The 144,179-nt window shown below is 42.5% G+C and overlaps 11 protein-coding genes and 1 pseudogene across 12 annotated transcripts in view; 7 read left to right on the forward strand and 5 right to left on the reverse strand.

The window, feature by feature from the left end:
- The first annotated feature begins 722 nt into the window (after positions 1–722).
- Positions 723–4,365, forward strand: LOC139455407 (toll-like receptor 3). The gene is made up of 2 exons (XM_071236960.1): positions 723–731; positions 2,222–4,365. Exon 2 carries the CDS (start codon positions 2,266–2,268, stop codon positions 4,363–4,365), a length of 2,100 nt encoding a protein of 699 aa, XP_071093061.1. The 5' UTR covers positions 723–731; positions 2,222–2,265.
- Positions 4,366–11,374: 7,009 nt separating this feature from the next.
- Positions 11,375–15,130, forward strand: LOC139455408 (toll-like receptor 3). The gene is made up of 2 exons (XM_071236962.1): positions 11,375–11,383; positions 12,870–15,130. The coding sequence occupies exon 2, from the start codon at positions 12,914–12,916 to the stop codon at positions 15,011–15,013; it is 2,100 nt and encodes a 699-aa protein (XP_071093063.1). The 5' UTR covers positions 11,375–11,383; positions 12,870–12,913; the 3' UTR covers positions 15,014–15,130.
- Positions 15,131–21,872: 6,742 nt separating this feature from the next.
- On the forward strand, positions 21,873–26,252 carry LOC139455409 (toll-like receptor 3). The gene is made up of 2 exons (XM_071236963.1): positions 21,873–21,881; positions 23,379–26,252. Exon 2 carries the CDS (start codon positions 23,423–23,425, stop codon positions 25,520–25,522), a length of 2,100 nt encoding a protein of 699 aa, XP_071093064.1. The 5' UTR covers positions 21,873–21,881; positions 23,379–23,422; the 3' UTR covers positions 25,523–26,252.
- Positions 26,253–26,771: 519 nt separating this feature from the next.
- Positions 26,772–27,977, forward strand: LOC139454848 (keratin-associated protein 10-2-like). The gene has a single exon (XM_071236469.1). It carries the CDS (start codon positions 26,772–26,774, stop codon positions 27,975–27,977), a length of 1,206 nt encoding a protein of 401 aa, XP_071092570.1.
- Positions 27,978–37,245: 9,268 nt separating this feature from the next.
- Positions 37,246–39,444, reverse strand: LOC139456228 (toll-like receptor 3). Its single transcript, XM_071237832.1, has one exon. The coding sequence runs from the start codon at positions 39,442–39,444 to the stop codon at positions 37,246–37,248; it is 2,199 nt and encodes a 732-aa protein (XP_071093933.1).
- A 9,449-nt stretch (positions 39,445–48,893) lies between these two features.
- LOC139456227 (uncharacterized) lies at positions 48,894–51,771 on the forward strand (annotated as a pseudogene).
- A 46-nt stretch (positions 51,772–51,817) lies between these two features.
- On the forward strand, positions 51,818–54,139 carry LOC139456232 (uncharacterized). Of its 2 annotated transcripts, none has more exons than XM_071237835.1 (2): positions 51,818–51,884; positions 52,730–54,139. In XM_071237835.1, the coding sequence occupies exons 1-2, from the start codon at positions 51,818–51,820 to the stop codon at positions 53,272–53,274; spliced, it is 612 nt and encodes a 203-aa protein (XP_071093936.1). In that variant the 3' UTR covers positions 53,275–54,139. The 2 variants fall into 2 exon arrangements, with proteins under 2 accessions (XP_071093936.1, XP_071093937.1); XM_071237836.1 differs by lacking the exon at positions 51,818–51,884 and adding an exon at positions 51,910–52,115.
- Positions 54,140–62,065: 7,926 nt separating this feature from the next.
- On the reverse strand, positions 62,066–82,732 carry LOC139454849 (sodium-dependent proline transporter-like). The gene is made up of 14 exons (XM_071236470.1): positions 82,543–82,732; positions 76,848–76,979; positions 73,995–74,274; positions 72,136–72,268; positions 70,400–70,534; positions 69,056–69,159; positions 68,750–68,874; positions 66,859–66,971; positions 65,851–65,982; positions 65,007–65,106; positions 63,627–63,727; positions 63,273–63,440; positions 62,779–62,855; positions 62,066–62,222 (listed from the first exon to the last, which is right to left on the reverse strand). The coding sequence occupies exons 1-14, from the start codon at positions 82,730–82,732 to the stop codon at positions 62,066–62,068; spliced, it is 1,947 nt and encodes a 648-aa protein (XP_071092571.1).
- Positions 82,733–97,053: 14,321 nt separating this feature from the next.
- LOC139456230 (toll-like receptor 13) lies at positions 97,054–101,976 on the reverse strand. The gene is made up of 2 exons (XM_071237833.1): positions 101,926–101,976; positions 97,054–99,243 (listed from the first exon to the last, which is right to left on the reverse strand). The coding sequence occupies exon 2, from the start codon at positions 99,211–99,213 to the stop codon at positions 97,054–97,056; it is 2,160 nt and encodes a 719-aa protein (XP_071093934.1). The 5' UTR covers positions 99,214–99,243; positions 101,926–101,976.
- Positions 101,977–111,891: 9,915 nt separating this feature from the next.
- LOC139456231 (toll-like receptor 13) lies at positions 111,892–114,051 on the reverse strand. Its single transcript, XM_071237834.1, has one exon. It carries the CDS (start codon positions 114,049–114,051, stop codon positions 111,892–111,894), a length of 2,160 nt encoding a protein of 719 aa, XP_071093935.1.
- Positions 114,052–126,574: 12,523 nt separating this feature from the next.
- On the reverse strand, positions 126,575–128,464 carry LOC139454850 (toll-like receptor 4). The gene is made up of 4 exons (XM_071236471.1): positions 128,336–128,464; positions 127,765–127,984; positions 127,360–127,524; positions 126,575–127,143 (listed from the first exon to the last, which is right to left on the reverse strand). The coding sequence occupies exons 1-4, from the start codon at positions 128,462–128,464 to the stop codon at positions 126,575–126,577; spliced, it is 1,083 nt and encodes a 360-aa protein (XP_071092572.1).
- A 15,125-nt stretch (positions 128,465–143,589) lies between these two features.
- LOC139455410 (uncharacterized) overlaps positions 143,590–144,179 on the forward strand; it is a 3,048-nt gene continuing 2,458 nt past the window's right edge. The window contains exon 1 of the mRNA XM_071236964.1: positions 143,590–144,179. This exon is cut by the window's right edge and continues 461 nt beyond it. Coding sequence (XP_071093065.1) covers positions 143,590–144,179 — 590 coding nt within the window.

Genomic DNA, 144,179 nt, shown 5'->3' on the forward strand with positions numbered 1-144,179 from the left:
ATTACGCGTCGGAACCAGAAATATTACACGTTGGAACCAGAAACATGAAACTTCGGAACCAGAAATATTACACGTCGGAACGAGCAACATTACACGTCGGAACCAGAAACATTACACGTCGGAACCAGAAATATTACACGTCGGAACCAGAAACATGAAACTTCGGAACCAGAAATATTACACGTCGGAACCAGAAACATTACACGTCGGAACCAGAAACATTACGCGTCGGAACCAGAATTATTACACGTCGGAACCAGAAACATTACACGTCGGAACCAGAAACATTACACGTCGGAACCAGAAACATTACGCGTCAGAACCAGAAATATTACACGTCGGAACCAGAAACATTACACGTCGGAACCAGAAACATTACACGTCGGAACCAGAAATATTATGCGTCGGAACCAGAAACATTACATGTTGGGGTGGGTGAGTGGGAGAGTGGGTGGATTTTGTACAGAGATTGTGTGTTCAGTCAAAGGTCATATTCCCAAACTCTTTTTTTCAATAGCAGGGAACAAGAAATCTGGAATTCTTACTTTATGTTTCCGTGTCTAGTTAACCCTAACACAAATGTAACAGAGCAACTATTGGTAAGGTAAGTCATCGAATGGGTTAACGTCCTGTTCTGGACAAAAGATGAATCATTTAATCGTTAGATTTGTCCGCATTGCTCCAGTCTTCACGAAAAGAAGCTCGTGAAAGGTTGCATCGTCGTCTTCCCTGTAAGTATCAAATTATTAAAGGTCATTGGTAGTAGTCGTAAGTAGGGTAGTATTTGGGTATTGGTAGTGATGGTACGGGTAGTAACATAGTAACACGAAGACATAGCAATATGACATAAGAAGGAAGTGATGTTTGTGATAACAGTGTCTGTTTTTAGAGCGATTTTACTTCGGGATGTCCTCATACAACTGAATACTATTCGAAGCGGCATTTAAAAAAACACACTTAATAGTAGTACTTGTGTCTCTATAGATCGTGGTGATTTTAATCTATTTAAAGTTTTTGAAGTTGTAATGATATCAGTACAAGTCCAAGTAAAATTATCAGTGATAGTAGTAGTAGTAGTAGTAGTAGTTGTAGTAGTAGTAGTAGTAAGAGGGGGAGGAGGAGGAGGAAGAGGGAGGGGTGTGTGGGGTGGGGTGGGGGGTCATTCAGTCATTCTCATTGACAGTGGCTAATGGCGTGACATCTTGCTCATACTTTCAGTCACCGGTTTTCCCAGTCAAGACTCCATTATTGAACTTTTTACCGTCATATAGCTGGAATATTACTGAATCTGGCGTTCACTCACTCATGTAATGAGCCTAATAACAGACATCAAGTAATTCTGTTGCGGAAGTTAGATGTTTTCAATTATAAGCAACACGTTTCCTTTGTTAATGCGTTATCGTGTGGCTGGGTTTCTTTTACATCACGGGGCGGTGGGGTAGCCTAGTGGTTAAAGCGTTCGCTCGTCACGCCGAAGACCCGGGTTCGATTCCCGTCATGGGTACAATGTGTGAAGCCCATTTCTGGTGTCCCCCCGCCGTGATATTGCTGGAATATTGCTAAAAGCGGCGTAAAATCAAACTCACTCACTTTTACATCACTTTAATGTCTGGTTTGTTTACATACCGCCGTCGCATGGCAAGAGTACTGCTGTGCGGTGTCATGAGAAAACACACACACATCTTTTTATGCAAATTGTACAAATGGCGGATGATCCGTTAGAGCAGGACATGCTTGCCCTTTTCGCGAACGCCCTGTGTCTTTACTGATTTTCAGTGATCCATTCACTGAATTGTCACCGTTATTTTGCCTTTTGCGCACAGTGGAATCTGTTCCGGCAGATGGTCTGGACTGAGTGTTCTCTGGCGTTGATGTTAAATATTTACACAAGCATTTCGGGAATTTAGTTAACGCTGTATCCTGGAATCCCAATGTTCACAGAGTTACAATGTAGTTTTGTTGAAGGTGGGAATGGGGCGGAGTTGCGTCCCTTGGGCACGCCAGAACCTATGATTGTGGGTTCGAATCCCGGTTCACCCTGATTATGTTTCTAGGTTTGTCAGCACCATACCCGTGCTCGTGGGTTTCACCGAAGTGATAAAAATCTGAGACCTGTATCACTTCGGGCTTTCCTCCCACATTAAGCTGACACGCTGTGATGTAACTGGAATACTGTTAAAAGCGGTGTTAAAACCAACTCACTCACTCCTTCTTTTTGCAGCCGAAAGTGCGTTTTGCCTGTTTACTCCCTCAAGTATCCTCATCATGGACATTCTCATGGCAGCGTTTTTGGCTCTCTACCTTGGGTCACGTGGATTGGTCAGCTCGCATCCTTGTCCGCCTTGTAGGTGCCAAGTCTTCAAAAATGGAACCATGCAAATGAATTGTATTAACACCAATCTGACGGAGATACCCTCGCCTCCAAAGACAGGGAAGCACAAATACAAGTTATCCGTGTACTTCATTGGGAACCGCTTGCCAGTATTGACCAAGAAGATAATGACACCACTTCAAACTCATCAAAATTTGTATTATCTCAGTCTAAGGAGAAACGGTATTCGGCAAATATCTTGTGATGCATTTCAAAGTCTGGATACGTTGTACGGATTAGATATAAGCGATAATAACGTGACGAATACAAGTCTTGAGAAATCATTTTGGGGCTTGAGAAATCACACCAGTCTACGACTTAACATCAGTTCTATGGGATTGCACATCAGCGATGACTTTTTTCACCACTTGCAAAACATTCCTGATCTAAACATCACAATGAGGAATAACTCGCTCTCTGAAATCCCTCATACAGCGATGAAAGTCCTCCGTCATCTCAGCTACTTAGACCTTGGACGGAATGATTTCTCCGACATTAAACTACCAGAAAATTACACACTTTGGACATATGAGCTAAGACTGGATGGCAATAAGTTCAGGAAATTTCCAAATTTCTGCATATTAAACTCTTCCAGATCACAATTTCCAAATTTAAAAAGACTTCACTTTAAATACAACAAAATGGAAGATCTGAACAGTGACCATTACGACTGTTTGCATTCTCTGACCCATCTATACCTTGATGGCAGTCCTCTACGTATTTTAAGGAGAAATCAGTTCGCAAGACTCCCCAAGTTGTACTTGATATCACTGGCATACGTAGGGTGTGCAATGGACAAAATAGAAGGCTTTGTTTTCAATAATACGGCTTTAAAACATATTGACTTCCATAAAAATCACATTTGGATTAATGAACACAATCTGACAATGTTTCATGGCTGCACGTCCCTGGAATCGCTGAACTTGGAGGATAATATTCTGCAAAAAATGACTCAAAATGACTTTGATCAATTGTTTAAAGATCTTCATTTCCTGATGTATTTAACAATAGGTAGGGGAGGTCTTTATTATATTCCAAGAGTCATAACATCAAGTTTAACAAAGTTGAGAGAGCTTGAACTATATGGAAACGGAATTCCCTCTTGGGAGGACGGTCGACTAGATAATCTTACAAGATTAGAGAAATTACATATGAGAAATAATAGAATTACGGTGATTACACAACGTTCATTTCCTGAACATTTTATAAAGGGTGCAATGAGTTTGGACTTTAGCCATAACATATTCTCATGCACGTGTAATTTGTTGTGGTTTGTTGAGTGGATGAAGTCAAATGAGAAGATAATATCATATCTGTCGGATTACAGATGTGAAAGTCCTCATTTTCTCAAGGGGACTGGGCTCCTTAATCTGACGTTATCTGAAAATAAATGTCTGTTGAGTCAGAATGAGCGAATCATCACCCTAGCTGCAGGAGGCATATTGATAGTGTTCCTGGTAGTCGGGGCTTTTTTGTATCGCTACCGTTGGCACATCCGTTACTTCATCTATATGGTCAGATACAGTCAACGTCAGGAAGTGGACACTCGCGAATACGAATATGACGCATTTGTGGCCTACTCTGCAGCAGATCGTCAGTGGGTCATTCGGAATATGTTGCCTGTGCTGGAAGGTTATGAAAACCTGAAACTCTGCGTTCATGACAGGGACTTTGAGGTTGGAAAATTAATCGTGGATAACATAATTGATGCCATTGAAACAAGCCGAAAAATCGTCATCGTCCTCTCCAATGAGTTTGCCATAAGTGACTGGTGCCTATTTGAGCTGAACCTCATCCAGCGTCACGTGCTGGAGAATGGACAGCGCCTCCTGGTGGTGGTGATGCTGGAGGAGATAGACACGCGCCACGTGACCAAAGCTATGAGAGCCATGTTGCAGACGACAACCTACCTGATGTGGGGAGAGGAAGAGTATGCCAGAAAAGCCTTCTTCGACAGGATGAAGATGATATTGCGGAGGCAAGAACAAAATTAACAGAAAAGAAGGTTGTCAGTTTAAAGAACACAATAATCTGATTGTTACTGTGTCAGAGTGGAGTATTCCGGAGACGGCCTCCGTGGTCTAGCGTCCGACCGGAGAGCGGAAGGTCCGGGGTTTGATCCCCTGCCGCGTCATACCAAAAGATGTAAAAGTATGGTACTTGTTACCCTGTCTGGCGCTCGGCATTAAGGGGCTAAAACAGGGACTGGTCTGCTCGGAGTCAGTATACTGTGCCTGAGTGGGGTATTCATGTTAAACTGTGACATGATATCTCAGTGGGCTAGCACTATAAATCGACATCAGTCCGGACTAGTACAAGCAGCCACACACACATGCACATCGCAATATAAGTGCAATAATCTTGAACGCGACGTTAATCTCATTTCAACTCACCTCACCTCAGCGTTACACAGTTATGCCTTTGTATATATGACAGTTCAGCCCTGAAAGAGGTGTCTCGTTGTATTCTTTTCGTTGTGTAGATATTTTGATTTGCTGTTCTTGCATTCATTCTGTATTTTAGCCCTGTTGAATGACCGAGTTCCATACAGTTAAAACCTCTTCAGTCAGGTCGGAGCCGTTCCCAGTGAATTGTCAAAATTTACAAATACCCGGGTTTACAAATCATAAGAGCGCAGAAGTGTTATTTGTAAACAATTTGTTATCGTCCAACAGGGTACAGAAAAATAACTGTAATATGATCCATGTATTGACAATTCTAGTAAATACTACACTTGATACAAATATCTAAAAATCAAAATTCTGCTTTTTGATTCTTAATTGTCAGTTTTCATACACAAAGTATCTGCATATTTTAATATTTGTACCAAGCATGTGTTAGTGTATATGTATATAAACACATCGTATAATAAACAATAATAAAAATACTCTATTTTGATGCATTTTCTGTTTTCTTCACGTTCTCTCGCTGTTTTGTAGCGTGACAGGATACGGCAGGGAATGACAGCGGCTTCTCACCCTGGGAGTGAGTGAGTGAGTGAGTGAGTTGGGTTTAACGCCGCTTTTAACATTATTCCAGTTTTATCACGGCGTGTCAGCTTAATGTGGGAGGAAAGCCCGAAGTGATGCAGGTCTCAGACGTTTACCACTTCGGTGAAACCCACGAGCACGGGTATGGTGCTGACGAACCTAGAAACATAATCGTGGCGCACCGGGCTTGGAACCCACAATCATAGGTGTCTGGCGTGCCCAAGGGACGCAACCCTCACAGCGAATCGCGGCGCCTAAGACGACTGGGCCACCCGTGCCCCACCCTAGGAGTGAGAAAGTCGGGATTTAGACGCGTTTTAGCTACTATTTCATTGTGATGGGAAACCCAAAATGTCATGTCATGATGGTCTGCATGGATGATGGAATGTGGGGATTGGCTATGGGAACCTGCCGACGAAGTGTCGCAACTCTCTACAGTGAAATTGTATTTTCCCACAGTCTCTTGCTTTTATTATAATACACTATTTTTAGTTCTTCTATATTCTCCTCGTTATTCCACTACTGTACAAGACCGCCTCCGTGGTCTAGAAGTAGAGCGTCCGTCCGGAGAACGGGGTTCGATCCCCGGCCGCGTCATTCAAAAGACGTTAAAAGATTGTACTTGTTATTACCCTGTCTGGCGCTCGGCATTAAGGGGCTAAAACAAGAACTGGTCGGCTCGGAGTCTGTATACTGAGTCTGAGTGGGGTATTCATGTTAAACTGCGGCATGGTATCTCAGTGAGCTAACACTATAAATCGACATCAGTCCGGACTAGTACAAGCAGCCACACACACACATACACATATAAGTGCAATAATCTTGGACACGGCGTTAATCCCAATTTCACCCCACCTCACCTCACCGTTACTGTACAAATCCAACTGTCCTGACGGCCAACTGCCCTCCCTTTTATTTTATTCTTTCCGTACACCGCTTGGCTGGCAACGCTTCCCCATCGTCACCCATATTCGTTCAACATCCTTTTAAAGTTACCCCTCTTACGCTGCCCTTAATGCTCTATTACTTCTCCTAATTAGAGAGGGCTGACGGGTAGCCTAGTGGTTAAAGCGTTCGCTAGTCACGCCGAAGACCCGGGTTCGATTCCCGACATGGGTACAATGTGTGAGGTCTAAACTTCTAAAGGTCTTCGGCAACCCATGTTTGCTGTAAAAGGTGACCATGCTTGTCATAAGAGGCGACTAACGGGATCGGGTGGTCATGCTGGCTGACTTGGTTGATGCATGTAATTGTATACCAATTGCAGAGATCAATTCTCATTATGTCATTCACTGGATTGTCTGGTCCAGACACGATTATTTACAGACCGCCGTCATATAACTGGACTATTGCTGAGTGCAGCGTTAAACAGCAAACAAACAAACAAACAATCCTATATGGACGGAGAAGGCCTTCAGCCTACCTTTCTTCACTTCACGGTGTCGGTAGTGTAGCCTAGTAGGTCAAGGGTTGATTTCCGATTCAATTTCACACATGGGTACACTGTGTGAGGTCAAAACGTGGCGTTCCCCGCCTAAAATATTGCAACATGTGAGCTGAAATTCAACTGACGCATTGTGTACAGGTCTGTATAATGTAAAATGAATATCCATTGTATGCAGCTGAGCAAACTGACGACGAAGGATCGCTTGATGAGTCAGGGACAGACAAATCGTGACCAGGAATATCCATTGTATGCAGCTGAGCAATCTGACGACGAAGGATCGCTTGATGAGTCAGGGACAGACAAATCGTGACCAGGAATATCCATTGTATGCAGCTGAGCAAACTGACGACGAAGGATCGCTTGACGAGTCAGGGACAGACAAATCGTGACCAGGAATATCCATTGTATGCAGCTGAGCAAACTGACGACGAAGGATCGCTTGATGAGTCAGGGACAGACAAATCGTGACCAGGAATATCCATTGTATGCAGCTGAGCAAACTGACGACGAAGGATCGCTTGATGAGTCAGGGACAGACAAATCGTGACCAGGAATATCCATTGTATGCAGCTGAGCAAACTGACGACGAAGGATCGCTTGATGAGTCAGGGACAGACAAATCGTGACCAGGAATATCCATTGTATGCAGCTGAGCAAACTGACGACGAAGGATCGCTTGATGAGTCAGGGACAGACAAATCGTGACCAGAAATATCCATTGTATGCAGCTGAGCAAACTGACGACGAAGGATCGCTAGACGAGTCAGGGACAGACAAATCGTGACCAGGAATATCCATTGTATGCAGCTGAGCAAACTGACGACGAAGGATCGCTTGATGAGTCAGGGACAGACAAATCGTGACCAGGAATATCCATTGTATGCAGCTGAGCAAACTGACGACGAAGGATCGCTTGATGAGTCAGGGACAGACAAATCGTGACCAGGAATATCCATTGTATGCAGCTGAGCAAACTGACGACGAAGGATCGCTTGATGAGTCAGGGACAGACAAATCGTGACCAGGAATATCCATTGTATGCAGCTGAGCAAACTGACGACGAAGGATCGCTTGATGAGTCAGGGACAGACAAATCGTGACCAGGAATATCCATTGTATGCAGCTGAGCAAACTGACGACGAAGGATCGCTTGATGAGTCAGGGACAGACAAATCGTGACCAGGAATATCCATTGTATGCAGCTGAGCAAACTGACGACGAAGGATCGCTTGATGAGTCAGGGACAGACAAATCGTGACCAGGAATATCCATTGTATGCAGCTGAGCAAACTGACGACGAAGGATCGCTTGATGAGTCAGGGACAGACAAATCGTGACCAGGAATATCCATTGTATGCAGCTGAGCAAACTGACGACGAAGGATCGCTTGATGAGTCAGGGACAGACAAATCGTGACCAGGAATATCCATTGTATGCAGCTGAGCAAACTGACGACGAAGGATCGCTTGATGAGTCAGGGACAGACAAATCATGATCAGGACACAAAGACCTAAACAGGCAGTTTCTCCATTCATTGTTAAGAACCAAATGGATCCAGGAAAACGAAACAAAAAGTGGTATTGTTCAGAGAACTTGTATGACGGGCTGTCAGGCGTTTTTTCATGGCTCATCCAACAGTTTTGCAGCTTCCTCATCTGACCAACTGAAGAGACTAACCTGTACAGCACCATGATAGGTGAAAGTGATGAGCATTAAATGATTGTGAAAGATCTTTACAGTGTTATGCTAATAAAACGACAAAATCCTTTCCATGTCCAATAGAATTATCTGCATAAAGCAGAGTCGATTTTACGATTCGGACTATATCATGAGCATGTGGTATCAGTCACTATCAAATAATAATGATACCAGTGTTCGCGAAAAGGTGAGCGTATCCTGCCTTACCGGTGGCACCCGTCACAAACACATGCAGAGGAAAGCCAATTGTTCACTTGAGTGAGTGAGTGAGTGAGTGAGTGAGTGAGTATAGTTTTATTCCGCTTTTAACAATAATCCATCAATATCACGACGGAGGACACCAGAAATGGGCTTCACACATTCTACCCATGTGGGGAATCGAACCCGGATCTTCGGCGTGACGAGCGAACGCCTTAACCACTAGGCTACCCCACCGCCCACTGTTAATCTGAAAAAACACGGGAACACATGGTACAAGTCAAAATAGGGAATTGCATCGGACATCATGATCATTTTTGTCACTGATGCTCCGAATTTGGAAATGTCCTCTGCATGTCTACCCTAAAACTTTTGGAAAGCTTTATCTTGGTAGAAAGAGATATTATACTGCTTAGAATTTGTTTCTTGTTTAACACCGCACACAGCAATAATACTCTGGTTATATGTCTGTAAACGTTCTAATTCTAACGGGGCATAATAATGATAAGATGCGGGACTAAACCACCTTAAAAAGGCAATAACAATTCCGGGTTAGAGTTGGTTCCTGGTAACATTTTCTTGTCAATACCGCTTCACTCGGTGTATTTGCTATCATGGTCGAATTGAGATATAAACCTGGTTTCAATGTAGAGCTTGACCACACCACCAGCAACATAACACGTCAGAGCCAGCAACAATGCCCGTCAGAACCAGCAACATTACACGTCAGAGCCAGCAACATTACATGTCAGCGTCAGCAACATTACACGTCAGAATCAGCAACATTACATGTCAGAGCCAGCAACATCACACGTCAGAGCCAGCAACATTACACGTCAAAGCCAGCAACATTACACGTCAGAGCCAGCAACATTACATGTAAGAACCAGCAACATTACACGTCAGAACCAGAAACATTACACGTCGCAACCAGAAATATTACACGTCGGAACCAGAAACATTACACGTCGGAACCAGAAACATTAAGCGTCGGAACCAGCAGCAATGCACGTCAGAACCAGCAACAATGCACGTCAGAACCAGTCACATTACACGTCAGAGCCAGCAACAATGCACGTCAGAACCAGCAACATTACACGTCAGAGCCAGCAACATTACACGTCAGAACCAGCAACATTACGCGTCAGAATCAGCAACATTGCACGTCAGAATCAGCAACATTACATGCACTACCAGCAACATTACACGTCAAAATCAGCAACATTACACGTCAGAACCAGCCACATTTCACATCAGAACCAGCAACATTACATGCACTTCCAGCAACATTACACGTCAAAATCAGCAACATTACACGTCAGAACCAACAACATTTCACATCAGAACATGCAACATTACACATCAGAAACAGCAACATTACATGTCAAAATCAGCAACATTATACGTCAGAACCAGCAACATTACACGTTCAAATCAGCATCATTACACGTCAAAATCAGCAACATTACATGGCAGAACCAGCAACATTGCACGTCAGAACCAGGAACATTACACTTCGGAACCAGAAACATTACACGTCGGAACCAGAAATATTACACGTCGGAACCAGAAACATTACACGTCGGAACCAGAAATGTTACACTTCGGAACCAGAAACATTACACGTCGGAACCAGAAACATTACACGTCGGAACCAGAAACATTATGCGTCGGAACCAGAAATATTACACGTCGGAACCAGAAACATGAAACTTCGGAACCAGAAATATTACACGTCAGAACCAGAAACATGACACTTCGGAACCAGAAATATTACACCTCGGAACCAGAAACATTACACGTCGGAACCAGAAACATTACACGTCGGAACCAGAAATATTACACGTCGGAACCAGAAACATGAAACTTCGGAACCAGAATTATTACACGTCGGAACCAGAAACATTACACGTCGGAACCAGAAACATTACACGTCGGAACCAGAAACATTACGCGTCGGAACCAGAAATATTACACATTGGAACCAGAAACATGAAACTTCGGAACCAGAAATATTACACGTCGGAACGAGCAACATTACACGTCGGAACCAGAAACATTACACGTCGGAACCAGAAATATTACACGTCGGAACCAGAAACATGAAACTTCGGAACCAGAAATATTACACGTCGGAACCAGAAACATTACACGTCGGAACCAGAAACATTACACGTCGGAACCAGAATTATTACACGTCGGAACCAGAAACATTACACGTCGGAACCAGAAACATTACACGTCGAAACCAGAAACATTACGCGTCAGAACCAGAAATATTACACGTCGGAACCAGAAACATTACACGTCGGAACCAGAAACATTACACGTCGGAACCAGAAATATTATGCGTCGGAACCAGAAACATTACATGTTGGGGGGGGTGAGTGGGAGAGTGGGTGGATTTTGTACAGAGATTGTGTGTTCAGTCAAAGGTCATATTCCAAAACTCTTTTTTTCAATAGCAGGGAACAAGAAATCTGGAATTCTTACTTTATGTTTCCGTGTATAGTTAACCCTAACACAAATGTAACAGAGCAACTATTGGTAAGGTAAGTCATCGAATGGGTTAACGTCCTGTTCTGGACAAAAGATGAATCATTTAATCGTTAGATTTCTCCGCATTGCTCCAGTCTTCACGAAAAGAAGCTCGTGAAAGGTTGCATCGTCGTCTTCCCTGTAAGTATCAAATTATTAAAGGTCATTGGTAGTAGTCGTAAGTAGGGTAGTATTTGGGTATTGGTAGTGATGGTACGGGTAGTAACATAGTAACACGAAGACATAGCAATATGACATAAGAAGGAAGTGATGTTTGTGATAACAGTGTCTGTTTTTAGAGCGATTTTACTTCGGGATGTCCTCATACAACTGAATACTATTCGAAGCGGCATTTAAAAAACACACTTAATAGTAGTACTTGTGTCTCTATAGATCGTGGTGATTTTAATCTATTTAAAGTTTTTGAAGTTGTAATGATATCAGTACAAGTCCAAGTAAAATTATCAGTGATAGTAGTAGTAGTAGTAGTAGTAGTTGTAGTAGTAGTAGTAGTAAGAGGGGGAGGAGGAGGAGGAAGAGGGAGGGGTGTGTGGGGTGGGGTGGGGGGTCATTCAGTCATTCTCATTGACAGTGGCTAATGGCGTGACATCTTGCTCATACTTTCAGTCACCGGTTTTCCCAGTCAAGACTCCATTATTGAACTTTTTACCGTCATATAGCTGGAATATTACTGAATCTGGCGTTCACTCACTCATGTGATGAGCCTAATAACAGACATCAAGTAATTCTGTTGCGAAGTTAGATGTTTTCAATTATAAGCAACACGTTTCCTTTGTTAATGCGTTATCGTGTGGCTGGGTTTCTTTTACATCAAGGGGCGGTGGGGTAGCCTAGTGGTTAAAGCGTTCGCTCGTCACGCCGAAGACCCGGGTTCGATTCCCGTCATGGGTACAATGTGTGAAGCCCATTTCTGGTGTCCCCCCGCCGTGATATTGCTGGAATATTGCTAAAAGCGGCGTAAAATCAAACTCACTCACTTTTACATCACTTTAATGTCTGGTTTGTTTACATACCGCCGTCGCATGGCAAGAGTACTGCTGTGCGGTGTCATGAGAAAACACACACATCTTTTTATGCAAATTGTACAAATGGCGGATGATCCGTTAGAGCAGGACATGCTTGCCCTTTTCGCGAACGCCCTGTGTCTTTACTGATTTTCAGTGATCCATTCACTGAATTGTCACCGTTATTTTGCCTTTTGCGCACAGTCGAATCTGTTCCGGCAGATGGTCTGGACTGAGTGTTCTCTGGCGTTGATGTTAAATATTTACACAAGCATTTCGGGAATTTAGTTAACGCTGTATCCTGGAATCCCAATGTTCACAGAGTTACAATGTAGTTTTGTTGAAGGTGGGAATGGGGCGGAGTTGCGTCTCTTGGGCACGCCAGAACCTATGATTGTGGGTTCGAATCCCGGTTCACCCTGATTATGTTTCTAGGTTTGTCAGCACCATACCCGTGCTCGTGGGTTTCACCGAAGTGGTAAAAATCTGAGACCTGTATCACTTCGGGCTTTCCTCCCACATTAAGCTGACACGCTGTGATGTAACTGGAATACTGTTAAAAGCGGTGTTAAAACCAACTCACTCACTCCTTCTTTTTGCAGCCGAAAGTGCGTTTTGCCTGTTTACTCCCTCAAGTATCCTCATCATGGACATTCTCATGGCAGCGTTTTTGGCTCTCTACCTTGGGTCACGTGGATTGGTCAGCTCGCTTCCTTGTCCGCCTTGTAGGTGCCAAGTCTTCAAAAATGGAACCATGCAAATGAATTGTATTAACACCAATCTGACGGAGATACCCTCGCCTCCAAAGACAGGGAAGCACAAATACAAGTTATCCGTGTACTTCATTGGGAACCGCTTGCCAGTATTGACCAAGAAGATAATGACACCACTTCAAACTCATCAAAATTTGTATTATCTCAGTCTAAGGAGAAACGGTATTCGGCAAATATCTTGTGATGCATTTCAAAGTCTGGATATGTTGTACGGATTAGATATAAGCGATAATAACGTGACGAATACAAGTCTTGAGAAATCATTTTGGGGCTTGAGAAATCACACCAGTCTACGACTTAACATCAGTTCTATGGGATTGCACATCAGCGATGACTTTTTTCACCACTTGCAAAACATTCCTGATCTAAACATCACAATGAGGAATAACTCGCTCTCTGAAATCCCTCATACAGCAATGAAAGTCCTCCGTCATCTCAGCTACTTAGACCTTGGACGGAATGATTTCTCCGACATTAAACTACCAGAAAATTACACACTTTGGACATATGAGCTAAGACTGGATGGCAATAAGTTCAGGAAATTTCCAAATTTCTGCATATTAAACTCTTCCAGATCACAATTTCCAAATTTAAAAAGACTTCACTTTAAATACAACAAAATGGAAGATCTGAACAGTGACCATTACGACTGTTTGCATTCTCTGACCCATCTATACCTTGATGGCAGTCCTCTACGTATTTTAAGGAGAAATCAGTTCGCAAGACTCCCCAAGTTGTACTTGATATCACTGGCATACGTAGGGTGTGCAATGGACAAAATAGAAGGCTTTGTTTTCAATAATACGGCTTTAAAACATATTGACTTCCATAAAAATCACATTTGGATTAATGAACACAATCTGACAATGTTTCATGGCTGCACGTCCCTGGAATCGCTGAACTTGGAGGATAATATTCTGCAAAAAATGACTCAAAATGACTTTGATCAATTGTTTAAAGATCTTCATTTCCTGATGTATTTAACAATAGGTAGGGGAGGTCTTTATTATATTCCAAGAGTCATAACATCAAGTTTAACAAAGTTGAGAGAGCTTGAACTATATGGAAACGGAATTCCCTCTTGGGAGGACGGTCGACTAGATAATCTTACAAGATTAGAGAAATTACATATGAGAAATAATAGAATTACGGTGATTACACAACGTTCATTTCCTGAACATTTTATAAAGGGTGCAATGAGTTTGGACTTTAGCCATAACATATTCTCATGCACGTGTAATTTGTTGTGGTTTGTTGAGTGGATGAAGTCAAATGAGAAGATAATATCATATCTGTCGGATTACAGATGTGAAAGTCCTCATTTTCTCAAGGGGACTGGGCTCCTTAATCTGACGTTATCTGAAAATAAATGTCTGTTGAGTCAGAATGAGCGAATCATCACCCTAGCTGCAGGAGGCATATTGATAGTGTTCCTGGTAGTCGGGGCAGTGATGTATCGCTACCGTTGGCACATCCGTTACTTCATCTATATGGTCAGATACAGTCAACGTCAGGAAGTGGACACTCGCGAATACGAATATGACGCATTTGTGGCCTACTCTGCAGCGGATCGTCAGTGGGTCATTCGGAATATGTTGCCTGTGCTGGAAGGTTATGAAAACCTGAAACTCTGCGTTCATGACAGGGACTTTGAGGTTGGAAAATTAATCGTGGATAACATAATTGATGCCATTGAAACAAGCCGAAAAATCGTCATCGTCCTCTCCAATGAGTTTGCCATAAGTGACTGGTGCCTATTTGAGCTGAACCTCATCCAGCGTCACGTGCTGGAGAATGGACAGCGCCTCCTGGTGGTGGTGATGCTGGAGGAGATAGACACGCGCCACGTGACCAAAGCTATGAGAGCCATGTTGCAGACGACAACCTACCTGATGTGGGGAGAGGAAGAGTATGCCAGAAAAGCCTTCTTCGACAGGATGAAGATGATTTTGCGGAGGCAAGAACAAAATTAACAGAAAAGAAGGTTGTCAGTTTAAAGAACACATTTATCTGATTGTTACTGTGTCAGAGTGGAGTATTCATGTTGTATTCATGGGGTACCTTCCAACGTAGACCGCCTCCGTGGTCTAGCGTCCGACCGGAGAGCGGAAGGTCCGGGGTTTGATCCCCGGCCGCGTCATACCAAAAGTATGGTACTTCTAACCCTGTCTGGCGCTCGGCATTAATGAGCTAAAACAAGGACTGGTCTGCTCGGAGTCAGTACACTGTGTCAGAGTGGAGTATTCATGTTGTATTCATGGGGTACCTTCTAACGTGGACGGCCTCCGTAGTCTAGCGTCCGACCGGAGAGCGGAAGGTCCGGGGTTTGATCCCCGGCCGCGTCATACCAAAAGATGTAAAAGTATGGTACTTGTTACCCTGTCTGGCGCTCGGCATTAAGGGGCTAAAACAGGGACTGGTCTGCCTTGAGTCAGTATACTGTGCCTGAGTGGGGTATTCATGTTAAACTGTGACATGATATCTCAGTGGGCTAGCACTATAAATCGACATCAGGCCGGACTAGTACAAGCAGCCACACACACATGCACATCGCAATATAAGTGCAATAATCTTGAACGCGACGTTAATCTCATTTCAACTCACCTCACCTCAGCGTTACACAGTTATGCCTTTGTATATATGACAGTTCAGCCCTGAAAGAGGTGTCTCGTTGTATTCTTTTCGTTGTGTAGATATTTTGATTTGCTGTTCTTGCATTCATTCTGTATTTTAGCCCTGTTGAATGACCGAGTTCTATACAGTTAAAACCTCTTCAGTCAGGTCGGAGCCGTTCCCAGTGAATTGTCAAAATTTACAAATATCCGGGTTTACAAATCATAAGAGCGCAGAAGTGTTATTTGTAAACAATTTGTTATCGTCCAACAGGGTACAGAAAAATAACTGTAATATGATCCATGTATTGACAATTCTAGTAAATACTACACTTGATACAAATATCTAAAAATCAAAATTCTGCTTTTTGATTCTTAATTGTCAGTTTTCATACACAAAGTATCTGCATATTTTAATATTTGTACCAAGCATGTGTTAGTGTATATGTATATAAACACATCGTATAATAAACAATAATAAAAATACTCTATTTTGATGCATTTTCTGTTTTCTTCACGTTCTCTCGCTGTTTTGTAGCGTGACAGGATACGGCAGGGAATGACAGTGGCTTCTCACCCTGGGAGTGAGTGAGTGAGTGAGTGAGTTGGGTTTAACGCCGCTTTTAACATTATTCCAGTTTTATCACGGCGTGTCAGCTTAATGTGGGAGGAAAGCCCGAAGTGATGCAGGTCTCAGACGTTTACCACTTCGGTGAAACCCACGAGCACGGGTATGGTGCTGACGAACGTAGAAACATAATCGTGGCGCACCGGGCTTGGAACCCACAATCATAGGTGTCTGGCGTGCCCAAGGGACGCAACCCTCACAGCGAATCGCGGCGCCTAAGACGACTGGGCCACCCGTGCCCCACCCTAGGAGTGAGAAAGTCGGGATTTAGACGCGTTTTAGCTACTATTTCATTGTGATGGGAAACCCAAAATGTCATGTCATGATGGTCTGCATGGATGATGGACTGCATGGATGATGGAATGTGGGGATTGGCTATGGGAACCTGCCGACGAAGTGTCGCAACTCTCTACAGTGAAATTGTATTTTCCCACAGTCTCTTGCTTTTATTATAATACACTATTTTTAGTTCTTCTATATTCTCCTCGTTATTCCACTACTGTACAAGACCGCCTCCGTGGTCTAGAAGTAGAGCGTCCGTCCGGAGAACGGGGTTCGATCCCCGGCCGCGTCATTCAAAAGACGTTAAAAGATTGTACTTGTTATTACCCTGTCTGGCGCTCGGCATTAAGGGGCTAAAACAAGAACTGGTCGGCTCGGAGTCTGTATACTGAGTCTGAGTGGGGTATTCATGTTAAACTGCGGCATGGTATCTCAGTGAGCTAACACTATAAATCGACATCAGTCCGGACTAGTACAAGCAGCCACACACACACATACACATATAAGTGCAATAATCTTGGACACGGCGTTAATCCCAATTTCACCCCACCTCACCTCACCGTTACTGTACAAATCCAACTGTCCTGACGGCCAACTGCCCTCCCTTTTATTTTATTCTTTCCGTACACCGCTTGGCTGGCAACGCTTCCCCATCGTCACCCATATTCGTTCAACATCCTTTTAAAGTTACCCCTCTTACGCTGCCCTTAATGCTCTATTACTTCTCCTAATTAAAGAGGGCTGACGGGTAGCCTAGTGGTTAAAGCGTTCGCTAGTCACGCCGAAGACCCGGGTTCGATTCCCGACATGGGTACAATGTGTGAGGTCTAAACTTCTAAAGGTCTTCGGCAACCCATGTTTGCTGTAAAAGGTGACCATGCTTGTCATAAGAGGCGACTAACGGGATCGGGTGGTCAGGCTGGCTGACTTGGTTGATGCATGTAATTGTATACCAATTGCAGAGATCAATTCTCATTATGTCATTCACTGGATTGTCTGGTCCAGACACGATTATTTACAGACCGCCGTCATATAACTGGACTATTGCTGAGTGCAGCGTTAAACAGCAAACAAACAAACAAACAATCCTATATGGACGGAGAAGGCCTTCAGCCTACTTTTCTTCACTTCACGGTGTCGGTAGTGTAGCCTAGTAGGTCAAGGGTTGATTTCCGATTCAATTTCACACATGGGTACACTGTGTGAGGTCAAAACGTGGCGTTCCCCGCCTAAAATATTGCAACATGTGAGCTGAAATTCAACTGACGCATTGTGTACAGGTCTGTATAATGTAAAATGAATATCCTGTGTATGCAGCTGAGCAAACTGACGACGAAGGATCGCTTGATGAGTCAGGGACAGACAAATCGTGACCAGGAATATCCATTGTATGCAGCTGAGCAAACTGACGACGAAGGATCGCTTGATGAGTCAGGGACAGACAAATCGTGACCAGGAATATCCATTGTATGCAGCTGAGCAAACTGACGACGAAGGATCGCTTGATGAGTCAGGGACAGACAAATCGTGACCAGGAATATCCATTGTATGCAGCTGAGCAAACTGACGACGAAGGATCGCTTGATGAGTCAGGGACAGACAAATCGTGACCAGGAATATCCATTGTATGCAGCTGAGCAAACTGACGACGAAGGATCGCTTGATGAGTCAGGGACAGACAAATCGTGACCAGGAATATCCATTGTATGCAGCTGAGCAAACTGACGACGAAGGATCGCTTGATGAGTCAGGGACAGACAAATCATGATCAGGACACAAAGACCTAAACAGGCAGTTTCTCCATTCATTGTTAAGAACCAAATGGATCCAGGAAAACGAAACAAAAAGTGGTATTGTTCAGAGAACTTGTATGACGGGCTGTCAGGCGTTTTTTCATGGCTCATCCAACAGTTTTGCAGCTTCCTCATCTGACCAACTGAAGAGACTAACCTGTACAGCACCATGATAGGTGAAAGTGATGAGCATTAAATGATTGTGAAATATCTTTACAGTGTTATGCTAATAAAACGACAAAATCCTTTCCATTTCCAATAGAATTATCTGCATAAAGCAGAGTCGATTGTACGATTCGGACTATATCATGAGCATGTGGTATCAGTCACTATCAAATAATAATGATACCAGTGTTCGCGAAAAGGTGAGCGTATCCTGCCTCACCGGTGGCACCCGTCACAAACACATGCAGAGGAAAGCCACTTGTTCACCTGAGTGAGTGAGTGAGTGAGTATAGTTTTACGCCGCTTTTAACAATAATCCATCAATATCACGGCGGAGGACACCAGAAATGGGCTTCACACATTCTACCCATGTGGGGAATCGAACCCGGGTCTTCGGCGTGACGAGCGAACGCTTTAACCACTAGGCTACCCCACCGCCCACTGTTCACCTGAAAAAAACACGGGAACACATGGTACAAGTCAAAATAGGGAACTGCATCGGACATCATGATCATTTTTGTCACTGATGCTCCGAATTTGGAAATGTCCTCTGCATGTCTACCCTAAAACTTTTTGAAAGCTTTATCTTGGTAGAAAGAGAAATTATACTGCTTAGAATTTGTTTCTTGTTTAACACCGCACACAGCAATAATACTCTGGTTATATGTCTGTAAACGTTCTAATTCTAACGGGGCATAATAATGATAAGATGCGGGACTAAACCACCTTAAAAAGGCAATAACAATTCCGGGTTAGAGTTGGTTCCTGGTAACATTTTCTTGTCAATACCGCTTCACTCGGTGTATTTGCTATCATGGTCGAATTGAGATATAAACCTGGTTTCAATGTAGAGCTTGACCACACCACCAGCAACATAACACGTCAGAGCCAGCAACAATGCCCGTCAGAACCAGCAACATTACACGTCAGAGCCAGCAACATTACATGTCAGCGTCAGCAACATTACACGTCAGAATCAGCAACATTACATGTCAGAGCCAGCAACATCACACGTCAGAGCCAGCAACATTACACGTCAAAGCCAGCAACATTACACGTCAGAGCCAGCAACATTACATGTAAGAACCAGCAACATTACACGTCAGAACCAGAAACATTACACGTCGCAACCAGAAATATTACACGTCGGAACCAGAAACATTACACGTCGGAACCAGAAACATTAAGCGTCGGAACCAGCAGCAATGCACGTCAGAACCAGCAACAATGCACGTCAGAACCAGTCACATTACACGTCAGAGCCAGCAACAATGCACGTCAGAACCAGCAACATTACACGTCAGAGCCAGCAACATTACACGTCAGAACCAGCAACATTACGCGTCAGAATCAGCAACATTGCACGTCAGAATCAGCAACATTACATGCACTACCAGCAACATTACACGTCAAAATCAGCAACATTACACGTCAGAACCAGCCACATTTCACATCAGAACAAGCAACATTACATGCACTTCCAGCAACATTACACGTCAAAATCAGCAACATTACACGTCAGAACCAACAACATTTCACATCAGAACATGCAACATTACACATCAGAAACAGCAACATTACATGTCAAAATCAGCAACATTATACGTCAGAACCAGCAACATTACACGTTCAAATCAGCATCATTACACGTCAAAATCAGCAACATTACATGGCAGAACCAGCAACATTGCACGTCAGAACCAGGAACATTACACTTCGGAACCAGAAACATTACGCGTCGGAACCAGAAATATTACACGTCGGAACCAGAAACATTACACGTCGGAACCAGAAATGTTACACTTCGGAACCAGAAACATTACACGTCGGAACCAAAAACATTACACATCAGAGCCAGCAACATTACACGTCAGAACCAACAACATTACGCGTCAGAATCAGCAACATTGCACGTCAGAATCAGCAACATTACATGCACTACCAGCAACATTACACGTCAAAATCAGCAACATTACACGTCAGAACCAGCCACATTTCACATCAGAACATGCAACATTACACATCAGAACCAGCAACATAACATGCACTTCCAGCAACATTACACTTCAAAATTAGCAACATTACACGACAGAACCAGCAACATTTCACATCAGAACCAGCAACATTACACATCAGAACCAGCAACATTACATGTCAAAATCAGCAACATTACACGTCAGAACCAGCAACATTACACGTTCAAATCAGCAACATTACACGTCAAAATCAGCAACATTACATGGCAGAACCAGCAACATTACATGTCAGAACCAGCAACATTACGCGTCGGAACCAGAAACATTACACGTCGGAACCAGAAACATTACACGTCGGAACCAGAAACATTATGCGTCGGAACCAGAAATATTACACGTCGGAACCAGAAACATGAAACTTCGGAACCAGAAATATTACACGTCGGAACCAGAAACATGACACTTCGGAACCAGAAATATTACACGTCGGAACCAGAAACATTACACGTCGGAACCAGAAACATTACACGTCGGAACCAGAAATATTACACGTCGGAACCAGAAACATGAAACTTCGGAACCAGAATTATTACACGTCGGAACCAGAAACATTACACGTCGGAACCAGAAACATTACACGTCGGAACCAGAAACATTACGCGTCGGAACCAGAAATATTACACGTTGGAACCAGAAACATGAAACTTCGGAACCAGAAATATTACACGTCGGAACGAGCAACATTACACGTCGGAACCAGAAACATTACACGTCGGAACCAGAAATATTACACGTCGGAACCAGAAACATGAAACTTCGGAACCAGAAATATTACACGTCGGAACCAGAAACATTACACGTCGGAACCAGAAACATTACACGTCGGAACCAGAATTATTACACGTCGGAACCAGAAACATTACACGTCGGAACCAGAAACATTACACGTCGAAACCAGAAACATTACGCGTCAGAACCAGAAATATTACACGTCGGAACCAGAAACATTACACGTCGGAACCAGAAACATTACACGTCGGAACCAGAAATATTATGCGTCGGAACCAGAAACATTACATGTTGGGGTGGGTGAGTGGGAGAGTGGGTGGATTTTGTACAGAGATTGTGTGTTCAGTCAAAGGTCATATTCCAAAACTCTTTTTTTCAATAGCAGGGAACAAGAAATCTGGAATTCTTACTTTATGTTTCCGTGTATAGTTAACCCTAACACAAATGTAACAGAGCAACTATTGGTAAGGTAAGTCATCGAATGGGTTAACGTCCTGTTCTGGACAAAAGATGAATCATTTAATCGTTAGATTTCTCCGCATTGCTCCAGTCTTCACGAAAAGAAGCTCGTGAAAGGTTGCATCGTCGTCTTCCCTGTAAGTATCAAATTATTAAAGGTCATTGGTAGTAGTCGTAAGTAGGGTAGTATTTGGGTATTGGTAGTGATGGTACGGGTAGTAACATAGTAACACGAAGACATAGCAATATGACATAAGAAGGAAGTGATGTTTGTGATAACAGTGTCTGTTTTTAGAGCGATTTTACTTCGGGATGTCCTCATACAACTGAATACTATTCGAAGCGGCATTTAAAAAAACACACTTAATAGTAGTACTTGTGTCTCTATAGATCGTGGTGATTTTAATCTATTTAAAGTTTTTGAAGTTGTAATGATATCAGTACAAGTCCAAGTAAAATTATCAGTGATAGTAGTAGTAGTAGTAGTAGTAGTAGTTGTAGTAGTAGTAGTAGTAAGAGGGGGAGGAGGAGGAGGAAGAGGGAGGGGGTGTGTGGGGTGGGGTGGGGTGGGGGGTCATTCAGTCATTCTCATTGACAGTGGCTAATGGCGTGACATCTTGCTCATACTTTCAGTCACCGGTTTTCCCAGTCAAGACTCCATTATTGAACTTTTTACCGTCATATAGCTGGAATATTACTGAATCTGGCGTTCACTCACTCATGTGATGAGCCTAATAACAGACATCAAGTAATTCTGTTGCGAAGTTAGATGTTTTCAATTATAAGCAACACGTTTCCTTTGTTAATGCGTTATCGTGTGGCTGGGTTTCTTTTACATCAAGGGGCGGTGGGGTAGCCTAGTGGTTAAAGCGTTCGCTCGTCACGCCGAAGACCCGGGTTCGATTCCCGTCATGGGTACAATGTGTGAAGCCCATTTCTGGTGTCCCCCCCGCCGTGATATTGCTGGAATATTGCTAAAAGCGGCGTAAAATCAAACTCACTCACTTTTACATCACTTTAATGTCTGGTTTGTTTACATACCGCCGTCGCATGGCAAGAGTACTGCTGTGCGGTGTCATGAGAAAACACACACATCTTTTTATGCAAATTGTACAAATGGCGGATGATCCGTTAGAGCAGGACATGCTTGCCCTTTTCGCGAACGCCCTGTGTCTTTACTGATTTTCAGTGATCCATTCACTGAATTGTCACCGTTATTTTGCCTTTTGCGCACAGTCGAATCTGTTCCGGCAGATGGTCTGGACTGAGTGTTCTCTGGCGTTGATGTTAAATATTTACACAAGCATTTCGGGAATTTAGTTAACGCTGTATCCTGGAATCCCAATGTTCACAGAGTTACAATGTAGTGTTGTTGAAGGTGGGAATGGGGCGGAGTTGCGTCCCTTGGGCACGCCAGAACCTATGATTGTGGGTTCGAATCCCGGTTCACCCTGATTATGTTTCTAGGTTTGTCAGCACCATACCCGTGCTCGTGGGTTTCACCGAAGTGGTAAAAATCTGAGACCTGTATCACTTCGGGCTTTCCTCCCACATTAAGCTGACACGCTGTGATGTAACTGGAATACTGTTAAAAGCGGTGTTAAACCCAACTCACTCACTCCTTCTTTTTGCAGCCGAAAGTGCGTTTTGCCTGTTTACTCCCTCAAGTATCCTCATCATGGACATTCTCATGGCAGCGTTTTTGGCTCTCTACCTTGGGTCAGCTGGATTGGTCAGCTCGCTCCCTTGTCCGCCTTGTAGGTGCCAAGTCTTCAAAAATGGAACCATGCAAATGAATTGTATTAACACCAATCTGACGGAGATACCCTCGCCTCCAAAGACAGGGAAGCACAAATACAAGTTATCCGTGTACTTCATTGGGAACCGCTTGCCAGTATTGACCAAGAAGATAATGACACCACTTCAAACTCATCAAAATTTGTATTATCTCAGTCTAAGGAGAAACGGTATTCGGCAAATATCTTGTGATGCATTTCAAAGTCTGGATATGTTGTACGGATTAGATATAAGCGATAATAACGTGACGAATACAAGTCTTGAGAAATCATTTTGGGGCTTGAGAAATCACACCAGTCTACGACTTAACATCAGTTCTATGGGATTGCACGTCAGCGATGACTTTTTTCACCACTTGCAAAACATTCCTGATCTAAACATCACAATGAGGAATAACTCGCTCTCTGAAATCCCTCATACAGCAATGAAAGTCCTCCGTCATCTCAGCTACTTAGACCTTGGACGGAATGATTTCTCCGACATTAAACTACCAGAAAATTACACACTTTGGACATATGAGCTAAGACTGGATAACAATAAGTTCAGGAAATTTCCAAATTTCTGCATATTAAACTCTTCCAGATCACAATTTCCAAATTTAAAAAGACTTCACTTTAAATACAATAAAATGGAAGATCTGAACAGTGGCTATTACGACTGTTTGCATTCTCTGACCCATCTATACCTTGATGGCAGTCCTCTACGTATTTTAAGGAGAAATCAGTTCGCAAGACTCCCCAAGTTGTACTTGATATCACTGGCATACGTAGGGTGTGCAATGGACAAAATAGAAGGCTTTGTTTTCAATAATACGGCTTTAAAACATATTGACTTTCATAAAAATCACATTTGGATTAATGAACACAATCTGACAATGTTTCATGGCTGCACGTCCCTGGAATCGCTGAACTTGGAGGATAATATTCTGCAAAAAATGACTCAAAATGACTTTGATCAATTGTTTAAAGATCTTCATTTCCTGATGTATTTAACAATAGGTAGGGGAGGTCTTTATTATATTCCAAGAGTCATAACATCAAGTTTAACAAAGTTGAGAGAGCTTGAACTATATGGAAACGGAATTCCCTCTTGGGAGGACGGTCGACTAGACAATCTTACAAGATTAGAGAAATTACATATGAGAAATAATAGAATTACGGTTATTACACAACGTTCATTTCCTGAACATTTTATAAAGGGTGCAATGAGTTTGGACTTTAGCCATAACATATTCTCATGCACGTGTAATTTGTTGTGGTTTGTTGAGTGGATGAAGTCAAATGAGAAGATAATATCATATCTGTCGGATTACAGATGTGAAAGTCCTCATTTTCTCAAGGGGACTGGGCTCCTTAATCTGACGTTATCTGAAAATAAATGTCTGTTGAGTCAGAATGAGCGAATCATCACCCTAGCTGCAGGAGGCATATTGATAGTGTTCCTGGTAGTCGGGGCAGTGATGTATCGCTACCGTTGGCACATCCGTTACTTCATCTACATGGTCAGATACAGTCAACGTCAGGAAGTGGACACTCGCGAATACGAATATGACGCATTTGTGGCCTACTCTGCAGCAGATCGTCAGTGGGTCATTCGGAATATGTTGCCTGTGCTGGAAGGTTATGAAAACCTGAAACTCTGCGTTCATGACAGGGACTTTGAGGTTGGAAAATTAATCGTGGATAACATAATTGATGCCATTGAAACAAGCCGAAAAATCGTCATCGTCCTCTCCAATGAGTTTGCCATAAGTGACTGGTGCCTATTTGAGCTGAACCTCATCCAGCGTCACGTGCTGGAGAATGGACAGCGCCTCCTGGTGGTGGTGATGCTGGAGGAGATAGACACGCGCCACGTGACCAAAGCTATGAGAGCCATGTTGCAGACGACAACCTACCTGATGTGGGGAGAGGAAGAGTATGCCAGAAAAGCCTTCTTCGACAGGATGAAGATGATTTTGCGGAGGCAAGAACAAAATTAACAGAAAAGAAGGTTGTCAGTTTAAAGAACACATTTATCTGATTGTTACTGTGTCAGAGTGGAGTATTCATGTTGTATTCATGGGGTACCTTCCAACGTAGACCGCCTCCGTGGTCTAGCGTCCGACCGGAGAGCGGAAGGTCCGGGGTTTGATCCCCGGCCGGGTCATACCAAAAGATGTAAAAGTATGGTACTTGTTACCCTGTCTGGCGCTCGGCATTAAGGGGCTAAAACAAGGACTGGTCTGCTCGGAGTCAGTATACTGTGTCTGAGTGGGGTATTCATGTTAAACTGTGACATGATATCTCAGTGGGCTAGCACTATAAATCGACATCAGGCCGGACTAGTACAAGCAGCCACACACACATGCACATCGCAATATAAGTGCAATAATCTTGAACGCGACGTTAATCTCATTTCAACTCACCTCACCTCAGCGTTACACAGTTATGCCTTTGTATATATGACAGTTCAGCCCTGAAAGAGGTGTCTCGTTGTATTCTTTTCGTTGTGTAGATATTTTGATTTGCTGTTCTTGCATTCATTCTGTATTTTAGCCCTGTTGAATGACCGAGTCCTATACAGTTAAAACCTCTTCAATCAGGTCGGAGCCGTTCCCAGTGAATTGTCAAAATTTACAAATATCCGGGTTTACAAATCATAAGAGCGCAGAAGTGTTATTTGTAAACAATTTGTTATCGTCCAACAGGGTACAGAAAAATAACTGTAATATGATCCATGTATTGACAATTCTAGTAAATACTACACTTGATACAAATATCTAAAAATCAAAATTCTGCTTTTTGATTCTTAATTATCAGTTTTCATACACAAAGTATCTGCATATTTTAATATTTTATCAAGCATGTGTTAGTGTATATGTATATAAACACATAGAATAAACAATAGAATACTCTATTTTGATGCCTTTTCTGTTTTCTTCACGTTCTCTAGCTGTTTTGTAGCGTGACAGGATACGACAGGGAATGACAGCGGCTTTTCAACCTAGGAGTCACTGAGTGAGTGACAGCTTTTAACAGTATTCCAGTTATATCACGGCGTGTCAGCCTTTTGAGGGGTTTGCAGATTTTCACAATATGAAGTTGCCGAATATTGTTCTAAATACTGCAAATAAAAATGACGTAATAAGAAATCGTCCTTTCTATCTTTGCAGTACGTTAATCTAATTGCTTTATTTAACATTCATGTGACATTTTAGAATGCTCTACTACAATCACACTATATGCTATATGGCCCAAAAAACCCTGCTCTGCTCTGCTCTGTCCTGCTCAGTCCTGCTCTGTCCTGCTCAGTCCCCCTGTGCTCTGTCCTGCTCTGCTCTGTCCTGCTTTGCTCTGTCCTGCTCAGTCCTGCTCAGTCCTCCTCTGTTCTGCTCTGCTCTGTCCTTCTCTGCTCTGTCTTGCTCAGTCCTCCTCTGCTCTGTCCTGCCCAGTCCTCCTCTGTCCTGCTCTGCTCTGTCCTGCTCTGCTCTGTCTTGCTCAGTCCTCCTCTGCTCTGTCCTGCTCAGTCCTCCTCTGCTCTGTCCTGCTCTGCTCTGTCCTGCTCTGCTCTGTCCTGCTTTGCTCTGTCCTGCTCAGTCCTCCTCTGCTCTGTCCTGCTCTGCTCAGTCCTGCTCTGCTCTGTCCTGCTTTGCTCTGTCCTGCTCAGTCCTGCTTTGCTCTGTCCTGCTCAGTCCTCCTCTGCTCTGTCCTGCTCTGCTCTGCCCTGCTCTGCTCTGTCCTGCTCAGTCCTGCTTTGTCCTGTCCTGCTCTGCTCTGTCCTGCTTTGCTCTGTCATGCTCTGTCCTGCTTTGTTCTGTCCTGCTTAGTCCTGCTCTGCTCTGTCCTGCACAGTCCTACTTTGCTCTGTCCTGCTCAGTCCTGCTTTGCTCTGTCCTGCTCAGTCCTGCTCTGCTCAGTCCTGCTCTGCTCTGTCTTGCTCAGTCCTCCTCTGCTCTGTCCTGCTCTGCTCTGTCCTGCTCAGTCCCCCTGTGCTCTGTCCTGCTCTGCTCTGTCCTGCTTTGCTCTGTCCTGCTCAGTCCTGCTCAGTCCTCCTCTTCTCCGTCCGGCTCTACTCTGTCCCGCTCAGTCCTGCTTTGCTCTGTCCTGCTCAGTCCTCCTCTGCTCAGTCCTGCTCAGTCCTGCTCTGCTCAGTCCTGCTCTGCCCAGTCCTGCTCAGTCCTGCTCTGCTCTGTCCTGCTCTGCTTTGTCCTGCTCAGTCCCCCTCTGCTCCGTCCTGCTCTGCTCTGTCCTGCTCAGTCCTGCTCTGCTCTGTCCTGCTCAGTCCCCCTCTGCTCTGTCCTGCTCTGCTCTGTCCTGCTCTGCTCAGTCCTGCTCAGTCCTGCTCAGTCCTGCTTTGTCCTGCTCTGCACTGCTCTCCTCTGTCGTGCTCAGTCCTGCTCTGTCGTGCTCTGCCCTGCCCTGCCCTGCCCTATTCTTAAAGTTGATACAGTGTAATGTTGTGTTCGTAGAATCTGACACGTGTGTGTTGTATGAGTCAGTCAGGTTAATGTCGCCGTTAACAATACAGACGCTTTCACTGCAGAGAAAACCAAGGACGGGCTTCCCACGTTTTGTCCTGGGAAACCGAAACCTGGTATTCGGCGTAACGAACAAACGCTGCTTGACTGCCCTTGACAGGGAGATATTATACAGGCCATTTCCTGTATTGAGCAAGTGGTGCAGGAGGAACATAATGAACAAAAAGATGGGTTTTTTAACGCTTGTGAGATAAGGAGGTAAACATTGAGTGTTTTTATTTGCGGTGTTAAGTATTTTCAAAGCCCGGAAATTGCATATGAAACCCAGGGTGTTCGTACAATGTGAGCTAGGTTTAACGCCGCTTTGAACTGTATTATGTACAGTTATATCACGGTGTGCTTATTGTGGGAGGAAAGCCCAAAGTGATGCAGGTCTCAAAAGTTTACAACTGTCGTGAAACTCAAAAGCGCGGTTATTGCGCAGGCAAACCTAGAACCAAAGTCGACAGGGAAGCAACTCTACACCACATAGCATGATCGATATACAGAGTTGTCTCCCTTAGCCGATGATAGGATCCATGTGTGACTTTGTTTGTTTGTTGTTTAACACCGCATTCAGCAATATCCCAGCTATATGACGGCGGTCTGTAAATAATCGAGTCTGTACCAGACAATCCAGTAATTGATATCATGAGCATCGAGCCATACAATTGGGATACGGTGAAACACTTTATATTTTCATGGATAATAATTTTTAAATGATTAGCATTAGCCCCTGTCTCAAGAGGATGACCATAAATACGACGATTGTTGGACATAAGATTTTTTTATTGCATTCACATTGTGCTGTCTGTAAATAATCGAGTCTGTACCAGACAATCCAGTAATTGATATCATGAGCATCGAGCCATGCAATTGGGATACGGTGAAACACTTTATATTTTCATGGATAATAATTTCAAACGATTAGCATTAGCCCCTGTCTCAAGAGGATGACCATAAATACGACGATTGTTGGACATGAGATTTTTTTATTGCGTTCAATATACAGCTAACAACCACCCTGGTGTGCCACTGTGACCGTAGCAGTATCCCCGGACCTGTAAATATATATTTGAAAATAAACAGACGTTATTTCAAGTCGACGATAATAACACAGGGTAAATTTAATTCACAGACTACCGAGGCCTATTTTCAAAAATACATGTGACGATACAGTCAAGGGCGTTTCACGGCGGTAAGGTTACCAATACATTAAAGGCGCCGAAATTCGCTATGCAGAGTTGCGTCCCTTAGGCGTGCCGGAAATCTAGAACAGGAGGTTCGATCTTATTCGATCTGATTTCTAGGTTCGTCAGCACCATACGTGAGTTCAAGGGTTGCCCATAGTTCTAAACGTCTAAGACCTACATCACTTGGGGCTTTTCTCCCACAACAGGGGGCGGTCGGGTAGCCTAATGGTTAAAGCGTTCGCTTGTCACGCCGAAGACCAGGGTTCGATTTCCGACATGGGTGCAATGTGTAAAGCCCGTTTCTGGTGTCCCCCGCCGTAATATTGCTTGAATATTGCTAAAAGCTGCGTAAAACCATACTCACTCACTCTCCCACATCAAGATGGCACGCCGTGAAATTACAAGAAATAATGTTTCTAAACAACGTTTTACAAATCTCACTCGATTAGGTAAAGATCGTCGTGAAATGTGGCTGGAATATTGCTCAATGTGGCGTTAAACAACAAACAGTGTGAGAATGGTCTGGCCGTTTTGGTATGACGTCGTACTCCGATTACGTTCGTTCATTTGTAGTTGTGACTTACATGCACAGCCTCACGCCCATTTCACAAGAATTGGAGTATGTGATTCCGTTTGATCCACAGATCGGGGCGTAGTTCCGAGGACATGCTCTCAGACAATCGCGAATGTCAGCCGCACCAACCGCTGTAAAAATAATTTCATTAGTTCATGAAAGTTTACGTTAAATTCTAACAAATAGTTTGGTTACTGGAACCTTCCAGTAGGTTGGCGCAGAAATTATCTTTGCTGAGTTGCGTCCCTTGCCATATTCTGATGACCACATGTTCGGATCCCAGTATCGTCCTGATCCAGCTTTGTCAGCACTATGCCAATGCCCGTGGGTGGCACCAAAGTGATACGACTTTACATCTGTAACAAGTTAGGATTTTCTTCCACATTTAGCTGACACAGAGTGATATAATCAATGACCCAGTCACTAACAATATGTTTAGTTAGACCATAGGGAGACCTCGAGCTCCATAAACATTGTTTAAGACATTAAAACTTCGTTGTCACGGAAGAGGCCACATTGGCATCTGAGGATGATATCTCGAATTCCGTATATTTTCTTCGGCCTTAACGACTTAGACTTAACTAGAGAGATAATATCAAACACTCAAAAACAGATATACATAGCTTAATATGCATACTGTAATTACTGTTTATATCTAAATATACGTTGTTTCATTGGGTGAGGTGAAATTGGGTTTAACGTCGCATCCAAGATTATTGCACTTATATAGCGACGTGCATGCACGTGCGTGTGTGTGTGTGTGTGTGTGTGTGTGTGTGTGTGTGTGTGTGCGTGCGCGCGTGTGTGGCTGCTTGTACTAGACCGGACTGATGCAGATGTATAGTGCTAGCCCACTGAGATACCATGCCGCAGTTTAACATGAATACCCCACTCAGACACAGTATACTGACTCCGAGCCGACCAGTCCTTGCTTTAACCCCTTAATGCCGAGCGCCAGACAGGGTAACAACAAGTACCACCTTTTAACGTCTTTTGGTATGACGCGGCCGGGGAGCGAACCCTGGACCTTCCGCACTCCGGGCGGACGCTCTACCACTAGACCACGGAGGCGGTCTATCAATGACCTTGTTCAATGGGGGAAATATCAGGAACAAAATCAACATACAACAAGTACTAGTATGCGCTACACTCACCAGCCAAAATCAGGACACAAACGACCAAGGCTCGTAACATCTTGTATGTGTTGTGCACAACTGGTGTGTTTCAGTTTTCCTAAGGTTTATCTGTTCTGGCCTATTTATCTACTGTCAAAGAGTTTTATCTGTGTGTTTTGTTGTCGAAACCATGTTACCGATTAGAAGGACACGAATTGAAGTTATCTAAAGTTGGTTGGGAATGTCTCGAAAGGAAAACACGACTGACAATTTCAAAGCTGGTTTTTGACGGTTATATTGTCGATTTATCTCCCTTATAAGAAGTGCGTAGTATGCGCAAGCGAACATAAAACATTTATCAACAACACAATACTTCACTTGTTGGTGACAAAACTGTTTCCCTCAACCTCGAATATGAAATAGGTTTCTGCCCGACAATCTCGAAATTCCTTTAAAGTCTGTATGCCCTTCGTTAAACGTTAGCCCTGAAATATCATAACCATTATATATGTAAGTATCACTATATTTTTTGTTGGAAATTTTTATAAGTGCCTGTTTCAAGTTCCAACTTTTACAACTTTGTACACCACTATCCTACGTGGGTCATTCATTGATGGATTCATTGATCCATGGGGCATGTGTTACTAAACGTGGTGACCACAGAAAGAGTTACATGTACATATCTAGTAACTTGAGAGGTTCAGGGCGATTTGTCAGAAATCAAAGCAGATGCCATCTTTTACTGAGAAAACAATAGGTGGAATACTGGACTTCCTCATCTATAACACCTCTCGGGGTAAAATAGTTAGACAAGACGTAGGCCCATGGCCACACATTGTGCGCCCCCCCCCCCCCCCCCCCCCCCTTAAAAAAAGCTTCTTTCTGGTATGTTTCTTTATACGTATGAATCGGAATTCCTGCTCGGATTGGCAAAGGCAAAACAAGGTAATTTGTCCAATAAGTTAAACTCAAATTTCAGGTACATCGATCTGATGTCATTTAATGACCATCAAAATACCGTTTTCCCTGCCACTGATTTACCCGTCGGAACTAGAAATGAAAGATCCTCGTGAGACTGTCTCGTCTGTTTCATATTTAGATCCACGAATACAGTTTCAGAGTGACTAAAAAACTATCCACAAGACTGTGTTACAATAGGGATGACTTTCAAGTTTCCCTTCATGTCGAACAAGATTCCAACTGCTTAAGCCTTTTTAGTTTTCCTTTCACAACTTGAGATACAATGCCTTTCTACCACGACTTCAAAGAGCTTGATACGACTCATGCTCAACAGTAGTCTGATCAAGGATACAACATTCAAGGCCTCAATATTCAATAGCTGAATTAACAAATTTGTAATGCTGTCCAAAAACGTTCTCCACAGGTTCTATGACGTCATCGTTAGAGTCGAAATAGGTTCCGGTTAGAGCTTTCTTCCTGTTTGGGAACAGATGAAAGTCGGACGGAGTCAGATCAGGAGAATAAGATGGAAAGGAGTTCAAAGCCACACCTGTGATTGTTGTCATGGCAGTGTCTGACTTGTGCACTGGCGCATTGTTCTGTTGGAAGAGCACACATTTTCCCAGCTTCCCCTGCTTCGTAGTCTTCATTTCATACCATTATAATTGCCTTAAAGGTGCATCATAATATCATCCGTTTGTTGTCTGGCTTTTTAGAAGACAGTCCATCATGATGTCACCCTCTGCATCCCAGAACACGGAGGCCATAACCTTTCCAGCTGACAGCCTTTGCCTCCTTTGAAGGTGCTGATGTCAAATCCTTGACTGTTGTTTGGAAGATGGATATAGTGAACCAAGGTTTCACCCATGTCACAAATCGTTGCAAGAGTCTTGCTAGATCAGCGTCAAACAGATCTGGATTAAGCCTTATTGTGCCTGTGCGTTTGTTATCAGATGTCAGAGGCTTTGAAACCAAAGGAGCTGATGCTTACTTCGTTGCCAACGTTTCTGTGATAATGGAAGGTACTCTCTCCTGGGAAATACCTACATAACTAGCATTATTACTCTCAGTCCTAGGTCGGTATGTCATCACCATATCATGGACATTTGGGATCATTTCTGGTGTTGAAGTCACCACAAGCCACAGGATGGGGTCGTCTTTAAACTATCACGACCACGCTTATACTTCACACCTTGTTATATTGACTTTGGCGTTTGGTATTTCTATGTGAGCATTATTACTCTCAGTCCTACGTCGGTATGTCATCACCATGTCATGGATAATTTGGACCATTTCTGGTCTTGATGTCATCAAAAGTCACAGGATGGGGTCGTCTTCAAGGCTCTCCCAAACAGGTTTATACTCTGCCTCAAACGTCGTTATTTTAGAATTGGAAGGGGCATCCGTCCCTAGTCTTTCATGGATGGCTCTTGGTATTAGGCCCTTTTTCTGGAAGTATTTCCCAAAAGTCACAGACGAGTGCTTACTTTATTAAAGCTAAACTATTTGCACAATTGACTCAAGTTTAATGTGGACATACACAATGTGATATCCACCATACAAGATTTCACTTCCTTCGAAATTTGGGGCAGTCGGGTAGCCTAGTGGTTTAAGCGTTCACTCGTCACGCCGAAGACCCGGGTTCGATCCCCGACATGGGTACAATGTGTGAAGCACATTTCTGGTGTCCCCCGCCGTGATATTGCTGGAATATTGCTAAAAGCGTCGTAAAACCATACTCACTCACTCACTCATTCCTTCGAAATTTCGTCGCGAACACCTTGTGTCATCACTGATCTGCAGCGATCCATTCAAATAATTTTCACTGCGTATGCACAATGGAATCTGTTCGTCGGATGATCTAGACTCAATATCATTTGACGTTGGCGTTTTGCATTTCTATGTGAGGCTAAGGATTTACCAATCAACCCTTTTACTTCATAACCATGATATGTACAGTAAACTAGGGATATAACGAACTCAAAGGGACTACTAATTTTAGTTCGTTATAACCGTAGTTCGTTATAAACATATATACAGCATAACTACAGCAAATAGTCGGGACCCAAAAAGTAAGTTCGTTATATCCGTCAGTTCGTTATAAGCATGTTCGCTATAACCGTAGTTTACTGTATTCCGAAAATCTGTTTAAATTGAACTCTGACAAACCAGATCTGTGTCAATACCGGACCATATTCACGGCCTCGTATTTAAAGCCGTACTTTAGTATCAAACTAAATCTGATTTCTTTCTGGGTTACTGACTGAAATTGTGAGGCCAATTTATCACGTAACTGACACTCCTTTACCCGGGACCACTGTTCTACATCTCACTCATACGTTTGGTAATAAACTGTTCTTTAAACAAATTTTACAACAAAGGTTGAATCAAAGTAAGAATGAAATAAACTCTTGTAAAAAGGTTTCATTGACTTCAATGTGCATATCGCGTGCTAGATAACAATGTAGTGACTCTTACATGAATGATATTTCTGTGTAACTCACACTCCTTTACCCGGAACCACTGTTCTACATCTCACTCATACGTTTGATACCAATGTAGTAGGTGAGGGGAGGTGAAATGGGGTTTAACGTCGCGTCCAAGATTATTGCGACGTGCATGTACGTGTGGCTGCTTGTACTAGTCCGGACTGATGCCGATTTATAGTGCTAGCTCACTGAGATACCATGCCGCAGTGTAACACGAATACCCCACTCAGACACAGTATACTGACTCCGAGCAGACCAGTCCTTGTTTTGGCCCCTTAATGCCAGGGTAACAACAAGTACCACCTTTTAACGTCTTTTGGTATGACGCGGCCGGGGATCGAACCCCAGACCTTCCGCTCTCCGGGCGGACGCTCTACCACTAGACCACGGAGGCGGTCTATCAATGTAGTAACTCTTACATGAATGATATTTCTGTGTGATGTAGACAGCTGTCTCAACCGGACCTATATCTCAGTCTCACGCCATGTGTATCAATCAGGGTGGGTGAACGGGGTAGTATCCCGTGGTAGATACTTAGACCCTAAAGCACATGAAAATTGATAGTTTGGGATTTATGGAAAATGTTTTTTTCGAGTTTTCATGACAACGACTTTGACTTCGACTAAAAATGGCGGTAGTGCTCGTTTCCGGGCCAGATCTTGAAAAACGTACACTATTTCTTGCCTTCCACACAATCAGACATGTCATATTGTCGGGGGATATGGATATTTCATGCTTGTTCTTTATATTGTATATGGGTTATTCATAAATTATCTGACACAGTTGTTCAGAATGCGAATTTATTCTCTTGTTGAACAATGTCATTCCTTTCCTCAAATATGTTTTCGGTAAGAATTGTAAGTGAATAAACTGAAATGTATTCACTTCAAATGTATAAATACTATATACGTCGTATTCATCCTGAAGGTGTTAAATTGTAGATACTGGGCACAAGGAAACCGAAACGTCACAATGTCACGTGGTCACAATGAGTTGTTTGAGTTATGACTCCTGGTGTGAATTGTTACTCATATTATCAACCTCTGGTATCACGTGTCTAAGCTCGTGTGAGTCCGTGAGTGAATTTAACGCCTTTGCTAACTGCATCTCAGTTCTATCAAGCTGTGTCAACTTCACTTGGCCGGAAAGGACACAATGAGATCGTGGTCATTTAACACTTTAGTGAAGCTCATAAACACAGGTACATTTAACAGGATCATGTACTCTCTTAACACATCCCAAAACATCATGTATACGCCACAACAGTACTCATATTTTCCAACAAAATCACATCTAAAAATGAGACATCAGCAAGTACATATAATAAAATGAATATTAACATTTTTCGTCAGGAAATCAAAACTCCTTGTTACCACCTCCAGGTTCAGCTAAACATGGGTCCTCCTTTGGTCAAAAGTTTGTTCCCCCTCTAATGAGTGTGACACGCGCTGCACACGGGTATCACACGCGTGGCGGACGGATTCCACACGAGTGACCAACGGGGTGCACACGGGTTGCCCATGCGTGTAAGGGGAATGAACTTCTAGGCAGTAATGTACATGAATGGTGCTGACAGCCGATAGTTTGGTCGAATGTAGGTTTCAAATCCATTAGCAGTGGTCGCAGTACAGCCAAACAGTAGTATAATAAAGAGACATAACCCGCAATCCATTGAACACATGATCTGTCGCACATAGAAACATAATATACTTGGATAGTCAGGTTATATGTCCTTTCATATAGGGCGGTCGGGTGGCCTAGTGGTTTACGCGTTCGCTCGTCACGCCGAAAACCCGGGTTCGATTCCCAACATGGGTACAATGTGTGAAGCCCATTTCTGGTGTCCCCCGCCGTGATATTGCTGGAATATTGCTAAAAGCGGCGTAAAACCGTATTCACTCACTCACTCCTTTCAAACTTATGTGAGAATCAAACAAACGAGTAAACAAACTAATAACACGGGTAACATGCCTGAAATACCGTGCTGTTTCAGGACGCTTTAGTTGAAGCTGGTTGGTAAATACAAGCACATTTGTATAAAACTAACTGATTGACTAATTGTCAGAAATGTAATTCATATCAGGACCCGTGAAGATCCGGGGTAGAATAGCAACCCATGCTTGCCCAGTAAGGCGACTATGCTTGTCGTAAGAGGCGACTAAGACAATCGGGTGGTCAGGCTCGCTGACTTGGTTGATGCATGTCATCGATCCCAAATGCGTGGATTGATGCACATGATATCAATCACTGGATTGTCTGGTCCAGACTCGATTATTTACAGACCGCCGTCATATAGCTGGAATATTGCTGAGGGCGGCATTAAACAACAAACCAACCAACCAATCAATCAAAAAAACATGCTCATGATTTAAACATGTAGTCGGAATAGTTCAATCCAGATTGGAAATGAATATGGAAAGGATTTTGTCGCTCTTTTCTGAATGTTTACCACATTAGTGAAACCACGAGCACGATTACGGTACTGAAAATCCAGGAACTAAATCAGAGTGAATCTGGGATTCGAACTCACGATCATAAGTTTCTGGCACGCCCAAGGGCCTCAAATCTCACAGCGAAACGCTGTAATTGTACATCCTACACATTCATCTCCATACTGTTGGCAAATATGCAGTTCATTGCATTTGCTGCTGTTGAACTGTTCCGTTCAGGTATAGTTTAAGTTTCCGCACTGGATAGGTGTGTGCGTCCATCACATACATTCCTCTTGATACTCTTGAAAATCACTGCTTCAGTGGTCGATGACACATTTCTAAGTCTCACAGCACTCGACAGTTGTACCGCGACCAGTAAACGGACAACGAAGAGATTTCCGCACATATATACAGATATGACTGGTTGGTTGACCAGAAACAGACTAGATTGACAATCTCCTTGCCCATCCACGTCTGGTCACTCTGCGAAGTAACATCCTCAGTCTGTTGAAGAAGGCTTTTCTGGCATACTCTTCCTCACCCCACATCAGGTAGGTTGTCGTCTGCAACATGGCTCTCATAGCTTTGGTCACGTGGCGCGTGTCTATCTCCTCCAGCATCACCACCACCAGGAGGCGCTGTCCATTTTCCAGCACGTGACGCTGGATGAGATTCAATTCAAACTGGCACCATTCACTCTGGGCAAACTCATTGGAGAGAACGATGACGATTTTTCGGCTTGCTTCAATGGCATCAACAATGTTATCCACGATTAATTTACCAACCTCAAAGTCCCTGTCGTGTACACAGAGTTTAAGGTTCTCTTTGACTTCAAGAACTGGAAGTAGAGTCTTAATGACCCAGGGGCGATCTGGTGCAGAGTAAGCTACAAACACGTCATATTCGTATTCCCGTGTGTCCACCTCCTGACGTTGACTGTATCTGACCATGTAGATGAAGTATCGGATGTGCCAGCGGTAACGATACATCACTGCCCCCGTCACGAGGAACACAATGAGCAAAATACTTAAGGTAAGAGTTGTAACCTTTACATCCATACCCAATAAACAAGTGATGTCCGACATTTCCAAATCCAGCAAGCTATGTCCATGAAGGTCCCCTGGGCTATAACACTTGTATGACAACATGAGTTTTGGATCTTTTTTAAAACCAAATATTCTGGGCTCTTTGCGCATCCATTCAATGAACCAATATATGTTGCATTCACAGGAAAAGGGATTACCAGAGAGATTAATTTCAGTTAAATTCCTTCTTAAGAGTTGGAAAGATGACTCATCTAAAGTTGTTATATGATTACTTCCCATGAATAACCTCTTCAAATTTGTCATATTTTTCAATGGCTTCAAATCTGATATGCTATTAGCATACAGTGCAAGACTCTCAATGTTCGTCAATTTTTCAGTTATAACGCGTGGTATAAAACGCAGGCCGTTACCTCCCATGACCAAAATCCTGAGTGAAGTGAGATCTCCAAGCAATGTATTGAACTCATCTTCTGAGGTGATTTGGAATACATTATCATTAAGATTTAATAACTCTAACGAAGAACATCCTTCAAATACACGTAAGTTAATCTCAGCCTTCCGAAACCAAATATGATTTTCACGAAAATATATTTGCTTCAGTTTCGAATTATTGAACACTGCTCGTTCTATATTGTGCATCGCACATCCAACATAGGACAGGGTGATCTTGAAAATGTTTGGAAGCATCGAAAACTGATTGGATCTTAAATCTTGGAACAGATTACCATTTAGGTACAAATGCGTGAGGCTTATAAGACAGTTGTAATTGTTTTGCCGAATATATCTCATACCATTCCACTGAATTTTGAGGATTTGAAGATTAGGGAACCGTGAACTGTTGCTTTCTTTAAAACAGAAATCGGGAAAGTCATAAAGGTGATTGTTATCGAGATTCAGATATCTTAAAGAGGTAAAACTTGCATTGTGTAGATGTATAAGTCTTAGATTATTTCCCCCAAAGTCAAGTGAGGTCATGTGATTCAGTCTCATGAGTGCTGTCATTGGGAACATATATGTATTGTCCAGAAATATAAGCTCGAAATTATCAATACTTTCTAAATGCTTAAAAAAGTCATCAGAAATAGTTTGAAGGTTCATTGAACTTATATTCAATGTTGTGAGTGGCGTCAAGGCGATTCCATAGAAAGCTTCCTTTAGAATCCCCTCCGGAATGATGTTTTGAGAGAGGTCAAGTCTTTTCAAAGGCATCAAATTACCAAAGGCGTCCTTGGCTACGTATTCAATGGCGTTATTTTTCAGACTGAGAATGACGATCTTGTATGGAGAATACACTGACAGAGTAGTGTTTGAGAGAAAGGGAATTGTGCCATTCTCCAAATATAAACTTGTAGACGTATTCCAGGACAGTTTTGGAGGTAATGGTAAATGGTCGTCTGTTAAATTCAAGTGTGTGCAGCGCATTTCAACAATATGTTCATATCCTTGTCTAAACTTAATCCATGTCCTATAACAGTTGCATCTCGAGTCACAGTCCAGTTTCTCCGAATTCCTCAACGGCAACAACGCCGACGATGCTAGCATCCACATCAACACTGCAACAACGGCTACACTCTGGAGCTGTTTTAACGTCTTCATTTCGACTTTCTTGTTGTGTCCTGATTGCTGTTCTGAAAAGAGGTGTAAAGTGCGAGCGTGAGTTGGGATTAACACCGCTTCAAACTTCACGTCAGCATAATGTGGAAGGAAAGCCGAAAGGCAAAGCAAAGCTTAACCGTTTACCAGTATGTTTAAACCAGTGTGCACAGGTATGATGCTGACACGGGATCAGCAGGCGAGAGGGAGTGGATGGATAACTGTTTCAGGATGATATACAGTAGGATACAATCGGATTAGATTTTGACTTGTAAATGTGTAAAACCCATTGTTGGAGTCCATGATTCCGCGTGAGCTAATCGGTCTTATGGATTTTCAATTGTTCAACCGCAGAGGTCATAGTCGTAAAGTCGGTTGCAAAATGTTACACCAAGACAAGATCAGCCCTGGATTAACTCATATGTGGAAAATGCATCCACACATTTCTTATGAATAATTGCCATATACCACACTTGAGGAGTGAGTAATTTGGGTTTAACGCCGCTTTTAACAGTATTCCAGTCATATCACGGCGTGTCAGCTTAATGTGGGAGGAAAGCCCGAAGTGATGCAGGTCTCAGACGTTTACCACTTTGGTGAAACCCACGAGCACGGGTATGGTGCTGATAAACCTAGAAATGTAATCGGTTCGATCCGGGATTCGAACCCACAATCATAGGTTTCTGGCGTGCCCAAGGGACGCAACTCGCAGCGCCTTAGACGACTAGGCCACCCGTATGTATATGGGATACTTACAGCATAATGTGTTGTGTGCTGAATGTATGTGGGATACTTACAGCATAATGTCTTGTGTGGTGAATGTATATGGGATACTTACAGCATAATGTGTTGTGTGCTGAATGTACATGTATATGGGATACTTACAGCATAATGTGTTGTGTGCTGAATGTATATGGGATATTTACAGCATAATGTGTTGTCTGCTGAATGTATATGGGATACTTACAGCATAATGTGTTGTGTGCTGAATGTATATGGGATACTTACAGCATAATGTGTTGTGTACTGAATGTATATGGGATACTTACAGCATAATGTGTTGTGTACTGAATGTATATGGGATACTTACAGCATAATGTCTTGTGTGGTGAATGTATATCGGATACTTACAGCATAATGTGTTGTGTGGTGAATGTATGTGGGATACTTACAGCATAATGTGTTCTGTGGTGAATATATGTTGGATACTTACAGCATAATGTGTTGTGTGGTGAAAGTGTATGGGATACTTACAGCATAATGTGTTGTGTACTGAATGTATATGGGACACTTACAGCATAATGTGTTGTGTGGTGAATATATGTTGGATACTTACAGCATAATGTGTTGTGTACTGAATGTATCTCGGATACTTACAGCATAATGCGTTGTGTGGTGAATGTGTATGGGATACTTACAGCATAATGTGTTGTGTGCTGAATGTATATGATATACTTACAGCATAATGTGTTGTGTACTGAATGTATATGGGATACTTACAGCATAATGTGTTGTGTGCTGAATGTATATGATATACTTACAGCATAATGTGTTGTGTGGTGAATGTATATGGGATACTTACAGCATAATGTGTTGTGTGGTGAATGTGTATGGGATACTTACAGCATAATGTGTTGTGTGCTGAATGTATATGGGATACTTACAGCATAATGTGTTGTGTACTGAATGTATGTGGGATACTTACAAAATAATATGTTGTGTTGAATGTATCTGGGATACTTACAGCATAATGTGTTGTGTGCTGAATGTATATGGGATACTTACAGCATAATGTGTTGTGTGGTGAATGTATGTGGGATACTTACAGCATAATGTGTTGTGTGCTGAATGTATATATGGGATACTTACAGCATAATGTGTTGTGTTGAATGTATCTGGGATACCTACTGCGTAATGTGTTGTGTGGTGAATGTATATGGGATACTTACAGCATAATGTGTTGTGTGCAGAATGTATCTCGGAAACTTACAGCATAATGTCTTGTGTGGTGAATGTATATGGGATACTTACAGCATAATGTGTTGTGTGCTGAATGTATATGGGATATTTACAGCATAATGTGTTGTGTGGTGAATGTATATGTGATACTTACAGCATAATGTGTTGTGTGCTGAATGTATATGGGATACTTACAGCATAATGTGTTGTGTACTGAATGTATATGGGATACTTTCAGCATAATGTCTTGTGTGGTGAATGTATATCGGATACTTACAGCATAATGTCTTGTGTGGTGAATGTATGTGGGATACTTACAGCATAATGTGTTGTGTGATAAATGTATATGGGATACTTACAGCATAATGTGTTGTGTGGTGAATATATGTTGGATACTTACAGCATAATGTTTTGTGTGGTGAATATATGTTGGATACTTACAGCATAATGTGTTGTGTGGTGAATATATGTTGCATACTTACAGCATAATGTGTTGTGTGGTGAATGTATCTCGGATACTTACAGCATAATGTGTTGTGTGGTGAATATATGTTGGATACTTACAGCTTAATGTATTGTGTGCTGAATGTATATGGGATACTTACAGCATAATGTGTTGTGTGGTGAATATATGTTGCATACTTACAGCATAATGTGTTGTGTACTGAATGTGTATGGGATACTTACAGCATAATGTGTTGTGTGGTGAATGTATGTTGGATACTTACAGCATAATATGTTGTGTGGTGAATATATGTTGGATACTTACAGCATAATGTGTTGTGTACTGAATGTGTATGGGATTCTTACAGCATAATGTGTTGTGTGGTGAATATATGTTGGATACTTACAGCATAATGTGTTGTGTGCTGAATGTATATGGGATACTTACAGCATAATGTGTTGTGTGATGAATGTATCTCGGATACTTACAGCATAATGTATTGTGTGCTGAATGTATATGGGATACTTACAGCATAATGTGTTGTGTGGTGAATGTATATGGGATACTTACAGCATAATGTGTTGTGTGCAGAATGTATCTCGGATACTTACATCATAATGTGTTGTGTGGTGAATGTATATGTGATACTTACAGCATAATGTGTTATGTGCTGAATGTGTGTTGGATACTTACAGCATAATGTGTTGTGTGCAGAATGTATCTCGGATACTTACAGCATAATGTCTTGTGTGATGAATGTATCTCGGATACTTACAGCATAATGTGTTGTGTGGTGAATATATGTTGGATACTTACAGCATAATGTGTTGTGTGCTGAATGTATATGGGATACTTACAGCATAATGTGTTGTGTGCAGAATGTATCTCGGATACTTACATCATAATGTGTTGTGTGGTGAATGTATATGGGATACTTACAGCATAATGTGTTATATGCTGAATGTATGTGGGATACTTACAGCATAATTTGTTTTGTGGTGAATGTATATGGGATACTTACAGCATAATGTGTTGTGTGGTGAATATATGTTGGATACTTACAGCATAATGTGTTGTGTGGTGAATGTATATGGGATACTTACAGCATAATGTGTTATGTGCTGAATGTATATGGGATACTTACAGCATAATGTCTTGTGTTGAATGTATCTGGGATACCTATTGCATAATGTGTTGTGTGGTGAATGTATATGGGATACTTACAGCATAATGTGTTGTGTGCAGAATGTATATGGGATACTTACATCATAATATGTTGTGTGGTGAATGTATCTCGGATACTTACAGCATAATGTGTTGTGTGGTGAATATATGTTGGATACTTACAGCATAATGTGTTGTGTACTGAATGTGTATGGGATACTTACAGCATAATGTGTTGTGTGGTGAATATATGTTGGATACTTACAGCATAATGTGTTGTGTACTGAATGTGTATGGGATACTTACAGCATAATGTGTTGTGTGGTGAATATATGTTGGAAACTTACAGCATAATGTGTTGTGTGCTGAATATATGTTGGATACTTACAGCATAATGTGTTGTGTGGTGAATATATGTTGGATACTTACAGCATAGTGTGTTGTGTGCTGAATGTATATGAGATACTTACAGCATAATGTCTTGTGTGATGAATGTATCTCGGATACTTACAGCATAATGTGTTGTGTGGTGAATATATGTTGGATACTTACAGCATAATGTGTTGTGTGCTGAATGTATATGGGATACTTACAGCATAATGTGTTGTGTGCAGAATGTATCTCGGATACTTACATCATAATGTGTTGTGTGGTGAATGTATATGGGATACTTACAGCATAATGTGTTATGTGCTGAATGTATGTTGGATACTTACAGCATAATGTGTTGTGTGCTGAATGTATATGGGATACTTACAGCATAATGTCTTGTGTTGAATGTATTTGGGATACCTACTGCGTAATGTGTTGTGTGGTGAATGTATATGGGATACTTACAGCATAATGTGTTGTGTGCAGAATGTATCTCGGAAACTTACAGCATAATGTCTAGTGTGGTGAATGTATATGGGATACTTACAGCATAATGTGTTGTGTGCTGAATGTATATGGGATATTTACAGCATAATGTGTTGTCTGCTGAATGTATATGGGATACTTACAGCATAATGTGTTGTGTGCTGAATGTATATGGGATACTTACAGCATAATGTGTTGTGTACTGAATGTATATGGGATACTTTCAGCATAATGTGTTGTGTGGTGAATGTATATCGGATACTTACAGCATAATGTCTTGTGTGGTGAATGTATGTGGGATACTTACAGCATAATGTGTTGTGTGATAAATGTATATGGGATACTTACAGCATAATGTGTTGTGTGCTGAATGTATATGGGATACTTACAGCATAATGTGTTGTGTTGAATGTATCTGGGATACCTACTGCATAATGTGTTGTGTGGTGAATATATGTTGGATACTTACAGCATAATGTGTTGTGTGGTGAATATATGTTGGATACTTACAGCATAATGTGTTGTGTGGTGAATGTATCTCGGATACTTACAGCATAATGTGTTGTGTGGTGAATATATGTTGGATACTTACAGCTTAATGTATTGTGTGCTGAATGTATATGGGATACTTACAGCATAATGTGTTGTGTGGTGAATGTATCTCGGATACTTACAGCATAATGTGTTGTGTGGTGAATATATGTTGGATACTTACAGCTTAATGTATTGTGTGCTGAATGTATATGGGATACTTACAGCATAATGTGTTGTGTTGAATGTATCTCGGATACTTACAACATAATGTCTTGTGTGGTGAATGTATATGGGATACTTACGGCATAATGTGTTGTGTGCATTTTCGCCTTTTACGGCAAGCATGGGTTGCTGAAAACCTATTCTACCCCGGATCTTTATGAGTCGAATTTCTATTTGATTTCAACTGTCATGTAATTATTTATATGAGGGTGGGTGTTTTATCGTTTGTCTGGATTCTCAAACCAATCTGATTAAACAAACAAACAAACAAACAAACAAACAAACAAACAAACAAACAAACGTAAATTTACTTTGGTAAAAGTTAGTCGATAACCTTTTCCCCATAAAAACTATTTGACAGAAACACAATTATAAATGGCATTACATTTGGGGTTAGAGGGGAGGAAATCACGATTCTTGTTAACTGGTGGCAGCGATGATATGGCGGTCGGTCACGAAGTCGTGACGAGTTTGAGATTTGATAATACGCGAGGTAGATAACTCCAGTCAAATTAATCCAGTCATACATACGTCTTTCTTTATAAACTGTAGATAAATGGAGTTCAACTGATTAAGTAAATAATGGTACATATAGATTTGTGAGTGACTGAATGTTGTTTAACGCCGCAGTCAGCAGTATTCTAGCTATATCACGGCCTGTAAATAATCGGGCCAGACAAAGCAGTAGCTGAAAGCATAAACAATGGTTCACACAATCAGGGTAGGAGCCTTGTATGTAATTAATGAGTGAATGAGTTTGGTTTTACGCTGCTTTTAGCAATATTCCAGCAATATCACGGCGGGGGACACCAGAAATGGGCTTTACACTTTGTACCCATGTCGGGAATCAAACCCGGGTCTTCGGCGTGACGATCGAACGCTTTAACCACTAGGCTACCCGACCGCACCTCTAATTGAATGAGGGGGCACGGGTGGCCCAGTCGTCTAAGGCGCCGCGATTCGCTGTGCAGAGTTGCGTCCCTTGGGCACGACAGAAACCTATGATTGTGGGTTCGAATCCCGGTTCGCCCCGATTATGTTTCTAGGTTTGTCAGCACCTTACCCGTGCTCGTGGGTTTCACCGAAGTGGTAAACGTCTGATACCTGCATCACTTCGGGCTTTCCTCCCACATTAAGCTGGCACGCCGTGATATAACTGGAATACTGTTAAAAACGGCGTAAAACCAAACTCACTCACTCACTCACTCTAATTGAATGAACCTTACTACTGTGATGGTGCACATAACGTGGAGGAAGTGTTTATTTATTTCCTCAAACAACTGAGATTCGAGTGTCACAATTTAGGCCTTACTCCTTGAACAAATATAGAAATACTTCCTGTGATTGTATGACAAACTTTCTCTGATTTGTTTAATTGGACAATGACTATATTACCGGTGCTCGTCAGTTTCATCAAGTTAAACCACACTCACTCACTAGGTGTTGGCAGAAGAAATTGTTCATCAATTGTTGAAAGGATTTTATTTGCCAAGAATATTTTTTCACACCAAATCATTAAGGTTTTGCGGAAGAAATTGTTCACCAATTGTTCCCAGTTTTTCAAAGCAGTGTGTTTAATTCTATTCGATTCAGTTTCTATGGTGACATGGAAAACAGTATCATGCAAGTATACTCATGTGGGCCCCCGATTTTCTGAATCATTTTGACGAAAGATGTCCTGTTTCACTGCCGGGTTATTGAATATTGCTCAGTCTAAAGTGTGCATTGCGCACCCGATATGCTGTAAACTACGGTTATAACGAACTGACTGATATAACGAACTTACTTTTTTGTCCCTAAAATTTGATGTAGTTATGCTGTATATATGCTTATAACGAACTACGGTTATAACGAACAAAAATTAGTGGTCCCTTTGAGTTCTGAGATCACAACCTATTTGCTATTACAGTCGAACCTCGTTGTGTCAAACATGGATGTGTCGAATTCCCGGTTGTCTCGAACTCATTTGGGAGTCCCAAGTATCCAAATTAAGCATATTTGTTCCTGATGTATCGAACCCCCGATAACTCGAATTCTGTTCAGGTCCCAACGAGTTCGACCAACGAGGTTCGACTGTAGTTATGGAAATATCTTCCCAGAAAGACATATGTAGCATAACAAAGTATATCTAAACATCTCATATATTTCTACTCAAGAGGTACTTAAGGTTGGGGAAATTATTACTACTGATATTTCCGAAACAAACTAATAAATTCACACCAGCTAATATTATAATTATATTGCATAGCAGTGATATCTAAATTATTTCCCCTAAAGCCAAGTGAACTTTGCTGACATTGATTGTACAGATATAAGTTAACTACAGTAAACTACGTTTATAACAAACACGCTTATAACGAACTAACCAATATAACGAAGTTATGTTAAAGTCCCGACCATTTGTTGTATATATGCTGTATGAATGCCTACAACGAACTACGGTTGTTACGAACTAAAATTAGTTGTTCCCTCGAGTTCGTTATAACCGTAGTTTACTGTCCATTAACATGTGATTATTAGTTTGTCATGTCTGATGTCAGTTGCATTAATTTCGACAGCCTTCTCTGCATGGCCACAGTCCCGTGTCGGTCAGGGTCGCCTACACTTGTGTTTGTAGTAAGAAGCGACTTAATCGGAATGGGTGATCAGTGTGATAATATCAGCCAGACTCTTTTATTCACTGGCCGCCGTGATGCAGCCGTGATGTTGTGTTTGTAGTGAGAAGCGACTTAACCGGAATGACTGATCAGCGTGATAATATCAGCCAGACTTTTTTATTCACAGGCCACCGTGATGCTGCCGTGATGTCGTTGATCACGTCGTAAAACATAAAAAAAACAGTAATCGAAACAATGAAATGGCATGACATAACTAGTATGTTCAATCACCAACTCATTTGTTTGTAGTGAGAGGAGACTTAACTGGATTGTGTGATCAGTCAAATAATCTCATCAGGTGTGTCTGACCCGGTGTAGTTACAGGTCGCCGTGACGTAGCAGTGATCTTGCTGATCACGTCGTAAAACACCAAACAAAACCAACCAACAGTAAAAGCAATGACTTGTAGTGAAATAACAACTAATCACCACCGATGGCTAAGTCATCTGTTCAATCATAATATAATAATACGTAATCATAACATGCTTTAATTACGTCATGAGATGTCCAAATACAGTAAACTACGGTTATAACGAACCCAAAGGGACCACTAGTTTTAGTTCGTTATAACTGTAGTTCGTTATAAGCATATATACAGCATAACTACAGTAAATTTTAGGGACAAAAAAGTAAATTCGTTATATCCGTCAGTTCGGTATAAGCGTGTTCGTTATAACCGTAGTTTACTGTACTTTGAGAAACACTGACCAAATAACTATACTTACAAATATTACAGCCAGATCTTCAGTTGATTTAGTTAAACTCCTGCTACTAACTGTTTTTCACGTCAAACACGGACAATGAAACCACGTCACATGTCAGTTTATTTTACCGGGTAAATGTGTTAACTCGATATCCCTTGATCAATTATTGTTACTCATAAATCATTATGTTTACCCGTTAGGCGTGACAAACTCCATTATTCGTGGGTACGAATCCTTGCCTCGTCCTTGATAAGATTCAAAGTTGTCCGTACCATACCCGGGGATTTCCGTAAATCGCATTGCATCAACGACATACAACGTACACAAAACTGCAATACTGTTAGAAGCAGCTCATTCACTGACTGACGCTCTTGCTGACTCACTCCCTGTGAGACGCACTTGCTGACTCACTCCCTGTGAGACGCACTTGCTGACTCACTCCCTGACTCACTCACTCACTCGCTGACTCACTCACCCACTTACTATGCGCGGCTCGTTCCGGATGGCTATGTTGTTCATAATTGTGTGTGGTGTATTGTACTTGCGATAACAAACCTACACACATAATTACATTTAGTACTAACTACTAAATGACTTTATCGCGCGTATCCAAACCATGGGCTAATTACGTCTGTAACCCAATCACCCCTCGTAACTCAATCACCCCGGGCCACCACTCGGCACCGCGCCCGGGGAATAATCCCGCGCAAGCATCATCCCGCCCTTTGTTAGTCCGTCATTCGCGAGCAGCCCTTCCCCAAGTACACACGTGTGTCACTGTATCTAATCGCTTTCCCATTTTACGTTTCCTTTGTACCCAGTCGCGAACGTTTCGCCGATTACGCTTTGAATACCATCTATTCCAACACTCGCCGTATCGCATTTACACAATCGCTACCGTTTCGCCGATTACGCTTTGAATACCATCTATTTCAGCACTCGCCGTATCGCATTTATTCCGCTCTACTCCCGAACTTCACCCTCGGGACAATTTACGCTTGTGGAATACCAACTCACCACCCCGACTTTTCGTGATGCCTCCCAAGAGAAGAGCAACCGTCAACCACAAGCTTGTGAGGGGAGCCAAGCAGGCCAGGACAACCAGAAGACAAACCCCGGGAGTACACATTGTACAGGAGACAACAGCTGATGGTGAGTCTGCCAATTACGGAAATATCGAAGGTGGCAACAGAATTAACGTACAATCGGCGCAGCTTGTAAATGCCGCGCAGGTTGCCAACTCGGCTACCCAGGTAAACGAGCAACTGGGAAAAATACTCCAGTTGCTGGAACATTCAGCGCCCGGCCCGGTTAGCGCAAACCAACAGGTAAGGCTTGGTTTTAGTTCTCCCGCCATTTCGCCCAACATAGGGAGAATCCCCGATGCGCACAACGAGGCCGACGGTGACGCGGCCCCAGCCAATCACATCGCTGGATACGGGGATTCCCTTTCCTTCCGTGCGGACGGAATAGACGCGCACGTCAAACAACAGGTGAGGGAAAAAATCTGGCGTGGCGAGTATGTCGACCTCGGCACAATACTACCAAACACCGAGGGAAGTCACGAGGACGGTACGATTACCATGGCGTATGACTCCTCAGGTAAGGTAATTTTTAAACCAATAAAACAGCAAGCAAAGCGCCTGTCCCTGGCAAGCTGGACTTCAGCTTTCCACATTTTCATGTGTACTTACGTTAGTAGGCACTCCGAGGTCCGCACAACCCAGGGGTTGCTGTCCTACATGGAAACCATAAGAACGGCGGCACTTCGATTCGGGGGGGATGCCTGGTCAACCTACGACCAACAATTCCGACACAGAATGTCAAGGGACCCCTCACGACGCTGGGACAACATCGACGGGGAGTTGTGGCTGAAGTACATGGTAACACAGCCGGTACTACAACCAGAATCAGGCGGACGGGGCGCAATGACACGCGTACAGGGGGACATCGCCAGTCAGGTATGCTGGGATTTCAATAAATTTGGCTGTAGCAGGGTCAACTGTAAGTACACTCACAAATGCGGTAAGTGTGGCAAACATTCCCATAGCTCTAGGACCTGCTTTCGAGGGAATGGGGTCCAACCGACCCCATACAAGCCCAATCAGCCCTTTCCTAACAGAAAACCAGCCGGCAAGGCAGGTAAATTCAATGGCCCCTTCCCCCGTGGATCTCAATGAAATGGCACCCTGGTTACGCCAATATGCTAGGGTCAATTACAGAGATGCAAATTATTTATGGGTAGGTTTTAGCTTTGGCTTTAAGCTCGAGTTCCAGGGAAGCCGCACGGGTCGCCTGGCACGAAACTTGCGATCAGCCACACACCAAGATACGGCAGGCTACGTGAAACAAAAACTACAAAAGGAAGTCGACCTTGGCAGGATGGCGGGCCCCTTCAAGGACACCCCCCTAGACAACCTCCAAGTATCCCCAATAGGCCTGGTGCCCAAGAAGCAGCCAGGATATGGTCAGCACCTGGGTAAGCATGCGGAGGAATTCCGTCTAATTCACCATCTATCCTATCCCAGGGGTAAATCTATAAATGACTTCATAGACACAGAGGCCTGCTCCGTTGTGTACGCCAGATTTGATGAAGCTACCCAGATAGTGCAACAACTGGGAAAGGGAGCATTACTAGCAAAAATTCGACATTCAGTCGGCCTTTAGAATTATACCAGTCCACCCATCCGATTTCGAGCTGCTAGGCATCAGATTCGAAGGTGAGTTCTATTTCGATAAATGCTTACCATTTGGCTGCTCCATATCTTGCGCCATATTTGAAACGTTTAGTACCTTCTTGCAATGGTGCATGCAATCACATCTTCCAACGTGTCCGGTCATGCATTACCTGGATGACTTCCTAACGGGGGGCACAGCAGGCACCAGCCACTGCTCAGACAACCTCAACGGATGCGTGAATACACTTGAACAGCTTGGGGTTCCTATTGCTCACGACAAGACGGTGGGCCCCACAACCAAACTGACATTCCTAGGGCTGGAAATCGACACCATTGCAATGCAGATCAGAATCCCAGAGCCCAAGATCAAGGAGGCAACAAGGGAAATCCAAGACATCCTGTCAACAGGTAACATCAAGGTCACAAAAAGGGCCCTTCAGTCCCTCATAGGCAAGCTTAACTTTATGTGCAGGGCTATACCAATGGCAAGGGCATTCAGCCGCAGGCTAATCGATCTGCTTAGCAAAGGTAAGCAACCATTTCACCACATTAGGATTACCAGCTGGGTCAAGGAAGACCTACAAATGTGGTTAACATTTCTTACGAGTTATAACGGCATTTCAGTGTTTCAGGACCAACTATGGGTGGACAGCGATTTCCTCCAGCTGTTTTCAGACGCAGCGGGTGGCGCCGGCTTTGGGGCCTACATGCAGGGCAAATGGTTTAACGGCGCATGGCCACCCCGGTGGGTGACGGATGGAACTACACGGGACTTGACGCTCCTGGAGCTGTTCCCCATCACACTGGCCATCCAAATCTGGGGCAAGCAACTCGCAAACAAAAAGGTCCTCTTTTACTGCGACAACCAAGCCGTCGTAACAATAATCAACAAGCAGTCAACCAAGGCCCCCAGAGTGATGAGCCTACTCCGTCGCCTAATCCTGCAGTGTCTCCGATATAATATTATGTTTAAGGCAAAGTATGTATGTTCCACTGCTAACACTATTGCCGATGCTCTCTCGAGGTTTCAGCTCAAACGCTTCCGAGAGGCAGCACCAGCCGCGGACCAGAACCCCACACCTATCCCGTGCAACATATGGCTGATCTGAGGCAGGAAGCCGGCAGACTCCTACAACAATCTCTGTCTACTAATACATGGGCCACTTACCAAACAGGCATCAATGCCTTGCACCAGTTCCGGTCCGCACACCAGCTACAAGAGGTGTGGCCAGTCCCGCTGTATCAGGTCGTAAACTTTATTGCTTATCTGTCAGTCACTCACCACTCCCCTAACACAGTCAAGACTTACATTGCAGCGCTGTCTTCACACCACAAATTCCACGGGCTCACCGACTGTACAAACCATTTCCTGATAGGCAAGATTGTAACCGGCTTACACAAATCAGCGGGCCGACCAGACACCAGAAAACCGATCACTGCAGATCTGCTGCAGGTAGTAACCAACAATCTGCCTCACGTATGCTCATCAGCATATGAAGCCAGGCTGTTCAAGGCAGTCTACTGCACAGCCTTCTTCGGTTTCTTTAGGGTTAGCGAACTCGTCCAAACTGGACCCTCAAAAACAGGTTGCGCCATCCAGAATTTAAGCTTCTCGGGCAACCCCCAGCAGCTTTCAATCCATTTACCACACTCAAAGTCTGATCAGTACAGGATGGGGACAACAGTTACAATGTCACCTATATCAGGTAATCCGCTATGTCCGGTAGTCGCCATCAAGCACTACCTGGAGGCGCGCCCCTCCGGCCCACAACATGCATTCGTCCACTTTGACCATTCCCCCGTTACAAGGTACCAATTCCAGGCACTCCTAAAAAAGGCCTTAGCACACAGCAACATAAACACGGCCTGCTATTCTTCGCACTCCTTCCGCATTGGGGCAGCCACATCAGCAGCCATGAACGGGGTGCCTGAACACCTCATACAACAATACGGCAGGTGGAAATCAGATTGCTACAATGCTTACATACGCCTACCAACAAATTCAATGTTGCACAATTAAATCAAATAGTCTTTCATGGTACTTACTACACTTCTTATTGTTTACAGTTTGGATGGTGGGATCCAGCTACATGGCCAGGGCACGGCAGTACTTGCTCCTGAAGGGCACCAGCCCGAACCAACCGAGGATGCTATGGCTGGCACGAGGGGGGATGAGGTGGAAGGAGCTGGACACCATTCTGGATGCACAGGTCAAGGCGACACGGCGCAGCCCCAGAGCCCTCATCATTCACCTGGGCTCCAACGACCTGTGCTCGGTCAAAGGCAGCCAACTCTACCTTGACATGGTGGCATCAATCCTTCGGATACAACTCCAGCTTCCTGACACCAAGATCATCGTATCCTCAATGCTGCCCAGGCGCTACTGGCACGATGCCAGGGATCCACGAAAGATCGAGGGGATGCGGAAGAATATCAACCGCCGACTGACCAACCGAGTCAAAGAGCTCGGCGGTACAACAGTGCCACATCCCCAGATCCTGGCATCTGACAAGACGTGGTACGCCTGGGAGGGCGTCCACCTCAGTGACAAAGGACTGTGTGTGTTTACGGACAATTTATTGCATGCCCTGGCGCTCGTTTTGCGCCAGTAAGGATATTATCTCCACAGGTTAGTGTTTCCTTTCAGTGCATAAGCAAGCCGGGCAACAATGCTATCTCCGCGTATCGCGTGGCCGTGGGTGTGGGGTAGCACTCTGGTGCTTTGTGGCGGGGTTCTTGCGGGCTACACTGCTAGTAACAAATTAACTTGCTTCCAAATTAATACTCGTGCTTAAGGCTACCTGCTTTTCAGCGGGAACCTTTCCGGGGTTACCTGCTTCTCAGTGGGAACCTTGTCTTTCCCGACTTTTCAGCCGGGGAATCGTAGAATAACATACGTTGGGGCAAACAGTTGCCACGTATATGGGCCCGGCGGCGGAAGTCGTCTTGTCAAGCGGTAGCTGACAGTTGGGTCCGCGGCGGGAGCCGCACAATGGTTTTGCTAATGGGGCCGGGCAGTGTGATCTGCTTTGGCCGGCTACCTGGGGCCGGGCAGCGGCAGTCTGACTTAGGCCAGCAGCGTGGAGCTGCTTTTGGCAACGTGGGAGTTGCCAAGCAATGGTAGCGTTTAAATATGCTACCGTGGGGGCCGGACAGCGGTAGCAGTCTCAGGCCAGCAGCGCTAGCTGCAATCGCCGTCGGCCACGCGCGTGGCCATGGCAACGGTAGCATTTTTGGTATATACAATTAGCAGCTAAGTAGCCCACTAGTACCTGCACACCCTCGGCCATTTAACCCAATCTCATCTTCTGTTTTATTACAGGCACGGGCACCAACGGCTCGGTGGCCCGTGCCTCTCCTTGGCATATCGCGGGATAATTACATTTAGTACTAACTACTAAATGACTTTATCGCGCGTATCCAAACCATGGGCTAATTACGTCTGTAACCCAATCACCCCTCGTAACTCAATCACCCCGGGCCACCACTCGGCACCGCGCCCGGGGAATAATCCCGCGCAAGCATCATCCCGCCCTTTGTTAGTCCGTCATTCGCGAGCAGCCCTTCCCCAAGTACACACGTGTGTCACTGTATCTAATCGCTTTCCCACCCACCCACCCAGCTTGCCACTCCTTTTTCTTTCCTTTTCAGCCTGACGTGTCCTCTTCACCTGGAATGCTAATCACTTCTTTTCTTCACGTATCGCGTGGCCGTGGGTGTGGGGTAGCACTCTGGTGCTTTGTGGCGGGGTTCTTGCGGGCTACACTGCTAGTAACAAATTAACTTGCTTCCAAATTAATACTCGTGCTTAAGGCTACCTGCTTTTCAGCGGGAACCTTTCCGGGGTTACCTGCTTCTCAGTGGGAACCTTGTCTTTCCCGACTTTTCAGCCGGGGAATCGTAGAATAACATACGTTGGGGCAAACAGTTGCCACGTATATGGGCCCGGCGGCGGAAGTCGTCTTGTCAAGCGGTAGCTGACAGTTGGGTCCGCGGCGGGAGCCGCACAATGGTTTTGCTAATGGGGCCGGGCAGTGTGATCTGCTTTGGCCGGCTACCTGGGGCCGGGCAGCGGCAGTCTGACTTAGGCCAGCAGCGTGGAGCTGCTTTTGGCAACGTGGGAGTTGCCAAGCAATGGTAGCGTTTAAATATGCTACCGTGGGGGCCGGACAGCGGTAGCAGTCTCAGGCCAGCAGCGCTAGCTGCAATCGCCGTCGGCCACGCGCGTGGCCATGGCAACGGTAGCATTTTTGGTATATACAATTAGCAGCTAAGTAGCCCACTAGTACCTGCACACCCTCGGCCATTTAACCCAATCTCATCTTCTGTTTTATTACAGGCACGGGCACCAACGGCTCGGTGGCCCGTGCCTCTCCTTGGCATATCGCGGGATAATTACATTTAGTACTAACTACTAAATGACTTTATCGCGCGTATCCAAACCATGGGCTAATTACGTCTGTAACCCAATCACCCCTCGTAACTCAATCACCCCGGGCCACCACTCGGCACCGCGCCCGGGGAATAATCCCGCGCAAGCATCATCCCGCCCTTTGTTAGTCCGTCATTCGCGAGCAGCCCTTCCCCAAGTACACACGTGTGTCACTGTATCTAATCGCTTTCCCACCCACCCACCCAGCTTGCCACTCCTTTTTCTTTCCTTTTCAGCCTGACGTGTCCTCTTCACCTGGAATGCTAATCACTTCTTTTCTTCAGCGTTTATTCTATTACAGGTACCAGCAGAGCGGATTGTATATATGTAAATAAACCTGTACATATGTAAAATAGGTTTTCAGAGCGCTTGTATATATGTACATACTTCTAAACGATTCTGATATATGTAATTAAACATGACTTCTTAATAGCTGTATATCTGTACATATGCAATACCTGTCTCAACAATAAACTATGTCGAGGTGTGCGGGGTTTCTTGTGGGCTACACTGCTAGTAACAAATTAACTTGCTTCCAAATTAATACTCGTGCTTAAGGCTACCTGCTTTTCAGCGGGAACCTTTCCGGGGTTACCTGCTTCTCAGTGGGAACCTTGTCTTTCCCGACTTTTCAGCCGGGGAATCGTAGAATAACATACGTTGGGGCAAACAGTTGCCACGTATATGGGCCCGGCGGCGGAAGTCGTCTTGTCAAGCGGTAGCTGACAGTTGGGTCCGCGGCGGGAGCCGCACAATGGTTTTGCTAATGGGGCCGGGCAGTGTGATCTGCTTTGGCCGGCTACCTGGGGCCGGGCAGCGGCAGTCTGACTTAGGCCAGCAGCGTGGAGCTGCTTTTGGCAACGTGGGAGTTGCCAAGCAATGGTAGCGTTTAAATATGCTACCGTGGGGGCCGGACAGCGGTAGCAGTCTCAGGCCAGCAGCGCTAGCTGCAATCGCCGTCGGCCACGCGCGTGGCCATGGCAACGGTAGCATTTTTGGTATATACAATTAGCAGCTAAGTAGCCCACTAGTACCTGCACACCCTCGGCCATTTAACCCAATCTCATCTTCTGTTTTATTACAGGCACGGGCACCAACGGCTCGGTGGCCCGTGCCTCTCCTTGGCATATCGCGGGATAATCACTACCTCACTCCTTCACTACCTCACTCCCTCACTCAACCACAAACACACTCACTCACTCACTCAACCACTCAACCATTTAACCAGTAACTCACTCACCCACTCAACAATATTCCATCTTTATGATGGCGGTCTGTAAATAATCAATTCTGGACCAGACAGTCCAGTGATTGACATCATGAGCGATTGGGATGCGATGACATGCATCAACCAAGTCAGCGAGCTTGACCACCCGATCCCGTTAGCCGCCTCTTACGACAAGCATAGTCCCCTTTTATGGCAAGCATGGGTTGCTGCAGACCTATTCTACCCCGGATCTTCACGGGTTTCCTGTGCAGTGCAAGACTTCCAATATTAGTTAAGAGCTCCGTTATAGCATCTTATTATAAAGGCGAGCTGTGTCAATCAGAGAATTGTGCATAGCTTCGAGTGTGTGTTGTGTCAGCGTGTCATTACATATGTGATTATGACAACGATGTGTTCTTCGATCGAACACAAAAACAATACCATCAATAAACTTAACTGTTTCTATTCAAATGGGACCCGTGAAGATTCCGGGGTAGATAAGGTCTTCAGCAACCCATACTTGCCGTAAAAGGTGACTATGCTTGTCGTAAAAGGCGACTGACGGGATCGGGTAGTCAGGCTCGCTGACTTGGTTGATGCATGTCATCGATCCCAATTGCGTGGATCGATGCTCATGATGTCAATCACTCTATTGTCTGGTCCAGACTCGATTATTTTACAGACCGCCGTCATATAGCTGGAATATTGCTGAGTGCGGCGTTAAACAACAAACAAACAAACAACAATCAGCTTGCTCCAATATGACGTTTTATTGTTGTCTCTTGCACAGGTCTCAAATGTTCACCACTTCGGTGAAACCCACGAGCACGGGTATGGTGCTGACAAACCTAGACATATCATCGGGGCAAACCAGGATTCGAACCCACAATCATAGGTTCCTGGCGTGTCCAAGTGACGCGGATCTGCACAGCGAAATGCTCCCACATCACCAAGAAAAGACTTGACTTATTGTGGGTGATTTTTTCTCCAATCAGAAAAAATCTTAATTGTTATGCCCTGTCATGTAGCGTTAAGTTGCATGAGTAAACTTCAAGGTTAATACAGCGTCGACACTTCTCATTCCGGAATTTCATAACGCAATTATGACTTCACAACACTAGATTGTACGCCATGATATTGTCCGTGACTAAGAAATACTGATAAGTTGTCCTCTGCACAGCACCCAGGTCACAAATCGGGCGAAATTAAACAATGTTGGTCTCGGAGAGTAGGCTGTATCTTGACCCCTGGGTGTTCCTAGGGGTTCGGGGGGGGCACGGGTGGCCCAGTCGTCTAAGGCGCCGCGATTCGCTGTGCAGAGTTGCGTCCCTTAGGCACGCCAGAAACCTATGATTGTGGGTTCGAATCCCGGTTCACCCCGATTATGTTTCTAGGTTTGTCAGCACCTTACCCGTGCTCGTGGGTTTCACCGAAGTGGTAAACGTCTGAGACCTGCATCACTTCGGGCTTTCCTCCCACATTAAGCTGACACGCCGTGATATAACTGGAATACTGTTAAAAGCGGCGTTAAACCCAACTCACTCACTCACTCACTCCTGGGGGTTCGGTACTGCCCCACGGTGAGTCATATACTACATGTGGTGTCTCCTTGGCAAGTAATTTGGCTCGAAATATACCTCTGTTCTCCCTGTAGTGAATGGGTACCCGTTAGGATGTAATGGTGAATGTGGACTTAATGTGCCTCACGCGCAGCTTGGGTTGTATACAATACAGTAAAGGAGTTGGGTCCCTTGCCAGATTCTGATGATCACATCTATGAATCCCAGATTCTTCCTGATCCCAGCTTTGTCAGCACTTTGTTTTGAAATAGGTGATCAATAAGTTAATCACTTTGATACATTGTTAATCCCTTGGTGTACCATCGAAATGGATATTACACTGAATGAAGTTTTGGAAAGCCATGACTAAAATTTAGTGATAGTTCAAATGAACGGATGTCGCAGTCAAGAGAGCCGTTTCCTGAATGTTAACAAACACACGCGTACAAATCTATTAAACAACATTGATCTACAAGTAACAACTTCAATTACTATCACACAATTCTGTTCTCCGTACACACTGCGGTGTGGAACCGACAATCTACATTTTTCCACGTTTCATAAATAAAGCGTATTCCCAAAATTAATTTGATTACACCGGATTATATTTTATTATATTTACCAATATCCTTACGCGCTTTCTGATTGGCTTGCGCCGTTCGACGCATGGCGCCCTTCGTGAGTGGGACAAGCCTCGTTGTAAGTTATGGAAACATGCGAATGGTGACGAATACAGAGATCGATGTACAGAGTTGTCTCCATTAGCTAATGAGAGGATCCACTTGTGAAACACTTGATCCGATACTTTCACGGATAGTAAGTTTACGTTATCAGCATTAGCCCCTGACTGAAAAGGATGACTTAAAAAAAACGCCGATTGTTGGACATGGTTTGCTTTATTGCCTTCAAATGTCCTGCCAACAAGTACCCTGGCGTGCCACCATGACCGCCGCAGTATCCCCGGTCCTGTAAAACATATTTGAAAAACATACATTATTTCAAGTCGACGAGAGTAACTCCGGGTAAATTTGTTCACAGACTACCGAGAACGTACGACAAGCATAGTCGCCTTACGGCGAGCATGGGTTGCTGAAGACATATTCTAACCCGGATCTTGATGGTTTCTCAGAGGTAAGTGCATTTAACAAAGGGCCATAGAGCTGCACGTACTGCACGTGCACGTACTGCACGTGCAGCAGCACTATGAACGGTATTAAAGTGCAGGATTTTTGATTGACTTGCATCTGCGTCAAGACCTATTCTAACCCGGTAAGTGGCACAAGTAACCAAAACGGCTAAGGCGCCGCAATTCGCTGTGCACAGTTGCCTCTCTTTGGCGTGCCAGAAATCTTTGATAGTACTTGTAAGCCAGGATAAGTTGAGTTTATGACAATCGTTATTGAAACAGACATAAGTCGACGAGAGTAACTCCGGGTAACGTTGTTCACAGACGACAGAAAACTGTGTTTGTTGTTGTTGTTGTTGTGATACAGACAAGGGTGTTTCACTGCGGTGAGTTTGTTTGTTTGTTGTTTTGCGCCGCACTCAGCACTATTCCAGCTATATGAAGGTGGTCTGTAAATAATCGTGTCTGGACCAGACTATCCAGTGACTGACATCATGAGCTTCGATCCACTCAGTTGGGATACAATGACATGCATCAACCAAGTCAGCGAGCCTGACCACCCGATGAACTAATTGAATTAGTTCATGAAAGTTAAATTCTAATAAATAATTTGGGTACTTGAACCCTCAAGTCTTTTGTGGCGCAGAAATGCGAGAGTTACCAGATGATCCGATGATCACATGTTCGAATCCCAGAGTCGACCTGATCAGTATAGTCATGACTGTGGGTCTCATCAAAGTGATAAGATGATGCAACTGTTACAATTTAGGATTTCCTTCCACATTAAACTGACACACAGTGAAAGAACCCCTGACAATATGTTTAGTTAGATAACAGTGACGCCTTGAACTCCATTCGCAAAAACTTCCTTGTCACGACAGAAGCCACACTGGCATCTGGGGCTAACACACACACACACACACACACACACACACACACACACACACACACACACACACACACTCAAACACACACACATAAACACACACTCAAACACACACACACACACTCAAATTCACACACACACACTCAAACACACACACACACACACACTCAAAACACACACACACAAACACACGCACACTCAAACACACACACAAACACACACATACAAACACACACACTCGAACACACACACACACACAAACACACGCACACAAACACACACTCAAACACACACTCAAACACAAACACACACACAAACACACACACAAACACTCAAACACACACTCACACACACACTCAAACACACACACAAACACAGACACACAAACGCACGCACACAAACACACGCACACGCAAACACACACACACACACTCAAACACACACACACTCAAACACACACACACACACACTCAAACACACACACTCAAACACACACAATCGAACACAAACACACACACACACTCAAACACACACACACACACACACACAAAAACACACACACACAAACACACACACACACACACACACACACACTCACCAGCCAAGAGCAGGACACAAACGACGAAGGCTGGGAACATCGTGTACACTTGTGTGTGTAATGCACAACTGGTGTGTTTCAGTTTAATCCCTTCTGGCCTGTTTATCTACTCTGCCACAGACCAGGTTTTTGTTGTGATCAGGTTAGAAGGTCACGAATTAAAGTTACCTGGGCTGTGAATCCGTATAACTTATAGTGTTAAACCCGCTCGGTCGTTACAAAGTTACGCTATTGATTTGCCTTTGTGTTTGTGACAGGTGCCACTGGTGTTTAATGAACAAATGACGTGTTTCAGTTTTATCTGTTCTGGCCTGTTTATCTACTGTGAGACAGGCCAGTTTTTTTCTTGTTGAATTCAGTTTTCAGATAAGGAGTCTGTATAACTTTCGTGGATGGGTGAAATAGTGTTTAAAGCCGCTTGGGCGTTACAAAGTAACGCTGGTCGTTTACTTTTATATAATAATATGGCGAATAGTAAATATATCATATAGTAGTATGGCGAAAACTGACTAGTAGCGGGGCGGTCGGGTCGCCTAGTGGTTAAAGCGTTCGCTCGTTACACCGAAGACCCGGTTCGATTCCCGACATGGGGGTACACTGTGTGAAGCCCATTTGTGGTGTCCCCCGCCGTGATATTGCTGGAATGTTGCTAAAAGCGACGTAGAATCAAACTCACTCACTCACTCACTCACTCACTCACTCACTCACTACTAGCGGTACATGACTATCATGTTGACGGTCGTGCACCTGATATAACCGTTTAAATCGTTTCCGTTGGGGTTTTGTCTCCATACATTATTTCTTGAAGACAAAGAAAACATGTAAAAAGCTGTCCGTTCTGATATTCCAGACAGTGTATAATCTTATATAGACTACCTGGTTATACGAAATATATGCGGAAGGAATCGGCGTTACGTGGATTCAGGTCATATTCCTACGCCATGCATTGCTGCACGGGGTATTATGGCGGTCGTGGATTCAGCCGAGTTGATCTGAATGGAATCGTTCGGCTAAAGCACTGAACTAATAGTTGGGGGATAATAAAATTATTTGAAGATATTTTTAAATGAAATTGTGTGTTCGTTCTTCATTATAAAAAAATATTCCCAAAAATATTCATGATCCCTAACTGTTTTTTGTTTGGTATATTTTCTTCGAGATCTATCTGATGTACGCCGACATTGACACATATTTTATAACGCTTCCTTCATCTCGATTATCGGTACTGTGTGTTATCCTTGACATATCTGTTTCAGCAACTTTTGTTTTCCAGTTTAAAAAGGCATTTCATTCAGTTAACGTTACTTCCAGTTGGGATGTCGGTGTAAACTAACATGCAATCTTTTCCCAGTCGTGTTGACCGCTTCGGTTGTCTCTGGCGTAAATTTGAGTGTTAGTAAAAGAAGCATTTGTAAAATATCTGAAATCAGTGAAGTGTCACATTGGCATTTTCAGTTACGTTCTTGATTTGAAATATTTTCTTGGAGATTTGTTAAGAGGGCTCTCGTGTGGTTTATTCACAAATGATATCAAGTTCGCACTCCAGTAAATCGTGACATCTCCAGTAAATTTAAAATGACAACGCTAGAGAATGATCAGTGATGAGAATTGTCTAGCTTAATATCAGTGATTGTCCTATCGATACACAGCCAGTACCTCAGTAATACGTGGTACATTGATAGCAAGCCAGCATCCCGTGGATCGTGCTCTGTGGATCGTGCTCTGTGGACCAAGCTCTGTGGACTGTGCTCTGTAGACCGTGCTCTGTTGACCGTGCTCTGTGGATCGTGCTCTGTGGATCGTGCTCCGTGGATCATGCTCTGTGGATCATGCTCTGTGGACTGTGCTCTGTGGATCGTGCTATGTGGATCGTGCTCTGTGGATCATGCTCTGTGGACCGTGCTCTGTGGATCGTGCTCTGTGTATCGTGCTCTGTGGACCAAGCTCTGTGGACCGTGCTCTGTAGACCGTGCTCTGTTGACCGTGCTCTGTGGATCGTGCTCTGTGGATCATGCTCTGTGGACCGTGCTCTGTGGACCGTGCTCTGTGGATCGTGCTATGTGGATCGTGCTCTGAGGACCGTGCTCTGTGGATCATCCTCTGTGGATCATGCTCTGTGGACCGTGCTCTGTGGATCATGCTCTGTGGATCATGTTCTTTGGACCATGCTCTGTGGATCGTGCTATGTGGATCGTGCTCTGTGGATCATGCTCTATGGACCATGCTCTGTGGACCATGCTCTGTGGATCATGCTCTGTGGATCATGTTCTGTGGACCATGCTCTGTGGATCGTGCTCTGTGGATCATGCTCTGAAGGTATATCTCCTTGTCTTCAGCTCGTGATGGTCCCCACTCGGGTGAAGGTCTGCTTGCAAATTTCAGGCGCTGCAAAAGAAATGTTTCCCAGGAAGGCTTGGATAAGTTGTAGACCTATGTTCGTATTCGTTTGTTTGTTTTTGTTTGTTGTTTAATGTCGCACTGAGCAATATTCCAGCTACATGGTGAGTTAGTGAGTTGGGTTTAACGCCGCTTTTAACAGTATTCCAGTAATATCACAGCGTGTCAGCTTAACGTGGGAGGAAAGCCCGAAGTGATTCAGGTATCAGACGTTTACCAGTTCGGCGAAACCCACAAGCACGGGTATGGTGCTGACAAACCTAGAAATATAATCGGGGCGAACCGGGATTCGCTCTGCACAGCGAATCGCGGCGCCTTAGACGACTGGGCCACCCGTGCCCCTCCAGCTATATGACGTCGGTCTGTAAATACTTGAGTCGTAAAGTACAATGCGTAAAAACGTACCTCGCAAAGGCTCCCTTTTCCCTTGACGACTAGGACCACCAAAGTGATAGGTATGGGCAACGACATCACCACCGCAACCATGATACCAATCACCTTTGCATATTCAGGGTAGATGTACTCGCCATAGCTCGGCGGGTTATACAGAAACAGGGAGCATATCAAGGAAGCCTGAAAGTAAATGAAACCACTCTGTACATACAAGTGCACATGCCTGGATTTGTTTAAGTTAATATTTGATTTGATTCTTTCTCCGACAAGCATGGGTTGCTGAAGACCTATTCTACCCGGTTTTGCACGGGTGCACAAGATATAACATCAAATCTTGATCTAATAAACTCTCTGGTGTGAACTTACAAAGAGTATGAAAGGCGTCAAATAAGATGACATGATTTTAAGCAACACTGGAAATCGCCTGCCTGTCATCATCTCAATGTCGGTGCTGAGTCTCTTTGAACCTACAAAACAGAGAAGCGACGTTAACACCGTGAGACTGTTTGGTGAAGCAGGTTTTGTTTCTTTGTTGTTTAACGTCGCACTCAGCAGTATTCCAGCTATATGACGGCGGTCTGTAAATAATCGAGTCAATCCAGTGATTGACATTTGCATCGATCCACGTAATTGGAATACGATGACATGCATCAACCAAGTCAGCGAGCCTGACCATCAGATTCCGTCAGTCACCTCTTAAAACAAGCATAGTCGCCTGTGACGGCAAGAATGGCTTGCTGAAGACCTATTCTATCCCGTATCTTCACGGGTGAAACAGGTAATGTATCTCGGTTATACTGTCAAAATTAGTGAGTGGAATAGCATTATCTCGGCTATCATCATCATCATCATCATCATCATCATCATCATCATCATCGTAGGCGTTTACAACTTGCGTGAAACCTACGACTACGAGTACGGTGATTATTACTAGACGAATCTGTTTCGAACCCGTGATCATAAGATTCTGGCATGCCTAAGGGACGCAACTCCGCAATGCAATGAGTTTACTAACTCTCCGGTTCACAAACTGTAACACTACATCTACACACATCCGGGAGTGCTGCGTCAGTATGATTTAAAATACAAAATGTCAACGCCAGAACTATCAGTTAACAATGGGCGTAGATTCCATTGAGTGCAAAATGCAAAATACAGTGAACTACGTTTATAACGAACATCCTTATAACGAACTGCCGTATATAACGAACTCATTTAGAACCCGTCCATTTGCTGTATATATGCAGTATATATATGCTTATAACGAACTACGGTTATAACGAATTACAATTAGTGGTCCCTTTGAGTTCGTTATAACCGTAGGTTACTGTAGTGGTGAAAAATATATAAATGGATAAGTGACTGTCAATGATGACATCAGGAGTTAGCGAAGTGGGTAAGCATGTCCTCCTTCAGTGATTCATATGCTTATAACAAACTACGGTTATAACGAACCACGGTTATAACGAATTAGAATTAGCGGTCCCTTTGAATTCGTGGTGAAAATATATAAGCATGACCTCCTTCAGTGGTAACTCCCGCCACTTACATAATTTGCATACATAAGTAATAATGACGTTTGTGATATTGTGTTTTAAGGTTTTACCATAGATCCAGTTGATGGCGACACACTCGAGGCAGCCAATGAGCAGTGCATGACCTCCTTCGGTAGTAACTTCAGCCACTCACATAATTTGCATACCTAAGAAATAATGACGTTTGTGATATTTTGTTTTAAGGTTTTACCATAGATCCAGTTGATGGCGACACACTCGAGGCAGCCAATGAGCAGTGCGTTGAAGGAAGAGGCATACCAGTCTAGCAGCTGGAAGAGGTAGATTCCGCCCTGCATAGGGGATAACATCAGTGTTTCATTTGTTGTTTGTTTGTTGTTTAAAGACGCAGTCAGTAGTATTCCAGCTGTATGACGACTCTCTTTTAAATAATCGTGTCTGGACAAGACAGTCAAGTGATTGACATCATGAGCATCGATCGCCGCAATTGGGATATGATGACATGTATCAACCAAGTCAGCGAGCCTGACCACCCGATCCCGTTAGTCGCCACTTACGACGAGCATGGTCACCTTTAACGGCAAGCATGGGTTGCTAAAGACCTATTCTATCCCGGATTTTCACGGATCGTTTCGTTTGTAAAGAGTTGCTAATTAAAGAGGCATAATATCTTTGATCAACAATGACTTTCTTCATTTGTAACGTTTGTTTACATTTAGAATTATCAAACCTTCAAACGACATGGCAAATTTGGTCATATTTCGCAGCATTCATTCCAGAATCACTGGAAATTGTTCTCTTTAAGTATCATAATAATAAAGTAAACAACGTTTATAAAGGACATCCTTATAACGAACTGCCGGATATAACGAACTGTTTTGAGTCCCGTCCATTTGCTGTATATATATGCTTATAACGAACAACGGTTATAACGAATTAAAATTAGTTGTCCCTTTGAGTGCGTTATAACCGTATTTATGTACCTGTCTTAGCATATCCATATAATACTGAATCCAAGTCATGTCAGAGATCAGACCTCAATGAAACAAACAGGTTTGGCCATGAGATATACGTACCTCGGTTACAAAGGGAATGGACACAGCGAAGCTAGCTAGACACACCCCAGCAGTGACACACGTCCTCCGTTGTTGAAGCCGTTGTGGGCACGCGTCTATGATTCCAGCTATGTTAGTTTCCGTCATCCCAAACTGCGAACGTACCAAGTTAGCTTCAGCAGTTTCACAAAGTTTGTTTGTTTGTTGTTTATCTCCGCTCTATTCAATAGCGGTCTGTACATAATCGAGTCTCGTCCAGACAATCCAGTGATTGGCATCATGAGCATCGATCAAGGCAATTGGGACACGATGACATGCATCAACCAGGTCTCGTCAGTTCCTTCTTACGACAGATATTGGTTACTGAAGACCAATTCTAACCTATCTTCACGGTGCTGGCATGGAAAGCTATCGCTTTAACCACGGGGCTACCCTACCGCCCTTGAACCCAAGAACCGGGTTTGATTCCCAAGAAGGGTATAATGTATAAGGCCCACACTTAGTAGCCCTCGTGGTGACTGGAATATTGCTAAGTGTGACGCACAGTCACTCTTTAGACATTTATTTAGTAGATCATGTTACTGTTGGATTCTGGTGTCCCAGATGCGATATTGCTAAAATGCGGCATAAAACCATACTCACTCACTAATTACTGTTCAATCATCATTTGCATGGCACATGCGTTTTAAATGTTAGATGGTGGTGTATTTTCCATCTGGCGTTAAAACACCTTTGAACGTCAGGTTAACGTGTCATTAGAAGTCATCTGATAATATCACAACGTTTTAAATATTGTATCCCACAGAATCTATTGAACATCAGGTTAACGTGTTATTAGAAGTCATCTGATAATATCACAACGTTTTAACTATTGTATACCAGAGAATCTATTGAACATCAGGTTAACGTGTCATTTGAAGTCATCTGATAATATCACAACGTTTGTATACCAGAGAATCTATTGAACATCAGGTTAACGTGTCATTAGAAGTCATCTGATAACATCACAACGTTTTAAGTATTGCATACCAAAGAATCTATTCCCATCACAAAGAGCATGAGGAAGAACAGGACTGCCCACAGCTGAGACACCGGAAGCTGGGCGATGGCCTCTGGGTAGATGATGAACCCCAGACCAGAACCTGCAACAGACATGAATTTAGTTTTACGCCGCCTGCAAAAATGTCCCAGCAATATCACAACGTGGAACATAAGAAATAGGCTTCACACATTGGAGAAATTGAACTCGAGCCTCCGGCGTAACGAGCGAACGCTTAAACCACTACCCCAACGCCGCGTCTTCAGTATGAGTGAGTTTTAACCCCTCTATGAGCAGTCTTTTAATTATCACGGGTCAGCTTGATGTTGAGATCAGCTCTAGATGACAAAGTACCTGGACTTAAACTTTCAGTGAAACCTTAGAAACTTGCCATGGTGTCGACAAACCAAGGGCGAACAACTCTGCTCATCTAATTTCGGTGTCTGAGACTGCACGTACGTGAAATGTCCTGAGTGTGTTATGGACCAAATCATAAGGATATGATACCCTTGCTCAAAACTCTACACACACATGGAATGCGTTTGCGAAATGGAAATTATAACAAACATAAAAACATAAATTTAACGTGTGGGTTAGTCTTTTTCATCTTATATTTTTCTATAGATATCCTTTCAGTACTTCTGTGTGGCGACAGGAAACGAACACATATTTTTTATATTGTGAGTGGCAGGTGCTGCAGGTCGAGCAGGACATAGTTACATTTTTTGTGAAGACCTGGTGTCATCAATGATTTTCAGTGGTCCATTTACACAATTGTCTCCACGTCTGCTCTTCTGCCCAATGGAATCTGTTCCGTCGGATAATCGAGGATGGTTTTCTCTGGCGTTGACGTTTTATATTTCTACATTACACCTTTTAGATGGTTTAGCTCATGCTACACTGTAGTGTCCATGGTTAGCTAATTTGGTACTTCTCAACCTAGCTTTGTATTGGCGTTTCCCATCATAATAGGTGTGGCAACTGAAACTTCTTCAACTGTCTTCTCATTAACTGAGTTTAAAGTGTATTCCAGTTATATCACGGCGTGTCAGCATAATGTGGGAGGAAAGCCCGAAGTGATGCAGGTCTAAGACGTTTACCACTTCGGAGAAACCCACGAGCACGGGTATGGTGCAGACAAATCTAGAAACATAATCGGGGCGAACCGGGATTCGAACCCACAATCATAGGTTTCTTGTGTGCCCAGGGACGCAACAAATCGCGGCGCCTTAGACGACTGGGCCACCCGAGATCCCTGTAATTCCCTGGAACAAGCTCGGGCGTCACGTTCAAAATCTCTTCATTGATTCAATGTTACAGGTAGGCGTAGTTGGTGTGATTATGAAGAGATAGGTCAGCTGTCACATAGGCTGTTCATCATCATCATCATCATCATCATCATCATCATCACATCATCATTTCCTTCAGAGTTCTCTGCGACAGTTTAACGCATCTCCGCCACAGCTCATACGCATCTCTGTCATTGTTCGAACACATGCCTTAATGAGGTGAAATGGGGTTGAACGTCGCGTCCAAGATAATTTCACTTATACAGCTTATACATTCACCTGTGTGTGTGTTTGTACTAGTCCGGACTAATGCCGATTTTATAGTGCTAGCACACTGAAATACCATGCAGCAGTTATACACGAATAACCAGCTCAAGCACAGTATACTGACTCCGAGCCGACGAGTCCGTTTTTAAGCCTCTGAATGCCGGACAACAGGCAGGGTAACAACAAGTACCTTCTTTTAACGTCTTTTGACGCGGCCGGGGATCGAAACCCTGACCTTCCGATCTCCGTATGGACGCTCTGCCACTATACCGGTCCATTTGTTAATGAAAATATATAACAATAAGTAAGGAACAGATATATTTACCGGATGATACAACCTCTGATATCGGTATCTGCGCCTGGTGCGCCATGAAGCCGAGAGTAGAGAAGACCACAAGACCACAGAATATACTACTGGCTTGACCAATGACGGTAACCAACACCAAGTCCCTGAAATACAAGACATCAAAATATTAAAATCAGATCACATGTCAAATTTTAGAATGGAATAATATCATTAAGGTAATTATTGGTTTAAGAACGTATAATTGTGTTACTATCACCACCGTGATCACTATTAAAGACCACGCTGTTTGGAAATTAATTTCAGAAGTTAGGTATGACAGGTTACTTCAATGGTCTGTTGTTGAAGTTGTTGTAGCTGCTCATGGTGATCAGTCCGCCGTAGGTAACGCTCGTTGAATAGAACCCCTGGAGCAGCGCTTCCAACCACACCTGTACAGTACAGGGTCACCAGTGCTGTATTATAAGGGCGTGGCATGATAATGGATTTTACATATACAACATAATTCAGCATCCTATAGCAAAGCGATATAGATATATTGAGGATATTCCATACGTCGAGTGTAATATCATGTGTCTCTCATCGAGTGAAAAGGAAAAGGAGATATTTTCACTCATGTTCCATGTTGTTTTCCAGCAGAATACATTTACGATTAAGGAGGGATAATTTGTGGGGAGGTAACTTTTGTAAACAAAGAGTTCCGTCAATGTGTTATGGTCACTGCAGTGAAATATAAAGTGTTATATATGTTCCCTGCTATGAAAATATATCTTTTCACAACTTTAGAGATCTCGGTCTTTCACACTGAAGTATAATATTAATCGCTGAGACTGAGTGGGGCGGTCGTGTAGCCTAGTGGTTAAAGCGTTCGCTAGTCACGCCGAAGACCCGCGTTCGATTCCCGACATGGGTATAATGTGTGAAGCCCATTTGTGGTATCCCCCGCCGTGATATTGCTGGAATATTGCTAAAAGCGGCGTAAAACCAAACTTATTCACGGAACGTTTTGACTTTATGAATGACCGCGTCAACTCAGAAGCAAGTACTTCTTTCTCAAACATTGATTGTACTACGCTACTCCTCTGTCAATTAATGAGGTCCACCTCTCTGGTCTAGCAGATAGAGTGTCTACCTAGAGAGTGAAAGGTCAGTGGTTCAATTCCCGGCCGCGTCATAAAAGATGGTTCTTGACTTGTTGTTACCCTGCCTGGTACTCGGCATAACGGGGATAAAACAAGTATTGGTCGGCTCGGAGTCAGTGTTCTGTGCCCGAATGTTACATTGCGGCATGGTATCTCAGTGGGTTGGTACTATAAAACCGGCTTTAGTTGATATATCAAATAAAGTCTTCTATGGTACAGTGACGTTAAACCGATAAACAGTTTACCACACAGTCTGTGTTGTGAAGGGTAAGGGAAAGTTTACAGCGTGGGAATTAATAAATCAAGGGAGCTTGTCAGTATCATGTGTGATTATCAAGATAATCATAGATATAGATAAATGCAGTATATATACATCCGAGTAAAGTCAATGTACAACAGCTACGAATGATTGGTGTTCAGAGGAACATTGCTGTGGATGACACGCTGGAGTACCAAGACAGATGTGTTGCGAAATCTGATTAAAACAAAGATGAATTTAAAGACATTGTTTGACAGATATTTTATGAACCTGAACGGAAGCTAGTCGTGAGAAGTCTGGACGTAAGAAGAACAGTATCCCCTCCCCTGCTCCCGGCATCATGCACGACCTTATGAGCAGCACCGTCAGCAGGATATACGGCATCAACGCAGTCACATAAACCACCTGTATATACAAACCAGTAGTCTTAATTGAGTGGTTAGGAATGAATTACGTAGATCGATGCTCATGATGTCAGTCACCGGATTATCTGGTCCAATTCGATTATATACAGACCGCCGTCATATAGTTGGAATATTCCTGAGTGCGGCGTTAAACAACAAACAAACAAAAGAAACAAACAAAGTATCAAGTGAGGACAACACTCAACCCAGAGTTAGTACAGTATTTGTTTGTTTGTTGTTTAACGCCGCACTCAGCTATATTCCAGCTATATGACGGCGATCTGTAAAATAATCGAGTCTGAACCAGACAATCCAGTGATTAATATCATGAGCATCGATCCACGCAATTGGGATCGATGACATGTATCAACCAAGTCAGCGAGCCTGACCACCGGATCCCGTTAGTCACCTTTTACGGCAAGTATGGGTTGCTGAAGACCTATTTTACCCCGGAATTTTCACGGGTCGTTAGTACAATATGCCACCACTAACGGCATTGTTACAGCGACTATATGAGTCTGTGAATGTTGCTTTATGCATCAGTCGGATATGTTCCAACTATATACAAGGCATGGCAGCCTTTAAACAATCGAGTCTGGATCAGGCAAGCCAGTGACTGGGGGCGTGGGAGAAGGTCCACGCCATCGGGGCACGGAGAGAGGTTATAAGTCAAAAGCCTGACCACCCGTTCCATTTTAGCCGAAAATAAGGCTACACGCATATGCTAGGGTCGACCATTATATGTTTGGAAGAGTGTGATCTGTTCTCAAACATGCGGGTAAATATTACTTTTCCCTTTAACCCCAAAAGGAAATCCTTCACAGGACTTGCTTGATGTTCTGAAAAATGATGTGTTGTGTGTTTGAGTGGGTCCCCAAACCGTTCGGCTTCTTTTTCCAGGGAATGGTTTTGTGCATCGTAAACATCCTCAAATATCTCTAAAATTACTATGTATGTATGTCATCGTATCATAATTACGTCGATCGATGCTCATGATTGTCTGGTCCAGACTCGATTGTTTACAGACCGCCGTCATATAGCTAGAATACTGCTGAGTGCGACATTAAACAACAAACAAACAAAACCTGTGAAGATACGGGATAGAATAGGTCTTCAGCAAGCCATTCTTGCCGTCACAGGCGACTATGCTTGTTTTAAGAGGTGACTGTCGGAATCTGATGGTCAGGCTCGCTGACTTGGTTGATGCATGTCATCGTATTCCAATTACGTGGATCGATGCAAATGTCAATCACTGGATTGACTCGATTATTTACAGACCGCCGTCATATAGCTGGAATACTGCTGAGTGCGACATTAAACAACAAACAGACAAAACCTGTTTCACCAAACAAATCCTACAGTCTCACGGTGTTAACGTCGCTTCTCAGTTTTGTAGGTTCAAAGAGACTCAGCGACGACATTGAGATGATGACAGGCATGTGCGGCGTTAAAAAACAAACAATACAATAATACAATCTTAAATTACTACATGGTTGGGCCCTGCTGGGGATAATTCTGTCTATAAAATCCCCATGGGGCCAACCTAATGAGATCAGATAAAGAAATCAGTGCGGTGGTGGCTTTGCGAATGGTGCTTCTCACCTTTCCTACAGACTTGACGCCTTTCATGAGACAGAGGAACACGACAACCCAGGAAGCAAGGTTACAGAGGAGGAGATGGACCTGGACTGACCCGACGCTGTCGACTCCACTCGACACCCTCAGTGTGCCGTATCTGTCACAGTAAATGGAACTTTTGGTTTGGTTTGGTTTGTTGTTCAACGCCGATCGGGTGGTCAGACTCGCTGATTTGTTGATGCATGTCAATTTTATCCCGATTGCAGGGAACGATGCTCATGATGTCAATCACTGGATTGTCTGGTCCAGAAACGATTATTTACAGACCGCCGTCATATACCTGGAATATAGCTGAGTGCGGCGTTAAACAACAAACAAACACACAAACATATTTGTAGTCGGTGAGTATACCAGTGGGATGGAAATTTATCTTTTTATGAACTTAAAGTTTGACTCAATTGATAGTGCTAAGAACGAGAAAGATATAGACAGCCATAACATTACAATGTTTCACATGTGACTATCAAACGAATTAGTACCGTTCAATCTGTATTGTAAACTTCAACCGAATTGGCCTCAAGAGTGTTATATTTGTTTACGTTATCGTCTGAAATCCCATTGAGAAACAAAGCGGTGATATTTGTATGGCAATATGTCAAAAATAACAGGATGAAAATAGTATGCTTGCTGTGATTTCTTCAGACGAAGATCATGGTACCCGTCAGCCATCGGACCGCCTCCGTGGTCTCGTGGTAGAGCGTCCGCCCGGGGAGCGGAAGGTCCGGGGTTCGATCCCCGGCCGCGTCATACCAAAAGACGTTAAAAGGTGGTACTTGTTGTTACCCTGTCTGGCGCTCGGCATTAAGGGGCTAAAACAAGGACTGGTCGGCTCGGAGTCAGTATACTGTGTCTGAGTGGGGTATTCATGTTAAACTGCGGCATGGTATCTCAGTGGGCTAGCACTATACATCGGCATCAGTCCGGACAAGTACAAGCAGCCACACACACACGTGCATGCACGTCGCTATATAAGTGCAATAATCTTGGACGCGACGTTAAACCCAATTTCACCTCACCTCACCTCACCGTCAGCGATATTGTCTTTATCATCAAAGCATGTATTTTACTTATACACCTCCCCACACATCTTAGCACTAACCACACAAAGATACTACAGTAGACTACGGTTAAAACGAACACGCTTATAACGAACTGACGGATATACCGAACTTACTTTTTGGCCCCGACTTTTTGCTGTAGTTATGCTGTATATATGCTTATAACGAACTACGGTTATAACGAACTAAAATTAGTAGTCCCTTTGAGTTCGTTATAACCGCAGTTTACTGTACTTCAAATTTGGTAGAAACGTTGAGAGAAAGTTATGTGTAATATTCAATATATGCAATTTGTCATATGTCATATGCATATTTAATATTTGGTTTGAATTAAATACATTTATTTTAAGTTTTATATGCACGATAAGAGTAGCAACGTTCTGTATGAAGTAAAATGATCAAGATAGAACTATATAACGGCAACGGGAGAGAATAGCGTGTCTCGATTGCTAGTATCTGCCAAAACAGATGCCATTAGGCGTAAAAGGTAAAATAGTGGTGACAATGACATGCATGAATCACTGAAAATCAGTTATGACACAAGGGCCCACTTGCACAAAGCGATCTTAGCGCTAACATGATCGTAACTCCCATACTTTAACATAGGCTTACAATACTCGTAGCGCTAAGATCGCTTTGTGCAAGTGGGCCCAGGTGTTTGCGAAAAGGGTAAGCATGTCTGTACATATTTATTCCACATTTATTCCGGGCGTTTAGTACTCTGGTAATATACCATGTATGACATATGACATGTATGACTCTTACTGCCAAAATTCTTCTGATGCTGTCAATGTTGCATTCGTCTTTCTCCATGCTGAGTTGAAAAGGCGTTCATCCACTACATTTGTGTTGGCGTGGTTCTCGCTGGTGGATGAAACGTTCCCAAGCTTATTGACACACAAGGGAGTGTTCCACCAGTTGTCACACGTTGTCCAGGGCAACACGGACCAGAAGGAATTGCAGATGTAATACAGGGACCAGGTAATTATCACATTGTACAGCACACTTCCGAATATACAGGATAACACCTGCGATATACCGATACCTGGAACAAAACACGCTTATAACAGTCTGTAATAATATTGTTATGGTGTAATATTTGCTATACAGTAAACTACGGTTATAACGAACACGCTTATAACGAACTGACGGATATAATGAACTTACTTTTGGGTCCCGACTATTTGCTGTTGTTATACTGTATACATGCTTATAACGAACTACGGTTATAACGAACTAAAATTAGTAGTCCCTTTGAATTCGTTATAACCGTACTTTACTGTATATTCTTTTGAAATCTGATGAAATTTTTATATGTATAAAAATTTCATCATATTTCAAAAGAATAAGACACTCAGTATACATTTTGTCTCTGTCCATTGTTTGGACGCTAGTGATCTGGGGAAAGGTTATCAATATACAATGGCTATACTGGCGACTGAGGAAGTATTTAATGTTCAAAGATGCGCCTGGGTGACAGGTGCTCCTGATAAATGGTCAGTTCTTGCCCGACTGTTTTGCTACAGGCGCACACCAGTTATAACAATAAACCTCAGTTGTCAGTGACCATATGTTTCTGAACCAAAGGAAATTTAATAATATTCAAATATTTATATGTATAAAAAAATCATCATATTTCAAAAGAATATATAGCAAATATCACACGATAACAATATATTCTTTCTTTGACTAACATATGCTCATCCTCGAATATTCAACCGTTCTATTATTGTTTGTTTGGTTGTAGCTTAACGCCGCACTCAGCAGTAGTCCAACTAACTGACGGGGGTCTGTGACGTATCGAGTCTGGGACAGACAATCCAATGATTGATATCATGAACATCGATCCTCGCAAATGGGATACGATGACATGCATCAACCAAATCAGCGAGCCTGACCACCCGATATCGTCCACCTATTCGCTATCGTAGCGTCGGTTTGAGCCCGATTCGAACAGCACGAAAGTGAGTCATCCAATCAAATTACTCCCATTAGCGACGGAAATTCTGTGCAACGTTAACGGTTAGATGGAGATGGTGACGTCACTTCCGGAACGAAGCCATTGTGGTGAAAGAGTCAGAGTATTTAAAAAATAACAAAATGAAGACGTTATCGTGACCGTTGTTATTCGTTGTCACTTTAAATTTATATTCGAAGTTTTAGGAAGTCTTAGCGATTATATTTTTTCAGTGTTAATTTCAAAATATTTTCCGAGTAACGAAATTTAAACGCCTGAATAACATCATACAGTGAGCGTGCGCTGATTTTATTCCAGCCAGTCTAGGTTACCTTTGCACAATACTTTTCTCTACTGCCGATTTAAATTAGGATGGGATGGTCGGGTTCAGTGACTTAGTTGATAGTAGGTCATCGTAACCTGGGAAGTGTTGATCTTGCTATCTACGGCTGGGTTTAAGTGTCCCAGATTATTTACAGACCGCCGTAGTATAGATAATAGATGGAGTCACTCTCCGTACTAAGATGCATATAAATGTGGGTTTCTATAGTTTATTTCGAACAGACGTAACGAGGTAGGACAAGGAATTATGTTTTGTCAAGTAAAATCAAACAAAGCTGTTCATGTCAGACTAGTTAGCCTTTTGGGATTTAGTAAATTGAGTGAATGAGTAGTGTTTTACGCCGCTTTTGGAAATATTCCAGCAATATCAAGGCGGGGATCATAAGAAATGGGCTTAACATATTGTACCCATTTAGGGAATTAAACCCGGGCCTTCCGTGTGACGAGAGAACGCATTAACCACAAGGCCACACCACCGACTCTTTTCGCTTTAGTAGTGACTAATACACTCGGTGTCTACAACATATCACATTCTTACACCCTGTATGGTCTGTCTCTAAACCTGAAGGCTCAGTCCTTTAAATCAGAACCTAGACATAAGATGCGTTCTTCGTGAACAGATGTACGGTGGCCCATACCCGCCACCAGTGAGATCATTTTCCACTGTATGCCTCTATATTTTTTCTGGCGGCTGCCAGAAACTTCCACTTGTGAGATCATTTTTCACTGTGTGCCTCTATATTGTATCTGGCGCCGCCAGATACTTCCACTGGTGAGATATAATATAGAGGTTTACAGGGGGAAATGATCTCACCAGTGGAAGTATCTGGCGGTCGCCAGATAATATATAGAGGCTTACAGTGAAATATGATCTCACCAGTGGCGGGTATGGGCCACCGTAGAAATGGAACATATATTTTGAAACAGAAATACAAAGGACTGCTGCGAAGGATGTAAAGTGTCGCTCCTATGTCCGATAAACATTTTCTTTGTGTGAGTGGATAAGTTGGGTTTGACGCCGCTTTGAAAAGTTCAAGTCATACCACGGCGTGTCAGCTTGATGTGGGAGGAAAGTCCGAAGTGATGCAGGTTTCAAACATTTACCATTTTGGTGAAACCCACGAGCATGGATATGGTGCTGACAAACCTAGAAACATAACTGAGGCGAGCCAGGATTCGAACCCACGATCATACGTTTCTATCGTGCCCAGGGAACGCAACCTTGTACAGCGAATTCCGGCGTCTAAGTGGACTGGGCCATCCGTACCTCCAATGGTTATATGACATGCAATTAACAATACAATGAGGCAACAACTGACCTTTAAACAGAGGGCAGAGGACCCACACGTGTCCTGCACTCCTGCTTGAGAACTGGCCGATAGTGATCTCCAGGAAAAACAGCGGGACAGAGCACGTGATAATTCCGATAAAGTAAGGAATGAGAAATGCACCTGTCAACAACAAAACAAACGACAAGTAGATAAATGACGACAAGACACATGTGATCATTCGTCTTCATTGACCACCATCGAAAATAGAAAACATTTTTAGGTGTCAGGAAAACCAAAAATGAAGGTTTTAGTCGTTTACCACTGTGGTAAAATCCATGAATATGGGCATGGTGCTGACAAATAAAAAACAACATATTAATGAAGACATTGGAAGTTCACCCATTATGCTTGATGGAGACAAGGAGATCTGCAGAGCCTTAAACGACCTGGTCATCTGTGCTCAGTAAACATTGAAAAATATATCATGGGAGAAATTATTTTAGTTAATGAATTATGGAGTGTGTGTGTGTGTGTGTGTGTGTGTGTGTGTGTGCGTGTGTGTGTGTGTTGTTGTTGTTGTATTTGAACATAATTTCATTTATATCACATGGTGTCACGCGCGTCGTGACCTGCATTTCTTCGGGCTTTACTCCCGCATTAAGCTGACACGCCGTGATATAACAGGAATACTGTTAAAAGCGGCGTTAAACCCAACCCACCCACTCACTCTCTCACTCACTAGTGGAAAACTCATGCTTGGCACATGACTTTCGTTTCCAGGTTTATTCTAATTGTACCACTGTCACTGCTGGTAATAATCAGACAGTCAGGGTTGCAGGGTACTACCAATGGAGGAGAAATGTGCTCACATAAGTGAAATGCAAACGAGGAACGGTTGAGGTTTGAAACCAGATCGTTGTGTTCAATAAAAGCGACAACAAACATTCCATAATCAAAAGAAATATCTGCTAAACACAGATCATTGTACGATTCCGGCTATATCAGAAGCATTACTGATTGCAAAAAATCATTGTGACAAATGGGAGTTTAACACTAAAAAATGGAATATATACATGCATATGGATTAATTACATTTTTAACTATCCGGGAATTACATTATCAGTGCAGAGTTGTTTTTTTGTTGCTTATCTTACAAATGGTTAAAATAATAAGCAGTAGTGCATAACTGGTATTACATGATTTAATTTTGATAGCATTGAATATTAACATATATATATACTCTTCAAAAAAAGAAATGTTACATTCAGAAAAATCAGTCCAAAATTATTGTGAGTGAATAAAGTGTTGAAAATATGATGCATAATTAGAAAGCGGGCCATTTCCTGCACAGTAGTACTCAAAAGAATGAATATGTCGCCCAAACGAATCATTTACGAGACACGGTCGACAAAATGATCCACATGTGCCCAATGTTTGCACGTGCTCCGTTGCACGTACAGTCAGTGTGTTACAAAGGGGTATAAAGCTGCAGGGTTTTCAATCCCGTCACTTCACCTGTTTGTCTGTATTGCTTGATGAAAGAATGGCCCGGTCTGACTCAAGAGCAACGTCACAACGCAATAGGCCGTCTGGAGGCAGGACAGACTCAACAAACTGTTGCCTCAGCCATGAATGTGTCCCGCGCAACCATCAACAGGCTATGGATACGGTACTCAACGACAAGAAGTGTTAATGATCGACCTAGTGCAGGCAGACCAAGAGTTACCACCTCTGTACAAGATCGCTACATCCGACTTCAGCATCTTCGTGATCGCTTTAGAAGAGCTTCACAAACAGTTAACAGCGTACCTGGTTTGAGACGCATCTCCGATCAGACAGTTCGCAACCGATTGAGAGAAGCAGGGATCCGAGCACGTAGGCCTGTTAGACGCAACGTCTTGACCCCACGTCATTACGCTGAACGCCTTCAGTGGAGTAATCGTCATCGTGTTCGACCACGTGCATGATGGAGAACAGTTCTCTTCAGTGACGACTCCCGTTTCATGCTTAACAGGGCTGATGGAAGAGCCAGGGTTTCCAGGAGGCGTAAGAACGTTACGCTGCTAACTGTGTGCAACAGGCCGACCGTTTTGGAGGCGGAAGTGTGATGGTGTGGGCCGGTATCACTCACAATGGCCGAACAGATCTAGTGCAAGTTGCAGGTGCAATGACAGGCGTACGATACAGGGATGAGACCTTGCAACGTCATGTTGTGCCATTTCTGCACCGTCATGGAGGGATTTTCCAGCATGATAATGCCAGACCGCATATTGCACGTGTGTGTCAGGAGTACCTGCAAAGAAACAACATCAACGTGCTACCCTGGCCTGCCCGATCACCAGATCTCTCACCGATTGAACATTTGTGGGATGTTCTTGACAGGCGAGTTCGACAACGTTTTCCACCTCCAGGAACACTCCAAGAACTGTTCCAGTTCCTACACCAGGAATGGCAGAAAATCCCACAACGCACAGTGCAACATCTCATTGCTTCTATGGGTAGGAGATGTCAGGCAGTGATAGACGCTAATGGTGGACATACCCGGCATTAACAATCTGACGCCACCTCGTGCTGTTCATTATCATTGCCGTTTCATTTTGTGATCAAGGAATCGGTCTTATTGGAGACATGATTTGCTTATGACCTCAGACCATGTATTTGTTATTGTTCTTTGTGATACTGCCTTTCAAAGTAAAATATATCCCCTTGGAACTTGATGTAACATTTCTTTGTTTGAAGAGTAATACGTGAAAAGGCGCGGGCGTTATAGGAAACATTAGACACTAGAGTTGGAAAAATAGTTCTCTAGTAGTGACCACTGAATGAAGGGATCGCAATTATACCAAACCATCACCATATTGTTAATCTAAACGACTGATACTCTTAACGATGTGATTTGTACAATATTTAATTACCCACGTGGTGAAGATACAGGTGGTAAGATACTAAATCCGTACGTCACACGTGTGTCGTACAAGGTTGACCTTATTTCATTCGTTTTGATTGGATAACCGTGACCTCTGTCACATCGGGACTACTTTTTTCATTCATAAAAAATCGCGAGACGTCATTCATTTTGCGATTACAGGGCAGAACTGAAGAAATTCATGAGAACGAGAGATATTTACAAACACTTTATTAAACCAAACAAGATAGTCACACGCATCAAATTCGGTTTGCATTCTATATACGTTATGCATAGAGTTTCACAGATATTATATATCCTGGAGCTAGATCTATAAATCGAATTACAATGTACGACTACCGATCAATAGAGCGAGGGTCCCCTTGAGCGTGACGCACCCGGCCACTTTCGCTACTTTCAATTTGATTTAACGTAAAAGGATAAGCGTGGTGAAATGAAGTCTGTTTAAATCATCTGGACAGATATCGAGACTTACTTGGGATGATCCGGTTGTGCCATCGGTGTCCCCTTTAAAGCGTATTTTGTGGTGCTGTTTCGGGAGATGTTGTTCATGAATGAACGTACACGACAGCACGACCAGATCACTTAAAGTTGACAGTTCCGATACAAATCATTCGAAAGCTCCGTGGAAGTGTGCCTGACGTCTGTTTTTGTGGCCCCAAACATCCCAAATGTGAACAATAACATCCCCCATCTCTAGCGTAAAACGCTGTGAGTGGATCGCGGTTGTCTTTTCTTATTCCGGTGACGACCTTGTCATTCGATCGTTCGAAGCTGTCACTGACATGCAAGCAGATTTGAGTTTGTTGATTTTCACGTCTTCAGTATATAGGGTGGTACAGTTAACATGAATGTCTTTGGCGAACAGTCTGATTTCCGTCTTCCAAAATGGTACGGACATGATATAAATTCTGCTGATAGATCAAGGAAACCAGACCATTTTGATTGCACAGCCGGAAACATAGTACACATATAATACGTAAAATTTATAAGTATATCGATAAAATAATATATATTATAAAAAAGTGAGTGAGTGAGTATGGTTTTACGCCGCTTTTAGCAATATTCCAGCAATATCACGGCGGGGGACACCAGAAATGGGCTTCACACATTGTACCCTTGTCGGGAATAGACATAAAAAAGTCCATTCTTTCAAGGAAGTTTTATTCATAAACACAAGGACATACCTCGTATATTTACAAAGCTACAAAATAACAAAGCTATATTTTTTAAGGGTGATTGTTGTATTTAAAACAGAGTAATGTTAAATCCAGCGGAAGAAATTCATTTTATCGAAAAGTTTTGCGAAGAAGTAACTTGTCCTATATTCGATCACGAACGAAAATGAGCCGCCACTTTCAAAATGTCAGAAAAAGCAACTATCCAGTCAGTATCGGCTGTGAGGTATCTACTCCCAAGGAGAAGCAGCGGTAAATGCCGTCTTCCTGAGGGGTGGACTTTCTTGGTCTACCGCTCATTTGGCTGTCTGCCCAAACCGGCTGACTAACCTCAGTATCGTCCTTCTCGAACAGCACATTACCCCAGCTACATGGCCTGAGTTGCCCCCCTATCAAACATTCCCATTTGTCCTTTATCTCAGTTCCCATGTGAATCGTGGCATGTCCACTTTTGGCAACTGAATGCGCCAATGCCAAAGAACATTTTCGCACCCGTTTTATATCAGATTTGCATGCGGGTATTTATCCAAGAGTTTTTTCCAAGCCCTTTTTCCGAGCAATAAGGGCATTTTCACACCTGGCACGTGCATTTTGCGCATGTCCGTGATAGGAATGAATAAGTTGCGTTTAGTAGATACGTATTAATCTATATTAAAAAGTATTTTGACATTGGTTGAAAATATATTGAAAAAATATTTGAGGTGATATATATAGCTAGTTTAAAGGTTGGGATACGTAATAATTATTAATTAATGAAGGGTTTTGCTTATCGCCACTACAGTATGCAGAAAGTATACTATAAGGGGAGTGTTCTTTTTCTGGGGAGCGTATTCAAAGGGGTAGAGTTATGATCCTAAGGGGATTGATTGAGTGATGTGATCCCGGGATGAAATTGATTCTTTTCCGTGTTAAGGTGTTACTTAAAGATTGTATTTTCTTTTCAAGCAAAATTAAAAACATCGTCATTTTGACAACTTGCTTGTCTTGTTTTTTGGCTGTCAATACTCCTGGTTCGCTTTAAGGGGTTGGAGAATGACGAGATCTCGTGATATCGCGAAAATTGAAACTACCAAGTGCTGGTAACTCTGCACAGCGGATAGAGAATACCCTGCGTGTATCTGACAGACCACTAGTGACATGGGACTCCATTAGAACTGATTATATATTCTATAGAGCTTATGTATCAGTGCAGCCAATATTGATCCTATACCCAACCAAAATTCGTCATGAATATCTGGTGTTGATTGATCGTCGATTCAATGTTAAAATTCAGCCAAATAGCAATGTTATTTCTACGTTGAAGCAAAACATTGTTTCAACATTAATATATGATGTTGATTCAACGCTGACATTTCAACATCATCACAACTTTCACATCCAGGCAAATATCAAAGTCATTTCAACATTGTTGTGCCGCTGGTGTTGTGTATAACATTGTTTCATCATTGGTATCTGATTTTGATTCAACGACGACATTTTAACGCCATCACAACTTTCAAATCCAACCAAAAATCAAAGTCATTCAACACTGTTGTGCCGCTGATGTGGTGTATAAATGTATAATAACATACAAACATTGTTTGATTACCTTTTAAGACCCCACAAACATTTACAGTGTGAATACACATTTCATACTGACCACCGCCATTCCTGTTACAAAGGTAGGGGAATCTCCACAGAGACCCAAGGCCCACAGTGTACCCAAGGAGGGACAGGATGTACTCTCTCTTTTTCGTCCATTCCTCTCTGGTTGCTAAGGAACTTCTTTTTCTATTCTCTCGCGACTCTTTGCGACAGACATCGTCAAGAAATATTTCACTCTCTGCCATGTTTGTCTCCACAATGAAACACCGTGACGTTGGTTGTCTGGATGTTCCTGCACATTCTGATCTATATGATATGTGTACGGTGTTCTGAAACCATAAACATCTGCTGCCGCAAATTACTTTTTTTTACAATTGTTCAATTTATCTATATATGTTAATATCTCACTTGGATATCCAAAGATTGGTCGAATAAACATGTCGATTAACGTATTCAAAATGTAAAACAATATGCTCGGTGAATTATCTTGAGGATATTATAACACGACATTTCGTTTGTATACATTACACTTCGTGTGGTAATACTATGCTTTTAGGTTGTGTGTATTCAAGCGGCTTTCAGAAATACATAACTGTTTGTTTCTTTGTTTGTTGTTTGGCACTCGTGAAGAGCAACCTCCCCGTGGTGAGTGCTGGGTAACGCTAATAGATCTTCCCCCGTGTCGACCCGGGGTAGAATGTGTTCACAGCACCCCAATGCTTGTCGTAAGAGGCGACAAAATTGGGCAACCTGTTTGCCGTGGGTTGCGCCCCTGTGTCAGTAGAGGAAGGGAGTCTGGTGGTTGAGGACGCCGGAGCCGCCAATAGCGTTCCTCAGTCCAACACACCACTTTGACCCTAACTTTACCTAGACGGGTGGTAGGATTGGCCCGGTCCTATCAATCGGCTGGTCATGCTGTGCCCTGTGCATTATCTTTATCAGCATAGATTTGACCCAATTTAGTTTTCATTTGGCAAAGTTTACTTCGGCTTAAATTGTATTCAAACCAAATATGAATGCTTATATGTTGAATTATTTGCAATTTTGCCTAGAGTCTTAAAGCTCAGAAGGCGGTGGCTCATGGGCCAATCTGATAGTTCATTCCTTGTAATGTTTCTGCTTAAGTATACCCTCTTTGTATCCCTTGGTGCCGCCTGTTGGAGGCCCACAGGCATTTGGCATCACCCTTGTTGACGCTCCTTGGTGGATGGGGAGCCAGGAAGGTGAAACACAACTATACTACCATGGCTACTAAAAACCTAAAAAAACATAAACGTTATCATACTGATGATACTGATGATGAGGAAGATATGACAACAAGACTCTGTTACTCTGAACGCGACACCTGGCCTCGATTCATCGTTGCTGAATCTAGTGAAAAACAGTTGACTTCCTGGTCTCCCTTTTTATTAGAAAAAGCAATTCAGGGTATTGCTGGAACTGTGAAGAATGTCACCAAAACTAGATCTGGTGCAATTCTTATAGAATGTGTTAAAAGAGTCCAGGCAGCTAATCTGCTGGAAGCCAAACATTTTGCTAATACACCCATAACATGTTATCTAGACAAGTCCCTGAACTTCAGCAAAGGCATTATCCGAGACAGAGATAAGAGTCTTGCTGGTCTATCTACTGATGACATTGTAAGTCAGTTACGTATGCAGGGTGTAGTTGAGGCAAAGCGTTTCACCTTTAAGAAGGATGGAATCTTTTCATCATCCAATACCTACCTGCTTACATTTGATGTTCCGAAGCTACCTCAATCAATTAAAGTAGGATGTTTCTCTATGATAATTGACTTGTATGTTCCTAATCCTCTCAGGTGTTTTAAGTGCCAGAAGTTTGGCCAGGGACAGAAAACATATACAAAACATGCCGCTTGGAGGAGATCATGATGGCAACTCATGTGAATCTGAATTCAAATGTTTTAACTGCTTCGGTCCTCACATGTCCTCCTCTAAAAAGTGTCCACTTTGGAAGTTCGAAATGGCCACCAAGCGCATAAAAACTGAGAAGAAGATCAGTTTTTCAGATGCAAGGAAATTGGCAGCTTCAATTTCACCTTCCAGCAATATTCCCTTGAGAGGCAAATCAAGCTACGCTGAGGTCTCAAAACCTTCCACAACAGCTTTAGGCTGTCAAACTGACTTAACTTGGATAAACACTGAAACACCGGTGAGTCTTTGTGAACTCAAGACTTCATCCATCACCAAAATCTTCTTCACAAAATACATCAAAATCATCTGAACTCAGACACCTTCTTTACCACTTCAAAAAAATAAAAATGTAAATGTGAATTATTAAAAAGAAACAAATTTCCAGTGACCGTCTTCCAAAAGGACACCGAGACCCTGTGTCCATTTTCAACAAATTCGGTGTTTTAGATGACATGGAAGTGTCAGCCAATCAGAGCACCCACTCAAGGAGCCATTCTCCTAAGAGAAAACGTCGGGAGCGATCTCCCATAACACACCCACCATGAATACTACTCTAATACAATGGAATTGTCGAGGAATTAAAGCAAATTTTGAAGAAATCAAACTTCTAGCCAAAGATTTTAACCCCGTGGTATTTAGCCTCTAGGAAACATTTCTAAGGGACGATTATTCGTTTAACTTGCGCCAGTATGATGCCTATAGTTCTTTTGCAAAGATTACCAACGGTAAGGCCTCTGGTGGCACAAGTATATTTATTAAACAGGGAGCACTACACAGCCCCATTGTACTAAATACTAATTTACAGGCTGTTGCAGTACGACTAACTTTACATGTTGCAATAACTCTGTGCTCTTTATATATACCTCCATCATACGCTCTCCAAATCAGGGATCTGGATAATCTCATTGACCAGCTTCCCAAACCGTTCATTATAGTGGGTGACTGAAATGGTTACAACCCCCTATAGGGTTCATCTACACATAATGACAAGGGAAAAGTACTTGAAGACATTCTGGATAAGCATAGTCTATGTCTGCTTAATGATGGAAGTAACACCTACCTCCACCCGGCAACAGGTACATACTCAGCTTTGGATTTGTCCATTTCTGACCCATCACTTTTTAATGAATTTTCGTGGTCAATTCATGGTGATTTGTGCGGCAGTGATCACTTTCCTACCGTGCTTAAAGCTATATCTCCCTTTGTGGATAGTTCCATTTCCAAATGGCAATTTTCCAAGGCTGATTGGCTGTCTTTTAGTTCTTTGTGCTGTACTAAATTGAAAGTTGATCAATTTATAAATGATAATGCTCAAATCAAACTGTTTTCTGATAAATTACTCAACGTTGCCACTGAAACAATCTCTAAAACCTCGACAACTCCACATGTTAGTACACCATGGTACAATGAAGATTGCAAAAAAACCCCTAGAAAGACCAGGAAGAAGGCTGAAAGAGTTTTTAATAAACATCCGACTCAAGATAATTTAAAACACTTAAGGATATCAAGAGCAAAAACTCGTAGAACCATTAAGCAAAACAGACGAAGCAGCTGGAGGCATTTTGTTTCCAAACTGACTACACGCACACCACTCAATAAAGTATAGAATATGGTTGTTCGAAGGATAAAAGGCAAAGGGTCCACTAGCAGTGTTCAACACTTAACAGCTGATGCTGAGACATTAGCTTCCAAAAAGGACATCTCTAACAAGCTGGCAGGGACAATTAGTGAAAACTCATCGTCTGCCAACTATGATCCTAAATTTCAAAGGTATCAAAATCAAGAGGAAAAGAAGATTCTTAATTTCAAATCCGATAACTCTGAAGACTACAATGAATCTTTTTCCTTAAATGAACTGCAAGAGGCTATAAACAAAGCTCATGATACAGCATCTGGGCCAGATGATATCCATTATCAATTATTGAAACATCTACCTGAGTCATCTCTGTTGACCCTCTTGTTCATTTTCAATAATATTTTGGAATCGGGTAATTTTCCATCTTCTTGGCATGAGGCTACTATCATTCCTGTACCCAAACCAGGGAAGGATAACTCGAATCCTTCTAATTACCGACCAATAGCTTTAACAAGTTGCATCTGTAAAACCATGGAACGAACGATCGACAGGCGTCTTGTCTGGTATTTGGAATCTAATAAACTGATAACTGATATTTAGTCCGGTGCCAGGCATCAGAGGAGCACCATTGATCATCTCGTTGGATTAGAGTCATTTGTACGCAAACAACATGTAGTATCAATCTTTTTTTATTTAGAGAAGGCATACGATACAACATGGAAATGTGGCATATTAAAAGATCTCCATAATATGGGTCTTTGTGCCTGATTTTACCACACGTTTTTTAGAAGATAGAAAATTTAAAGTTCGAGTGGGCTCCACATTTTCTGAGATATATGATCAGGATATTGGGGTCCCTCGGGGCAGTATTTTATCAGTGACACTATTTAGCATAAAAATCAACAGTCTTGCTAAAGTCTTAAATGACAATATTGATGGTTTGTTATTTGTTGATGATTTTGATATATGATGCCGTGGTGTCAGTATGAATACCATTGAAAGACAGTTACAACTCTGTCTAAATAAAATACATAAATGGTCTCAAGAAAACGGTTTTAAGTTTTCGAAAACTAAAACCTGTTGTGTCCATTTTTGCAAGAAACGGAAGGTACATAAAGATCTAGAATTGACTTTAAATAATATTCCCATCAAAGTGGTCAAAGAAACAAAGTTTTTGGGTATTATCTTTGATCATAAATTATCTTTTATACCTCATATCAAATATCTGAAGGCTAGATGTTTGAAAGCTCTTGATATTCTTAAAGTGGTATCAAATGCTAAATGGGGTGGAGATAGAGACATACTTTTGCACATCTATAGCACCTTGATAAGATCCAAACTTGACTATGGTTGTTTCATTTACGGTTCAGCCCGTAAATCATATATCCGAGAACTCGACACCATTCACCATCAAGGACTTCGAATGTGCCTTGGAGCATTTATGACATCGCCCATTGACAGTTTGTATGTGGAGGCAAATGAACCCTGTCTTAATTTGAGACGCATAAAACTGGCATTGCAATATGTCACTAAACTTCGCTCCAATCCATCTAATCCTACCTTTAACCATGTATTCTCTCCTCCGTATAAGCATTTTTATGACACAAAACCAAACTCAATTCCACCACTTAGCATTCGCATGGAATCCCATGTCAAGGATGCTCATTTAAATATTTCTGCTATTGCCGAATATAAAGTACCAGCAATGCCCCAGTGGCAATCTATACAACCTGAAGTTAATTTAGAACTGGCAAAACTAAAAGAATCTGAAACTCATCAATTATTTTATCAACAAGAATTTCATAACTGAAAAACAACAACATATCTCATACCAGTATTTTACACAGATGGGTCAAAAGATGATGAGAAGGTATCAGCTGCAGCTGTTACTAACAGCTGTACTATGTCAATGCGACTAACTGAGGAAAGCTCGATTTTTACGGCAGAAGCACAGGCTTTACTATTAGCTTTGCAACATATTGAAAAGCCTACTATAACCAGTTTTATCATATTTTCTGATAGTGTGTCCTGTATACAGGCAATCAAAAACCGAAAAGTGGATCATCCATTTTTAGCTGAAATTTTAAGGTGTCATCTCAGTAGCTGGAAAAGATATATTTTTCTGTTGGCTGCCCAGTCATGTTGGCATCAGTGGCAATTGTAAAGCAGATCCTTTATCGAAAACCGCTCTTAATAAACCAACGTCAAATACAAAACTACCATATTCTGATCTAAAACCTTCCATCAGACAATATGTGAATGATCACTGGCAAAAACTTGGAATACCCAGACTCTGAACAAACTTCATGCTATCAAACCACTGATTGGAGGTCACGCATGTTCTGGTTTATGTAGTCATGATGAAGTTGTTTTACAGCGGTGCCGCATTGTCCATAGTTATGATGGCACATTCATTTTTCTTGAAGGGTGAAGATCAACCTTTTTGTATGCCCTGCAATAGTCCAAATACTATCAAGCACAGTTTGCTTGATTGTGTTGATTTTGCACTCATCAGACAACGCTTTTATGATAATGTTCATACCTTATCTGAACTTTTTAAAACTGTTTCTAATCACTTGATTTTAGCATATTTAAAAGTAATCAAGCTGTATGATGAAATATAGATTCTTATCTGAACAATCAGTTTTTACCCTTGAATGTGATATTGACTGAGGTTTTAGTGATTTTCAGCATAACTTTTATTATGTTTGATTCCATATGGTCAGATTAGACATTTTCTCGCCGCGAATAGCTGCAAGATTGCTGATGCGGCGTTAAGCCAAAATTACTCACTCACTCTTTGTTTGTTTGTTGTTTAACGTCGCACTCAGCAATATTCCAGCTATATGACGGCGGTCTGTAAATAATCGAGTCTGGGCCAGACAATCCAGTGATTGATATCATGAGCATCGATCCACGCAATTGGGATCGATGTCATGCATCAACCAAATCAGCGAGCCTAACCACCCTATCCCGTTAGTCGCCTCTTACGACGTGCATAGTCGCCATATATGGCAAGCATGGGTTGCTGAAGACCTATTCTACCCTGGATCTTCACGGGTCTCATCGCATATTAAATTCAATCCAAACGAAAATACCCTTTCAAAACCACGAAACCCTTTAGCAAAACTGCCAGTAAAACAAACTATGCACCCATGTTTTGTGGTAGCTAACAATGAAACAAACAGTTGTTCGATTGGGATGTGTGTGATACGGGTTGTGTTTTGGACCTTCACTTTGCAGTGTTTTGTTGACTGTTTTCATAACGTTTGTAATGTTTTCGTCATATCCAATTTTCAAGTTTGACACTTTCTTTTGCCCGGCAGTTAATATTGTTCATACGTAGACCGGATAGAAAAGACTGAAAACATTAAATCTTTCGGTGTCAGACAGTACACCATTCACAGATACCGCATGCTTTCTATAAGGTATATGATGTGCAGGCCAATATAAATAAAGCATCGTCCTAACAATAGATGTTAATTTAATTAATTTAGTTTGTGTCATTCTCTATACCAATACTCCGTAGGCTGGTGTAACTTCAATTATACAATGTGTCGGCCAATATTAATGCTTGACAATAATCCCCATGACAATAGCTGTTTCATTGGATTAATTCAGTCACGTTATATTCTATACCAAAGCGCCATAGTGCGATGTACAGTATATAAAAAAGCAATTATAGAATAAGGTGTTGCACAGCTGTCTTGAAATATTCATTGCATTTACATTTCATGTATATATATATACCGAGCAATAGTTATCATTGTTAATAATTCTAAGAATACTACCTCTATTACATCTCTGCCATAAATCCTGTATTTTGGCTTCAGTCACACTAACTACATTTTTTTTATTTTCAACAGACGTCCTCTCCACTGTCAATCGCACAATTAGTTGTCGCCAAGTAGTCTTGTAACTACCCAAGTCATGACGTCATAATGGCGGCACTATCACTTTTCCCCCTCATCTCCTACTAGAGGTAGATGAATTGGGGATGGGGGATTCGGGTGTAATTGAGGTAGTATTCTTAGAATTATTAACAATGATAACTATAGTTCGATAATTCTTACGAAACTTCCACCTCCATTACATCTCTGCCAGAATATACCAGAGGGACCCCGTGGGATCTGTCTCTAGTAACTCCCTGCGTAACTGACAGCAATTCTCTTCTGGAAACCATTATTTACTGATTCTAATCCTAATTGAAACAATTTCCTCTGAAATTCCCCTTGAAGACTTGAAAATCAGAAATGTGTCAAGAATCAGTCAAATATGTGATAATACCACTAGATTTACTGTTATATATATTTGCTGATCTTGATCGTTAAAACTTGGATTTGTGACTTTAAAGGGGCATTAATCCCTGGCTTCTTCTCAGCCGCCTGACACTGGCCGCTTTGGTCTTGAGTCGATTTACTCGCTAACGCTTTGCAGATTTGCGTCCCTTGGTCACGCCAGAAACCTATGATTGTGGGTTCGAATCCCTGTTCGCCCCGATTATGTTTCTAGGTTTGTCAGCACCATACCTGTGCTCGTGGGTTTCACCGAAGAGGTAAACGTCTGAGACCTGCATCACTTCGGGCTTTCCTCCCACATTAAGCTGACGCGCCACAATATAACTGGAATACTGTTAAAAGCGGCGTTAAACCCAACCCACTCACTCACTCTTCGATGCGCAACAGACGTTGTTCTCTCAAGTCTTTTCCTTTGTAAGTGTGTCTATGTTACAGTCGGGGCGGTCGGGTAGCCTAGTGGTTAAAGCGTTCGATCGTCACGCCGAAGACCCGGGTTCGAATCCCGACATGGGTACAATGTGTGAAGCCCATTTCTGGTGTCCCCCGCCGTGATATTGCTGGAATATTGAATACTGAAAAATCTGTCAATTTATTTAGCAGAGTGACTAAAAATGATTAAGACGGTCAACAATAGATCAGTTATGCATGGATAGAAGCCAAACAATATGGAAATGTACTTTTAATCCTAACATTTTCAGTTACTTAGTGATGTTATATAACATAAGGATATTTGGAACTCGTTATCATAACAATACATATGAACATATTTTCAGTACATTTGTAAATAAACTGCGTATTTAGGCGTTTAATATATTTCATAAGTGTAAATTTTGCACATTTTGACTGTAAAAGTTATTAGCACATTATGCTGTAAGTATCCCATATACATTCAACACACAACGCATTATGCTGTAAGTATCCCATATACATTCAACACAACGCATTATGCTGTAAGTATCCCATATACATTCAACACACAGCGCATTATGCTGTAAGTATCCCATATACATTCAACACACAAAGCATTATGCTGTAAGTATCCCATATACATTCAACACACAACGCATTATGCTGTAAGTATCCCATATACATTCAGCACACAACGCATTATGCTGTAAGTATCCCATATACATTCAACACACAACGCATTATGCTGTAAGTATCCCATATACATTCAACACACAACGCATTATGCTGTAAGTATCCCATATACATTCAACACACAACGCATTATGCTGTAAGTATCCCATATACATTCAACACACAACGCATTATGCTGTAAGTATCCCATATACATTCAACACACAACGCATTATGCTGTAAGTATCCCATATACATTCAACACACAACGCATTATGCTGTAAGTATCCCATATACATTCAACACACAACGCATTATGCTGTAAGTATCCCATATACATTCAGCACACAACGCATTATGCTGTAAGTATCCCATACACATTCAACAAACAACGCATTATGCTGTAAGTATCCCATACACATTCAACACACAACGCATTATGCTGTAAGTATCCCATATACATTCAGCACACAACACATTATGCTGTAAGTATCCCATATACATTCAACACACAACGCATTATGCTGTAAGTATCCCATATACATTCAACACAACGCATTATGCTGTAAGTATCCCATACACATTCAACACACAACGCATTATGCTGTAAGTATCCCATACACATTCAACACACAACGCATTATGCTGTAAGTATCCCATATACATTCAACACACAACGCATTATGCTGTAAGTATCCCATACACATTCAACACACAACGCATTATGCTGTAAGTATCCCATATACATTCAACACACAACGCATTATGTTGTAAGTATCCCATATACATTCAGCACACAACGCATTATGCTGTAAGTATCCCATATACATTCAACACACAACGCATTATGCTGTAAGTATCCCATATACATTCAACACACAACGCATTATGCTGTAAGTATCCCATACACATTCAACACACAACGCATTATGCTGTAAGTATCCCATATACATTCAACACACAACGCATTATGCTGTAAGTATCCCATATATATTCAACACACAACGCATTATGCTGTAAGTATCCCATACACATTCAACACACAACGCATTATGCTGTAAGTATCCCATATACATTCAACACACAACGCATTATGCTGTAAGTACCCCATATACATTCAACACACAACGCATTATGCTGTAAGTATCCCATATACATTCAACACACAACGCATTATGCTGTAAGTATCCCATATACATTCAACACACAACGCATTTTGCTGTAAGTATCCCATAAACATTCAACACACAACGCATTATGCTGTAAGTATCCCATATACATTCAACACACAACACATTATGCTGTAAGTATCCCATATACATTCAACACACAACACATTATGCTGTAAGTATCCCATATACATTCAACACACAACGCATTATGCTGTAAGTATCCCATATACATATATAATACTAAACTCACTCCCGTGTAAAACCAATTTTACGAAACTCGTGAATAGTTGTGGTATCTGACGAGCGATTTGTTGCTGGTCCTGGTTCATGAAATCACAATTGGTGTTACTGACAACCACGTGTTTGTTTCAACTTCGATTCAGTACAGGATTTTCTGATATTTTAATTGGGATGGACCGCTTTTTAGATAGGAAAACAAAATTATCCTCAGTTTTTACGCTGGAAAATATGCAGTGTCACTTCAGGGGGTACAATAATGGCAAACTATTGTGATGAATGTAACGGTTTGAATGATACAATTCGCTATTTGTATTGTATGTTACATAGTGTAAAGGTGACGTACAGACGTTTGAAAAAAGCGATAAAGGCGATGGACTAACTAAAAACGACTGACTGACAAAAGACTCCGCACAAGACTGTATGACAAGAGGGATGTTTTCAGCTTTCCAAGTCAACTTTCCCATTATGTCGAGCAATATTCAAGCGGCTCCAGTCTTTGGTGTCTATATTTCACAACTTTTGAGGTATAATCGCTCATGCTCTTTCTGCGAAGATTTCAAAGAGAGGCATACGACTCTTTCTAAAATGTTGTTTGATCAAGGTTACAACAAGTCAACTTTCCCTTCATGTCGAGCAATATTCAAGCGGCTCCAGTCTTTGGTGTCTATATTTCACAACTTTTGAGGTATAATCGATCATGATCTTTCTGCGAAGATTTCAAAGAGAGGCATACGACTCTTTCTAAAACACGGGGCTGTGCACTCGCGGGCAGATGACCACGGAGTATGCTCATTTCTGTGTCGGATTAACGAGACTGATTAATTAGTGATTTCGGTAATTCGTTGCAAATTAGGTGTGTCGGAGTCGAGACCGTCGGATTAACGGGTCTAAATAGCACTGATTTAATCGGTTCCCATCATTAGTGTCGGATTAACGAGTGTCGGATTAACGAGACTTGACTGTATTTACCCTTGGAATTTAAAATGATTTTTTTCGTCATACCGACCTGAGGTTTTGACCCTCCCCCAGCCCCCCCACCCCCCAAAAGAAAGAAAAAAGAAGAAGCCAGACTGGTTTCATTAATAATAAGTGACACATGTGAATATTAATTTACAGTTGATTATAAGGAAATAAAAACTTACAAAATGACTTTCATAATGTGTAACCATACCCGAACACAATAAAGGCCGGTATGTATCAATAGACAAAAACAGGGAAACAATCCAAGTGTGAAAGTTACATCACGGGACAAACAGTATGCGTGAGTCAGTTATATTTACATCCCTTTAAACAGATCCGGTACTTCAGATTCACCAACACGTGACAATATCAGGAAGAGAGCATGAGGCAACCTCATGACGGAAAAACACTGCTCATCATGACAACCCAATGTGCCAAATTGGGGTGGGTAGCCAAGTGGTTAAAGCGTTCGCTTGTCACGCTAAAGACCTGGGTTCGATTCCCCACATGGGCAAAATGTGTGAAGTACATTTTTGGTGTCCCCCGCCGTATATATTGTGGCGTTGTCCTGGATTGCAGGGTGGTGTAGATTATGACGTTGTCCTGGGCGGCAGGATCGTATATATTGTTACGTAGTCATTGACTGCAGGATGGAAGAGATTGTCGCGTTATCCGGGACGGCAGGATCGTATATATTGTTACGTAGTCATGGACTGCAGGATGGAAGAGATTGTCGCGTTATCCGGGACGGCAGGATCGTATATATTGTTACGTAGTCATGGACTGCAGGATGGAAGAGATTGTCGCGTTATCCGGGACGGCAGGATCGTATATATTGTTATGTAGTCATGGACTGCAGGATGGAAGAGATTGTCGCGTTATCCGGGACGGCAGGATCGTATATATTGTTACGTAGTCATGGACTGCAGGATGGAAGAGATTGTCGCGTTATCCGGGACGGCAGGATCGTATATATTGTTACGTAGTCATGGACTGCAGGATGGAAGAGATTGTCGCGTTATCCGGGACGGCAGGAATGTATAGATTGTGATCCTCCCTAAACAGATAAATTGTAAAAGCACTTTATATTCTATTATAAAATGATAATTTTGTCGTGTCCCTCCACAGATATGTGTTTTTTGTTTTGTGACCATCCCCTTATTCCATCAGGCCAACCTCCTCTATATTAAATGACTTGTCCCTTACTCATTTGTCGAAATTAGATGGGTTCTGTACTGGCCATTGTGGCAAGTTGTTGGAACGTGTTTTCACAGGCCTAAATGGCATGCTGTGTTCGCTTGCAAAAAGTATTCAATGTTAAGATACAAATATGTATCTAATTGCGATGTTATTACTACAGTAAACTACGGTTATAACGAACACGCTTATAACGAACTAACGGATATAACCAACTACCTTTTTAGTCCCGACTATTTGCTGTAGTTATACTGTATTTATGTTTATAACGAATTACGGTTAAACGAACTAAAATTAGTAGTCCCTTTGAGTTCGTTATAACCGTAGTTTACTGTATTATAAACCCACTCGCCTTATGGAATATGTTAAATTCCAAAGTTTTGATATCATAAGATCTGTTGATTGGTTCCTTAAGCATGTATTCAGTATAACATCATACACGTAAATAAACATAAGGGATGTTATATTGCACTCTGGACCACGCGTACGAGACCACACTACTGAATAAACTCTTGTCTTGTCCATAGTCATATTCAATTATCGATATACCTCGTGATAATGTCATCCGGTGATCAGTCAAAATATTACAGACCCGTGAAATTCCGGGTTAAAATTGGTCTTGAGTAATTCATGCTTGTAAGAAGTGACTAACGGGACGGAAGGTAAGGCTTGCTGAAGTGGTTGATGCATGTCATCGTATCCAAATTGCGTATATCGATGATGATGATGATGACTGGATTGTTTGGTCAAGACTCGACTATTTACAGATGGGCCGTCCTATAGCTGGAACATTGCTGAGTTGCTAAAAAAAACACAATACTAACCTCGGTAATGGTACAAAGCACATGTATATGGACAGAACGCCTCTTGTTCGATTCTTAGAGTAGGTGAACCCATCAAGGAATACTTGTGGTGTTCCACTCTCAGACTCAACGTACTCAACTCTGCGTATACCAGCCATGATGGTGACACCTTACTGACTTAGACTTCATGTAGTATAGTACAGTACCTATAGTACATGTGAGATTATACTTAGATTGTGGAGAAGTGTAATCTATTTAATGAACATAATGCAAAACAAACTCAACGGCTAAAAGGTTTTTAATTATCTTCATTGTGCTTCCTATTTTCTATATCATTGAAGAAACTACTTTATAACTTAGCTAATAAAACACACGCAACCCGACACACGCAACCCGCAATCAGACACAACTTTATATACACAATCATAATCTGGTTAATCTGTATCACTTAACGAGTTGGAGTAGCTTACGCAGTTCATTAATCAGTAGGTAAGACCAGGCAGTCACAGGTCACACTTGACTGGTCTCTCTGATGATTGGGTCGTCTAACATATGGGATGTCTGACAACCGTTTTAGAAATACACACATCCCATACAGTGTACCTCAATAACAACAGTATCTTGAAGCTGTTAAACATAAGAGCTGATGATGTTCAGTTCGGTAACATATCAGTAGTTGATGACTTGTACAAAACATCGGACTTAAAAACATAAAACTGAAAAATGCAGACTCTGCTGTGATCATTTCTACATCGAAGGAACATACAGACATATCCAAATGTTAATATACAGTTTTATTCTGCAGTTATACGTGACCATTGTACATGGCTAAATAAATGTGTCTAATTATTTCATGAGAGATGATATTTAACCTTCATTATAGAGTACAGTGTCTCACAAATAGATTAAAATGATTATCTCAGGTAGTCATACTGATACGTAGATTGCATATTCAGTAAAACATATTCTTGTCTACTAAAGGGACGGTGGGGTAGTCTAGATCTATTGGTTTAAGCGTTCGCTCGTCACGCCGAGGTCTCGAGTTGGATTCCGTGCACCCCATGTCTGATGTTACTCATTGAAACATATGCTGGAATTTTACTGAAAGTGACGTAAAAACATAATCACTCACTCTACTCAGTCAATGAGGGGCTTTGAAGAAATGTATAAATATCAAAGGTTTTCCTTTGTCTTATAAAAAAGCTATTATGCATCTCATGTGGGATAATGATCTCCAAAGGCACATCATGATAGTTATAACAAAGATAATCAAAATGGAACATTCAGTATTAAATATTGCTGTCTACTAAACTGATAATCGTCTTTTCCCTGCATTTCTAGTCGGACTGCGAAGTAACATCCTCAGTCTGTTGAAGAAGGCTTTTCTGGCATACTCTTCCTCGCCCCACATCAGGTAAGTTGTCGTCTGCAACATGGCTCTCATAGCTTTGGTCATGTGACGTGTGTCTATCTCCTCCAGCATCACCACCACCAGGAGGCGCTGTCCATTTTCCAGCACGTGACGCTGGATGAGATTCAATTCAAACCGGCACCAGTCACTTTGAGCAAAACTGTTAGAGAGGACAATGATAATTTTGCGGCTTGCTTCAATTGCATCAACGATATTATCCACGATTAATTTACCTACTTCAAAGTCCCGGTCATGCACGCAGAGTTTGAAGTTTTCCTTGCCTTCCAGAACAGGCAACATATTACGTATGACCCAGTGACGATCTGGTGCAGAGTAAGCCACAAACGCGTCATATTCGTAGTCGGCGGTGTCCACCTCCTGACGTTGACTGTATCTGACCATGTAGATCAAGTATCGGATGTGCCAACGGTAACGATACATCACTGCCCCTGTCACCAGAAACACTGTGAGCAAAGTACTAAAGGTAAGAGTTATGATCTTTACATCCTGATCCATCAGACAACTTATCTCTGACATTTTCAAATCCAGTAATTGAACCCCTTTGACTATAACGGGGCTTGAGCAGTTATATAAAACTTTATTTTGAGGTGTTTTATGAAAACCAAATGTTTCGGGGTCTTTACGCATCCAGTCTACAAACCACATCATATCACAAGTACAGGAAAGGGGGTTTCCAAACATCTCAAATTGTTTTAGATCTTTCGGAAGGGATTGTTTATCAATTGTTGAAATTTCATTATTTGCCAAGAATAGTTTTTTCAACTTTGTCATATTTTCAAACGTATTTGGCTTCAAATCTGATATGGAGTTCCGATACAGAGCAAGACTCTTAATACTTGTTAACTTCCTCGTTATAACTTGTGGTATAGATTGAAGGCCATTACCCCCCATAACTAAAGTCTTGAGGTTGGTGAGATCTCCAAACAGCGTATTGAATTCGATTTCTGTTGTTACTTGGAAAACATTATCATTGAGGTTCAACAGTTCCAAAGAAGGACATCCTTCAAAGACACGCATGTCTATTTCTGCTTCTCTGAACCAAATACGATTCTTACGAAAGAATATTTGTTTCAGTGCCGAATTATTGAACACCGCTCTTTCTATAGTGTGCATTGCACATCCAACATACGACAAGGTGATTTTGTATATGTATGGCAACATCGAAAACTGATTTGATTTTAGTTCTGGAAATAGATTACCATTTAAGTAGAAATTAGTGAGGTTCTTTAAACAACTGTAATAGTTTCTATCTAAATATCTCATACCATTCCACTGAATAGATAGATGTTTAAGGTTAGGGAAAATACTACTACTACACAAATTAGGAAATTCATAGAAGTGATTGTTATCAAAACTAAGAGTTTGAAGAGAGGGGAAGCTAGCATTCCCCAGGTTTATCGCCTTCAAACGATTTCCACCAAAGTCAAGGTCAGTCAGGTGTCTCAGGCCCTGAAGAGCGTCCCGCGGGAACTCACTGGTGTTGTTGCGAAATGTAAGCCTAACGTTTGTAATATTTTCTAAATGTTCAAAGAAATCATCAGAAACATTTGTAAGATTCATAGAACTAATATTCAGTTCCTTGATTGGAGTCATGGCTATTCCGTAGAACGATTCCTTGAGAATGTCTTCAGCAATGAAGTTCTCTGACAGGTCTAGTGTCTGCAAATACCTCATCCTGCTGAAGGCATGCTTGTATATGTTTCGAATTGTGTTATTTTTCAGACTGAGAATGACAATTCGGTAGTGAGAATACTCCGATAAAGTGTTGTGCAGGAGAGCAGGAATGGTCCCGTTCTCCAAATAAATGCTTGTATTCAAATTCTTGGACTGTTTTGGAGGCGTTGGTAAAGGCTTTCCTGTTAGGTTGAATAGTGAACAGCGCATGACAACTCTTTCTCTTTTGAACAGACTGCAGTAACATCCCCGATGACATTCAAGCTTCTTCCTTAATGACAGTGACGTACCGCAAGCCACTACCACCGTCAACAGTGCAATAATGGCCACCAAACTCCGAGGCTGTTGAATGCTCTTCATCTTGCCTTTAGCGTCTAACTAATGTATGGTCTGAAATAAAATCACACAAAAATGTGGTCAAATAAGTTTGGCGACAGATTCAAGGGGGTATCAAACAGTTCTTATCGATCTTGTTACAAGTAGTTGTTTTTGGCTTTTAACATATTTTGGTCACACAATGAGAATGGGGGTGTATTTAGTTGTAAATCATTGAATACTATCTCCATTCGAATATACTGCCCCATTTGCAATATTTACAAGTCTCATCATCTTGCCTGTTTTACCTGACAAACGTCCTGTCTGAAACAAACGCAACGAAAAGTGGGTAATTGAATAAGGTGGCAAAAGGTTCAAGCGAGTGGCAAACAGTTCTCTTGGTGGGTCTTTTAAATTGTTGTTTTGGTTAAAACATCTTTTACTCACGCAATGAGAGTGGGACGTATTAAGTATAGATTGTAAATCTTTGATACAATAGACAGAAAGGAGTGCTTGTGAAGTAAAATGGGGGTGACTGAATGTTGCTTAACAGCACAGTCAGCAATGTTCTAGCTCCATCACGGCCTGTAAATAATTCAGCCGGACAAACCAGTTACTGAACCCATGTGCAATGGTCTACGGCATCGGGGTATGATACTCTTTAGTTGTGTGTACTTGAGTCAACTTAAGTACTGTGTTGGTGCAAATACTTTACTTCCTTAAACAACTGAGGTAACACACATACATTGTTTGATAGGCATCACTCTGAAGTAGATGGATGACAAGGTAGACAAAATTTTATGGATAACAACAGTACTTCTTTAATACTGTAAAAACGACTATTGATCCTTACACCGTTGTCAAGCAAGACTGAATGAGGGACATTGTGATATATGTAGTAGGTGGAAGATTAACAGTAACAACAATTGCATGCATTTGTATGAAGTTGTTATCCATAAAATTGTGTCTACCTTGTCATAAAACACATAAGTCACCATTTAGACCACATTTCAATATTGACAAATCGTGATGTACCACTGACAAAAAAACGTCTACTTGAAATTTCCCATCTTATCCCTAGCTTCCTTCAAGATCGTTGGCGGTCATAACATCTACTTTCATCCTTCACTACCAATCGTAATGTGTTCCGTATTCGTTCATTAGTTTCATACAACTATTTCTCTTACAAATATCCTCATATTCCGAGTACCCCGTCCTGGGTGTAAGTTCTTTTCTGTTTTGCGATGTTGGAAATTTTAAGTTATTTCCGTGGGTCCCCTACTTTTTTTAAAGAATATATATCACAGCATTCATCATGGATTATGTTCAACGTGTATCAGTACACTGCATTACACTACACTATAATCGGGAATATAAAAACACATAGCTTTCTTAAATGTGTATTTGTAATACTGATTTAATGATTTCCTGCTGCTATGTAGACACCCACAGCGAGTAAGTAGGGTTTAACGCCGCTTTCAACAGCTTTTCGTGTATATCACGTAAGGCGTGTCAGTTGGATGTAAGGACATATCCGTGCTCTTTGGTTTCATGATCAACAACCAACGCTGGTATACGTTGACACGCCATAATATAACTGAAATACTGTTCAGTGCGGCGTTAACCTCACACAATCACGGAAGTTTTTGCAGCAGAGATCTTAATAGGTGTGAACTTCCTGATTATATCTAAAAGTATAAAACTGTCATTTACCCTCATAACTAACGATTTGTTTAATTCGATGGTTCAGTTTCCGCAGTAATATGGCAAACATTATTCTGCATATATTCTCATATACGTCCCCGCTAGTCTGAATAATTTTGATGAAAGATGTTTTAAGGAAGAGAATATATGGATATCAACTTCTATATTATGAGGAACACAACGTTTCGGGTTATATGCTTACTGCTTCATCGGGTGAATGATGAAGGAGTAAGTGTGTACTCCGAAACGTTGTGTTCCTCTTAATAAAGAAGTTGACGTCCATATCTTATCTTCCTTGTGTGTATCACTTAGTTATGCCTTTCAAAGACCTGAAATATATATATGTTTTGTTTCGCTGCCCAGTTCCTGTGAGTTGCGCACCCACTATAACATTAATTCTGAGTATTTCTGCTGAAATGGAAACCGATTAGAAATTAGGTATGGAAATATATTACCAATTAAATATAATTTGTAAGGCCTGCAAGAAACCTGTAACACAACAATGGCTGTCTAAATATCGCGCATATTTCTACTCAGGAGACACTTAAAGATGAAAAAAATAATTACTGCTGTTATTTCCGAAAACAAAATGATGAATTCACTGTAAACACTATTATCATTATATTGTATAACTGTGATACACACACTTAACATTACCTCCTCCAGGGTCAGATGAGGTCTTCTGAGAGTTACTACCAATGTCTGTACAGATATCGGTTACGTACATTAACATGTCGTTTGTATTCTCAAAACATTTGTCATGTGTAATTTCAGTAGCATTTAGTTCGAAAGTCACCAGCGATCATCAGTTTGTAATAAGAGGCGACTTTACTGGATTGTGTGATCAGTTTAATAGAATCAACCACCGGCTGGACCAGATCGTGTATTCACAGACCGCAAGAACAACACAATGAAATGACATGACATGACATCACCATTTATGGTTAACTCACCTGCTCAATCTTAACATAACACAATATCATCGTAACACAATTGAATTACATCATGTGATGTCCAAATACTTTGAGAAACACTGTCTAATTAATAACTCACAAATATGCCTAGGATCGCCAATTCATCTAGTTGACCTCCTGCTTCTAACAGCTGATAGTGTCAGACACGGACAATGAAACCAAATCTCGTGTCAGTATGTTTACCCCGGTAATTGCGTGGAACGTGCATACCTCATTAAGCTGATACAGTGAGGAGCAAAAGAAACTACACCTCTCAGTTGATTTTATCATATCATTTTATCAGTTTTATTTTCAGTGGGAAATTTCTTAGGTTAGCAAAATTATATGTAGTAAAATCAACTGTACTAGCGCTTCGTCAGCACTCAAGTATACTTCTACATGGTTATATGTTTTTAATATGATTTTTCAATGAAATATTTTTTCCGCATAATACCCAACTTTTTATGGGTGTCAGACATCTCATCTTTGAAAATCAATAAATTGTTTTTTTTGCCGAAATTTACAACATTTCAGACATGGAAAGAGTCATATATGTTGAACAGTTATTTCTTACTCCTCTCTTCATTCATGGAGCCAGACCCGTGAAGATTCCGGGGTAGAATAGGTCTTCAACAACCCATGTTTGCCGTAAAAGTTGACTATGCTTGTCGTAAAAGGCGACTAACGGGATCGGGTGGTCAGGCTCACTGACTTGGTTGATGCATGTCATCGATCCCAATTGCGTGGATCGATGATCATGATATTTATCACTGGAATGTCTGGTCCAGACTCGATTATTTACAGACAGCCGTCATATAGCTAGAATATTGCTGAGTGCGGCGTTAAACAACAAACCAATCAACCAACCAATCATGGAACCAATAGATTTTTACACAGTATTACCCTGCCATAGATAAATAGCAAACTCTCTATACTTTCTTTTGACCCTCCGTTTATATCGTAAAGTAACTGCCACCAAGCCATCAACCATCAGAATCGAACCACCCACCCACCCAACCAAACCAGGTGTATTTAGATGTTAAATATATCGAAGAAATGAACTCACGCAAAGAACAGACAAGACGTTTCATGAAATGTTGTTAAAATATGTTTAAATGTTTTTTTTAAAGAACTTTAGAACATGGGCGAAACTATTTCATGACATGTCATTACAATATTTTCAACACGTTGCAGTAATGTCATGCCAGAACATATGTCATGAAACGTTATCACCATGTATTTCACCATGTTGAAGAATTATGCCCGATCGCAAATATATTGATTTTAACATGTTCTTAAGACGTCTGTAAAAAGTAATATCACACAAGCGTTTCGAAAACGTTTTTAAAATTTTGTGACATAATGCTTTGTTGCCTCGTGAAATGACGTCAGAATGACGTCACACTATTACGTCATATATTGTCACTCGTCATTGGGGTTAGAAACTTTGTACTTTGCCGCTCACTACCATGTGGCCGCATTTGCGTTTGGTTTTCGATCGTAAGTATATAGTGTATGTCTATACTACCAGCCACTGACACTTATCGCCAGTTCTTCCTTGAAAACTATCAGCAATTTCACTCATTTCAGTCCGTGGGAAATCTTCAGTTGATTTCTGTTCTACTGCGAAGAGGAGCAGTCAAAACAATGGAAATACTTTCCTGTCGACTGTAGGCTACTGATTAAGTCTAAAACACAATATTAGGTTATTAAACCGTATTTTCGGGACGAAATGAGAGACACATTCTTGTGTATTCGAACTGACTGAACTAAAAGTCGATCATATGGTTGTTGGATTTTTATTTTGGCCTAACATCCCCGCATGTATTTACATAAGTTACATTGAAACAAGGTGCTTACACTGTATCCTTATACTATTTCCCCGAAAGAATCGATTGATCATTTTCGGATAAATATGTTTCCCTTCCAATTAAAACGAATCGGGCGCTGTAACAGGGTGTTGTGATAGTTGGCGACATGACATGCTAGTCAGTGAGTGAGAGAGTGAGTATGGTTTTACGCCGTTTTTAGCAATATTCCAGCAATATCACTACGGGGGACACCAGAAATGGGCTTCACACATTGTACCCATGTCGGGAATGGAACCCGGGTCTTCGGCGTGACGAGCGGACGCTTTAACCACTAGGCTACCCGACCAGCCCTCGCTAGTCAGTAGTCAAAAGATATCACACTACATATTCAAAAGTTGGCTATCGTTTGTTGATTATTAACATGAAAATTTAGACTTGTGATTCCTGATACTATTATAATTACTTAAAGTATTCATCTATGTCATTGAATGAATATTGAAATATGTTTCCATCAAACACTTGTATATATATATTATTGTTAGAATACTGATAAAACGTTATTGAATATTGTCTCTTCAGTTGAATGTATCTATACTATATATCTTAAATACCTGCCTGATCTATTCATTATTTGCTTATATTTCAGAAAAGTGGATCAAGGTAAAACCAAAGAAAAGAAGAAATAAATAATTTCGAAAGGTGTACAGGTTTTCTAAAAATACTAAAATCTCCACAGAACTATGTCTTGAAGTTCTTTGTTGAATGAATGTTGAAGACATGGCATGGATCACAATGTCGGCCATTGTATTTCCTGCAGAACATGTGTGTACTGTGTCTGACTATTTGTCATACTCATTTATATCTTGTTAGCAGTTAGTTGGTGCACGATTTGAACATTGGCAGCAAAACACTGTGCTTTTCCGACGCCCTGGTTCGTTTTCAAAACATTTAAAAAAAGTTTAACCAAATGTGTACAGACAATCTTGCTAAAACGTTTCCGGAACCATACAAATTCACGTGAATAAAACGTTTTCAAAAACATTTGTGGAATATTTTACCAAAACATTTTTGAGGAGTTAAACAAAATGTTCAAAGAAGTCGTTGTTAAAACGTTTCTGCAACCATACACAAAATTACGTTAATGAAACGTTTTCAAATACATTTGCATTTTGAAACGTTATAACCAAATGTTTACGGAAAACGTTTCTGGACCCATATAAATTCACGTGAATAAAACATGTATAAAACATTTCCGTAACATTGCGTGAAATGTTTTAGGGATGTTTTTATAACATTTCCGTGTTATCACAACATATCCTAAATATTAACAGGTGTGTAATCTTATCACTTTGGTGAAAACGGCAGCCATGTTTAAAGTGCTGACAAAGCTGGGATTAGGACGAACCTGGATTCGAACACGTGATCAGCAGATTCTGGCAAGGGGCGCAACTCTGTATAGATCATTTCTACGCCACACACGAAAGGATGGTTCAAGTACCCAAACTTCAACGTGAACTTTCATAAACTAATTATAATGAATTACATTATTACATGGTGGCATGTGTGCGTGTGTGTGTGCGTGTGTGTGTGCGTGTGTGTGTGTGTGTGTGTGTGTGTGTGTGTGTGTGTGTGTGTGTGTGTGTGTGCGTGCTCGCGCGTGTATGTGCGTGTGTGTGTGTGCGTGCGCGTGTATGTGCGTGTGTGTATGCGTGTGCGTGTTTGTGTGCGTAGTAAACGACCTGCCCCATTTTGGGTTTACAAATATTGAATATATCCGCACGTCACACCCACACTGTAATATGTTACTAACATTAAAACTCCCATAGTGTGTGTGAGGTGAGGCGTTCTAAATGATTGCACTTATACAGAGACGTGTAGCCCACTAAGATACCTTGCCACAGTTTATCATGAATACTCCACTCAGGTCACAGTGTACTGAGCCGACTGGTCCTTGTTTTAGCCCCTTAATGCTGAGCGCCAGGCAGGGTAACAACAAATACCATATTTTAAAGTCCTTTGGTGTGACGCAGCCGGGGATCGAACCCAAAACATTCCGCTCTCCGGGCGGACGATCTGCAACTAAACCACAGAAGCGGTTCATATTGTGAGTGAGTGAGTTGTGTTCAACGCCACTTTGAACAGTATTCAAGCTATATATCACGACGTGTATGGCGCTGACAAACCTTGAAACAATCGGGGCGAACCAGGGTTCTAACAATCATAGGTATCTGGCGTGGCCAAGGGACGCAACTCTGCACAGCGAATTCCTGCGCCTTGGACGACTGGGCCACCCGTGGCCGCTCTAATTTCACGCGGAAACATGAAACAGTCAAGGCCGACTAAAAAGTCTCGAAAATACTTCGTCAAAGCAAATGCTAAGTTATATATGCGATGCCGTTAACGTTGCAAGTGTTACTGTGAGAAATGTGAAACTTTAAGAAACTAAATGATATATAAACAGGTTAAGATGGAAACCGATGATTGATAGGCCGTGGGCTAGGTATGACCCACGAGCACCCCCCCCCCCCCCCCCCCCCCCCCCAGGCTTTCAAAGTATGGTACCCTATATCGTGTTCTCACCCGGTTTTGTCGTATATCACTTGGGGGTATGATTACGTTTTGGACTATCATCTCACTAGTGATCCACTGATCTTCAAGTGTGATATACCACTGGAAGCCATATATAAGTACCTCTCCAATGAGGTGTCAATAATTGGTATTGAGTGAATATGGACCAACCCATGGCAAATCGAACGTCATATATCCCGACAAAACCAAATTCTTCTCGCAGAAACCTTTAATCTGGTATATGTTCTAGGTACGTGTGCCTGATTCCACTATAATCGTCTAACAAGTGTTCCAGTACATCTCTTGAAGTACTTCTTATATTAACATGTGATGTTACCAGGTGAAAATCTTTTGCACAATTTGGAACAAATTTACTCTTATAATATCAGAGTAGGATACCCAATATTGCATTCTCGGCTTAGCTACATCGGAACAACGCTTGGATGAATGTTCAGGATTTGGCTTGTCATCCTTTGTGTTATTCACTGACCTCGATGTGTTATATACCACAGGAAACCATATATAAACACCATAATTTGATGTAGGCTAATTATTGATCTACTTGTGGACAATCATACAAAATATTTCTTGACAACTCTGATATCACTCACTTTTGTATGCATATAAGAGGTTCACAGTATAATGAGTCGATTTCAGAACTTTGAATGAAATGGACCTATGTGAAACATATTCAAGATGGCAACCATAAAGCCGTGCAAAAAAAACATGATCATAATGTAAATGTTATTTATTTCAGCAAATTTACAAATCAATTTCTTGGACGCAGGCTTGATATTTTGACAAATTTTGCCATTTCAAGTTGAGTTTCAGATTCTTTAGTACAACTACTAGTTAAGGTGAATTTGCAGGGGGCACCACCGAAGGCAGAAGACGAATTCACTCACTAACATTTAATTCATACATAACTTAGCTACTTAAGTTTCCAATTGACAGAAGATGTGCTGGTGGTGTGTGCTCGTGGGTCATACCTAGCCCACGGCCTATGATTAAATTAAATCGCAATTTGATATTTTGTCAAGAATTGAGATATAGGTACACGCAGTGATATGTGTACCGAACTCATCAGAAATACTTCAGCTGTGTAGCTAAACGACAGATATTTGTCAGGACATCCGTTAATGCAGGTTAATCATTCCCCGAAATTTGTCCAAGCAAAGAGTTCCTACTTTTTATTCTATTGTTAGATAATGCACGACGCTCTATTTTTGTTTGAAAGAAAAACAATCAGTAAAACAGGAAAACTTATAGATGAGACCGAAACTACATTTGACAAGTATTATAAATAAATTTATCCATATGGGAAATTACTGTACATTGGTTTCATAACATATCAAAGCTCCCTAAGGGCGACCGCACCCTGTGATCAACCATGCTCGTTCAATAGCAGCGCATTTGAAACATTTTTTGTTATGAAGCCGGTGTTGATACCGGGAAATCCCAGTGACATTTCAAGTGGTGGGTTTTTGTCAAGGCGCAACACCCAAAGTGCATGCAGAAGGCGAATACGTCCGCCACTGGGTTTGTAAGGAAAACCATTAGGGACATAATGTTTCTCTTCCTTAAAAAATTATCATACAAATTTCAAGACTATACTTGAATGCTTGAATAGTGTTTTTGAACTTTCAAAGTACTACTTTTCATTTACAACATACTTGAAATATCAACATACTATTTTGAAATTTCAAAATAAAATTTGATATGGCCCTAATGGGCCACCGTAGCTTTGTATGTCGCTGTTAACGGCGATTTCTGAATAAGTCTACTTTTCCAAGAAAACCCTGCAGTGAATGAACTCATGCTTCACTGAAAGCTGTCGTTATAGCTTTGGAAATGAGTTTGCAATTGGTTAAATGTAGATGGAGTGTTACCACTAGAGTAAAGAAACCTGTTTGCCGTGGGTTGCGCCCCTGTGGTCGGCAGAGGAAGGGAGTCTGGAGGTTGAGGGCGAATGCTTAGTAAGTGCATCGAGTAATCATGATGTTTCAACAACACAAGGGGAAATAAATAGCCAAATACAACAACACAGAGACAAAGCCAATGACATGGGAATAATATTAATGAACAAAGATAACAATGTAATGACGGACCGATGGGGGAGGATGAATGTACAAAGATAACAATGTAAAGACGGACCGATAGGATAGGATGAATGTACAAAGATAACAATGTAAAGATGGACCGATGTGATAGGATGAATGTACAAAGATAACAATGTAATGACGGACCGATAGGATAGGATGAATGTACAAAGATAACAATGTAATGACGGACCGATGTGATAGGATGAATGTACAAAGATAACAATGTAATGACGGACCGATGGGATAGTATAAATGTACAAAGATAACAATGTAATGAAGGACCGATGGGATAGGATATATGTACAAAGATAACAATGTAATGAAGGACCGATGGGATAGGATGAATGTACAAAGATAACAATGTAATGACAGACCGATGTGATAGTATAAATGTACAAAGATAACAATGTAATGACAGACCGATGTGATAGGATGAATGTACAAAGATAACAATGTAATGAAGGACCGATTGGATAGTATAAATGTACAAAGATAACAATGTAATGATGGACCGATGCGATAGGATGAATGTACAAAGATAACAATGTAAAGACGGACCGATGGGATAGTATGAATGTACAAAGATAACAATGTAATGACGGACCGATGTGATAGGATGAATGTACAAAGATAACAATGTAATGACGGACCCATGTGATAGGATGAATGTACAAAGATAACAATGTAAAGACGGACCGATGTTATAGGATGAATGTACAAAGATAACAATGTAATGACGGACCGATGTGATAGGATGAATGTACAAAGATAACAATGTAAAGACGGACCGATGGGATAGTATGAATGTACAAAGATAACAATGTAATGACGGACCGATGTGATAGGATGAATGTACAAAGATAACAATGTAATGACGGACCGATGTGATAGGATGAATGTACAAAGATAACAATGTAAAGACGGACCGATGTGATAGGATGAATGTACAAAGATAACAATGTAATGACAGACCGATGTGATAGGATGAATGTACAAAGATAACAATGTAATGACAGACCTATGTGATAGGATGAATGTACAAAGATAACAATGTAATGACGGACCGATGTGATAGGATGAATGTACAAAGATAACAATGTAATGATGGACCGTTGGGATATGATGAATGTACAAAGATAGCAATGTAATGACGGACCCATGTGATATGAAGAATGTTCAAAGATAAGAATGTAATGACGGACCGATAGGATAGGATGGATGTACAAAGATAACAATGTAATGACGGACCGATGTGATAGGATGAATGTACAAAGATAACAATGTAATGACGGACCGATGTGATAGGATGAATGTACAAAGATAACAATGTAATGACAGACCGATGTGATAGGATGAATGTATAAAGATAACAATGTAATGACGGACCGATGTGATAGTATAAATGTACAAAGATAACAATGTAATGATGGACCGATGTGATAGGATGAATGTACAAAAATAACAATGTAATGATGGACCGATGTGATAGGATGAATGTACAAAGATAACAATGTAATGACGGACCGATGTGATAGGATAAATGTACAAAGATAACAATGTAATGACGGACCGATGGGATAGGGTGAATGTGGAAAGATAACAATGTAATGACGGACCGATGTGATAGGATGAATGTACAAAGATAACAATGTAATGACGGACCGATGTGATAGTATGAATGTACAAAGATAGGAATGTAATGACGGACCGTTGGGATAGTATAAATGTACAAAGATAACAATGTAATGACGGACCGATGGGATAGTATGAATGTACAAAGATAACAATGTAATGACGGACCGATGGGATAGTATAAATGTACAAAGATAACAATGTAATAACGGACCGATGGGATAGGGTGACTGTGGAAAGATAACAATGTAATGACGGACCGATGTGATAGGATGAATGTACAAAGATAACAATGTAATGACGGACCGATGGGATAGGATGAATGTACAAAGATAACAATGTAATGACAGACCGATGTGATAGGATGAATGTACAAAGATAGCAATGTAATGACGGACCGATGTGATAGGATGAATGTACAAAGATAACAATGTAATGACAGACCGATGTGATAGGATGAATGTACAAAGATAACAATGTAAAGACGGACCGATGTGATAGGATGAATGTACAAAGATAACAATGTAATGACGGACCGATGTGATAGGATGAATGTACAAAGATAACGATGTAATGACGGACCGATGTGATAGGATGAATGTACAAAGATAACAATGTAATGACGGACCCATGTGATAGGAGTAAGATAACAATATGTGTGTCAGGTTGTCATACCATGCTTTCAATGTGTCATGATGTCATACTATACCCCTAGTGTGTCATGTTGTCATGCTATGCATCTAGTGTGTCATGTTGTCATGCTATGCATCTAGTGTGTCATGATGTCATACTATGCCCCTAGTGTGTCATGTAGTCATGCTTTGCATTTAGTGTGTCAGGATGCCTTACTATGCCTCTAGTGTGCCATGATGCCTTACTATGCCTCTAGTGTGTCAAGTTGTCATGCTATGCATCTAGTGTGTCATGATGCATTACTGTGCCTCTAGTGTGTCAAGTTGTCATGTTATACATCTAGTGTGTCAAGTTGTCATGCTATGCATCTAGTGTGTCAAGTTGTCATGATATGCATCTAGTGTGTCAAGTTGTCATGATATGCATCTAGTGTGTCATAATGCCTCGCTATACCCCTAGTGTATCATGTTGTCATGCTATACATCTAGTGTGTCATGATGCCATACAATGCCTCTAGTGTGTCATATTGTCATGCTTTGCATTTAGTGTCATGGTGTCATGCTTTGATTGTAGTGTGTCATGTTGTCATACTTCGTGATCCCTCTCCATGATAACGTGCTATGCCTATAGTGATTTTAGAAATGCACACACCTAAGACAATACCCCATGGAATGACAACAATATCTTTGAGCTTAGGATTTTCCATTCAAACATGAACACCATATCGAATGTTAAATGAAAATGTACTGGCTTGCTTGTCCAAAACATCGATGAATATAATCGAAACATGCGGAAGACTCCGATATATAAGTAAATATAGGCATATCCAAATGTAAACAATACATTTTTATTCTACAGTTATTAATGAATACTACATTTGTACATTGATGAATAAACGTCTGTATTTGTATTTATAATACAGGGTCAAGAGAAAAAAAAATAATCACAGTAAGTCATCCTGATATGTAGATTCCATTTTCAGTAATGGAAATTCTTCTCTACAAAAGAGGTGGTGGGGTAGCAGAAGACCCAGGTTCGATTCCCCGCATGTATACAATGGGTGAAGCCCTTGTCTGGTGATCCCAGCCGTGATATTGATGGAATATTGTTGACAACGGCGTAAAACCAAACTAAGTTACTCCCTATCTTGTCTTCTAAAATTTTGTCTTCGAGAATCTTTAAAGATATGTGCCAATGTCAAAGGTTTTCCTTTCATATATAAAAATAAACAACTATGCATCTCCTTACTGATTACATGGTCTCCTAAATCACCTCTTGATACATCGTTATAACACAGATGCCATCACATTTCCTTGTCTACTAAACTGATAATCGTCTTTTCCCTGCATTTCTGGTTGAACTGCCAAGTAACATCCTCAGCCTGTTGAAGAAGGCTTTTCTGGCATACTCTTCCTCGCCCCACATCAGGTAGGTTGTCGTCTGTAACATGGCTCTCATAGCTTTGGTCATGTGACGTGTGTCTATCTCCTCCAGCATCACCACCACCAGGAGGCGCTGTCCATTATCCAGCACGTGACGCTGGATGAGATTCAATTCAAACCGGCACCAGTCACTTTGAGCAAAACTGTTAGAGAGGACAATGATAATTTTGCGGCTTGCTTCAATTGCATCAACGATGTTATCAACGATTAATTTACCAACTTCAAAGTCCCTGTCATGCACGCAGAGTTTGAAGTTTTCCTTGCCTTCCAGAACAGGCAACATATTCCGTATGACCCAGTGACGATCTGGTGCAGAGTAAGCTACAAACGCGTCATATTCGTAGTCGGCGGTGTCCACCTCCTGACGTTGACTGTATCTGACCATGTAGATGAAGTATCGGATGTGCCAACGGTAACGATACATCACTGCCCCTGTCACCAGGAACACTGTGAGCAAAGTACTAAAGGTAAGAGTTATGATCTTTACATCCCCACCCATCAGACAACTTATCTCTGACATTTTCAAATCCAGTAATTGAACCCCTTTGACTATAACGGGGCTTGAGCAGTTATATAAAGCTTTATTTTGAGGTGTTTTATGAAAACCAAATGTTTCGGGGTCTTTACGCATCCAGTCTACAAACCACATCATATCACAAGTACAGGAAAGGGGGTTTCCAAACATCTCAAATTGTTTTAGATCTTTCGGAAGGGATTGTTTATCAATTGTTGAAATTTCATTATTTGCCAAGAATAATTTTTTCAACTTTGTCATATTTTCAAACGTATTTGGCTTCAAATCTGATATGGAGTTCCGATACAGAGCAAGACTCTTAATACTTGTTAACCTCCTCGTTATAACTTGTGGTATAGATCGGAGGCCATTACCCCCCATAACTAAAGTCGTGAGGTTGGTGAGATCTCCAAACAGCGTATTGAATTCGATTTCTGTTGTTACTTGGAAAACATTATCATTGAGGTTCAACAGTTCCAAAGAAGGACATCCTTCAAAGACACGCATGTCTATTTCTGCTTCTCTGAACCAAATACGATTCTTACGAAAGAATATTTGTTTCAGTGCCGAATTATTGAACACCGCTCTTTCTATAGTGTGCATTGCACATCCAACATACGACAAGGTAATTTTGTATATGTATGGCAACATCGAAAACTGATTTGATTTTAGTTCTGGAAATAGATTACCATTTAAGTAGAAATTAGTGAGGTTTGTTAAACAACTGTAATAGTTTCTATGTAAATATCTCATACCATTCCACTGAATAGATAGATGTTTAAGGTTAGGGAAAATACTACTACTACACAAATTAGGAAATTCATAGAAGTGATTGTTATCAAAACTAAGAATTTGAAGAGAGGGGAAGCTGGCATTCACCAGGTTTATCGCCTTCAAACGATTTCCACCAAAGTCAAGGTCAGTCAGGTGTCTCAGGCCCTGAAGAGCGTCCCGCGGGAACTCACTGGCGTTGTTGCGAAATATAAGCCTAACGTTTGTAATATTTTCCAAATGTTCAAAGAAATCATCAGAAACATTTGTAAGATTCATAGAACTAATATTCAGTTCCTTGATTGGAGTCATGGCTATTCCGTAGAACGATTCCTTGAGAATGTCTTCAGCAATGAAGTTCTCTGATAGGTCTAGTGTCTTCAAATACCTCATCCCGTTGAAGGCAAGCTTGTGTATGTTTCGAATGGTGTTATTTTTCAGACTGAGATTGACAATTCGGTAGTGAGAATACTCCGATAAGGTGTTGTGCAGGAGAGCAGGAATGGTCCCGTTCTCCAAATAAATGCTTGTATTCCAATTCTTGGACTGTTGTGGAGGCGTTGGTAAAGGCTTTCCCGTTAAGTTGAATAGTGCACAGCGCATGACAACTCTTTCTCTTTTGAACAGACTGCAGTTACATCCCCGATGACATTCAAGCCTCTTCCTTAATGACAGTGACGTACCGCAAGCCACTACCACCGTCAACAGTGCAATAATGGCCACCAAACTCCGAGGCTGTTGAATGCTCTTCATCTTGCCTTTAGCGTCTAACTAATGTATGGTCTGAAATAAAATCAAGGGGGTATCAAACAGTTCTTATCGATGTTGTTACAAGTAGTTGTTTTTGGCTTTTAACATATTTTGGTCACACAATGAGAGTAGGGGTGTATTTAGTTTTATCATTTAACTAAAGCATTTATCCATGACATAAGCTTATGACATAAAAACATATATGTCATACCCCAATGACATAAGTATGCAAATTAGATAGCCGGAAGTGGGACTTTTTTCGCCGGTGCACGTGTGTAGGTGTTTAAAAACAACATGGATACCTTTGATGTTGGAGACATTATTTCAATTATTCTGCAAAAGTCTTTTCAAGTATTTTGTTTAAAATGATATTTTTTTTCTCAGCGAAGGAATATGCCATAAAGGAGTTAAGGGGTTGTTAATTTTGGTTTACACGGCTTTTGAAAACATGTATCACTACGCACGATCTATACGTAATATTTCGACAAGTTGCTGATGTTAATGTTAAATGCAATTATTCCTTAATTGGGAAGCAAAAATGTGAAAATGATAAATAGAATTCATCACTCGTGTTTTTTAATATGGGAAATATCAACCTCGTCCCGTTAATCGGTATTTGCCTCGCCAAAGGCTCGGCAAATACCGATTAACTAAGACTCGGTTGATATTTCCCATATTAAAAAACACTCGTGATGAATCCTCTATGTAAATCATTGACTACTATCTCCATTGGAATATACTACGTCCATTTGCAATATTTACAATAGACAGAAAGAAGAGAATAAGTGAGTGAATGAGTATGGTTTTACGCCGCGTTTCGCAATATCGCAGTAAACTACGGTTATAACGAACTCAAAGGGACCACTAATTTTAGTTCGTTATAACCGCAGTTCGTTATAAGCATATATACAGCATAACTACAGCAAATAGTCGGGACAAAAAAGAAAGGTCGTTTTATCCGTCAGTTCGTTATAAGCGTGTTCGTTATAAACGTAGTTTACTGTACCAGAATATCATCCCACATCCGTATTGTAGAACGAAAAATGTTTAAATGGAAATAGAAGTTGAGTGCTGTCAGAATTTCTGATTGTGTCTGTTTACTTTGATCCAACATTACTGGGGATGAGGTCTTTAGGATAAGATACACATGTAGCTCTGTATCACTGTAATTATGGGAATGGGGGGTGGGTGTGTGTGTGTGTTTTGTTAGTCTTCAATCTACAAAAAAAATCTACTCAAACGGCAAACACAAAGTCGAAAATATGTTCGGCAATCACTTTTATCACACGCAATTCAGAAATATATTCAGATATATAATTTTATCATATAATGGGTAGGTTTCTCGGCAGGATGAAGCCAACGGATAAAAACGATATCCGTTGGGGTCATATGCGGATAGAGATGCAAATATCAAAGGTCAAGTAGGGACTACTTTCAGTGTTTACATACAAACACGGCGTTGCCCTTGTCATTCGGCGATCGAGTCAGAATTAACCATCGGGAATCCGGATAAGCTAAAGAGATAATTAGTATCATTATCAAAAGAACAACTTTGAAGATATAAATTTCGAAACAAATTTGCGAGGGCAACTAGGCCCAGTCCAAGCGGGATCAGTAGCCATATCTGTGCTTGTCGACCTCTGCGGCTTGAAACCTTTTCCACAAATGAAAATAGTTGGATTTGGCCAAAATATGTTTGAATTGTTACCTTGTTTGGTTTTGTCGCTCTGTGTACATCTGACTGTACTTTTCGTTATGACAGGCAGACTGTCAAGGCTCGCTAAATACAATGTTTATTCCTAATGCAGGATCTTTACCATCCCCAAACACACTCGCGTGATAACCTCTATATACTGATGTTCCTCTTCATAAACTGCGGATAAACGGATTTCCACTATTTTAAGAGAATAAAGGTACATATACATATATGGACGAATGTTGTTTAACGCCGCAGTCAGCAGTATTCTAGCTATATCGCGGCATGTAAATAAACGAGCCAGACAAAGAAGCAACCGAAAGAGTGAACAATGGTCCATAAATAAAACTCACTTATGTGTAAGTGGAAATATACAGGAAATATTTGTTTATTTCCCTAAATAGCACATGAGTCACCTCATTGCCGGGGCGCGGGTGCATGAGTTGGGTTTAACGCCGTTTACCACTTCGTTGAAGCCCACGAGCACGGGTATGGTGCTGACAAACCTAGAAACATAATCGGGGCGAAACGGGATTCGAACCCACAATCATAGGTTTATTGCGTGCCCAAGGGACGCAACTCTGCAAAGCGATTCGGTGCACCTTAGACGACTGGACCACCCGAGCCCCCGGAATTTACAGTAGTCATTATTATTATTATATTGTACAGCTGTGACTAATGATCTATAAATTATTTCCTCAAGGGTCAAACGATGTCTTCTGAACGTTTCTATCACCGAGTGTACGTATTTCGAATGACTACTTCAGCATACTATTCTCAAATCGTTTGTTGTTTCAAATTCCGTAGTGTTCAGTTCGAAATGCTTCTCCAGAAGCCCACACTCCCGTGTCAGTCCGCGTCACCAGCCCTCAATTGTTTGAAGTAAGAGCTGACTTATCTGATTGCGTGATCAGTCTAATAATACCAACTGTTCGTTTGTCTGGCCCAGACTCGTTTATTCCCTGGCTGTGGTGATGTAGCTGTGATATTGCTGATCACGTGGTAAAACAACAAACGAAACAAGCCAACGACTTAAACACGGACATGTCATAAAATAACAACGTTAACTAATCGTCGTTTATGGTCATCTGTTCAATCATATCATAATTGGATTAGTTCATGTGACGTTGACGCACACTGACAAAATAGGTATACTTACAAGTATCCCCAAGTATGCCCTGCTCGTCCAGTTGAACTCCTGCTACTAACAGCTGATACGGTTAAACACGGAAAATGTAACCAAATCACGTGTCAGTTAATTTTACCGGGTAATTGTGTTGGCCTTTCCTCCCTCATCAAGCTACTTTATCATCCAACCACGGATCCACCCACCATTCCGCAGACCCACCAAACACAGACCCAACCACCATTCCGCAGACCCACCAAACACAGACCCTCCTGTCATTCCGCAGACCCACCAAACACAGACCCACCTATCATTCCGCAGACCAACCAAACACAGACCCACCCACCATTCCGCAGACCCACCAAACACAGACCCACCCATCATTCCGCAGGCCAACCAAACACAGACCCACCCACCATTCCGCAGACCCACCAAACACAGACCCACCCACCATTCCCCAGACCCACCAAACACAGACCCACCCACCATTCCGCAGACCCACCAAACACAGACCCACCCACCATTCCCCAGACCCACCAAACACAGACCCACCCACCATTCCCCAGACCCACCCACCATTCCCCAGACCCACCAAACACAGACCAACCCACCATTCCGCAGACCCACCAAACACAGACCCACCCACCATTCCGCAGACCCACCAAACACAGACACACCCATCATTCCCCAGACCCACCAAACACAGACACACCCATCATTCCCCAGACCCACCAAATACAGACCCACCCACCATTCCGCAGACCCACCAAACACAGACCCACCCACAATTCCCCAGACCCACCAAACACAGACCCACCCACCATTCCGCAGACCTACCAAACACAGACCCACCCACCAATCCAAAGACCCACCGACCATTCCCCAGACCCACCAAACACAGTCCCACTCACTCACCTACCGTCCCACTCACTCACCTACCGTCCCACTCACTCAACCACCGACCCAGTCGCTCACCCTACGACCCACTCACTCACCTACTGTCCCACTCACTCGCTAACTCACTCACCCACCGTCCCACTCACTCACCCAACGACTGCTCACTCACCTACAGTCCCACTCACCCAGCGACCCGCTCACTCATCCACCGTCCCACTCACTCACTCTACCCTTGTATTGGTGATGATGCTGTATAAACATGGTGTTAAACTACCATCGTATTGAGTGAGTGCACGTGAGTATTGTTTTCGACGATTTTTGCAATATTCCTGCAATATCGCGGCGGGGTAAACCAGAAATGGGCTTCACACATTGTGCCCATTTAGGGAATAGAACCCGGGTCTTCTGCGTGACGAGCGAACGCATTAACCACTAGGCTACTCCGCCGCCCCTACATGGCAAAAGATGAATCCACCGGTGTACTGAAGATGGCAGTGATGGTATTTACTACAATTGTATTGATGATGAGGGTTGTAGTACGAGTATTTGCATGATAAACCGACCGTTGAGGGAGTGAGTGAGTGAGTTAAGTTTAGCGCCGCTTTTAAAAGTATTCCAGTTACATCGCGGCGTGCCAGCTTTATGTGTGAGGAAAGCCTGAATTGATGCAGGTCTCAGACGATTACCACTTCGGTGAAACCCACGAGCACGGGTATGGTGCTGACAATCTTAGAAACATAATCGGGGGCCCGGGCGAACCGGGATTCGAACCCACAAGCATAGGTTTCTTGTGTGCCCATGGGACACAACTCTGCGCAGCGAATCGCGGCGCCTAAGAGGACTGGGCCACCCGTGCCCCCGGTTTACATATGAAGTATTCCCAAGATACACTGTACATGTAGGTGTGGTTAGATAAATGTTCTTTGGAAATATAATTGCTGTGCAGTAAATATATATTGTCTGAACGATACATAAATATACAGGACAGCCATCGTACACACACGTTTTATTCAGGGAAGGAAAAGATAACGTATGTACATATTCTAATAACACATATCCTCAAAACCAGTGTTTATAGACACATTAATCAATGGCAAGTAAACAAACATATCTCGAACATGCAGACTGGCACCATAAGGAGAGCGTGACACCTGTAAGAAGGAGTGACACGTGGCGAAGGGAGTGACAGATTAAGGAGAGTGTGACACCGGAAGGAGAGTGTGACACGTGACATCGGGAGTGACACCTGAAGGAGAGAGTGACACCTGAAGGAGAGAGTGACACCTGGAGGAGAGATTGACACCTGAAGGAGAGAGTGACACCTGGAGGAGAGAGTGACACCTGAAGGAGAGAGTGACACCTGAAGGAGAGAGTGACACAGAAGGAGTGTGTGACATCTGTAAGAGAGAGTAACACGTGGAGAAGGGAGAAATAGATTAAGGACAGTATGACACCGGAAGGAGAGTGTGACACGTGACATCGGGAGTGACACGTGAAGGAGAGAGAGAGTGACACATGAAGGTGAGAGTGACACCTGAAGGAGAGAGTGACACCTGAATGAGAGTGTGGCACCTGAAGGAGAGGGTGACACCTGAAGGTGAGAGTGACACCTGAAGGCGAGGGTGACACCTGAATGAGAGAGTGGCACCTTCATGAGAGAGTGACACCTGAAGGAGAGGGTGACACCTTCATGAGAGAGTGACACCTGAAGGAGAGGGTGACACCTGAAGGTGAGAGTGACACCTGAAGGAGAGGGTGACACCTGAAGGAGAGAGTGACACCTGAAGGAGAGAGTGACACCTGAAGGAGAGAGTGACACCTGAATGAGAGAGTGGCACCTTCATGAGAGAGTGACACCTGAAGGAGAGGGTGACACATGAAGGAGAGGGTGACACCTGAAGGAGAGAGTGACACCTGAAGGAGAGAATGGCACCTTCAAGAGAGAGTGACACCTGAAGGAGAGGGTGACACCTGAAGGAGAGAGTGACACCTGAAGGAGAGAGTGACACCTGAATGAGAGTGTGGCACCTGAAGGAGAGGGTGACACCTGAAGGTGAGAGTGACACCTGAAGGCGAGGGTGACACCTGAATGAGAGAGTGGCACCTTCATGAGAGAGTGACACCTGAAGGAGAGGGTGACACCTTCATGAGAGAGTGACACCTGAAGGAGAGGGTGACACCTTCATGAGAGAGTGACACCTGAAGGAGAGAGTGACACCTGAAGGAGAGAGTGACACCTGAAGGAGAGAGTGACACCTGAAGGAGAGAGTGACACCTGAAGGAGAGAGTGGCACCTTCATGAGAGAGTGACACATGAAGGAGAGGGTGACACATGAAGGAGAGAGTGACACCTGAAGGAGAGAGTGACACCTGAACGAGAGAATGGCACCTTCAAGAGAGAGTGACACCTGAAGGAGAGGGTGACACCTGAAGGAGAGAGTGACACCTGAAGGAGAGAGTGACACGTGAAGGAGAGAGTGACACCTGCAGGAGAGAGTGACACCTGAAAGAGAGAGCGACACCTGCAGGAGAGAGTGACACCTGAAGGAGAGAGTGACACCTGAAGGAGAGAGTGACACCTGAAGGTGAGAGTGACACCTGAAGGAGAGAGTGGCACCTTCAAGAGAGAGTGACACCTGAAGGAGAGGGTGACACATGAAGGAGAGAGTGACACCTGAAGGAGAGAGTGACACATGAAGGAGAGAGTGACACCTTCAAGAGAGAGTGACACCTGAAGGAGAGAGTGACACCTGAAGGAGAGAGTGACACATGAAGGAGAGAGTGGCACCTTCAAGAGAGAGTGACACATGAAGGAGAGGGTGACACCTGAAGGAGAGAGTGACACCTGAAGGAGAGGGTGACACATGAAGGAGAGAGTGACACCTGAAGGAGAGAGTGGCACCTGAAGAAGAGATTGACACCTGAAGGAGAGGGTGACACCTGAAGGAGAGAGTGACACCTGAAGGAGAGAGTGACACCTGAAGGAGAGAGTGACACCTGAAGGAGAGGGTGACACCTGAAGGAGAGAGTGACACCTGAAGGAGAGAGTGACACCTGAATGAGAGAGTGGCACCTTCATGAGAGAGTGACACCTGAAGGAGAGAGTGACACCTGAAGGAGAGAATGGCACCTTCAAGAGAGAGTGACACCTGAAGGAGAGGGTGACACCTGAAGGAGAGAGTGGCACCTGAAGGAGAGAGTGACACCTGAAGGAGAGAGTGACACCTGAATGAGAGTGTGGCACCTGAAGGAGAGAGTGACACCTGAAGGTGAGAGTGACACCTGAAGGCGAGGGTGACACCTGAATGAGAGAGTGGCACCTTCATGAGAGAGTGACACCTGAAGGAGAGGGTGACACCTTCATGAGAGAGTGACACCTGAAGGAGAGGGTGACACCTGAAGGAGAGAGTGACACCTGAAGGAGAGGGTGACACCTGAAGGAGAGAGTGACACCTGAAGGAGAGAGTGACACCTGAAGGAGAGAGTGACACCTGAAGGAGAGAGTGGCACCTTCATGAGAGAGTGACACCTGAAGGAGAGGGTGACACATGAAGGAGAGAGTGACACCTGAAGGAGAGAGTGACACCTGAAGGAGAGAATGGCACCTTCAAGAGAGAGTGACACCTGAAGGAGAGGGTGACACCTGAAGGAGAGAGTGACACCTGAAGGAGAGAGTGACACCTGAAGGAGAGAGTGACACCTGCAGGAGAGAGTGACACCTGAAAGAGAGAGCGACACCTGCAGGAGAGAGTGACACCTGAAGGAGAGAGTGACACCTGAACGAGAGAGTGACACCTGAAGGTGAGAGTGACACCTGAAGGAGAGAGTGGCACCTTCAAGAGAGAGTGACACCTGAAGGAGAGGGTGACACCTGAAGGAGAGAGTGACACCTGAAGGAGAGAGTGACACCTGAAGGAGAGAGTGACACCTGAAGGAGAGAGTGACACCTGGAGGAGAGAGTGACACATGAAGGAGAGAGTGGCACCTTCAAGAGAGAATGACACCTGAAAGAGAGAGTGGCACCTTCAAGAGAGAGTGACACCTGCAGGAGAGGGTGACACCTGAAGGAGAGAGTGACACCTGAAGGAGAGGGTGACACATGAAGGAGAGAGTGACACCTGAAGGAGAGAGTGGCACCTGAAGAAGAGAGTGACACCTGAAGGAGAGTGTGACACCTGAAGGAGAGAGTGACACCTGAAGGTGAGAGTGACACGTGAAGGAGAGAGTGGCACCTCCAAGAGAGAGTGACACCTGAAGGAGAGGGTGACACCTTAAGGAGAGAGTGACACCTGGAGGAGAGAGTGACACGTGAAGGAGAGAGTGACACCTGAAGGAGAGAACGACACCTGAAAGAGAGAGTGGCACCTTCAAGAGAGAGTGACACATGAAGGAGAGGGTGACACGTGAAGGAGAGAGTGACACCTGAAGGAGAGAGTGACACGTGAAGGAGAGAGTGAAAACAGAAAGCAGGAACGGCACAGAAATGAAGGAAGTTGATCCTCACCATTTCTAGATCTAATAACATTGAGTTCACTACATTTAAACTAGTAACGCGTGTGCAGTACATTGTAGCATAAAAAAACAGAGACAGGCAAGTAAATATACGTGCGATTATGTTGGATGACCATCAGGATCATCATATAGATGATTATACTACAGTAAACTACGGTAAACTCAAAGGGATTACTTATTTTAGTTCGTTATATCTGTCAGTTCGTTATAAGCGTGTTCGTTTTAAACGTAGTCTACTGTACATCCATGAACCTTATTGACAGTTATACTTCTCATATAAAGTTATACTATAAAATCATCCCGACTCTTGTGTTTTTGGTGTTTAGATTCAGTTAAGGTCAGGTTGAGTTAAAAAGTACGTGGTAGCCATTCTTTTAATAAACCATTTGTTATCACTAATTATCATATATGTCAACGTACAAATTTGAACTCTTAAGTACAAGTGTTCGAATATATAAATAATGTCCTGCTACCATTTAAAAAAAAATATAAAACAACCCACATTCTTGGCTTTGAAATGACATAAATGTCACAGCCGCGGTGGGGTAGCCTAGTGGTTTAAGCCTTTGCTCGTCACGCCACTCACTCACTCACTCACTCACTCACTCACTCACTCACTCACTCACTCACTCACTCACTCACTCACTCACTGGGGATTCCGGGTTACAACGTATGTTTATCGTAAAGTGATGAGGTGGTCAGATTCAGTGACTTGGCTGATTACTACACCCCCCCCCCCCCCCCCCCCACACACACACACACAGAGACAGACGGACATAGACACGCAGAGACAGACAAACAGGTACATAGACATACACACATGCACTATTAAACCTGTCCAAAGACACAATGAGACAGACAGACATAGACACAAACTCACAAACACACATATATACACAGACGCGCAGAAACAGACACTCATAGACACGAACACAAGCCCATATAGATTTTCAGACAACCACTCACACAGATTCAGACACACTCAGACAGATCTGCAGACACAGACATACAGAGGCAGACACTCACATACATATACATACACACACTCACAGAGACATACACACTGAGACATAGTCACCGATACACAGATACAGACACACACAGATGCACATACACATATATGCAGACAAACAAACAAACACAAACACACACACACAGAGATACAGACAGACATAGGCTCACACAGACATACACAGACACACACAGTGATAGACACACACCCAGACACACAAAACACGGACACACACAGATACACAGACAATTGCACACACACATACGCACAGAGGCTCACACAGACATACACAGACACAGAGAGAGAGACACACACACCCATACTCACACAAAACACGGTCACACACAGACACACAGACAATTGCACACACACATAAGCACAGAGGCTCACACAGACATACACAGACACACACAGAGACAGACACACACCTAGACACACAAAACACGGACACATACAGACACACAGACAATTGCACACACACATAAGCACAGACACTTGCACACACACACAGACATACAGACACACAGAGTGACAGACACACACCCAGACACACACAAAACACGGACACACACAGACACACAAACAATTGCACACACACACACGCACAGAGGCTCACACAGACATACACAGACACACAGAGAGACAGACACACACCCAGACAAACACAAAACACGGACACACACAGACACACAAACAATTGCACACACACATACGCACAGAGGCTCACACAGACATACACAGATACACACCCAGACTCACACAAAACACGGACGCACACAGACACACAAACAATTGCACACACACATACGCACAGACACACAGACGCACAAGCACTTGTTATGATGACTTTGGGTTATATATATACCGGATAATGTGTGTTATTTTTGTTAGAGGAGAAGACACCGCTACTGCAATTTCTGCATAGAGCATGTCACATAGAGTTTTGTATTCACCCAAAGCTGACTGATTCTCATAATCTTAGTGTATGATAATGTACATGTACACGTATTACCATACATCTCACAACAGGCGTGTATGTGTGTGACCTGGTCCGGGGAAGTCATTCTTGTAATTTACATTATCTCACATGCCAGACAAGCGTGTTACTGACGCGTCAACTTTTGATATCTCCTTCACATAAAGCTTGACAGGGCTTGAATGTTGTAACCTTAAACAAACAACTTCTGAGTAAGAGTCGTAAGACGCTGTTGGAAATCTTCGCAGAAAACATGCACCATTGGAAGTTCTGAAATGTAGACACCAAAAAAAATTGAAAAAGTATTGCTCAACATAAAGATAAAGTTGACAATTGGAAAGTCGAAATCATCCCTTTTGTAATAAAGTCTCGTGGATAGTGTTTTAAGGGCCTAAAGGGTTATGCAGAGATGTAAATATGAGTGTGTGAGTGAATTGAGTTTAACGCCACTCTGAACAGTTATATCACGGCGTGTCAGCTTAATGTGGAAGGAAAGCCCGAAGTGATGCAGGTCTCAGACGTTTACAACTTCGGTGAAACCCACGAGCACGGGTGTGGAGCTGACAAACCTAGAAACATAGTCGGGGCGAACCAAGATTCGAACCCACAATCATAGGTTTCTGGCGTGCCCAAGGGACGCAACTCTGCACAGCGAATGGCGGCGCCTTAGACGACTGGGCCACCCGTGCCCCCTGAGTAAATATGAAACAGATGAGGCGCATTCACTGGTCCCGTCTCATGCTACAACAGGTGGGTAAATCAGGGGAGTGTGTGAGTGAGTGAGTTTGGTTTAACGCGACTTTGAACAGTATTCCAGTTATATCACGACGTGTCAGCATAATGTGGGAGGAAAACCCGAAGTGATGCAGGTCTCAGACGTTTACCGCTTCGGTGAAACCCACGAGCACGGGTATGGAGCTGACAAACCTAGAAACATAATCGGGGCGAACCGGGATTCGAACCCACAATAATAGGTTTCTGTCGTGACCAAGGGACGCAACTCTGCACAGCGAATCGCGGCGCCTTAGACGATGGGCCACCCGTGCCCCCGATCCCTGTGGAAGGGAACGGGCTATTTCGTAATTATTGAACGATATCAGGTCATCGCCATATTTGAAGACCAAGTTGGCCAATCCGAGATGAAATTCTGACTCGTAAGTATTAAGGAACGGATCAGCAAGGAGGTGAGCACAATAGGCGTGCCCACAAAGATGTTATTTTCTTGCCTACATGTTCTCTCTCAATATTTGACATATATGTTTTTTGAGGAAGGTTAGCATTTCACAGATTGTTTTCTCGTTACGCGTCTGGAGACATATGGTTTCAATTTCGACAAATTGTCCTCAATTGCCCGTTGCCATCCTCGACAAGTCAGATGACAACAGTGGCCAATTAAAACTCGGATTGAACAAATAAATATCCCCCTGGTGTAATTAAGAGGAATTCCAAACGATTGGTTTCGTGTTCTACAGGACTAATCGATGATACGGTTTCATAATAATTTCCTTTTCAGAAATGACGTGCTTGTTGTGACATAAAATTGGACTACATGGCTGCTTTAATTTTAATTGATATTAATCCATATACAAGTAAAGACGGTATTTAATTAAAGATTGTTTTTTACATGTCTACACTAGAACTATTAATATATCTGTTTGTTACAGTGAGTGAGTGAGTGAGTTGGGTTTAACGCCGCTTTTAACATTATTCCAGTTATATCACGGCGTGTCAGCTTAATGTGGGAGGAAAGCCCGAAGGGATGCAGGTCTCAGACGTTTACCACTTCCGTGAAACCCACGAGCACGGGTATGGTGCTGACAAACCTAGAAACATAATGGGGTGAACCGGGATTCGAACCCACAATCATAGGTTTCTGGCTTGTCCAAGGGACGCAACTCTGCACAGCGGATCGCGGCGCCTTAGACGACTGGGCACCCGTGCCCCTGTTTGTTACACGATAGGAATAGAACGTATAACACTGGTTGCTGTTAGATGTATTGAATAGAACTTCAATTCAGAAAATGATCTTACATAACATAATTACATAATTTGACAAAACAAAAAATTATCTAAATTGGCAAGCATTAAAAAATGGGAATATTTTGTGTGAACAGGCGTTCTATGCTCCTCATTCCCGCATCATCCGCTTCTTCTAATTCGTGACCTGGTTCACATGGACAAAATGTAACATCGGGGCCCCGTGAAGCTGTAAAGTCTAGCCTGAAATGTATCTTTCTATTCAGTTGGTGTTAACGCCGCATTCGGCATTATTCCAGTCATACGAGGTTGGCCTGTCAAGACAGCCCACTACACTGATAATCTTCTTCTCCCTTGATGTCCAGTTGATTTATGAAGTAACATCCTCAGTCTGTTGAAGAAGGCTTTTCTGGCATACTCTTCCTCTCCCCACATCAGGTAGGTTGTCGTCTGCAACATGGCTCTCATAGCTTTGGTCACGTGGCGCGTGTCTATCTCCTCCAGCATCACCACCACCAGGAGGCGCTGTCCATTCTCCAGCACGTGACGCTGGATGAGATTCAGTTCAAACTGGCACCATCCACTCTGGGCAAACTCATTGGAGAGGACGATAATAATTTTCCGACTTCCTTGAATTGAGTCAACGATGTTATCAACGATTAATTTTCCGACTTGAAAATCTCTGTCATGAAGGCAAAGTTTTAGGTTCTCCTTGCCTTCAAGAACTGGAAGTAGAGTCTTAATGACCCAGGTGCGATCTGGTGCACAATAGGCTACAAATGCGTCATATTCGTAGTCGGCGTTGTCCACTTCCTGACGTTGACTGTATCTGACCATGTAGATGAAGTATCGGATGTGCCAACGGTAACGATACATCACTGCCCCTGTCACCAGAAACGCTATAAGCACAATGCTTAAGGTAAGAGTTGTAACTTTCACTTCTTTATCCAATAAACATGTGATTTCCGACATCTTCACATCTAACAAATGTACACCGTTCAGACTTGGCGGACTTGAGCAATTGTATGTTGCTTTGTGACTCGCATACTTCTTGAAACCAAACTTGTTTGGTTGTGTACGCATCCATTGTATCAACCAATTTATGGTGCACGTACAAGAAAAGGGATTTCGGGCCAGTTCAATGTCTGTTATATTTTTCCTTAATTCTAGTGGTAAAATGTTCTCTTCTAGTGTTGTGATTTGATTACTTGACAAGTATAACTTTTTCAGCTTCGTCATATTCTCAAATGTATTTGACTTCCATCCCATTATAGAGTTCCGGTACAGTGCAAGACTACCAATATTAGTTAAGCGCTCCGTTATAACCTGTGGTATAAAACGGAGGCCTGTTCCTCCCATAACCAAAACTTTGAGGGATTGGAGATCTCCAAGTAGTATGTTTAACTCGTTTTCAGTGGTTATTTGAAAAACATTATCATTGAGATCCAGCAACTCGAGTGAAGAACATCCTTCAAATACCCGCAAGTCAACCTCAGCCTCTCTGAACCATATATGATTTTCACGAAAAAAGATTTGTTTTAACGCCGAGTTATTAAACACGGCTCGTTCGATAGTGTGCATTGCACATCCAACATAGGATAGGGTGATCTTGTACAACATCGGAAACATTGCAAACTGGTTTGATTTTAGTTCACTAAATAGATTGCCATTTAAATACAAGTTCGTAATGCCAAGCAGGCACCTATAGTGCTGTTTCTTTAGATACCTCATCTCATTCCACTGTATAGAGAGATGTGTAAGTTGGGGGAAACGTGTATTATTGATTTCTCGAAAACAAAAATCGGGAAATGCATAAAACTTATTGTTGTCAAAATTCAGATATTGTAGAGAGGCGAAAAAGGCTGTCTGCAGATTTATATTTATTAAATTATTTTTATTAAAGTCAAGTGAGATCATATTAGTTATGCGCATTAATGAGCCTAATGGGAAGCTGGCAGTGTTATTGAGATACAGAAGATGAAAGTTTGGAATATTTTTCAAATGTTCAAACAAGTTATCAGAAACGTTTGCAAGGTTCATGGAACTGATATTCAGTTTGTTTATTGAAGTCAACGCGATTCCAGAGAACACTTCCTTGAGAATATCCTCGCTTAGGACGTTCTGTGACAGGTCAAGTGTCTCCAAATGTGTCAAGTTGCTGAAGGCATTCCCATCAATGTTTACGATGGAATTATTTCTCAGACTGAGGGCTACTAACATATATGGAGAATACTTGGAAACATGGCTCTGTGACAGACGTGGAATGATGCCGTCCTCAAGATATACTGTTGTCGTTATGCACATGGACTGTTTTGGAGGCAGGGGTAGGATTTTTTCGGTCAAGTTGAGGTACCTGCAGCGCATGTAAATTTCTGATAGCTTACTGCAATCACATCCCTGGTAGCAGTTCAACCTCTTCATCAATGTCGGAATCACAAGGGAGACTGGAACCCATGTAAAAACTGCAAGGATGACTAGGCTCTGTAGTTTTCTCATGATCTGGTCTGTGTTCTGAAGAAAGTAAATGAAAACGAGTGAGTGAGTGAGTGAGTGAGTGAGTGAGTGAGTGAGTGAGTGAGTGAGTATTAATTGTTTCAGGCAGGAAAACGTGTCATGTCAGCTTCAGCACATATCATTCGAACAAAAAAAGAACAGTAAACTACACAAGTTTGTTCCATCATTTCAACAGATTCGTGCTTTGTTCCACAAAAATACAAAACAATAACGTGACCAAATGTAAGGGATACCAATGCACGATGATCCAAAAATAATATACTCACAATACTGCGACAGTTCCCTACTTGTGTGGGATCTCCTTGGTTAGTCTATGATCAACTCGGGCACAAACATGGAATGCTGTAGAACGTTCCTGTTCAATAATTAGTGATTAGCTTCACAGAGTCAATTAGTCGACTAGACGGCGCACAGTGATTTATAAGACTTATCTACGTCCTGTTTCATACCACGAGGCGTTTGCCAGGTACATGTAAGCCTTAAAGATTTATTTTATATTTTCCGGATAATTACCTATATTTTCGGTTTAGTATTCGTAGCTCATGTCAATCACCTTGGACATAATATCCTTACATTTATATTGTTAATTTTTACCATTATATGTTATATGTCCTTGATAGTGAGTTACGCTGTGCTTTGTTGCGTCCCTTGGGCACGCCAGAAACCTATGATTGTTGGTTCGAATCCCGGTTCGCGCCGATTATGTTTCTAGGTTTGTCAGCACCATGCCCGTGCTCGTGGGTTTTGCCGAAGTGGTAAACGTCTGAGACCTGCAAAACTTCGGGCTTTCCTCCCACATTAAGCTGACACGGGGTGATATAACTGTAATACTGTTAAAAGCGGCGTTAACCCCAACTCAGACACTCAGAGTCATTGTGAGTTATGTCAAGTGTTTTTGTCATCGACAGTATGCTCAAACTGAAAATAATAAAACCGTTACAAACCTATTATGTCACAGCCGGCTGTAATCCAAAGTATGTCTGCCATGTTTAGTTGGTCCCACATATATTTAAGCATCACTTCATAAATTGTTTGATAAAAGATCTTGGTATAAGTTGGCCATTGCAAATAATGTTACATATGTGTGTGTTAACTGATCTGCCAGAATCACGCACTATCAAATTTTGGCTTGACTCTCAAAGCTTAACATGTCTGTACCTCTTTTGTATTTGGATTCCCTGGAATTATTTTGATTCCATTAAAATAATTTCTATGAGCTCAAGAGCACTTTATCGAATCCCACATCGCCCTGATTAAAATCTGTTTTAAATATTTTTCTGAAACGTTTATGGGACTTGTGTGTCATTGAAATATGGCCTTATGGGTAATTGAATAGAAAGTACGTGCATTTCTATTATATAATTTCAAAATATAATTGCATATAACATGCCTTTTGGCATAGCAGTTTTCGTAATTTTGAAAGTTGTTTTTAAAACTGATATGTATTGTACATGCATTTGTATCTTTTTAAAGAATTATATTTAACATGTCGTATTTGATTTACTGGTTCTTCAAAATCTCGATATTTGTTTGTTGATCCGTTTTAGTTTATTTAAACCCGAAATGCATGGCATTTACTTGAAAGTTTCCCGCAATACTGACAGGGAGACAGTGACTTTGTGACCGGTCTTCACAAGCAGAGGGGCGGTCGGGTAGCCAAGTGGTTAAAGCGTTCGATCGTCACGCTGAAGACCCGGGTTCGATTCCCAACATGGGTACAATGTGTGAAGCCCATTTCTGGTGTCCCCCGCCGTGATATTGCTCGAATATTGTTAAAAGCGGCGTAAAACCATACTCACTCACTCACTCACAAGCAGAATGTGGCTTGACCTTGTTTCGACCTGACTCGACTACTGCACTCGTTCAATGTGGAAAGACGCTGTATGACAAAGTCTGTAATTATCATGAAGTATGTATGGGGTGGGATATGTGGGTGTGGGTGTGCGTGTACGTGTGCGTGTGTGCGTGCGTGCGTGCGTGCGTGCGTGTGGATGTGTGCGCGTGCATGTGTGTGTGCGTTTGCGTGTGTGCGTGCGTGTGTGTGTGTGTGCGTGTGTGTATGTACGTGCGTATGTTAGTGCGTGTGGGTGCGTAAGTGGGTGTGCTTGTGTGTATGTATGTGCGTATGTGTGCGTGTGTGAGTTCGTGTGCGTGTGTGCGTGTGTGCGTGCGTGTGTGTGGGTTTGGATGGCCGTTGGTATGGGTGAGGTGTGGGTTTTAGGGTACTCGTAGAGTAGTCAAAACATGATTTAAGATGTGAAAGAGGAAACTAAGTTGTTGATATTATGTTAAACATGCCAGTATTGATTAAGTAGTTCGGGGAAATTATTTTATTTTATAATTGATCTGATGGACAAACAGTTTGCCGTGTTTATGGAAAGTCTGCTTGTGATTCTTTGTTCAGAGACCCACCCGCCGGTTATAAGCGAATCTATAATTAAAGCTACGTGAAATCCCGCTCTGCCACCATAAATAATATAGAAATAATTCATTTAGCGAGGCTATGGGTTTAACCAATTACGTTTTATCTGTCTCCGTGGCGTTTCCCAGGATAGGAATTACGGGTAGCCCAAAACACTTTCTCTCTTATTCCTGGATTTGATTTATTCAATCATATATTATAGTTACTTAAGGTTATCATCTGGTAACGCAGAGCAGTGTCGTGCGGTGCGGTGCGGTGCGGTGCGGTGCGGTGTGGTTTGGTGTGGTGTGGTTTGGTTTGGTTTGGTGCGGTGCGGTGCGGTGCGGTGTGTGATGTGGTGTGGCGTGGCGTGGCGCGGTGCTGTGCGGTGCGGTGCGGTGTGGTGTGGTGTGGTGTGGTGTGATGTGGTGTGGTGTGGCGTGGTGCGGTGCGTTGCGTTGCGGTGCGGTGCGGTGTGGTGTGGTGCGGTGTAATGCGTGGATGTGGTGCGTGGGTGTGGTGCGTGGATGTGGTGCGGGGCTTAGGTGTGGGGTGGTGCGGTGCGGTTGGTATGGCGCGGAGTGGTGTGGTTTGGTGCTGTGTGGTGTGGCATGGTGGTGTGTGGTGTGGTGTGTGGTGTTATGTGGGGTTATGTGGTGTGATGTGGTGTGATGTGGTGTGACATGGTTCGGTGTGGTGTGATATGGTGCGGTGTGATGTGGCGCGGAGTGGCGTGGTGTGGTGCAGTGCGTTGCGGTGCGGTGTGGTGTGCTGCGGTGTAGTGCGTGGATGTGGTGCGTGGGTGTGGTTCGTGGATGTGGTGCGGTGTGGTGTGGTGTGGTGCGGTGCGGTGTAGTGCGTGGATGTGGTGTGTGGGTGTGGTTCGTGGATGTGGTGCGGTGTGGTGTGGTGCGTGGATGTGGTGCGATGCGGTGCGGTGTAGTGCGGTGTAGTGCGTGGATGTGGTGCGTGGGTGTGGTGCGTGGATGTGGTGCGTGGGTGTGGTGCGTGGATGTGGTGCGGTGTGGTGTGGTGCGGTGCGGTGCGGTGTGGTGTAGTGCGTGGATGTGGTGCGGTACTTGGGTGTGGTGCGGTGCGGTTGGTATGGCGCGGAGTGGCGTGGTTTGGTGATGTCTGGTGTGGCATGGTGGTGTGTGGTGTGGTGTGTGGTGTTATATGGGGTTATGTGGTGTGATGTGGTGTGACATGGTGTGGTGTGGCATGGTTCGGTGTGGTGTGATACTGTTTGGTGTGATGTGGCGTGGAGTGGCGTGGTGTGGTGATTGGTGTGGTGCGGATGTGGTGGTGTGGTGCGTAGGTGTGGTGCGGTGTGGTGTGATGTGGCGCGGCGTGGTGCGGTATGGTGTGGTGAATGGTGAGGTGCGGATGTGGTGGTGTGGTGCGTGGGTGTGGTGTGGTGTGGTGTGGTGTGGTGTGGTGTGGTGTGGTGTGGTGTGGTGTGGTGTGGTGTGGTGTGGTGATTGGTGTGGTGCAGATGTGTTGGTGTGGTTCGTGGGTGTGGTGCGGTGTGGTGTGATGTGAGCGCGGAGTGGTGCGGTGTGGTGTGATGTGGCGCGGAGTGGTGCGGTGTGGTTGTGTGCAGAGTAGTGTGGCACGGTGTGGTGCGGTGTTACGCACGCAGTGGCCACTTTGGTTCAGCGTCGATCCTGTCATGCCTAAGGGACGCAACTGTGCTCAGCGCGACGCCTTAATTGACAGGACTCCGTGCATCCTGGTGACAAAGAGGGTAAGGATAAAGCGTTAGGATATAGGATATGTGGCTTAAATCACTAAATGAGTTTCTGTGAGTTTCATGATTAAATCGCACGTTATCCGATATATCAATCGATATATAGGCTTCTGGTCTCCTTCAACAGACAAAGGTTACATGTCACCAAATATGACATAGTGTACAACCATGTAACTGAAAGAAGAGTCGATAAGACGTCTCAGACCGTATCATGAGCATTATGTTTATGAATCACTATCAAATAGTGATGACACCAGGTGTTTATGAATCACTATCAAATAGTGATGACACCAGGTGTTTATGAATCACTTTCATATAGTGATGACACCAGGTGTTTATGAATCACTTTCATATAGTGATGACACCAGGTGTTTATGAATCACTATCAAATAGTGATGACACCAGGTGTTTATGAATCACTATCAAATAGTGATGACACCAGGTGTTTATGAATCACTATCAAATAGTGATGACACCAGGTGTTTATGAATCACTATCAAATAGTGATGACACCAGGTGTTTATGAATCACTATCAAATAGTGATGACACCAGGTGTTGTTCAGCGATACCTTGTTCCCGACAATGGCTACAGAGAAAGATATTTGCATATACCGGACATTGGTTCCAAACTGACAGTGTCTGCCCACGGACATTGATTACCCACCAGCAGCCTGTCGTGATTACGATTACATAGAGTGGATGGTCAGACTCGGGGAGAAAGATAAGTGTATGTCATTATACTCTGACAGCTCGAGACGTTGCTTGCAATATCAAAACAAACAAACAAACACAAAAACAAACAAACAAACAAACAAACAAACAAGAAAACCACCAGAAGAGAATAAGGAACTGACAGAACTGTATGTTGCCAGTAGTGAGTGAGTGAGTTGGGTTTAACGCCGCTTTTAACAGTATTCCAGTTATATCACGGCGTGTCAGCTTAATGTGGTAGGAAAGCCCGAAGTGATGCAGGTCTCAGACGTTTACCACTTTGGTGAAACCCACGAGCACGGGTACGGTGCTGACAAACCTAGAAACATAATCGGGGCGAACCGGAATTCGAACCCACAATCATAGGTTTCTGGCATGCCCAAGGGACGCAACTCTGCACAGCGAATCGCGGCGCCTTAGACGAATGGGACATCCGTGCCCCCCGTGTGATGGTAGAATTGAGATAACCCAAGTGTGTGTTGAGTGAAGAGTTGTCGATCGTTCTGTTTTGAAATCAGTGAAGGGCCAGGGTACTTGTGGGAAAAGGGACCCTTTTGACCCTCTGGATCAGCATAATTTAAAAATAAGACACATCTTTAGAACGTGGGGTGAAAGTTATCAGTCGTGTTCATGGGAATGAGGACCAGACTTGGATCATTTCAACAATTGCATGATTGGGACTTAAGGCAAAATGAAATGCTCAGATAAAGGTAAAATGTGCCAGAAAGGCTAATTGTTTAACATGAACAAGCTGATTTTCAAATTATCTATAGGTACTATAGATAATTAAAAAAGGTCATGGTGGGTCATAGACTTACTCATTTTGAGGGTTTCATTTGAAGTTAGAAAACTCTGTCTTTTTCGAGGCGGTCGGGTAGCCTAGTGGTTAAAGCGTTCGCTCGGCAAGCCGAAGACCCGGGTTCGATTCCCGACATGGGTACAATGTGTGAAGTCCATTTCTAGTGTCCCCCGCCGTGATGTTGCTGGAATATTGCTAAAAGCGGCGTAAAACCATACTCACTCACTCACTGTCTTTTTCACTCATTTTAGCCCATATGAAATATTTGATCATGTCAGAAATCAAACACTTACAAGTGTAAAGAAGAAAGTCGACTAGATATCAGCCATTTGTACATGTCTAATAATGTTCATACCAGCCTTTCAAAGTTATCCGCAATTTTGACATTTGACATTTACGGTTGTCCCAAAAGGGCTCTTAGTCTGGTGCCAATTACTAGCGCCCTCTTCTGGCTTTGCACTGTCCCTGGTATCCCAACTCTCTGTTTGAAACGCCCAGAAAAGGTAACGCACGGTGGCAGAACTATTTGATTGGTGCGTCGTGTCTGTGCAATGTGCGAAGGGATGACATTCACAGGGTGTCGACTTCTTCAGGTTTATATCCGCTTTCTTCACATTATTGATGAAGGGTAGGAACTATGACGAAATGGTGAAGGAAGCAAACATTTGGCAGTACAACAATCGGAAGAGGGGAGATGTCAGCATTGTATTGCATATCTATTAGGTATACATAGGATAACTGATTAATTTAAATCCAAACTTTTCGACTCGACAGGATCTGTTCAACAAAACGACAAAATCCTTTCCATATCCAATAGAAATCTCTGCATAAAGCAGAGTCGATTGTACGATTCCGACTATATCATGAGTATGTGTTTATGAACCACTATCAAATAGTGATCATGATGACACAAGGTTTTGGCGAGAAGATGAGCCTATCCTGACCCACCCGTGGCAGCCGTCACAAATACATGCAAAGTCAAGTCAACTGTTCATCGGAAAAGACACAGGAACATAATTATGGTACAAGACAAAATAGGGAATTGCATCGAACATCATTTTTGTCACTGATGCGTCAAATGTGGAAATGTCCTCCACATGTCTTCCATATCATATTTGGAAAACTTTAGTGAGGCCTTGAAAGTGGAAACCTTGATCAATCAACTTTTGAGCAAGTGTCGTGTGACGCTCTTTGAGTGAGTGAGTGAGTATGGTATTTACGCCATTTATAGCAGTATTCCAGCAATACCCATGTTGGGATTCGAACCCGGGGTTTCGGCGTGACGAGCGAATGCTTAAACCACGAGGCTACCCGGCCGCCCTTGGCGCTCTTTGAAATCTTGGCAGTAAGAGCATGCTCGTTTGTATATCAAAAGTTGTGAAATGTAAACACCAAAGGCTGGAACTGCTGGAATATTGCTAGACATGAAGGGAAAGTTGACTCTTTGAAAGTTGAAGTCTTCCCTCTTGTCATACAGTCCTGTGGACATTCCACGATAGGCCAGACGAAAATCCTTGAATGATCGAGACCAATCTGCACTTAATCGACTAACCAGGAATAACAGCCTTTGAATGCGTGTGATTTTACAGGCGCGTAGTTGTAAAGACGGTACTGGTGAAGGCGGGGACAGACAAAACGTGTTCGGTGGTGTAGGGCGGTGTAGAGCGTTGTAGAGCGTTGTAAAGCGGTGTAGAGCGGTGTAAAGCGGTGTAAAGCGGTGTAGAACGGTGTAAAGCGGTGTAGAGCGGTGTAAAGCGGTGTAAAGCGGTGAAGGGCGGTGTAAAGCGGTGTAGAGCGGTGTAGAGCGGTGTAGAGCGATGTAGAGCGGTGTAAAGCGGTGTAGAGCGGTGTAGAGCGGTGTAGAGCGATGTAGAGCGGTGTAGAGAGGTGTAGAGCGGTGTAGAGTGGTGTAAAGCGGTGTAGAGCGGTGTAGAGCGATGTAGAGCGGTGTAGAGCGGTGTAGAGCGATGTAGAGAGGTGTAGAGAGGTGTAGAGCGGTGTAGAGTGGTGTAAAGCGGTGTAGAGCGGTGTAGAGCGATGTAGAGCGGTGTAGAGCGGTGTAGAGCGGTGAAGAGTGGTGTGGAGCGGTGTAAAGCGGTGTAATGCGGTGTAGAGCGGTGTAGAGTGGTGTAGAGCGGTGTAGAGCGGTGTAAAGCGGTGTAGAGCGGTGCGTAAGTGAAGGATGAACATTTCTGGAAAAGAAGTAGTTTCTTACGACTCTCAGTCTCACTGAAAAGAGGAAAGGCCATGAGATGATTCGTCCCGAGTGCTTGTGTCCTCAGAACAAGAAGCTGAGTGTTATGGGTCATGGTGTAGGTGTATAACACTTCACGGCGATGGAACTTTGTTGGTGGTGATATAAACCAACGGCGCCCATCTTGGATTGGGCGAATATAACTGGCACGAATCATATATTGAGTGTTACTTTGTCCTTTGCAGGGTTCGAAAATATGTTTGAAACCTCTACATCGAAAACACACTAGGTGTATCTCCTATTTATACTGTAGTTAAAGGTAGGTGAAGTTATCAATATGTCCCTGGCAATATGCTTGTATAATGTTTGTGTATTTTTTTTATTTTACCTTGAATAAATGTTAACAGTACATGTCATGATGAGGATATATACTGATACATGGATACCCGTGAAGATCCGGGGTAGAATAGGTCTTCAGCAACCCATGCTTGCCGTAAAAGGCGACTGACGGGATCGGGTGTGGTCAGGGTCGCTGACTTGGTTGATGAATGTCATCGATCCCAATTGCGTGGATCGATGCTCATGATGTCTATCACTGGATTGTCTGGCCGAGACTCGATTATTTACAGACCCCTGTCATATGGCTGGAATATTGCTGAGTGCGGCGTAAAACAACGAACAAAACATGTGTGACATGAAGTGAAATTTCTTAATCTGGACGCTGTGAATTAATAGACACAGTTTAAAACATAGATACCTTAGTGTTCTACTCGATACGGAAAACATTTCTAGCAAGTCAGGAAAATGGGAAAAATCCGGAAATATCTGACAAGAGATGTTTCTATCACACTTGTTTAGTCCTTAATTGTCTCGAGTAGACTACTGTATTGTTCTTTTGACAGGTGCAGCCAAACTTCTCACTGACAAACTGACAAGAGATGCTTCTATCACACTTGTTTAGTCCTTAATTGTCTCGAGTAGACTACTGTATTGTTCTTTTGACAGGTGCAGCCAAACTTCTCACTGACAAACTGACAAGAGATGCTTCTATCACACTTGTTTAGTCCTTAATTGTCTCGAGTAGACTACTGTATTGTTCTTTTGACAGGTGCACCCAAACTTCTCACTGACAAACTGCAGCGCATTCTGAATACAGCAGCCAAGACTATATCAACGTGACCACATTACACCAGTTCTCAAGGACCATCACTGGTTATCGATACAAGTAATATCACCTACAAGAACCTGTGCAGAAGATTATTGCGCTCGGCATTAAGGTGCATTCGCCCGGAGAACAAAAGGTCCGGGGTTCGATCCCGGGTCGCGTCATACCAAAAGACGTTAAAAGATGGTACTTCTTGCTACCCTGTCTGGCGCTCGGCATTAAGGGGCTAAAACAAGGTCTGATCGCCTCGGAGTCGGTATACCGTGTCTGAGTGGGGTATTCATGTTAAACTGCGGCATGGTGTCTCAGTGGGCTAGCACTATAAAATCGGCATTAGTTCGGACGCGTACAAGTAGCCAGACACACACGTGCATGCACGTCGCTATATAAGTGCAATAATCTTGGACGCGACCTAAACCCCATTTCACCTCACCTTTCCTGACCTCCATATCGCTTGTGAGATAGCAAGGGACGTGATGAGATTTCTGAGTGTGTAATCTGGACATCTGTCTAAAACGGACCTATATCTCAGTCCCACGCCATGTGTCTCATTCAGTGTGGATAAACAGGGTAGCTTATCGTGGTAGTTTCTTTGACACGTGTGTGAAGTAATGGAAAAGTAAACAGATGAAATTAACCACTTTATTAGTAAGTTTGAACATTGTCATTCTTTCCCTCAAATATGTTTTTGATAAAAATATATGCGAATGACATTGAAATTATTGACAAGTTTTAGAAACGAAATACGTCGATTTCCGTGTTGTTGTTGACGTGTTTACGTTGTTGACAGCGGACACAGAGAAACCGACACGTCACATTGTCCCATAACAAAACACTATCTGCTATGTGTATATATCATTATCAAATAGTGTAACAGTGTTTCATGAGAGCTACTCGTGTCTGTGTCTTCCGTGTTTGAAGCGGAAGGAAAAACCAGAAGTGGTGTAGGACCTTTGCGGTTACCACACAGTAAAACACGCGGCTACGGTGAGTGAGTGAGTGGGTGAGTGAGTGAGTGAGTGATTGAGTGGGTGGGTGGATGAGTGAGTGGGTGGGTGGGTGGGTGAGTGAGTGAGTGAGTGAGTGAGTGAGTGGGTGGGTGAGTGGGTGGTTGGGTGGGTGAGTGAGTGAGTGGGTGGGTGGGTGGGTGAGTGGGTGGATGGGTGGGTGGGTGGGTGGGTGGGTGGGTAAGTGAGTGAGTGAGTGAGTGGGTGGATGAGTGGGTGGGTGAGTGAGTGAGTGAGTGGGTGGGTGAGTGGGTGGTTGGGTGGGTGAGTGAGTGAGTGAGTGAGTGAGTGAGGGAGTGAGTGAGTGAGTGAGTGATCGACTGAGTGAGTGAGTGAGTGAGTGTAACGCCATTTCTAACAGGTCTATCAAGCTGTGTCAACTTCATGTGAAAAGACAGCACACGACGAGATCGTGGACATTTAACACTTCAGTAAATCTCATGAACACGGAAACTTGAATGTTGCTTACAGAGCGCCGATGATGTGAACGAATTTGGGACGAACTACAATAGTAAAAAGAAATAAACCGAAACATGGTCATCGCAAACATATGGACACCCTAGAGCAAGTAGAGTAGCTAGAAAGTATTACTAACTAAACGGGTAACTTGCCTAAAAAGCCATGCTTCTTCAGGACGTTTTGGAATACTTGGAGCTGGTTGATAAACACAAGAATAATTTGTATAAAAATAACTGATTGCCTGATTGTCTGACAGTTACAAGTGTAGTCCATGTCAGGTAAAATAAAATATCAGAAATTACAACTGGGAAGTATGTGTCTAATGTTGTATAGCAGTCAAACTAAATGAGGGTAACAAGACACTAGACACTTTACTACTCTCAAAATGTACATTGTAAATTATTTATTCATAGCAGTGTATAACATGATTTCATTGTATATAGTCAAGTAATTTCATTGATGTATTGTAAATAATGTATTTGCCCATGTAAAATCTTCGGATTAAACTCTGGAGGAAATAAAGAAATTCATTCATTCATTCACTACTAATTTTAGTTCGTTATAACCGTAGTTCGTTATAAGCATATATACAGCATAACTACAGCAAATGGTCGGGACCAAAACAGTAAGTTCGTTATATCCGTCAGTTCGTTATAAGCGTGTTCGTTATGACCGTAGTTTACTTTAATCGAATTATATACATGTACAATATCGAATGAAACAATATGGTCGATAGAAAATATATAAAGATACAATATCATGGTGTAACGATGTTCACTTGTGGACGGGAAGGGTGAGTGAGTAGGATTTTACGCCGCTTTATCACTATTACAGCAATATCACGACAGGAACACCAGCAATGTGATATAGACACTTTACCCATGTGGATAATCGAACCCGGACATTCCTTGTGATCAGCGAACGCTTTAACCACTTGGCTATCACATATGGAAGGATAACCAGAACTTATTGAGTGAAAAACAAAATGACCACTCGAACTTGTTACAACTTTCAGGTGTCGTGAATAAATACTGATTACGCTCGTCGGCAATATTACATATATATATATATATATATATATATATATATATATATATATATATATATATATATATATATATATATATATATATATATATATATATATATATCACGGTTTGACTAACACTTAATATTGGAAGCAATTAATATTTGTTTGTTCCTCACACATTTTCAAGTTCATAGTTTATATTAGCAAACCATCAAGGTTAGAATAATAAACAAATCACGCAATCTCAATGTCAACACGTGAACAGGACTTCCGCAAGGATGTGTTCTGTTTCCCTTGTATTTCATTACGACCTACTTACTGCTGTGTTGGTACAGCTAGGGAGATACATGTTGTGATGTAGCGTGGAGATCCTTGTTGTTCGTTGCACACACTACTGGCAGGCTATACATACATTTACACTCAACAAGAAGACTATCAAAGTGGAAGGACAGGTATGTGTGTAGTTTTCTTGAAACAAAAATGCAAGCTAAGAAAAGGAATATGCTCTCGAAACTACTTGTGATGCATGTATGTAGTGAGCACTGGTAATGAGATATTCCGCACTGCAACTGAAACAAATATACAACAACTAGCTATCATACTTAAACTGACACCCAATCTATTATTATTGTTGTGTCTTTAAATATCGAAAGGTGAATATCATATGTGTGTCCGTCGAGACATTATCAGGGCCGTCCCCGCGGTTGTATATTTTTGTTTGTTTCTTTCTTTCCTTGTTGTTTAACGCCGCACTCAGCAATATTCCAGCTATATGACGGCGGTCCGTAAATAATTGAGTTTTGACCAGACAATCCAGTGATTGATATCATGGGTATCAATCCACGCATTTGGGATCGATGACATGCATCAACCAAGTCAGAGAGCCTGACCACCCGATCCCGTTAGTCGTCTCTTACGACAAGCATAGTCGCCTTTTACGGCAAGCATGGGTTGCTGAAGACCTATTCTACCCCGGATCTTCACGGGTAGAGTATCATATGTACAGAATGGTAGTGTTCTTTTTAGTTTGACAATGACAGGAAGGTCATCCCCACTTGATTACATGTAGGAAGATGTCTCGTCACAGTACGTGCAGCGACATCATCGCGTGATGTACATGTGACTCGTTTGCAGTGTGGGATAAAAATACCTCAGTACGCGGAAACTGACACATTTTCCAACATGACTAATTTAAAAAAAAAAATAACAAAAGTGTTAATCTGTACACCTAACTAGTAAGCTACTCGTTTTTATCTGTTTCTTCGATACAGTTGAGATGAAATGGGGTTTAACGTCGCATTAATATAATTGCATTTACATAGCGACGTGCGTGCGTGCATGCGTGCATGCGTGCATGCGTGCATGCGTGCATGCGCGCGCGCGCGTGTGTGTGTGTGTGTGTGTGTGTGTGTGTGTGTGTGTGTGTGTGTGTGTGTGTGTGTGTGTATGTGTGTGTGGCTGTTTGTACTAGTCCGGGCTAATGCCAATTTTATAGCCAGCCCATTGAGATACAGTCACAGTTTAACATGGATACCCCACTCAGACACAGTATACTGACTCAGAGCCGACCAGTCCTTGTTTCAGACCTCTTGCCAAGCACCAGGCAGGGTAACAACAAGTACCATCCGTTAACTATTGGTTAAGCGCGGCTGGGTATCGAACCCTCGACCTTTCGCTATCCGGAGGTGTGATTTACTCGATTTCTCATTCCACATATCACACACGTCCTCTATGTATATTTTAAGACTTGTCATCCTTGTTCTATATCCCTACATGTAAGTTAACTACTTACCCCAATTGCGTGGATCGACCCTCATGACGTAAATCACTGGATTATTTAAAAACCGCCGCCATATAGCTGGAATATTGCAAACAAACAAACAAACAAACAAACATGTTGTCAGGGTTCGAGACAACCAAAAAAGAGAATTTCCTAAAACCACACATTGTGTTATGAGAGATGTGTATACTATAATCAAATTACTATTTGATTTTAGGTGTGCTTGTTCATTAGGTTTGATTTTATATTGGCATGTGGTGTTCAGTTTTTTAGAAAGCATCCTGCCTTTTCTGTAATTGCGGGAATCGCTGTGAGATCAGTCAATTGTGTGTGAAGTGAGCTGACAGGTTGGCTAGTGTGGATATGTCAACTTTATTTTTTATTTTGAGTGAGTGAGTGAGTGAGTATGGTTTAACGCCGCTTTTAGCAATATTCCAGCAATATCACGGCGGGGGACACCAGAAATGGGCTTCACACATTGTACCCATGTCGGGAATCGAACCCGGGTCTTCGGCGTGACGAGCGAACGCTTTAACCACTAGGCTAGCCGACCGCCCCTTTTATTTTGAACTATTCGAGTCATCAGGGGGTATGTCAAGTTTAATTTTGATACATGGGACTCCCATCTGAGTTCAAGACAACCAGTTAGACAGATCCGAGTATAAATGGTGATAAATATAGAAGGAATTTGCCGGGACTATTGGGGATTCGACACTTCCAAGTTTGGCACATCAATATTCGACTATATATTGCTTTTTCACTAAACTCAACCACGACTCCAAATAATCAGTAGGACAGTGTAATCTGTCTTGGTTCCTGCAGACATTTCTATTTGTACCGATGTTTCACATCAACACTTCCCTTGCCTCGTATATAGGAAAAAACTCGTTGTAGCAACTCTTTAGTGATGAAATACGGTATTTATCTTAATGTAAAACCGAGTGAAATACTTTGAGTCTGCATCGATGTTATTATGGTCGGAGTCATGAGTGAGTGAGTGAGTTGGGTTTAACGCCGCTTTTAACAGTATTACAGGTATAATGCGGCGTGTCAGCTTAATGTTGGAGGAAAGCCCGAAGTGATGCAGGTCTCAGACGTTTACCCCTTCGGTGAAACCCACGAGCACGGGTATGGTGCTGACAAACCTAGAAACATAATCGGGGCGAACCGGGATTCGAACCCACAATCATAGGTTTCTGGCGTGCCCAAGGGACGCAACTCTGCACAGCGAATCGCGGCGCCTCAGACGACTGGGCCACCTGTGCCCTCTCGGAGTCATGAAAATCGCAAAGAAAATACATAACAACTTGTACACATGTCTTCTCATGTCAAACAATTAGTTATTTTCTGACCTGACCAAGTTGACATTTTCACTAATGGTTGCGCTGCGCATGAACAACCAGCTTGGAAGGTCAATCGATGAACTATACATACCATCTATATGTTGTCGATGGAATTGAGGTTATCGAAAACCGGTATACCAGTGTACATTTTTATCCTTTTTACTGGTTGCAGGTCCTCGCCAACCAACAGAATGGTGCAACACGTGTGTGTCATGTGTAGGCTGATGGCTGAAGTGAAGATTATGCCAGTTGTGGAATCACTGAATGAATTCGGCTGTTTGTCGGAAGACTTCTACCAAGACCTGAAAAAGCCATCTGTATCAAAAAGAATAAAATGGCGCGGACTCTTACGAAAGATAAACTCAAATCAACAGAAATTGACCAGGATGATATTTGTCCAACTCATTCAAAGAGTTAATCCAGAGATTGCGGATGAGCTTGAGAAGGTCAGTCAAATCTGTTGTGTGTGTGGTCTCATTGACAACCTCACCACTGATGAGTCACAGGATGATCAAATCAAATTCATGTCACTCCAGTTTCCGAAATCAACTCACACATGGGAACCTCTCCGAAGGTCAAAATCCCTTGATATCCTTATACAGTATTCATGTTCCAGCTTGGAGGACAAGCCATCCAAACCTGCAGACAAACCTCAGTCTGATACCTATCAAGATCATCGTACTGGGTATATTAGAGCCGTTTACAATAGGTCTGGGTTAGGTGATGAAGACTCACATGGAGAGCAGTCAACACACCTCACTGAATGTCTTAGTGAAACAGT

This window comes from Haliotis cracherodii, unplaced genomic scaffold (assembly GCF_022045235.1).
Source record: "Haliotis cracherodii isolate W230 unplaced genomic scaffold, xgHalCrac1.p SCAF_11, whole genome shotgun sequence".
NCBI classification, from domain to species: Eukaryota; Metazoa; Mollusca; class Gastropoda; order Lepetellida; family Haliotidae; genus Haliotis; species Haliotis cracherodii.

Bases quoted from the DNA above. Each gene is read 5' to 3' on its own strand.
- LOC139455407 (XM_071236960.1), top strand. From the start codon at position 2,266: ATGGACATTCTCATGGCAGCGTTTTTGGCTCTCTACCTTGGGTCACGT.
- LOC139455408 (XM_071236962.1), top strand. From the start codon at position 12,914: ATGGACATTCTCATGGCAGCGTTTTTGGCTCTCTACCTTGGGTCACGT.
- LOC139455409 (XM_071236963.1), top strand. From the start codon at position 23,423: ATGGACATTCTCATGGCAGCGTTTTTGGCTCTCTACCTTGGGTCAGCT.
- LOC139454848 (XM_071236469.1), top strand. From the start codon at position 26,772: ATGGCCCAAAAAACCCTGCTCTGCTCTGCTCTGTCCTGCTCAGTCCTG.
- LOC139456228 (XM_071237832.1), bottom strand. From the start codon at position 39,444: ATGAAGACGTTAAAACAGCTCCAGAGTGTAGCCGTTGTTGCAGTGTTG.
- LOC139456232 (XM_071237835.1), top strand. From the start codon at position 51,818: ATGGGCCACTTACCAAACAGGCATCAATGCCTTGCACCAGTTCCGGTC. The intron at 51,885-52,729 runs GTGTGGCCAGTC...TATTGTTTACAG, and splicing joins CCGCACACCAGCTACAAGAG to TTTGGATGGTGGGATCCAGC.
- LOC139454849 (XM_071236470.1), bottom strand. From the start codon at position 82,732: ATGGCAGAGAGTGAAATATTTCTTGACGATGTCTGTCGCAAAGAGTCG. The intron at 63,728-65,006 runs GTAAAACCTTAA...TCTGTTTTGTAG, and splicing joins CGCCATCAACTGGATCTATG to GTTCAAAGAGACTCAGCACC. The intron at 62,223-62,778 runs CATGATCCACAG...AGCACGGTCTAC, and splicing joins AAGGAGATATACCTTCAGAG to AGAGCACAGTCCACAGAGCT.
- LOC139456230 (XM_071237833.1), bottom strand. From the start codon at position 99,213: ATGAAGAGCATTCAACAGCCTCGGAGTTTGGTGGCCATTATTGCACTG.
- LOC139456231 (XM_071237834.1), bottom strand. From the start codon at position 114,051: ATGAAGAGCATTCAACAGCCTCGGAGTTTGGTGGCCATTATTGCACTG.
- LOC139454850 (XM_071236471.1), bottom strand. From the start codon at position 128,464: ATGTTAGTAGCCCTCAGTCTGAGAAATAATTCCATCGTAAACATTGAT. The intron at 127,985-128,335 runs GTGTTCTCTGGA...CTCTCTATACAG, and splicing joins GCGAGGATATTCTCAAGGAA to TGGAATGAGATGAGGTATCT. The intron at 127,144-127,359 runs GTACGTGCACCA...TTGTGCTTATAG, and splicing joins GGCCCGAAATCCCTTTTCTT to CGTTTCTGGTGACAGGGGCA.